Genomic DNA, 144,179 nt, shown 5'->3' with positions numbered 1-144,179 from the left:
AGGCGTTCAGGAGCACCCAGGCCAATTCTGACATGCCTCTCCTACATGTAAAAATCATCATTTATTTGCTAGAAAATTACATAGAACCCCAAAACATTATATATGTTTTTTTAGCAAAGACCCTAGAGAAAACAATGGTTGTCATTGCAACTTTTTTATCTCGCACGGTATTTGCGCAGCACTTTTTCGAACCAGGAAGTAAATGAAGAAATGTACAAAACAAAAGTAAATATGATATACTTAAATTGAGGCTGCCTTTTATTTTACTAGCACTGAATTGTGGCCTGCTAAGTGTTCCCATTTTCCTATGTTTCAAGAATTTTAACTAAGAGTCCTGCCAGCTGAAATATCCTTTCGCTTATATTAATCACTTCAATACCTGCCCATAGTCAAGTGACGTCCGCAGATGGGATCTCCCATCCTGGGGGGACGTCATATGACATCCCCAGCTTCTTGTTGGCAATAGGGGGCATGCCTGCCGCATCACCGAGGAGCCAATGCGCGTGCCCGGTGGCCGAGATTTTTGCCAGGCACCCGTGATCGCTTGTGACAGAGCGTGTGTTCCTAGTATATAGTCAGCCAGTCAGTCCCATCCCACCACAGTTAGCATCACTCCCTAGGTAACACATTTAACCCCTTGATCGACCCCTAGTGTTAACTCCTTCCCTGCCAGTGACATTTATACAGTAATCGATGGCTATTTATAGCACTGATCGCTGTATAAATGTCAGTGGACCCCAAATAATGTCTAAAGTGTCTGATCTGTCTGCCGCAATGTCGCAGTCCTGATAAAGATCACCGCCATTACTAGTAAAAAAAATAGAAATAATAAAAATGCCATAAATCAATAACCTATTTTGCAGGCGCTATAACTTTTACGCGAACCAATCAATATACGCTTATTGCGATTTTTTTTTACCAAAAATATGTAGAAGAATAAATGTCGACCTGAACTGAGGAAAAAATAGTTTTTTTTTTTTTTCAATTTGGGATATTTATTATAGCAAAAAGTAAAAAATATTGGGCCAGATTCAGAAAGGAGATACGGCAGCGTATCTCCAGATACGCCGCCGTAATTTCAAATGTGCGCCGTCGCATCTTTACGCCGATTCACAAAGCTAGATATACGCCTGAAAACATGGCTTCAGCCGTCCGACTTAACTTGCCTACGCCGGCGTATCGTGGGCGCATTCGGCGATCCCATTAAAAAATATGCAAATGAGTAAGATACGCCGATTCACGAACGTAGTTGCGCCCAGCGTATCAATATACGTCATTTACGTAAGGCATCTGATCAACGTAAATTTACTCCTGCTACTGTATATGAGGTGCAGCCAATGTTAAGTATGGACGTCTGAACAGCGTCGAATTTTACACGTTTTACGTCGTTTGCGTAAGTCGTCCGTGAATGGGGCTGGGAGTAGGTTACGTTCACGTCGACTAAGCATTGAGCGGGCGTAATTTACGTGATACTGAGCATGCGCGCGCATGCGCCGTTTGTTAAGCGCGTCATTTACGCGGGGTCACAAATCATTTACATACAACACGCCCACTACCAGCCTAGTTTGAATTAAGCAGGCTTACGCCGGCCCATTTACACTACACCGCCGTAACTTAGAGCGCAAGTTCTTTCTGAATACGGGACCTGCCGCTCTAAGTTACGGCGGCGTAGTGTATCTGAGATACGCTACGCCCGCCTAAAGATAGGCGATTCTTTCTGAAACTGGCCCCATGTGTTTATTTCCAAATTTACGCTCTTTTATAGCGCAAAAAATAAAACCGCAGAGGTGATCAAATACCACCAAAAGAAAGCTCTATTTGTGTGAATTGTTTTTAATCAAAATGTAATTTGGGTACAGTGTTGCATGACCGCGCAATTGCCATTCAAAATGTTACAGTGCTGAAAGCTTAAAATTTGCCTGGGCAGGAAGGGGGTGAAAGTGCCCAGTATTGAAGTTGTTAAGAAGATGTGCTGGTTAAAGAGATTTGGAACTCTGTGCAGTGGCATTAATAAAATCTGTGTGCCCAATGCAAATTTAATACATTGCTTACTCCTTTATTCCCCCCTACTATTTGTGTGTCATGGCTCTCCAGCCAGTGCCGTGGGTCTAGCGACATCTCACTGACAGAGACTATAGCCCTGACTGACAGGTTGATATGTTCTGTTGAATGCCAACAGTACCAGGTAGAGGGATATCTAGTCCAAAGCTATCTGAATAGTTCTAGCCTTATGTCACAGAGCAGAAGCAGCAGCTGAACCTTTGCAGCTTTTTTTCAGGTAAGTACCCAGTGAAGCTTCTGTTGACTTTCAAGCAGCGCATCCATCAGGGGGGTACAGCCGAAACAACTGTAAAGGGCCCGGGGCCCGAGGGGCCCACCCGGGCCAGAAGAAGGCAGGACGGGTGAAGGGGATCCTAGTTCTTTACTGCCACCTCTGGCTACTATGTGCATGTGCACCCCTTGTGTGAGTGGCCTGTACTTTTCTCCTCTGTGTCAGCAACATGTCAGCTTTGTGAAAACGAGCTTGGACTAGGTAGGAAGATTTCCTTTACAAGTAGGGGATGCAAAGGAAAGGGAGGGGGGCTGTTTGTGTACGGGAAGGGGCCAGAGGCTTGTGTGTTTACAGATTTGTTTGTATGGGGCTGACGTGTATGTATATATATATATATATATATATATATATATATATATATATATATGTGGGGGGGGCTGACATTAATACAAGTGTGAGGGGGGCTGACATATATACAGGTGTGAGGGGGTGGGGGTGCTGACATATATACAAGTGTTTGTGGGAGGGTGGGCTGAAATATATACAGGCATTAGGGGAGGCTGACTCATATACAGGTGGGTAGGGCTGACATATATACTGGTGGATAGGGCTGACATATTAACAGGTAAGTGGGGGGGGGGTGTGGCTGACATATATACAGGCGTGAGGGGGAGGCTGACATAAATACAGGTGTGTGCGGGGGGGTGGGGCTGACATATATACAGGCGTGAGGGGGAGGCTGACATATATACAGGTGGGTAGGGCTGACATATATACAGGTGTGTGCAGGCCCGGATTTACTCCCTTTGCCGCCCCAAGGCCAGGTCCTTCAATGCCGCCCCCGCCTGCGCAGTACAGGGGGGGACATTATCCACCGGGGGACTTTTTTGGCAGGACACTGGGAAGCAGGGGGGATGCTGCTTCCGAAAATGACATTGAGAACTGGGGGGGGGGGGGGGGGGGATGTTGCTGCCAAAAATGACATTGATCATTCTTTCCTCTCACCATCCGTGACATGACAGGGGGGAAATGAAAATGTCCTCTCCTGTCAGCTGCAGTGCCGCCCCTGCACCCACTGCCGCCCCGAGGCCTGGCCTTGTTTGGAATCCGGCCCTGGGTGTGTGTGGGGGTTGGGGCTGACATATATACAGGCGTGAGGGGGAGGCTGACATATATACAGGTGGGTAGGGCTGACATATATACAGGTGGGTAGGGCTGACATATATACAGGTGGGTAGGGCTGACATATATACAGCTGTGTGTGGGGGGGTGGGGCTGACATATATACAGGCGTGAGGGGGAGGCTGACATATATACAGGTGGGTAGGGCTGACATATATACAAGTGTGGGGGGTGGGGCTGGCATATATACAGGTGTGGGGCTGACATATACACAGGCATAAGGGGGAGTCTGGCATATATACAGGATTGAGGGGGGGGGGCTGAGTGCATACAGGTGAGATAGCCGGTGTGTGGATTTGGTGGGATGGCCTGTGGGCAAGCCCTGGGGAATGTAGGTGGTCAGGCTTGGAGGGAGGGTCCAGACATAAAGCTGTGTGAGCGGTCCAAAAATTTCTGATGGCTGCCCTGTCTTCAAGAAAGAAAGACAGAGATGAATAAACACCAGCGTGTAAAGGGACACATATAACTTAACACAAGGGGTCACACAACACTGAACACTAATGTGTAAGGGGGTACACACACCTGAACATCAATGTATAAAGGGGCACAAATCACTGAACACCACTGATAATTAGGCACACATCACTAAACACCAGTGTATAAAAGGACACCTGCTATCAATGAATTATAGGGCACACACACCACAGTGCTCACCGCCAACATAAGGGGTCACCTGCTTCCGACCTCTGCACTCAGCAAGTTGTGCTGTGCATTACATGATAGCCCTGGCCCCTAACCAATGCACTTTGACATCTACACTGGATACGCGTTTTGGCATGGTAAATTATGCTGACAGCCACACTTGAAATCTCTCAAATGTAACACCGACATTTCCAAATGTATAAAAAATTAATAGAAACAACTTTTGGCTTTGCATACAATTTAAAAAGTTAGGAAACAAATGACATCCATTCTGCTTAAACTTCTACTACTACAGCTTTGGTCCAGAGGTCCAACGGTTGCCAATTTTGACACACAGGAGGAAAACAAATTCCTTCCTGACCATCAACAGCAGCTAGCTCAATTCCCTGGATGAAAATAGTGTTTTGTTTGCCTTTAGTAATTATAACTTTGTATATTTTCAAGGTCAAGAAAGTCATTTACTTCTTTTTTAAATTCCATTACTTATGATCACAGTTACAACATAAACATGAATGTTTGGTTTGGATAAGAGTGTTTGTTTATGCAGACCCCCTTCCTGCACAGAGCTTATGGGCGTAGTAGTGAAAATCCAATTTGGATGATCAATTTTATCTCCATGATCAGCCAGAGGTGTCAGCAGAGACTGCATACTGCCTATAAGCATGAAACAGTTTCCTGATCTGAACAACATAAGCTGGGTCTGTTAATGATCATCTCATGCCTGTGGGCACCATTAGAGATTATATCTATTCATTACCAGGTACATTTACAAGTTACAGTAAATTTGTGTGCTCAGACTGGCACGGTTTTTATAATGCAATATAAAAGCAAACAATATCCTGAACTGAACTGCTATACAGTATTAATATTAGACATTAATGCTATACCCAATTAATTATTGTTTATCAGTTTATCTTTCTTTAACTTCTTGAGACCCGGGTCATTGTAAAAAGACGGCTCTACAGGTCCGGGAGGTCGTCTTTTTACGGCCTTGGCTCCTCCGGCCACTTTGGGGAATTTCCCTTCAATTCAGGTTGCAGAGATGCAACAGGAAGTAAGAGAAAGTCATTGAAAGTGTGGGGAATTTCTCCCTTAGAGTACAGGTGTCCCGAATGAATGATTTTCCCTTGATTCTTGTTTTGGGAACAACTCTAACATTGTTGATGTACCCTCTTTTTCTCTTTTTCTTTCCTGATAACAATGACCATCAGTAGGCCCGGACTGGGACAAAAAATAGGCCCAGGCCCAGACTGAGCAGCCAACTTTTCCATGGACCGGGGGGGGGAGGGGGGGGGGCTCGGTAGACATTCGCGGGTGGCTGGTGTGGGCCATCCACACTGTAATGTACCAGGGGACACTGTAATATAAGGGGGACTGCATTGTAAAGGGGCACTGCAATGATTACAGTGCAGTCCCCTTTATATTACAGTGTCCCAGCCCTATTGTGGCCATACAATGCTAGTACTGTCTGTCTCCTATTGTGCCCACACTGCCCAGTGACACTGACCTGCTCTCTTTTTGGTGGTGTGGTACAGCGTGCTTCTTTCTCTGGTGGTGCAGGAACAGTGTGGCTCTCTCTCTGGTGGTGTGGTACAGCGTGGTTCTCTCTGGTGGTGCGGTACAGCACAGCATGGTTCTCTGGTGGTGTGGGTACAGCGTGGTTCTCTCTGGTGGTGTGGGTACAGCGTGGCTCTCTCTGGTGGTGTGGGTACAGCGTGGCTCTCTCTGGTGGTGCGGTACAGCGTGGCTCTCTCTCTGGTTGTGTGGTACAGCACAGCATGGTTCTCTGGTGGTGTGGGTACAGCGTTGCTCTCTGGTGGTGTGGTTACAGCATAGCTCTCTCTGGTGGTGTGGTTCAGCGTGGCTCTCTCTGGTGGTGCGGTGCAGCGTCGCTCTCTCTAGTGGTGCGGTGCAGCGTTGCTCTCTCTAGTGGTGCAGTGCAGCGTCGCTCTCTATGGTGGTGCGGTGCAGCGTGGCTCTCTCTGGTGGTGCGGTACAGTGTGGTTCTCTCTGGTGGTGCGGTACAGCGTGGATCTCTCTGGTGGTGCGGTTCAGCGTGGCTCTCTCTGGTGGTATGGTACAGCGTGGTTCTCTCTGGTGGTGCGGAACAGTGTGGCTCTCTCTGGTGGTGCGGGAACAGTGTGGCTCTCTCTGGTGGTGTGGTACAGCGTGGTTCTCTCTGGTGGTGTGGTACAGCGTAGCTCTCTCTGGTGGTGCGGTGCAACGTCGCTCTCTCTGGTGGTGTGGTGCGGCATCGCTCTCTCTGTTGGTGCGGTGCAGCGTGGCTCTCTCTGGTGGTGCGATACAGCATGGTTCTCTCTGGTGGTCCGGTACAGCGTGGTTCTCTCTGGTGGTGCAGTACAGCGTGGTTCTCTCTGGTGGTGCGGTACAGCGTGGTTCTCTCTGGTGGTGCGGTACAGCGTGTCTCTCTCTCGTGGTGCGGTACAGCGAGGCTCTCTCTGGTGGTGCGGGAACAGTGTGGCTCTCTCTGGTGGTGCGGGAACAGTGTGGCTCTCTCTGGTGGGGCCGGGGCTATTAGTTCCCCCAGCACAGTCCTCTCTTTCATTTTTCATGTTTCCTATAATATCTGCTATAAGCACTCCTCAGCGTGTTTTTGGTCCCCCCCCCCAGCAGAGTGCATGCTGGGGAGTGTAATCAGCTCCCTGTTGAAAACAATTAGGCCACCTATCTCTGGGACTACATTTCCCACGATACCCCTCTACTTCTTCCGATTGGCCTGCTGTTGTGACCAATGGTGAGGGAAGAACAATAGCTTTCTCCTCACATGTGCTGCCGAGTCCGGACAAGAGAAGGGGAGGGGGGTGAGCGGGGGAAACGTCCTGCTAGCAGCCTGCAGCTCTTCCCCTTGCCCCACCGTGCAGACACCTTGGATGGAGGAGGAGGAGCAGAGAGCGGAACTGTTCGTATCGGCTCCGAGGCTGAGCTGTGTGTTAGAGAGACACACAGCTCAGCCTATGCAGCCGAAAGTTCCGCTGGAGACACAACACAGGCACAGCCACATAGTGGTAGCGGCGAGCGGCGGCCACGACCTGTGTTAGGACCACGGTCGGCGCTTACCTTCCGCTGGGCGGCCTGAACAGCAACAGGCTAGGGAGCGGACGGCACTGGCCGACCCATCGGGCATGTGCCTGGTCTGCCCTATGGCCAGTCCCGGCCTGACCATCAGTACAAATAGAGGAGTGAATCTCCCTAATGGGGACACAGACAGCATTAAAAACGAACCCTTCCCTACTTGATCAAAAATGTAATTAAAAAAAGGTTTGCTAGAGATATACTTTAACCACTAGCTGCCGCCCACCGTCATATAACTGCGAGATGATGCAGCTCTCGTTCTGGACGGACGTCATATGACGTCTTTGCCCTCCCGAGCCACTAGGGGGCGTGCGCCTGCCGCTTTACTGGGGACCCGATGTCCGCCGGGCACCCGAGATTACCCAGTAACTGAGCAGGACCGTGCACAGATCCACGTCCTATCAGGGAGAGGAGACCGATGGTGTGTACCTTGTACATATGGACACCCTCTTCTGCGGGTCCGCTGTCTTCTTCGGCGGGTCCGGTGTCTTCTTCGGCGGGTCCGGCGTCCTTCTGCGGCGTCCTCGCGTCCTCCCCGCTCATTTCCCGCGCCGAGTTTTGAATACTGCGCCAGCATATACTGAGCGCAGTACACTCGGGCAGGCTCGGCAACTGTCGCGCTCACGCCCTGTACGTCCAGGATGTGACCGCGGAAGAAGCCGAAACTGGCCGAATATACTCGAGTGTACTGCGCTCGGTATATGTCGGCGCAGTATTCAAAACTCGGCGCGGGAAAGCGGGTATCGGCGTATATCGCGCACCCACGATTTTGCCCTGATTTTCAGGGCAAAAAAGTGTGCGATATACGCCGATAAATACGGTAAGTATAAAATAGAAGAGAAGCAGTGTAGCCATATGGTTACAATTAATGAAGGTACAACATTTAGAAACTCACATGGTTGATGATTAACTACTTGCCGACCAGCCGCCGCAGTTATACAATGGCAGGTCGGCTCCCCTGCGCGAGGTCACGTAGGTATATGTCACCTCGCGAATCGGCCACTAGGGGCACGTGCGTGCCCCCCCGCTCGCCCCTGATCCCGACGTGTGTGCCCGGTGGGTACGATCACCGCCGGGCACCCGCGATCGCTCGTTACAGAGCAAGAACCGGGAGCTGTTCATACAATGTATAAATAGCGATTTGTCATTTCCCCATGTCAGTCCCACCCCCCCTTCAGTTGGAACACACCCAGGGAACATGATTAACCCCTTTTTTTTTACGAAAAATATGTAGAAGAATACATATCGGCCTAAACTGAGGATTATATATTATATATTTTTGGGGGATATTTATTATAGCAAAAAGTAAAAAATATAAATTTTTTTCAAAATTGTCGCTCTATTTTTGTTTATAGCGCAAAAACTAAAAACCGCAGAGGTGATCAAATACACCAAAAGAAAGCTCTATTTGTGGGAAAAAAAGGACGCCAATTTTGTTTGGGAGCCACGTCGCACGACCGTGCAATTGTCAGTTAAACCGACGCAGTGCCTAATCGCAAAAAGTGGCCCGGTCATTGACCAGCAATATGGTCCGGGGCTGAAGTGGTTAAAACAGGCACATCCAAGTATGCAGGTATCCGGGGGTAAAGCTGTCCACATAGACCGCCCTCCGTACCGCAATTGATGTCGTCTCTTCCACAAGCGGTTCAGGCCTCACTTCCAGATCGCTCTACTGCAGGATAGTCTTCCCGGTCACGATTTCAGACTGATAGTGGTGAGAGCCGGCAGTGAGGAGGACAGTCTATGTGCTTCTAATCCCCTTGTGGAGGCTGCCATTTGTGGATGGACATTTCATGGTTACATTTCATGGTTACACAACTTATCACATTGCTATAATCTTTTTATATGGACTATAAACTGAATGATTTATAAATAAATGGTTGTGGAACGAATCATTTTATTTTCCATTATTTCTTATGGTAAAATTTGCTTTGATATACAAGTGCTTTGGATTTGCAAGAATGCTTCCGGAACGAATTATGCTCACAATCCAAGGTTTTGCTGTTTATGAATGTCCCACATACAACCAAAGATTTGCCAATGGTGGGTGTCAGCTCCGATCGATATACAACATGATCCACAAGGGAAATTAGAAAAAGGTGAGGAGCACTGGGCTTTGTGACAACCAGAGAGTAAATAGTTGAGCATACACACAAAGTAAATGTAAAATCAAATATTTATTTATATAGTTCAGATTTTTACATGTATAACAGAAATGTCAGAATTGACCCAGATTGGAAGCAGTTAACCACTTCCATACCGCGCCTATTCTGGCACTCTTCTTAATTTTTTTGCTAGAAAATTACTCAGAACCCCCAAACATTATATATATATTTTTAGCAGACACCCTAGGGAATAAAGTGTCGGTTATTGCAACTTTTTATCTCGCACAGTATTTGTGCACTAATTTTGCAAACGCCCTTTTTGGGGATAAAAATGGTTTCATGAATTAAAAAATAACAAGACAGTAAAGTTAGCCATATTTTTTTGTATAATGTGAAAGATGAAGTTACGCCGAGTAAATAGATACCAAACTTGTCACGCTTTAAAATTGCGAACACTCATGGAATTGCACCAAACTACGGTACTTAAAAATCTTCATAGGCGATGCTTTAATTTTTTTTACAGGTTACCAGTTTAGTCTAGTACTATAATTAGGTCTAGTACTATAATTATTGCTCTCACTCCAACGCACACGGCGATACCTCACATGTGTGGTTTGCACAGCGTTTACATATATGGGCGGGACTTACGTGCACGCTCACTTCTGAGCGCAAGCAAGAGGCGTTTTAAAAAATATATATATATATATATAATTTTTTTATTTTACTTACATTTTTTATTTTGATCACTTTTATTCCTATTACAAGGAATGTAAATATCCCTTGTAATAGGAATAGTGTGTGACAGGTCCTCTTAATGGAGAGATGTGGGGTCAATAAGACCCTGCATCTCTCCTCCAATCTGGAAAGCATGAAATCGGGAAAAAAAATTCACAGATCTCATGCTTTCAGCCACAATTGCGGCTTTGTTATCTTCCGGGTATCCGGGCGAGACGTTTTGACTGTCATAGAGATGGTCACCGCAAATCTCCATCCGTCGGCGGCCGATTCGTTCTCCGGGCATCCGATGGCACGGGAGAGCCCGGAGAAGCACCGGATGACAGCGGGAGGACGTCCCCTCCCGCCGCCTATAAGAACGATCAATCAGCGGAAAACGGCGGTATGATTGTTTTTATGGTGCGCAGAATCGCCGCCTGAAGAAAAGGATATCTAAATGATACCTGTAGCTGCAGGCATCATTCAGATATCACCCACTAAAGTCCAGGATGTCATATGACGCCCTACGGTACGGAAGTGGTTAAATTGTGAAACTTTTTGACAGTTCTTCATAGCAAATATACAATTCATTGCTCATGGGAAAGTGTTTTTTTCAGTTCCTGGTGATGATAATCTTGCAGTTTTTTTAATGCTTGCCGTAAACTCTATGTCGTTCTATTTAGGACGGACATTGATGTGAAAAGGTCACATACAGTAATAACATAAAACCATAGTGCTATATTTCAGACAAATATTACGATGGAAGTTCTAGTTTTATCGAGTTATTTACCCTATAACTTCTATTTTTACTGAAGTTTATGTTTTAAACATTAGCATTATAAATAAAGATGTTATATCCTTATTTAAATTCTAAATATACTGTATCGCGTTTTTAGCGATGGAGCAGATATGATCTCTGTATCGCCTAATGAAGCAATATATAAACTCAGCAAGGTATTGAGCTATAAACTGTATTATAATACAGATACGCTAATTAGATGGTTGACTCACTTATTGAAAATAAACAGCTTCACTAATTAGCATACTTACTCTTGGGAAACAAGTCTGATTCATTAAAGGGGAATCATACCCCAAGAATAGATCAAGCTTAATTATCATTATAAAACTCAAATGCCTCCCGAAATCATCTTTTTGATGTATACATTTGCAATTTTCCAATATTTATGAGAAGAATTGCTGCAACAGAGTTGTGCAGGCTGTCATTTCATTTTATTAAAAAGGAAAGAAAGATAATACTGCTTTATGACAACTAAATGAGTATGCAGCATAAAATAATCTCAGAATTAAAAATAACAAATAAATATTCAGTTTAAATGATAGCTATGGTTTCAAGGCACTCTAAAGCCTGTAATATCATCCAACGAATAACATTTATAGGTATATATTTAAAGGGTTACTAAAGGAATTTTTTTTTTTTTTTAAATAACAAACATGTTATACTTAAGAACATAAAAATATAAAAAAGCCACGCCCAATGATTATAGTTTAAATTCTATAGTACTCCTGCAGGAGATAAGGATGATTAAATCCCATAGGACATTGTTCATATATTGCAGGTGGAGACCTCAAGGATGATTCGTGTATATAATGGCTGATCAAAAAACTCCAAACCACCAGGTGACATGCATGCAGTCAGTGCCAGCCCTCCACCGTATACAAAAGCAGCTTACCAGATGGCAAGCCTTTAACACAATTGGCTATAGCCCAGCCACGGCCTTTGAATCCCCAGGTCACTTAGTTGGGACACTCCGTCACTCCAACAGGATCCCAGGCACGGGTGTTAATGATACAGGGTTGCGGTTCAGCCACAAATAAGCCCCTCATCGAAACAACAGCAGTCAAGCGATCCCAAAAGCATGTATCAGAAAATAGAAAGGGACGCAATAGCGTAATATCGCAAGGTATAACAATTTATTAAAAGCGGTAATGTACTTACAGCAACAAGATTTAAAAACAGCATGTAGCGAGTAAATAGTAAAGCCGGCCGGCTTGAAGGAGCCCTCCTCCTTGGCGTGGTGACGTCACTGACGCAGCCTCCCAGACGATTATATGATTGATTTGTATCTCCAGCAACTTCCCTCGCGTCTCCACTCTATACTCTCCGAGAAAAGAGCGTGTTATACTTACCTCCACTGTGCAGTTCGTTTTGCACAGAGTGGCCCCGATCCACGTCTTCTGGGTCCCTCGGCGTCTGTCTCTGGTCCTCCCTGCAATTACTCACCACAGTCATGGTGGTCAGTAATTGCGGGCGCGCTCCAGTGATACCATAGCCGCTCGCTGTATCACTCGGCCCCGCCCCTCGGCGTGCCGCATCACTGGATGTGATTGACAGCAGCACCAGCCAATGGCTGCGCTGCTCTAAATCCCTCTGCTCTAGCCAATCAGCCACGGGACTTTTGAGGTGTCAGGTAAGTATAAGGGGGGGGGGGGGGTCGGCAGCATCAGATGTTTTTTCACCTTAATGCATAGATTGCGTTAACGTGAAAAAACATTTTCCTTTACAACTCCTTTAAATTGCATTCTGAACACTGATTACAAACCCCACAGACGTCTCATTCATTACACAGAGAATGAGGTCACATTTTAGGCATCCCCGCCACCATCCTTAGGTTTGTTCTGTAGTGTGCCTGTTATTTCGGTGATATACTGGTCAAGGTTCCTGAGTCCCGACCACACATCTATAGGGACGCTGAGGTGAATAGGCTGATTGAGTAAAGAAGCTGAGAATCTTCACAAAATAAATTGTGTGAATATCCAATTAGATTATCCAATCATGTTCCTATTAAATAAGTTAATAGCAAACATCTTTTCACATTTAGAAAATGACGGTAAATACTTACACAACTTATTGCGTGAAAATCCTCAAATCATTTAGTAAATATCAGTGTTTTCCTCTTTTCAACACTATGACTGTTCATTTGATTGACAGACGCTCCCACTTAGCAGTCTGTTTGATACTAAATCTAGTGTAAAGCTCTGTTTTCACTTGTGTGACTTGTCATGTGACTTGGGACTGCGACTTGAGACTGAAAAGTTGCATGACAAGTCGTACCCCATGATTTCCAATGAGTACTGTTCATATCTGTGCGACTTCAAGTCACAGCGACTTCAGAGTAGTCCCTGCACTACTTTGGTCCTACTTTGATGTGACTTCAAGAATACCCAGGCATTGCTTCAAGTCGCGGCAAAAATCGCTCTAAAATCACTTAAAAAAATTGCAGCGAAATCACGCGATTTGTAAGGGGAGGAGGGGTGGAGTGCTCTGAACATCTGCTTAACATTACTATGACAGTGATATAATCGTGTGGCAGTTGAAAAGGAGAGTCACACATTGCTGGTACCATCCACAAACTTTATTGGACACATAACAATTATGCCGCGTACACACGGTTGGACAAAACCGATGAGAATGGACCGAGGTTCAGTTTTATCGGTCCAAACCGACCGTGTGTATAGCCCATCGGTCTGTTTTCCTTCGGTCCAAAATTTTAAAACATGCTTCAAAACAGAACCGATGGACCGCTGCCCGATCGGTCCAAACCGATGGTTAGTACAGAAAAGCATCGGTTCAAAACCCGCGCATGCTCAGAATCAAGTCGACGCATGCTTGGAAGCATTGAACTTCGTTTTATTCAGCACGTCGTGTGTTTGACGTCACCACGTTCTGACCCGATCAGTTTTTGGAACAATGGTGTGTACGCACATCAGACCATCAGGCCACTTCAGCGGTGAACCGATGAAAACGGTCCGTCGGACCATTCTCATCGGTTTGGAACAACCGTGTGTACGGGGCCTTAGGGTGACCACATTTCCAAACTACCATTCAGGGACACCCTCCCTTCCCAAAAATCAGCTTGTGCTGTAACGAATCACAGCACAGTGATTGGACACAAGAGGAGGGATTTATGATTTCTCCCATAACAAGCAGGGGGTGGGGATTGTGCTCCTCCAGGCATTCCCGGCCAGGACAAATACTGTCAGTGAGTAAAGCGGTGATGTGGTCACCCTAATAACAATAGGGTATATCATGTTCTGTCTGAGCAGTCTCCAATAAAAAGTTTCTTGTGGATGATACCAGCGGGTGTGTGACCCTACTTTTAAGACTTGCATCATCTGTTACAGAAGTGAGAGTGGGCTCTGTGCATGTGTACACTTGCCCTCCACAGCTTAAAGGGGTTGTAAGGGTACAATTTGTTTTCCCTAAATAGCTTCCTTTGCCTTAGTGCAGTCCTCCTTTACTTACCTCATCCTTCGATTTTGCTTTTAAATGTCCTTATTTCTTCTGAGAAATCCTCACGTCCTGTTCTCCTGTCTGTAACTCCACACAGTAATGCAAGGCTTTTTCTTCCTGGTGTGGAGTGTCATGCTCGCCACCTCCCTTGGACTACAGGAGAGTCAGGACGCTCTCTATGTTGCAGATAGAGAAAGGAGCTGTGTGTTAGTGGGCGTGCTGACTCTTCCGAAGTCCAAGGGAGGAGACGAGCACGACACTCCACACCAGGGAGAAAGCCTTGCATTACTGTGTGGAGTTACAGACAGAAGAACAGGAAGTGAGGATTTCTCAGAAGAAATAAGGACATTTGAAAGCAAAATGGAAGGATGAGGTAAGTGAAGAAGGACTGCACTAAGGTAAAGGAAGCTACTTAGGAAAAATGTTTTACCTTTACAACCCCTTTAAGTTATTACTAAAACTAGTAATAATCGAATGCAGAGGCAATTATTTTTTATGATAAAGAGTAGATACATTTATATTGACTGACGGATACAACTGGCCCTTTGGGGGCAATCATAATGCTGATGTGGCCCACAATGATATTGAGTCTGACACCCCTGATATGCAGTCATGATCAAAAATATTGGCTCCCTGCAGTTCTGTTAGATAATGCACCATTTCACCCAGCCAATTGTAATTGCAATTTCAAATGTTTAAGCATTCACATGTTTATTTATTTTGTTTGTATTGGTATGACACAAAAAATGGAGAAACAAAAAGCCAAATTTGACACATTCAACACAAAACTCCGAAAATGGACTGGAAAAAATGATTGGCACCTTCTCAAAATTGTAAGAAACAAGATTGTGATGCTCCTGGATTTGTAATTAAAATCACCTTTATCAACTACAGTAGGTGAACTCGATATTGTGTCAATCTCACTCCCTTTCTCGGCGAGATTGACCACCTACGAGCCCCATCGCGGGAGCCACCGCCAAGCTGGCTTGCCGCGATGGAGACAGACCCGTCATAGAAGCGACGGGAGATCCGACTTGGATTCCCGCCAATTCTACACGTGTGCGGCGTTTGTTATGAATCCTGAGGGGGAAGTCCCCGCCGGATTTTAAATAAAAATCCGGCATGGGTTCCCCCCTCAGGAGCATACCGGGCTCTTAGGTCTGTTATGGGTTGTAAGGAGAGCCCCCCTACGCCGAAAAAAACGGCGTAGGGGGTCCCCCTACAATCCATACCAGACCCGTATCCAAAGCACGCTACCCGGCCAGCCAGGGAGTGGGGACGAGTGAGCGCCCCCCCCCTCCTGAGCCGTACCAGGCTGCATGCCCTCAACATGGGGGGGTTGGGTGCTCTGGGGCAGGGGGGCGCACTGCGGGGCCCCCCACCCCAGAGCACCCTGTCCCCATGTTGATGGTACAGGGCCCCTTCCCGACAACCCTGGCCGTTGGTTGTCGGGGTATGCGGGCGGGAGGCTTATCGGAATCTGGGAGCCCCCTTTAATAAGGGGGCCCCCAGATACCGGCCCCCCACCCTAAGTGAATGAGTATGGGGTACATCGTACCCCTACCCATTCACCTGCAAGAAAAGTGGTAAAAACACAAATAAAGCACACAGGGTATTAAAATATTTTATTAGTCTGCTCCGGAGGCCTCCCCTGTCTTCTTTAGCTCTTTTAGCCCTGTCTTCTCAGCTCTTCTGTGACGTCTTCTCCGCTCCGGGGGTCATCTCAGCTCTGGGGGGGTCTTCTTCTATATTCGCCGCTCTCCGCTCTTGACTCGGCGCACCCCGGTTCTTCCTCCCGCTGTCCGGTTCCTTCTCCTTCAGGGCTGGCCGCCGCTATACTGGCGGCGATCAGTCCGCTTCTTCTCTTCTCGTCTTCCGTCTTCTCCAGATGTTGACACGCCGGCCGGCTCTTCTCGCTGCAATGACGTGTGCCCGGCTTGCGTCGGATTTATATAGGCCTCACAGTCCCATCATGCTCTGTACCTACCCATGTGATACCTACCCACGTGGGTAGAAGGAACCGGACAGCGGGAGGAAGAACCGGGGTGCGCCGAGTCAAGAGCGGAGAGCGGCGAATATAGAAGAAGACCCCCCCAGAGCTGAGAAGACCCCCGGAGCGGAGAAGACGTCACAGAAGAGCGGTGAAGACCCCGGAGAGCAGGAGAAGACCCCCGGAAATCGGAAGAAGAAGCCTACCCTGGTAAAAGAGCTAAAGAAGACAGAGGAGGCCTCCGGAGCAGACTAATAAAATATTTTAATACCCTGTGTGCTTTATTTGTGTTTTTACCACTTTTCTTGCAGGTGAATGGGTAGGGGTACGATGTACCCCATACTCATTCACTTAGGGTGGGGGGCCGGTATCTGAGGGCCCCCTTATTAAAGGGGGCTCCCAGATTCCGATAAGCCTCCCGCCCGCATACCCCGACAACCAACGTCCAGGGTTGTCGGGAAGGGGCCCTGTCCTCATCAACATGGGGACAGGGTGCTCTGGGGTGGGGGGCCCCGCAGTGCGCCCCCCTGCCCCAGAGCACCCAACCCCCCCATGTTGAGGGCATGCAGCCTGGTACGGCTCAGGAGGGGGGGGCGCTCGCTCGTCCCCACTCCCTTCCTGGCTGCCCGGGTAGCGTGCTTTGGATACGGGTCTGGTATGGATTGTAGGGGGACCCCCTACGCCGTTTTTTTCGGCGTAGGGGGGCTCTCCTTACAACCCATAACAGACCTAAGGGCCCGGTATGCTCCTGAGGGGGGAACCCATGCCGGATTTTTATTTAAAATACGGCGGGGACTTCCCCCTCAGGATTCATAACAAACGCTGCACACGTGTAGAATTGGCGGGAATCCAAGTCGGATCTCCCGTCGCTTCTATGACGCGCTTGCTGGGATGTGCTGTCACTATTCCAGTGAGTGTGAGATGTCGGCGAGATCTCGGCACCATGTTGCCGAGAATCAGCGCGATACTGTCGTGCTAAAAACACAATATCACAAACACCTACTGTATCAGGAGCTGACAATATGGAAATTACACCGGCAACCAGTTAAAATGGTGAAAATGTTACTCAACCTTTCTGTTGTGTGTCTCCATGTACAAAGTAAATAAAATTCTTCAGCACTGGGAAAAATAAAAAACTAAAACTATGCAAGCCAGCACTGAAGGTAAATTAAAAAAAAAAAACCTCAATAGAACATAATACAGATGATAGTGCAGCGCAAAAAAATAATAATAAAATAAACTAAACAGTAAATCATAGAATAATAATAATGTCCAAAAAAGTGCTCATGTGCAAAAAATCCAGCAATGAAGAAATGTGCAAAATCCAAAGGGTGATGTCCAAAGGATAGACAGAACCTCCACCAGACAATAGGAATGGCCTCTCACCTCAATGCTTCGACCTACAATAGGTCACAAAGCATAGTAGATAGAGAACTTCCTGTTCTCAGACACACAGCAGCAGCCAGGCATAATGAGGCAACCAGAAGCAGCAAACACCGAGTAGCACCGCAGCACACTTAAGCAGATGTCAGGGCAATCCGGGCATGTAAAGAAGGAGAGAATATCTCGTGCTCTCTGAAGCCAATGGCGTATTTATTGCAACATATAAAAATGGTAAAAGACTCACATTTCAGCGCACTCTCCAGTGAGTGCAACGTACAAGCATTGGTATAAAACAGAATGTCTGACGGCTCAGAACATTCTACGGTCGACGATCGCGGGTGACGTCATGTAGGCCCTCCCCCTCGCAAGTCTTTACGTCCCTATGGGCGGGACTTCTTCAGCGCGGGGTAGAGAAAGGATAGCATAGACGTCCCGCTTGTGATGTATAAATAGAGAACCGCTGTCATGACAACAATGTCAACAGCTCAATGCCAATCAGGCACAATAACCCATCCCACAATGAATATTAAAGCAACGCTCAGTATGCAAAGAAAAGCCTGCAGCTCAAAGGAAGCAGGCACAATGAGGGGATATCATTACAATAACTGAGCAGCAGAAAAGCGAGGGTTAGATTAAAGGAAAAATACATCATTAAATGTCAAAAAACATCAAAGGCATAAAAATAATGCCAGTAATGGATAAAGTTATTATAATAATAATCATAAAGGACGTCAGCCGCAATCATTAACCCAATACAGGATGACATATTATACAAATCAATAATCAACACTAAGACACCTATACAGTAACCAATCCAGGATTACATATATATAGGAGTTTGATAGTCATACTAGACAATAAATATACATATAAAATTAAAATCAAAAAAGTTTAAAAATCATCGAAAATGACAAATAAAACTACCTATTGTAAATAAAACAATTTAAATCGAACTCTACATTCAGGCCAGCTGGTGCAGATACTTTGGTTTCGCATATCCAATAGGATTCGCGCCTACTTAGTTGTCGGATGTAATGACCACCCCGCCAATGTTTTGATACTTTTTCAATGCCCCAGAACTTGAGGCCAGAAGGGTCTCTTTGGTGACACTGTCTAAAGTGTTTAGAGACACTATGATTCCTGATCCCCCGCTTTATATTACTAATATGCTCCCCAACCCTTACATGCAATACGCGTGAGGTGCGACCAACATATTGTAAACCACACTCACATTCGAGCATGTACACTACTCCGATCGTGGTGCATGTAATCAGCTGTTTGATGGGGTATTCAGCATGAGTCACATTAGAACAGAAACTCTTCCGCTTCTTAATATTCTGTCTAGCATGCTTGCAGGTCGCACAGCGACCACAAGCGTAGAATCCTGATAAGTAGCCGAAGAGTTTAGATTGCGCCACCACTGGTGGGTCAATAGCACCTGGGGCCAAGTTGTCCCTCAAAGAGGGGGCTTTTCTGTAAACAAAATGAGGGCGGTCAGGGAGGACAGAGCCAAGAACAGCATCACCCTTAAGAATGGGCCAGTGTTTGGCCACAATTCTTTCGAATTTTTTATGCTGGATATTATAATCTAACAGCATTTTAAAGTTAGCATGTTCTTTATTCACATCCTTTGGCTTGTCAGCAACAATATTATTCCTCTCCAAGGCCCTAACTTTTTCAATCTCCTGCATTATAGATGGCTGGGAATAACCCTTGGATACAAACCTATTAGAAAGTTCTTGTGACTGAACAAGATAATCAGATTCGAGGGTACAGTTCCTCCGCAACCTCACAAATTGTCCTCGCGGAATGTTACAAAGCCATAAGCGATGATGACAACTGCTTAAGGGAATGTAACTATTCCGGTCTACAGTTTTGAAATAATTTCTAGTAAGCAGCATGTTACCTGACTTAACAATCTCCAGATCAAGAAAATTAATCTGTTCATGTGAGACTGTCCAGGTCAGAACAATGTTCTTATTGTTGTAATTTAATTTATCCATAAACTGCTGTAATGAAGGTAGATCACCCTCCCAGATCATAATGAGGTCATCAATATACCTACGATAACATAAAAGCTGAGGCGGTCTATCTTGGAATACCACATCGCGCTCCCAGTGGGCCATAAACAAATTGGCCACACTGGGAGCAAAACGGGCTCCCATAGCAACTCCACAGAGTTGAAGGAAAAATTTCCTATTGAACCAAAAATAGTTCCTACACAAACAAAATTTAAGACAATCCAAAAAAAAGCATACATGATTCTGGCTGAGTTTAGTAGATTCCAATGCCCAGCGCACGGATATCAAAGCTGCTTCATGTCCAATGATCGTGTAGAGTGACCCTACATCAGCAGTCACCAAGATGGTATTGGGAGTGACTGCTGATGTAGGGTCACTCTACACGATCATTGGACATGAAGCAGCTTTGATATCCGGATAGGGTTTTTGGGTCTTCCCTCGACCCAGTGGCGATGACCTGCCTACTAGGATGCATGGAGGACAATCAAGTTCCACCTGGCAAACTGGAAGCAATACTAAGATGCCTATTTCAGGCATGCAAGATAATAGCTCAAAAATGGCAAGCACATGCCCCCCCGTCCGTAGAAAATTGGGTAGCGATCATTAACCAAACCATTTCTAGCGAGAGAGTGAGCTTTACCAGACAAGGTAATTATGGGAAATTTGTGAGACTCTGGGGACCCTGGATGAGGGCTGTGGGTAGGCATGTGCAAAAGGGAAAATTTTGTTTCGTTTCGTTTCGTTTTAATTCGTTATTTAATTAATTTCGTTAAGTTAGGTTCGTTACATGTGTTAAATTCGTTTTCGGAACTCGTTCGTTTTCGACCGAATTTCGAAAAATCCGGTCGAATCCGAAAATATTTAGACCGTTTTCGGAATTCGTTCGTTTTCGACCGAATTTCTAAAAATTTGGTCGAATTCGAAAGTATTTCGACCGGATTCAACAACAAATAGTCTCTTTTCGAATATAATTTCGAAATTCGATCGGAATTCGAAAAAAAAAAAAAAAAAAATTTCGAATTCCAAATCGAAAACCCGTGGACGAAATTCGATCGGAATTCGAAAAAAAAAAATTGAATTCCGATCGAATTTCGTCCGCGGGTTTTCGATTCGGAATCGAATACGTTCGTTCGGATTCCGTAAATTCATTAATATTGCAATTCGGGAATTCGTATGCATCCGAATGTCCGAATAATGAAAAATTTGTCCGAATTTTGATTTGGAACGAAACGAAATGCACATGCCTAGCTGTGGGAGATCCTCCATAGGGGGACCTAGCGGCGGAGCTGCCCTGGCCCATTGGGAGTCCATCTCCTCTGCCAACAAGGGGTCACTGTAGTCCAACTGCCCAGCCGTTTCTAATGGGGAGACCCCTAGAGTGGGGCCTAGTTAGAATGCTCCTCAGCCAGACTTTCCACGTCAACGACTCATGGCGGTATTGAGGTTACCAGACTGACCCTCCCATTTCCTAGACCAGGAAACGACGAGGGTGGCACGCTCCTTATGACTGGGGGAGGGGGGGAGGGGGGTAGGGAGACATAAGGAAATAGACACATGGGGAAACATTAGGAAGAAGACAGTCTTTTTTGTATTAATGCAATAGCATATTCCTTCCTCACGATACAAGGTTGTGTTTTTTTATATTATCTCACTTTGTAACTATGTTAACTGTACCTGCCAATTACTGAATTAAGAAAAGCAAATAAAAACAAATGATTTAAAAAAATATATGTAAGTTTAAAAACTTGAAAACAAAAAAACAGCCAAATGCAGAGAAATCTGTCTACACAATAAGTCTTTCTCCAGTAGCTCTGGCTTCCAACCAAAATATGAAAAACCTTTAGGTTAATTAGCCTCTTCTCTAGGGTGTCACCGAGACATTAGGGGCTACTGTGAATTGGGTTATATACTTTGTAAAGCTCATGTGGCTGGGGGGGGGGGGGTTGATCTAGAAAATATGTCTCGTACATAACTCATGCATCCAGGCCTGTAGATTTTTGAAGGATCAGGCGTAGTGTATATATATATTCCTGTGAATTTCCATTAGATCTGGCAGGCAAGGTGAGATTTGGGTACCAGTAAATACGAGCTGAAATTTGTTTTGTCAGCATAATAAAGTGCCACCAAGTAAATTAAATTCTCCTCCAAACAATTTGCTATCTGTGTTTTATCTCTCTCTGCCTCTAACTCGGTCTGACATATATGCTGCTGTGTATTTAACCATCTCTGAAACACAAACAGCAAGCCATTTATTCAAGCTTTCACCATAAGCTTCTCATAGCGATAATAAATAATGTTATATTGTGCTGGGCCTTTCCTTAATATTAAAGTGGTGTTAAACTTTTTTTATTAAATGACAGGCAGGGTTTTTATCTGTTTCATCTGTCGTAAATGCTTTCCCCCTGTCTGTCAGCTGTCACGTACAGTGAGCCACGCATGCGCACATTTGCAGCACCCAATCTCTGCCATGACAATGTGATTCTCATCATAATGAAAGTCAGTCATAATGTGCTAATATGTGGTGCATACTAGCACATTATGGCATGAAATAATAATAAAAAAAATAAAGTATTTATACCAATTTAAAGGCCCACGTTACATGGGCGCAGGGCCGATTACATTGGAGTGGAGTATATTACATGACAGCGGGGGAAAATTACATGGGAGCAGGGCATATTACATGGGAGCAGGGTATATTACGTGAGAGCGGAGCACATGGAACACATTGCATGAAACCAGGGCACATTACATGAGTATATATTGTAGGATTGGAGTTATTAGACCTCATCGCTAGATGCGTTTTCCAGTGAGTACGCCAGTCCAGAACTGAGTTTTTAAGGGCCTGGTAGCCCACTTTTAAAAGCACAAAAGTTCACAAATACATTAGCAGCCCTCGCAGGGGGTTCCACCATTCCTGTATCTTGCCAACTCAATACTTTAGCCTCCTGGCTTTCATACTTGCCATCCGGCTGTTTCAGGCCTAATTTCTGTTCCTCAGAACAAACAGTTTCCTAGAGTTAAGCACACACCTAGCTTACTCAATCATCAAACGACATCTGCCTCCAGCAAATATGCATGCCATAGCTGCAACCCATGCAGCGCCTCTGACTCCTCTCAGAGGGATTGGGAATCCACCTGATTCCCAGGTAAAGACTTCCTGTCTGTTGGGTGGGTCCCTGAGCCATGTCAGAGTCAGACTTAAAAAGCCCAAGACACAGCTGTGCAATTAATGTGTCTTTCTCTCCAAAATATAGCACAGAGTCCCACCCTCACAATATATATATATATATATATATATATATATATATATATATATATATATATATATATATATATACAGTGGGAATCGAAAGTTTGGGCACCCCAGGTAATAATTTGTATTAATGTGCATAACGAAGCCAAGGAAAGATGGAAAAATCTCCAAAAGGCATCAAATTACAGATTAGACATTCTTATAATATGTCAAAAAAAGTTAGATTTTATTTCCATCATTTACACTTTCAAAATGACAGAAAACGAAAAAATGGCGTCTGCAAAAGTTTGGGTCCCCTGCAGAATTTATAGCATGCACTGCCCCCTTTGCAAAGCTGAGACCTGCCAGTGTCATGGATTGTTCACAATCATCGTATGGGAAAACCAGGTGATGTCAATCTCAAAGGTTTTAAATGCCCAGACTCGTCTGACCTTGCCCCAACAATCAGCACCATGGGTTCTTCTAAGAAGTTGTCTAGAAAACTGAAACTGAAAATAGTTGACGCTCACAAAGCTGGAGAAGGCTATAAGAAGATAGCAAAGCGTTTTCAGATGTCAATATCCTCTGTTCGGAATGTAATTAAGAAATGGCAGTCATCAGGAACAGTGGAAGTTAAAGCAAGATCTGGAAGACCAAGAAAAATATCAGACAGAACAGCTCGCAGGATTGTGAGAAAGGCAATTCAAAACCCACGCTTGACTGCACGATCCCTCCAGAAAGATCTGGCAGACACTGGAGTTGTGGTACACTATTCCACTATAAAGAGATACTTGTACAAATATGGTCTTCATGGAAGAGTCATCAGAAGAAAACCTCTTCTACGTCCTCACCACAAAAATCAGCGTTTGAACTTTGCAAATGAACATATAGACATGCCTGATGCATTTTGGAAACAAGTTCTGTGGACCAATGAGGTTAAAATAGAACTTTTTGCCCGGAATGAGCAAAGGTATGTTTGGAGAAGAAAGGGCACAGAATTTAATGAGAAGAACCTCTGTCCAACTGTTAAGCATGGGGGTGTATCAATCATGCTTTGGGGTTATATTGCAGCCAGTGGCACAGGGAACATTTCACGAGTAGAAGGAAAAATGGATTCAATAAAATTTTAGCAAATTTTGGATGGTAACTTGATGCCATCTGTGAAAAAGCTGAAGTTAAAGAGAGGATGGCTTCTACAAATGGATAATGATCCTAAACACACCTCAAAATCCACTGGAGATTACATCAAGAGGCGTAAACTGAAGGTTTTGCCATGATCTTCACAATCTCCTGACCTCAACATAATTGAAAATCTATGGTTAGACCTTAAAAGAGCAGTGTGTGACAGACAGCCCAGAAATCTCAAAGAACTGAAGACTTTTGTAAGGAAGAATGGGCAAAGATACCTCAAACAAGAATTGAAAGACTCTTGGCTGGCTACAAAAAGCGTTTACAAGCTGTGATACTTGCCAAAGGGGGCAGTACAAGATATTAACTCTGCAGGGTGCCCAAACTTTTGCAGACACCATTTTTTTGTTTTCTGCAATTTTGAAAGTGTAAATGATAGAAATAAAATCAATTTTTTTTTGACATATTATAAGAATGTCTAATCTGTAATTTGATGCCTTTTGGAGATTTTTCCATCTTTCCTTGGATTCGTTAGGCACATTAATACAAATTTTTACCTGGGGTGCCCAAACATTCGATCCCGATATATATTATATATATATTTATACAGACGCACGTGTGTTTGAGCTTTGGTTTGAGGTGCACACCCTAATGCAATAGGCTGCACACGCCTATGGATACAAGTGATTCAAACAGTTTGAAAGTTTTTATAACTGTTCCAACTAATTACATGTATGGATTAAAATGTTTAGAATAGCAGGTCACAGTAAAGGTAGAATTACTCTGTCATTTCCTTGATACCTTTTTGGGAGCCCCTGGTTCTCTCTGCATGGCTTATTACTTTGGTTAAAGAAAACACGACCATCTGTATAAAAGATAACTAAGCATCAGCAAAGCTTGGCCTTGGCTTTGGCCTGTTAATGCGTCATTATAGAAGTAAAAGTTTAACAAATAGCAATGCAGTTTACTTTTAAATAGGACTAAAGTCTCACAGTTATTCACAGCGTTCACACTACCAACAACCATCATAAAGCTTGTGGTAAATTGGCTATGATGCTGACAATCAACTTCCAATTTTCCTAGTAGTCAGTGTATGGACTATGAGCAGTCATGGCATTTCAAGAGATCCTGATGAGAATAGGGGGCATGGGACGTTTCCAGATCATACATGTCACTCTTCTATCCCTGCCTATGTTCATGCTAGCCAGCCACAATCTCTTGCAGAATTTCACTGCAGCTATTCCAAAACATCGCTGTAGACTCAATGATTCTTTGGAGGATGGCAATTTTACTGGGATTTGGGTGGAAGCCTTTATTCCAATTGAGGCTAATGGAAAACCCTCTAGTTGCTTCCGCTATTCCAGTCCCCAATTCCATATGTTCAATATCACCTCTTCAAGTAACACAAGTGATGCAGAAAAAGAGCCATGTATAGACGGATGGGTCTATGATGACAGTGAGTACTCCTTTACTATCATTACCAAGGTAAGACATTTTATATTTTTATCCATTTGTTCTCAGATTTTTCTTAGATGTTTATGTTAGTTATATTGAGAGCTAGTCCCAAATATAACGATAGCCAATAGTATGTAAATGTCTGTGAATTAGAGGACATGATTTACAGCATGCAGAGAACTATTATATTATTTACTAAAATTTACATAAATATTTTATTTAACAAGAAAATGTTGCTATATATCTTCAATTTGAAAATTATTTCGACTGATAGCTCATTTTATCTGTTTTCAGGAATAATTTTGTGCTTAGGGGATTTACACTTTCTTCTTCCCTAAGACAAATTTTGAAGCCCTCTCCTAATGCAGTCAAGTGGTTCAGCTTACAATCAGACTTGTAAAATCAGATGTCATAGCCAAATAAAACATGTCAAAGTTGGGAAAGAGAGGCTGAAGGAGACAGATTGTCAGTACCTCTTGTACCAGTTGCTGGAAGATTAAGCCGAGTCACCATACGCTGCTAGTTTTTTACTAGGTCTATGTGAGGAAAATAGCAACGAGGACCACAGATGAATTATATGGGCCAGGAGGGTGGCAGCCTTGAAACCCTTTACCTTACAAGGGAATGTGCCACTAAAATGAAAAACATGATAAAAGGGTTACTGCTGCGTGCTGTTCCTAGAAGCCCAGCTGTCCTAGGCTACAGCTTATGGTGCCTATGCAGAAATGAAAAAACCCAAGTCATAACATTCCGCAATGTAATTTGTGTTCATAGAACCATACTTAAATCAGCCTGTCTGCGGCTAGCCTTAGGCCTTGCATCAGATTTTCAAGTGTTTGAGCCATTACTGTGTCTAAAGCAGTATCACCCCATTAAGCATTAAGTCCATTCACATGCACTTACACTAACAAACTATGCATTCTACAACTACAACAGAATCTCTAATATTAAATGACAGAAAAAAAAACTACAACTGCTCTGAGCAAGCAGAAGCAGTTCAAAATAATACTTTAGTTAATGTGTGCATACTAAAACACAGATGTATGAGAACACACACACCATTTTCCCTACTTTCCAAAACCATAAGCATGTGAAATCCAAAAGACTCTTCACATGACATGATTAAAAATATTTTGATGTAACTAAACCAAACCGGGTCTAAATTGTTTTGTTTTTGAAATATAAGATTGTCTTAAGGCCCAACTCAAGGAATTAGAGAGAATATAGCAGTCAGGCACTCTGCACTGCAAGAATAAAATGCTCATTCTGTCTAGGTGTGCCAAAATAGGGAGAATTGCTTACCCTGTTCTTCACTCCAGCAGGGTCCCCCCAGTGGTGCAACTGGTCTACCCAAATACTCTTCTCTAAGCAGCAGTCTCATGCGTACCCCCATCACTTACAATGCAGGACAAATTGCCCTGCATTGTACAGAATATGATGATGATGAGGGATCACCCACAGACTTGGTTTTCAGAGAAAGAGGACAGTATCAAAGCTGGCTGGAGCAGGGGTTAGGGTACGTTATCGTTCAGTGAAGGTAGAGCACATAAAGGTGCTGGATAGAAGACAACGTTGGAGCAGGGAGCCGCATCGAGAGTGGATTACCACCGCTGGATTTATTTATTTATTTATTAATAAAGGAATTTTTTCTACTGTGTCTGTGTGTTTTTTTTAACTATTTACACTTCCTTCGTGAAATGGTAGAGGTACAGTGTACCCCATTACCAATTCACATAGGGGAGGGCAGGATCTGGGGGTCCCCTTTGTTAAAGGGGTCTTCCAGATTCTGATAAGCCCCCCGCCCGCAGACCCCCACAACCACCGGGCAAGGGTTGTGGGGATGAGGCCCTTGTCCCCATCAACATGGGGACATCCTCCCCATGTTGAGGGCATGTGGCCTGGTGCGGTTCAGGAGAGGGGGGGGCCGCACTCTGTCCCCCCCTCTTTTCTGCGGCCGGCCAGGTTAACGTGCTCGGATAAGGGTCTGGTGTGGATTTTTGGGGGAACTCCACGCCATTTTTTTTTAAATTTGGGGTGGAGTTCCCCTTAAAATCCACACCAGACCTGAAGGGTCTGGTATGGATATTTGGGGGAAACCCCACGTAATTTTTTTTTAATTGACGGCGGGGTTCCCCTTAATATCCATTTCAGACCTGAAGTGCCTGTTAATGGAATTTGGGGGGACCCCCACGCTTTTTTTTTTTTTAATGAATGATCATTTCTGAATTGCCAGAGCCGACAATTCATTATAGCCGCAAAGCCGGTTTTAAATGCCTTTTTAACTTTCAGAAATGACACTTTGTGCAGGGACAGTTCTATGTACGGGAAACATGCGATTTTTCACATGCTGACCTTACACCCCCCCTAGGTACGAAATTTAAAGTAATATTACACTTTTATTGTTTCACTTTTAGCATTATTAAATTCACTGCTCTCGAAAAAACGTCCCTTTTTAAAACTTTTTTTTTGCATTGATACATGTCCCCTGGGACAGGACCCAGGTCCCCTAAACACTTTTTAGGACAATAACTTGCATATTAGCCTTTACAATTAACACTTTAGATTTCAAATGTTCGAGTCCCATAGACTTTAACGGGGTTCTAAAGTTCACACGAACATTTGGTGTGTTCGCAAGTTCTGATGCGAACCGAACAGGGGGGTGTTCGGCTCATCCTTACTGGCTACTTTAGCAGCCGACACCCGATAGTAATTGGTGAATTTTCTAAACAAGGCAGAAATGTATCTCCCGTCTGTGACAACACCCCCAGATTTACCTGACTTCCTGTCACAATATATATATATATATATATATATATATATATATATATATATATATATATATATATATTATATACACTGCAGCTAACTGAATAACCTACCTGCCTGCTCAATCTAAGTCACACTATCTCTCCGTCCTCGTGGACTTGGTCCTCCTGAGCCATGATTGGCCAAAGGCACCCCTTAGCAGAGGGCACTGGGATTGGCCAAAGCATGCAGGTCATGGTGCATGCATTGGCCAATCATCATACAGCAATGCATGGTTATCTCGCCGTGTATTATGGGGCGTTCTGCCCTGATCGAATTTTCTAAAAACGCCCCATAAGGTTTGTTTTTTAGACGAACAGGCAAACACTCGATGTTCGAGTCTAACCTATGTTCGTCCCGAACATCAAGCTCATCCCTACTCATTAGTAGCAATATAAAGCTGGCTTTACAGTAGTAGATTTTCGTTTGAATATTCGTACCGACATTCGTACGCAAATTCTTTGTACATTTGATGACTGGACAAATGCCATTCAAAATTACTTTGGTTTTAACATTTGATTTTGGAATCAATGTAATTTCCTGAACGAAAACCACATATGTTGCTAGAAAAAAAAATGATATTCTGCTCCTTTCCTGTTTCTGTGTTGAAATTTTTGTTGTACAAAGTTTAGACGAGTTTAGGAGAGTTTCACAGTTTTTCTGCCTCCAAGCTCCAATCAGAAACGCGAACCAGAAGATTTTTCTGCCTCTAAACAATAAAAAAATGCCCACGAAGACTCCTGGGATGTGTGACATCGCTTTGGCCTAGGCTAAAAACCAAGAAGCAACTAAAGAAATTTAAAAAACAAGTAAATATATGTATATATATTCCTTTATATCTGTTTACTAATGCTAGCAGTATATGGATTAAAAATAGGTAACGGTGTCAAATTCATCTACCAGGATTTATTTGAACCCGCTTTTCTATTTTAGCACCCACCCCCTGTCCCCTTCTGGAAATCCCCCAGCCCCCCTCCCCCTTACCTGCCTGCTCCCTCACCTCCTGACCAAACTCCTACTAATAGCAGACTCCTGAACGCCTTTAACAGATTCCTCCAAAAATTACTCAAATTACTCATCAACAGCCCCAGATCTCTGGACTTCAAAATTGTATCACTCAATGCCTGTGGCCTTAATAAACCAGAGAAGCGTTCCCAATTTCTTCTCACAATGCGTAGGACAATAGCAGACATCATCTTCCTTCAGGAGACACATTTTCGTGAGAATTCAGTCCCAAAACTACCACTGCTTCACCAAGTATCCATAGACCCAATGTTCATTTTTCGTACCACCATTCGATTTCAATATCGCTAAAAATCTCTACTGCCCACACCAGTCCGCAAACATAGAAATTAAACCTCCCTTACTCACAGATGCCACTCTTGTTAGCGACATCACAAAATGCCTTGAACAATACTTTACAGGTAACAACTCCCCAGATACTTCTCCATTAACACTATGGGAAGCGCACAAATGTGTAATTAGGGGTGCACTAATCTCAGCCAAAGTCAGACGCAAATGAGAAAGACAAAAACCAATCATGAACCTGACCTCACGTATTTACTTACTAGAAAATGCTCACAAACTATTGCAAGCTGAAAAACACCCTGCAGGACCTCCTCCAAGCCAGAGCAGACCTCTTAGATGAGCTTGGCAAAAAGATGAAACGTAACTTTATTCTAGGTCAAAACGTTTTCTACAAATTTGGTAACAAATCAGGCAAACTCCTAGCTAGGGCTCTACAAACCAAGAAAGCAGCCACAACCATCCATTCCATAACAGATCCCTCTGGACGTGAACTCTCCACTAACCCAGACATCGGCAATCAATTTGTTAGCTACTACTCCCAACTTTACAACCTTGCTGAACCGGACCCTACCAGAGACAACACATCCAGACGTCACGTAATCAAAGACTTCTTTCTAAAATATTGCTCTAAACCGATCCCCATTTTTGAAGCACAAGACCTGGAATGACCTCTTTCGGAGGAGGAAGTCAAGGTTGCTCTTAAGCAAATGAAACCGGCAAAAAGCCCAAGCCCAGATGGACTAACGATGGGCCACTATAAAACTTTCACGAACCCCCTCATATCCCTTCGTTCAACTGCTCTTTTCTGCTCCCACAGCAAGGGTATGAGTAAACGGCCACTTATCAAAAGCCTTCTCTATATCACGTGGAACACGTCAGGGCTGTCCCTTATTCCCTCTGATTTTTGTCCTAACCCTCCAACCGCTACTACGCCGCATTAGACTGAACCCTGATATTAAAGGTATCACGATTAATACACAAACCCACAAACTAGCGGCATTTACGTCACAGTCCCAAACCTCTGCAAAGATTTTGCCACATTCAAATACATGACAAACCTACAAATAAAATTCTCAAGATCGCACGCTTTGAATATCTCACTGGCTCCAGACCTTTTTAAACAATGCCAATCTAACTTTCCATTTAAATGGGAACAAGATAAGTTACCTAGGTATCCAATTACCTGCTAAACTGTTGGAATTGTATGCTATGAACTATCTCCCAATCCTCCAGAAAATACAAGGTGATCTGAAAACATGGTCCACAGGGATTTTCTGATGGTTTGGGAGAGCCGCAATTTTAAAGATGAATATCCTCCCCAGAATTTTATACATCCTACAAACCATACCAATAAAAGTTTCGCCAGCTTTCTTCTCGTTCTACCAAAAATAATGTATATGTTTCCTCTGGGGGAAAGCGCTGCCCACGCTGAGCTACAATGCACTAACAGTCCCGAGGTATTGGCCTCCCGGATATAAAAAAATACTATCTAGCATGCCAATTAACCAGGGTAGTAGACTGGAACGTACACTCATGAATCAAGGCATGGATAAACCTAGAACAAGCCACGTCAACTATTCCCCTCCACCAAACCCCTTAGATAGCGGATTACCATATTCCCCTACCCTACAAAACACACCCTTTAATAGGCACCACCATACTAGATTTTTAGGAAGCCTGTCGTAGATACAAGATACCATCTTCCCCCGTTCCTCTAACCCCAATTCGTCAAAACCCAGAATTCTCTCCTGGAAAGACGAATTCCTTCCCTACGGAAAGCTGGCCTCACCCAACAGTCCCGCCAAGCACTTTTTTAAGCAAAGAACGTCTTCTGTCCTTGTAAAACTAAAACAGACAGCCCTTCCCAAATACTCAGTGCTAAAGATGACAGATATAGCTAGATTCAGGTACATTTTCGTAACTTTGCGGCGGCGTAGCTTAAGGCATTTAAGCTACGCCTCCGTAAGTTAGCTAGGCAAGTACATGATTCACAATGTACTTACCTGCCAAGTTACGACTGCGTAGCCTAAATCGGCGGGCGTAAGGGCGCCTAATTCAAATGTGTGTTAGGGGGGCGTGTTGTATGCTAATTGTGCTTGACCTTACATTTTTCACGTTTTTTTGTAACTGCGCATGCGCCGGGCGCCTACATTTCCCAGTGTGCATTGCGGGTAAGTACGCGGGACAGGCCTATTGATTTTGACGTGGACGTAAATGTCGTAAATCCCGATTCACGGACGACTTACGCAAACGATGTAAAAAATTTGAATTTCGACGCGGGAACGGCGGCCATACTTGACATTACTATTCCAATAGGGCCTAGCTCTAACTTTATGCGGCCTATCTCTTACGTGAAAACATCGTAAAAGTACTGCGTCGGCCGGGCGTACGTTCGTGAATCGGCGTATCTCCTCATTTACATATTCTACGCCGACTGCAATGGAAGCGCCACCTAGCGGCCATCCAAAATATTGCAATCTAAGATAGGACGGCGCAAGCCGTCGTATCTTAGATATGTTTAAGCGTATCTCTGTTTGAGCATACGCTTAAACATAAGTCGGCGTAGATTCTGAGTTAGGTCGGCTTATCTACTGATAAGTCTGCCTAACTCTTACTGAATCTACCTAATAGTGCTTATAATAATGAAACTATAAGATGAAATAATGATAATATAACCAAACAAAGCAAAAAACAATGTGCAGATCTACAATGCACCTCCCTCGCAAGCGAGCTAATAATAGCTGGAGCTGCTACTATCTCCTGTCAAAAGACAGATTTAAATAAATGATAAACAACATATAAACAATATATATATAAAGCAGAGCACCTAATGGAATTTATATACTATGATATGAAAGTCCAAAGTTCATTTGAAAAGTGATCCGTGAGAAGAGAATAGGAATGTCTCCTGCAGAGCAGATACAGTAATATCCTTATAACCAACACCACCACTCGTGCAATAGTCAGGTGAAACTCTTACCAGACAACGCTGGATAATAAGCGTTGTATAATGATACAAATCACAGCTTGGGGTAAGTCCAATCCAATCCTCTTTAGATATTAACTCCCATGTGAGGAAAAAGACAAATGGTGGCACATAGCATAATTCCGTTTGGTTTTAATTTTGAAAAGCATAAAAAGTAGGAATTGCACTTACAATTTAGTAGAAAAAGTCAGGCAATACATCATATAAAAAACGCTCATCACTAGATCAGGTCACAGGAACGAGCATCCAGGCCGGTATCCACCGCTTGGTTCTGGTTTGTTCCTCCCGCTATGCTGACACACGCCAGTGCCGATCAGCGTGATGACGTCACTTAGATTGACAGTTGTCCTAGCCAACCCAGACGCGTTACGTCATAGAGTTGACTTCATCTGTGGGTGGTCTTCTGTCCTTGCCCAATTTTTCCTTCATGACCACAAACCAGCATTCCTCGTTCTGGACGTACGAACAAATTTTGCCTTTTTATTATGTAGATCCCAACTCATTCACATATCAACACACACTATTTGAATCGATTTGCCTAAAATCAGAGTCTCAAAGGCACTTAATCTCTGACATTTATTCTTTATTGTTCATTGACCATGACCCAAAATCCAATAGTGTTAGCCACAAATGGGAACAAGAGTTGGCGTTAGACCTTTAAACCACGAATGAGAGAAAATACTTACATATATTCATAAGAGCTCAATCAATGTTTCGACACAAGAAAATGGTTACAAATCTTTTTCAGATGGTATAGGACCCCACTTAGAATACACACATTCTATCCCTCTCCCCCCCCCCCCAACTGCTGGCGATGTAACAAAGAATTGAGCTTGCTTCTTCATATATGGTGGGCATGTCCCTCAATTTAACCATTTTGAGAGGAAGTCCACAGACTCATCTGCAAAATCTCCACCCTCCCATTGGACTATTCCCCAGCACAACTATTACTACATCACTCATCCATCCCAAAATCGGATTACTTTCACTCACTGGCCATGCATATGATAAACGTGGCCAAACTATGCATACCATCCCACTGGCGCTCTCAGAACCCACCAAGCATTATGGAATGGTTCAAACGAATACAAAAAATTGCTGGCATGGAGGAACTCATACACCAAGCAAAAGACACTCCCTCTAAGTTCAGTAAAATTTGGTCATGCTGGCAACATTTTAAAACGACAGAAGACTATGCCAAACACCAAAATTTATCTTTCAAGCATATGCTACTGGCCGGAGGGCGAGTGAGCAGGTAGGTACCCCTCGCCCCCACACACCCCACACCCCTTACCCCCCTCCCTCCCTCTCATACAGAGTGACGCCGAAACCCTACTTCATCCCATAGCCTCCCTAACACCCCCTCCAGTCAAATCCCACCCTTTCCCCTTCCCAATCACCTACCCATTAAAGCCTCTCTCAGTCCTTATACCTCCACAATTACCTCATCCCAACATACTCTTCCCCATGTAACCAAATGCAAACATACTACTATGCTACTCACGCTCTCCTGTTAAAGTCACATTCACAAATATCTCTATCCTATAACCCCTTAAAGCAATTGCTGATATTTAAAATACAATTCCATACACTCCGAGACCGGATGAATACCAGGTGATTCCCCCACCTACCACTGAGTGGTATCCTGTTTAGCCAGCACAATCATATGGTATATTTCACTTAGAATGTTTAATGGGACAAAGTCCCACTTATCACAATTAGTTTCACCACACTATCCTTAGAGCCCATTCACACCTTGGCGTTTTGTCGCCTGTAGCGCGACGCGCACAAACGCCAGAGGGACCAAAATACATGTAAGGCTATGGGCATGGTTCACATCTGCACGCTGATGCGCCTGACGCCCGTCGCCTGTAGCCAAAAAAAGTTCCGGACCCTTTTTTGTCGCGCAAATCGCGCGATTTGGGCGTATTTGAGCGTTTTTTGTTTCCCATTGAAATCAATGTAAAACGCCCGATACGCGCGTATAGCGCGACAACAAGCGTTTGTACAAGCGTTTTGACGCCTCTGCTGCTCAAATTGAATACAGGAAATGTAAAAAAAAGTACATAATCTCAAACAGGAAGTCCAAAAATCACCATTTTCCATAGGAGTATATCACACTGCAGCATGGATTCAGACATGGATGAAACCCTCTCCCTCCTAGACCCTGAAAAATTTATCAGGATGGTCAAGGAGCACCCCTGCCTTCATGACATTAAGCATCCATCTTACAGTCTGCGAACCGTTCGGAGGAGGGCATGGGACCAAATTGGCTCTCAGATTTACCAGAACTGGACCCAAATAACAGATAAGGATAAAAAAGGTAAACTCCTGCAAACAGTAAAATGAACATAAGTAGATGATATATATTTTTTTTTTGGAAATGCTGGGCCAGATTCACGTAGCGCAGCGGATCTAATAGATCCGCTCGTTCTACGTGAATTAAGATCCGCTCCCGCAAGTTTAGGAGGCAAGTGGCTAATTCACAAACCACTTACCTCCAAACTTGCGACGGCGGATCCTAAATCCCCCAGCGGAATTCAAATTCCGCGGCTAGGGGAGTGTCATATTTAAATCAGGCGCGCTCCCGCGCCGATTTAAATACGCATGCGTCGTCCGGGGAATTTCCCGGCGTGCATTGCTCCCACTGACGTCAATAGGACGTCAGTGGTTGCGACGGGAGCTAGACTTGCGACGCGCGTGTTCGTGAATCGGCGTACGCAAACGACGTAGGAAATTTCAAACTCGACGCGGGAACGACGGCTATACTTAACAATACTTACCCCTGCTTTTAGCAGGGGTAAGTATACGACGGGTACCGCGCTACGGAAACGACGTAAGAACACTGCGTCGGGTCCGCGTACGGTCGTGAATTTCGCGTATCTCGCTGATTTACATATTATTCAGTGTAAATCAGCGGGAACGCCCCCGGCGCCATTTTTAATTCAAAAAAAAGATCCGACAGTGTAACACAGTGTAACACTGTCGGATCTCAGCCCTATCTATGCGTAACTGGTTCTATGAATCAGGCGCATAGATAGGACCTGAAAAAAGCTGAGATACGATGGTGTATCTGAGATACACCGTCGTATCTGCTTCGTGAATCTGGCCCGCAATGTTTGCAAACCCATGGTTTTTGACTTTTATCTACAGGTAAGACTATTTTGTAGGTATATTCTCAAGACTGTGACATTATGGCGGACACATCGTACACTTTTGACACAATTTTTAACGCCTTTCACATTATTTGCACTAATGTGACTGGGAGGGAATTGCTTAATACTAGGGGGGTGAGGAAGGGAATGTGTACTCAATATAGTGTTCTAACAGTGGGGGAAGGGGGTTGACTGGGGGAGGTGACAGACCTGTGTCACTATTTGCAAGAGACACAGATCGGTCTCCTCTCTCCCTCACATGACGTTGTCATTTTGTTAGCCGCCAATGAGAAATGATCTCATCTGTTTACATATGAGATCATCTCTAATTGGCCGCACAGATTTTCTATCAAACGGTCACTCAAATGTGTCTTTCACAGTGTTCTGTCATTTGATGTGTCCAAGGTACACGGCCAGCACAGAAGTTCCCCGCTGGGCGCTCAGGAGCGCGCGTGGTGAACGAGGGAAGGGTCAGCCGTACAAATACGGACCACCACAGAAGTAGAAACACCCTGTGGCCGTATATGTGCTGACGGCCGTCTTGAAGTGGTTAAATAAAATATCTTCCACCTTCCAATGTCATGACGCACTATCCCCCCCCATTGACAACAACAATGGGGCACTGTACTGTAGTATTCACTGATAACAATGATGGTATACTATTCCACCTAGGAGGATTAGTATACCATCATTGTTATCAGTGAATAATACAGTACAGTGCCCCATTGGGGAGATACTCCCCTTCCTAGTAACCACCAACCCTAATGTTCCCACTGAGGCAGGACCCGTGAGTTGTTCTTCCCATCCTGACACTCTGACCCCGAATTTGATATCATAGGGATAATGCACCAAAAGTTAAAAAAATATAAAAATAAAATAAACATGAGACTTCTTAATACATAAATCAAATATTTTTATTTTATCACAACAGCATATTCACAAAAAAATAATAATGTTAATAATTAAATAGAATCCAGCTGCCATGGTACCTGTCCTGCAGGAGACATGAAATATGCCGCATACTGATCGCGGACATATGAACCCTGCCTGTTCCCACGGACACCAGTCCACTGAGCTCTTTCCAGAGTCTCAGAAACCGGCTCTTCAAAATCAAAGCCATCGCGCTGCCTCACAAAGTTGTGCAAGGCACACGCAGCTTTGACAGCAGTGACGGCATTCTGCATGTTTAACACTATGGGAGTGTGCAGGAGCCGCCACTTATTGGCAAGTATACCAAAAGCGCATTCAACTACTCGCCGTGCTCTGGTTAGGCGGTAGTTGAATACGCTCCTCTCCTCTGTTAAACTATGACCCGAATAAGGCCGTAGGAGATTTGTCCCCAAAGAAAAGGCCTCATCACCCACAAATACACTGGGTAGGGGAGGGCCATTTGTGCCTGGGAGTGGACTGCATTCTGGTAGGTCAAGACCATCTGTTCGCAGCATTTGACCAAAGGAAGAGTTCCCAAAGATAGTTGAGTCCGCGCTGCTGCCATATGACCCAATGTCTATGTATGTAAAACAATAGTTTGCATCAGCCACAGCCATCAATACAAATGAGAAGTATTTCTTGTAGTTGAAGAATTCGCTTCCACTTGTCATGGGCTTCACAATCCTAATGTGCTTCCCATCTATTGCTCCGACACAATTGGGAAAGTTGCAGCGTTGCCAGAATACCTCCGCAATCTGTGCCCATTCCTGTGCAGTAGGTTTCTTGAACACTACTTCCTGGAGAACCTCCCATATAGCAGAGCAGGTGTCACGTATGATGTAACTCGCTGTGGACTTGCCTATACGGAAGGTATAATGTAGACTTCCTAGAGACTGTCCAGTCGATAAATACCTACAAAGACAATAATATATATTATTTTATTTTGTTTTTGACAGTTAAAATGATAAAAAATAAGTGGAAGAGTATTCGTGACGCCTATACACGCTATATGAGACTAATAAGGAATACCAGAAGTGGATCGTCGGCATGTGCCCCGAAGGAATATATCCATGCAAAGGAATTGGAATTCCTTAGACCTTCATTGACTTTGGCGAGGTAAACTATTATCTGTACTAAGGACAGTAAACGAAATTGGTATACGTAAGTTATAATAACTCATTTATATTTTCAGCACTGAAAACAGCTAGGAGGAAGCAGCTCCAACCGCCCCTGTCGGGATGGATAGCTGCAGCATAAATTCTGCCGATCAGGCACTGGCGGGTCTGGAGCTGGAAAGCCAGTTGGCCACTTCGTCACAATCCACGACGGCAACACCTGTGGGAGAGGAGGAGTCCACACCAAGGCCGTTACCGCGTGTAGCTGCGAGAGGGATCAGAAGGAAGGCTCCGGATCCAGACCCCAATGTGAAACTAATGTTAGAGATAATGGCAGACATGAAAGAGAGAATGGGTACTAACCGTTCATACGGACACATGTCTGCCAAATGTCTGGGGGAGCTGATGGACAGGGTTCCGAAAAGGCTACAAGCTGATATGTTGGCAGGTACCATACGGTACATTGCCACATTCATACCACCAGAGGAACCCTACCAATCCCCAGAACCACCACCACCCTATGGTCCCTATGCTACCCACCCCCCGCAACATATGTCAGCACCACCACTTCCTCACTTCACAGCACCACCTTTTCCCAGCCACCTACCTCAACCCACACCACCTTACCCGACTCAGACGACAACACTTTCTACCCACCCTCATCTACCAACACCACCTTCTGCATACACTACTCATACTTCCACAACAGTTCCTGATTTTACGCACCTGCAGACGCAAACTTCTACCTACCCTCCTCAGACTACCCAAACACTTTCACCTTACACACACCCACAGACGACACCTTCTGCCTACCATCCTCCGACTTCCCAAACACTTCATCTGCCGACACAACCTCCTATGTTTTACCCTTCTCGGACGACATCGACTTATTCTGATTACCCACACCTGCCTACACTCCCACCTTACAATACCCAACCTACACCAACACCACCACCACCACCAGCAACACCACCTTCCCGTTGGCCGCAGGCTAGTACGTCTACTTCCAAACGGTCACGTTTTGGCCAATCAATACATGCTGGCATGTCAGTGGATGACACAGGGGAATCCCCTAAAAGTTTCCAAAATCTTTAATTAATAAACTGTTCTATGAGCAACGTTTGCTTGATTTCTTTTTGTTGACAAAAATAAAAAAACACAAATTTGATGAATATAGTTTTTAATATTCTGTATAAAAAAATAAAAAAAATTGGACCTTCTAAAACGTGTGTTTTTTAATATTAGATGCATATACAAATATATTAGTATTGGGTAATGTATGCAATAGTGTTTGGTGCGTTTGGTGTCCGCCTATCATGGAGGCCCTCTCGTCCTCGGACGAGAGGGCCTCCGTGATGGACGAACACTGAACACAGTGCCTCATAGGACGCTGAATGTTCCGCCTATCACGGAACAGAAGATGTAGGAGGCACGGCTTTTGAAGAAACGTACGGCCACGATTCGCAAAGGTAAGGGCACGGTCTGATCATGTAAAGGGGCCGGTCTGGACATGCAATGGGGCACAGTCTGGCATGTAATGGGGCACAATCTGGCATGTAATGGGGCACAGTCTGTCATGTAATGGGGCTCAATCTGGCATGTAATGGGGCACAGTCTGGCATGTAATGGGGCACAGTCTGGCATGTAATGGGGCAGGTCTGGCATGTAATGGGGCACAATCTGGCATGTAATGGGGCACAGTCTGTCATGTAATGGGGCTCAATCTGGCATGTAATGGGGCACAGTCTGGCATGTAATGGGGCACAGTCTGGCATGTAATGGGGCACAGTCTGGAATGTAATGGGGCACAGTCTGGAATGTAATGGGGCACAGTCTGGAATGTAATGGGGCACAGTCTGGCATGTAATGGGGCACAGTCTGGAATGTAATGGTGGCACCGTGAGGCGAGTCATGAATAGTTGGAAGGGGGTAGTCTTATACGGTGAGTATATCACAAAACCAACATTTTGGATGTAAAATTAGGGGGTCGTCTTACACACAGTGGTCTTATACCCCGGCAAATACGGTAGCTTTCTTTTGGGTTTTCTACATTTTTTTTTTTTTTTTTTTTTATGGGCACTAGAGCATCATTTTGGAAAATTAAAAAAAAAAAACATATATCAGCACAATAAATTTGACAAAGATTTTTAACCTTACCTCAGTGTGATGATAAGTCGCTCCACAGGGGGTATGGAATTGCGGAAAAAGGTGTCCATCCTCTGTAATCTACCGCTGAGCAGTTCAAGCAACTCATCGAAGCTGTTAATAAAAATAAATGGGGTTTTTAGTGGACATGGAAAGGTACAATGTCAAAAAGAATGAATACAGATACTTTTTACTAACCTTTTAATTGACATCCTGGTGTAGTCCAGAAATTTCTCCTCGTGCTCTCGGAGATCATTATAAAGGACCCAAAATTGGCCTGTCTCTTCCCGACCGGCAATAACAGGGTGGATCCAGTATCTCCGTGCCCTCTTCCTTCTCCTCTGTCCCTGGTATAGCATATACGAGGTGGCGGTGGCTGCTGCCAGCATACATGCCATCTCATCGTCGCTCATTTTCTCAGTGTGGAGTCGGAAGCACAATGATGACCCGGAAGAGGTATATTCACACAGGAAGAGGAAAAAAAAAATCCTAGGATAGCAACAAGTGATGTCAGGGATGATAATTTTTCCTATTGGATTATATGAAAAACGACGAGGTACAAAAATGTCGGAAGACGCTGTATGCAAACGCGCGCAAACGCGCATATACGCGCGACAAAACGCCGAAAAAAACGCTGATAAAATACGCCGGAAAACGCCGCTATTGCCTACGCCTAGGTGTGAATGCAGCGACATGCTCTTTGTTTGCTTTCGCATGACTTTGTTATTGTTGGATCCCATAAATAAACTGTAACCAATGCATAAGGACCACCGCACGACTAAATACGTCCTCTTTTTGAAGAGGGATATCTCGGTAACAGCAGCAGCTGCTGCCACAACCAAGATATCCATCTCTTCAGGCGGCGGTCCTGTAAACGATAATGATGGTCTCCGTTAGGATCACCGTTATTGGTCGTGGGAGAGGGCCCTCCTCCCGCCGCTCTCCCGCGCCCTCCACCAATTACCGGAGCCGTCGGTATCGGCGGAGGCGATCGGGTACTTCTCCCTCTGTGGCATGGATATGAGTGAGGGCAAGATGGCCCCCACCAGTCTCCATACCATAGCAGGGCGGAAGCGACGTCAAAACATCACTTCCGCCCATACGTCTTACAGGCAAATTTTTTTGTTTTTTGTTGTCATTTTTTGAAATGACAATTTTTTTTTTTTTTTTTTTGCATTTTAGTCTAAATATGAGATCTAAGGGCCAGATTCACATACATTTCCGCTACGCAGCGGCGGCGTAACGTAATCCATTTACGTTACACCGCCGCAAGTTTGCAGCGTAAGTGCCTGATTCACAAAGCACTTACCTGTAAACTTGCGGCGGTGTAACGTAAATGTGCTCGGCGCAAGCCCGCCCAATTCAAATGGGGCGGGCACCATTTAAATTAGGTGCGTTCCCGCGCCGAACGTACTGCGCATGCTCCGTTGGGAAAATTACCCAACGTGCATTGCGCTAAATGACGTCGCACGGACGTCATTTGTTTAGACGTTAACGTAAATGGCGTCCACCGCCATTCACGGACAACTTACGCAAACGACGTGATTTTTTTAATTTCGACGCGGGAACGACGGCCATACTTAACATTGCTTAGGACACCTAGGAGGTAGTCCCAATTTTACGCGGCGTATCTCGACGGAAACAACGTAAAGTTAGATCGACGGGCATCGCGGACGTTTGGGAATCGCCGTAACTAGTCATTTGCATATTCTACGCCGACCGCAATGGCCTCGCCACCTAGCGGCCGGCATAGAATTGCATCCTAAGATCCGACAGTGTAAGTCAATTACACCTGTCGGATCTTAGGGCTATCTATGCGGAGCTGATTTTATGAATCAGCCGCATAGTTAGGACGGGCGGATCACAGAGATACGACGGCATATCAGGAGATACGCCGTCGTATCTCTTTTGTGAATCTGGCCCCAAGGTCTTTTTGACCCCAGATCTCATATTTAAGAGGACCTGTCATGCTTTTTTTTATTACAAGGGATGTTTACATTCCTTGTAATGGGAATAAAAGTGACCTTTTTTTTTTAAACAGTGTAAAAATAAATTAAATCAAGTAAAATAAATAAGAAAACTATTTTTTTTTAAAGTGCCCCTTCCCGACGAGCTTGCGTACAGAAGCGAACGCATATGTGAGTAGCGCCCGCATATGAAAACGTTGTTTAAACCACACAAGTGAGGTATCGCTGCAATCATTATAGCGAGAGCAATAATTCTAGCCCTAGATCTCCTCTCTAACTCAAAAGATTCAACCTACAGAATTTTTTAAACGTCGCCTTTGGAGATTTTTTAAGGGTAAAAGTTTGACGCCATTCCACAAGCGGGCGCAATTTTGAAGCATGACATGTTGGGTATCAATTTACTCAGCATAACATTATCTTTCACAATATAAAAACAATTTGGCTAACTTTAGTGTTGTCTTATTTTTTTAAATAAAAAGTAAATTTTTCCCAAAAAAAGTGCGCTTGTAAGACCGCTGCGCAAATACGGTGTGACAAAAAGTATTGCAATGACCTCCATTTCATTCTCTAGGGTGTTAGGAAATATATATATATATATATATATATATATATATATATATATATATATATATAATGTTTGGGGGTTCTAAGTAATTTTCTAGCAAAAAAAAACTGTTTTAAACTTGTAAACACCGAGTCTGAAAAACAGGTCCGGGGCTTAAGTGGTTAATCTGTAAACAGGACTTTGAAAACTTTTATGATTGTCACTTACTTAAACCGATGTACTTGCATTTGTCAAATAAAGTTGAAAAAAAAGAAAGAGTTTAGTTATGCTTTAACCACTTCAGCCCCAGTAGGATTTACCCACTTTCTGGCCAGGCCATTTATTGCGATACAGCACTTTGTCGCTTTAACTGACAATTGCGCGGTCGTGCGACACTGTACCCAAACAAAATTGATGTCCTTTTTTTATTTTATTAATACATTTATTTATTTTTTATTAACCGCTTGCTGACTGCCCACCGCAGTTTTACTGCGGCAGGTTGGCTCGGCTGCGCAAAATCACGTAATATAACGTGATATTGCTCTGCGGCCACTAGGGGCAGGCGCGCGTGCCCCCTGCTCGCCCCTGGTGCTGATGCGAGTGCACCCGTGATCGCTCGTGACAGAGCGAGAACCGGGAGCTGTGTTTGTAAACACACAGCTTCTGGTTCTTTCAGGGGGAGAAATGACTGATCGTATGTTCATACAATGTATGAACAGCGATCTGTCATTTCCCCTAGACAGTCCCACTCCTCCTTCAATTAGAACACACTTAAGGGAACATAATTAACCCCTTTATCGGCCCCTAGTGTTAACCCCTTCACTGCCAGTGACATTTTTACAGTAATCAATGCATTTTTATAGCACTGATCGCTATAAAAATGTCAATGGTCCCAAAAATGTGTCAAAAGTGTCCGATGTGTCTGCCATAAGATCCCAGTACTAATAAAAATTGCAGATCACCGCCATTACTAGTAAAAAAAAAAAAATATATATATATATACTCTTTGTGAAAAAAAATATATATATATTAATAAAAATGGCATAAAACGATCCCCTATTTTGTAGATGCTATAACTTTTGCGCAAACCAATCAATAAACGGTTATTGCGATTTTTTTACGAAAAATATGTAGAAGAATCCGTATCGGCCTAAACTGAGTAAATAAAATCGTTTTTTCTTTGGGAGCCACGTTGCATGACCGCACAAATGTCAGTTAAAGCGATGTAGTGCCGAATTGCAAAAAGTGGCCCGGTCATTGACCAGCAAAATGCTCCAGGCTGAAGTGGTTAATAAAATGTTTTGTTTTTCTTCTTCCCCTTTCTGTCTCCCTCTCGCCTGTCCGTGCCCCCTCTCTCTCGCTCTGCCCTCCCTTCACCTCCCCTACTGGATGGCCCCAATCAGGACGGAAATGACTAAAATAACTTTTACCTCATATAACGTTAAGGGACTTAATATCCCAGAGAAACAAGTTAGGCTGCTTTCGGAAATAGGTAGACTTAAATCACAGATTATTTTTTACAAGAGACACATTTTAAAGGTGACAAAACCCCAAACCTTAAAAACCACAGATTCCCGACAATATACCATAGTACATCACAGAGTTCAAAATCCTGTGTCTATTTTGATGTCCAAGCAGATAGCATGGAAGGAATTGGGGGTAGTGAGGGATGAGGCAGGACATCTTTTAATAGTGAAGGGAACTCAATAGTGAAGGGAGTCAACAAAAAGTCACACTAGTGAATATATACCCTGTAGACCAGATAAATTGTTTGGAAACATACCTACAATTGGTCCAGCAACATAAGGAAGGAATTCTGGTAATGGACCCTATAAAGGACACTTCGAAAGGTATCTCCCATCTGTCATATACTAAATTAAGAAAAGTGAAGAAACTCTTACAAGATTTACAATTGATAGATAGTTGGAGGACTGTCCACACATAGGATAGGGACTACACGTTTTTTGCGGCGAGATATAAAACATATACTAGAATCGATTATGTTTTAATCTCCCAGAGCCTGGCCGCATCTCTCGTAGATGCCTCTATTGCAGTGGTTCTCAACCTTTCTAGTTCCATGTAAAATAATTTTCGTAGCGTGGGTTGTCAGCAAGGCAAGACAAGTAATTTGCGCCCCTAACCCACGGACATTTAGCGCTCCCTGAATCCCCTCCACTTGTACAGTATTAAAACCCCTTATGGTAGATTTTGGGATGTACCACTCCTCTTTCTCTTTGTTCTTCTTTCTTTCTATTTTATCTCTCTCTATCTTAATTTCTTGTATTTTTCCCTCATCTCTCTAGCCTGGCGGTGCGGGCTTCAGGAAGTTTTTTTTGCATTGAACGACACAGGGTAAACAACTCCCTTTTGTTTGTGGGAAACACATAAGTGTGTAATGAGAGGTAATTTCATCTCGATGGGGGCATGTAGGAAACAAAAATTAAATGAACAGATAGACTCGATGTTTAAACATATTGGGGAGCTAGAAACGGTGAATAGAAAATCCCAGGCACAATTAATAGAACAAGAACTAGAAGACGCGGGAAAAGTTGAATCCATTACTAATCGATAAAGCGAAAAACAAATTAACCAGAGGGATGCAAACATTGTATGAGTTTGGGAAAAAAACAGGTAGAATGTTAGCAAATGTGCAAATTAGCAAATTAGCCCTGAGAGAAGCCAATACACTTAACCATATCGCACAAATGAAGACACAAAATGAAATTATTAATGCCCCACAGAAAATCGCACAATACTTTAAGGAGTACCACAAGAAATTATATCAGTTAGAAGAGAAACTCACGCCAGAAAATGCTCAAAAGAAACTGGAAGCAGCCAGGTCCGGATGGTTACACCCTATCATATTATAGAATGTTCGCTGAGAACTTGGCTCCCAGATTTATAGCAGCTTATAACTCACTGCAGGAGGGAAAGAAAATACGGAATGAGATGCTGTTGGCACATATAACAGTCATCCCAAAGGAAGGTAAAGATCCATCACAATGTGCTAGCTACCGTCCTATATCACTGTTGAATGTGGACCTGAAAGTGTTTACTAAGATCCTCGTCACAAAATTAATAGAGTATATCCCGGATTTAATACACCCAGATCAAGTGGGATTTACCCCTGGGCAAGAGGGAAGAGAAAACACACAACGAGTGGTGAGTGCGATTTATCTAGCACAAAAACATAGGATGCAAATGATATTAGTATCTGCTGATGCAAAAAAAGCTTTCGATAGAGTTACATAGTTAATCAGGTTGAAAAAAGACACAAGTTAATCCAGTTCAACCTAAAAAAAATAAACAAACAAAATAAAAAACATCGTACAATCCCATACACCCAACTTCCTACCCACAGTTGATCCAGAGGAAGGCAAAAAACCCCAGTAGAGCATGATCCAATTTGCTACAGCAGGGGAAAAAATTCCTGCCTGATCCCCCGAGAGGCAATCGGATTTACCCTGGATCAACTTTACCTACAAATCTTAGTACTCAGTTATATTATGTACATTTAGGAAAGTATCCAGGCCTTTCTTAAAGCAATCTACTGAGCTGGCCAGAACAACCTCTGGGGGGAGTCTGTTCCACATTTTCACAGCTCTTACTGTAAAGAAACCTTTTCGTATTTGAAGATGAAATCTCTTTTCCTCTAGACGTAATAAGGGTGCCCCCTTGTCCTCAGTGTTGACCGTAAAGTGAATAACTCAACACCAAGTTCACTATATGGACCCCTTAAATATTTGTACATGTGGATCATATCCCCCCTTATTCTCCTCTTCTCAAGAGTGAATACATTCAGTTCCTCTAATATTTCCTCATAGCTGAGCTCCTCCATGCCTCTTATCAATTTGGTTGCCCTTCTCTGCACTTTCTCCAGTTCCCCGATATCCTTTTTGAGAACCGGTGCCAAAAAACTGAACTGCATTTTCCAGAGTGGAATGGATTTTTCTAAAAGCAAGGCTACAGCATATAGGACTGAGAGAAGGGATAATGAGCTGGTTCGATAATCTATACTCAGAACCGAGCACAAGGGTTAAAATCTCGCAACCATTTATTATTCGAAATAGCGCAAGACAATAGAACCTTTTTTAAGGAAGATATGGGCAAATCCAAACATTAAGGGGATAATAACGAAGGTGAAAGAACAGAAACTGGTATCATATACCGATGATTTAATTTTGTTTATAACGTCCCAGGTTATAGCCATGCCTTCCCTGCTGGCAGAACTAAGAGAATATGGAAAATTGTCCAATTTTAAGGTTAACTATGGGAAATCAGAGGCAATGGGAATGGAAATAAAATCTTTACTACTACATCAGATAACTACTCAATTTGATTTTAGATGGACAGATTCCCATATAAGCTACTTAGGGACTAAGGTATTGAGAAACTTAAACAAATTATTCAAACTTAACTATGTAGCATTGGGTAGACTAATAAAACTAGACTTACTGAGATGGGATAAATAAATCTTTACTTGGTTTGGGCGGATAAACATAATAAAGATGAACGTGTTACCGAGACTTTTGTATTTAATACAGTTTTACCAATTAAGGTCCCCAAAAGTTTTTTGAAGGATCTTAGGTCAAGGTTCCTGAAATTCATTTGGGCGGGGAAACCTGCGATGATACGAAGAACTATCTTGTCATTACCCAAAGTAGAAGGAGGGATTGGGCTCCCAGACCCAGTAAAGTACCAGGAAGCATCTAATCTAGTTAGAGTAGTAGAGTGGTGTGGGCTTAATAAGAAACCCTGGATAAAAATGGAACAGGCGACAGTGAATACACCCCTGGAAGGCCTAGTGTGGATCCCAGAAGCTGAAATGCCAGCAGAAATAAAGAAACACCGGACGATAGGGGCCACTATACAAACAATTAAAAAGGTTTTTAAAAAAACAAATATGTCTAAATACCTGAGTCCAATGACATTTAAGCCAGGTTTGATAGATCAAAGATTCAACGCTCTACGACAAAGAGGTATTAGTAGGATTACTCACTTTTCAAAAGACAACCAACTAATGACAAAGAGAGAGATTAAAAGAGAGGTAGCACCAGAATTAGATTTTTTTCGGATGCTACAATTAGAAGCGTTCTTACGGACAAAGGCAAAGGTATATACAGAAGTCAGAACTCACTGTCTTATTTCTATGCAATACTAATCAATCAATTTTCTGGGAATGTGTGAAAATACAGGAGTGTCTTTAGAAGACAGACCAGCAGCCATTCTAATACTAGATATCCCTATATCAGTGGGAAAATACAAAAATACACTGCTATAACATCTTATTATAGCCGCAAGGGCGTGTGTCCCTGTCCTGTGGGAAAAGGAGAGTCCACCAACTGGAACACAATGGTTCGCTAGAATCGCAGAGATTCAACAATGAAAGATCAAGATCGGAGGAGCGGGGGGGGGGGGGGTAGATGAGGAGAGAGAGGAGGTGTGAGGGTGAGGGTGGGAGAGTGTAATCTCTCCCGCCCCCACCCTCTTTTTTCCTTTTTTTTTTTTGTGTTTGGTTGGGGGAGGGAGGGGGGTATCACGAAGAAGTAAGGCAGAGGTTAAAGAGGAAAAGAAAAGTCACATTGAATTAATGAAGCATAAAGAAGATGGGAAAATACAAGAGTGTAGTTTCTTTTTTTTTTTGATTGATATAAGCAGGTGGTATAAAATGTGAAAAATAAAGAATTTATAAAAAAAAAAGAGCCACACCACTGATCAAGGGTCCAGAAAATACTTTATTCCAATATAGGTCAGGGGTAAAGCTTTTATATTTACTGGCATAAAGCCTTTCTGGACCCTTTAGCAGTAGTGTTGTGCTTCAGATTTCATTTTTTTACATTAGTGTTAGCAGCAGGGAGGTGGATGAGGGAATCCTTGCTGCTAAGCTATTGTATTCTGATAGTGGGTAGACTTCCCTGCCATCAGAATACACTGATCAGCATTAAGACCAACTCTAATCTGGGGTGCAGAGGTATGCCAGTACTCAGAGCAGGCCGTGCCCGTGCTTAGAATCTCTGCCGGAAGCTGGCACTTCTGTGTCAGCTTCCGGCACAGAGCTGCCTCATTTAGCTGTCTGCAAGGAGATTCCCAGGCTAAAAGCTAAATATAAGCAAAGAGCAGGTGCTAAAGCTGATGTCATTACCCAAATATTATAAATGCCTGTATTTGGGAAATTACTTGCCTGATGACACTGGTGGTCAGTGTAAATCCCACTTAACATTGGTGGTCAGTGTAAATCCCCCTAACATTCGGGATCGGTGTAGAAATACCACCTTACATTGGTGGTCAGTACAAATCGCCTCGACAATGGTTGTCAGTGTAAAATCCCTCTTACGCTGGTGGTTGGTGTAAATGCTCTTATTACATTGGTGTCAGTGTAGAAATCCCTCTTTTCTATTGGTGGGTGGTGTAAAATCCCCCATTACATGGTGGTCAGTGCAAATCCCCCCTCACATTGGTGGTCATTATATATTCCCCATTACATTGGTAGAATTCCCCACTATATACTTGCCAACGATTTCCAGCTTTGCTCTACATGATTCAGAACTTGCCACAGTGTACTGCCTCCTAACTAATCCCATCCCCCCACCACTGCCACTGATCCCATCAACCCCCCAGCATTGCCACTGATCACCCCCCAGCATTGTCACTGATTCCTAGGAGTTGTCTGTCTATTGATGGGTCCCCTGACCTCCCCAGTCCATGGTGTGCAGGCAGTGAGTAAGGATGAGCTTTGTGTTCGAGTCGAACATGAGTCCGACTCGAACATTGGCCGTTCGCCCATTCGGCAAACAGCGAACAATTTGGGGTGTTCGCGGCAAATTGGAAAAGCCGCAGAACACACTGTAAAAGTCTATGGGATAATTCTAAAGTGGTAATTTTAAAGGTTAATATGCAAGTTATTGTCCTATATTGATGGGCAGCACTGATGAGCAGGCACTGATGGGCACTGAAAATCAGCAGTGACTGGCATCACTAATGGGCACTGATTGGTGTCACTGTTGTGCATTGATTGGTGTCTCTGGTGGGCACTGATTGGAGGCACTGGGGGGCTTTACTGTAATCAGGGCACTGATGGTCAGTGCCCTGATTACATGTCTGTGTGTTTTCTGCGAGGAGATGCCGCTGATTGGCTCTCCTCGCCACACACTCTGTCAGTGTAGGGCAATGAGAGAAGATCACCGGCACTTCTGCATTTACATATGACCGACTGTGACTGGACACAGGCGATCACATGGTTAAAGAGCCACATGTTCGGCTCTTTACAGAGATTGGGGCCACGCTGTATCATAGCAACACCGCGCACCCCTTGCTGGCACGCAAGAGTGGCCGTTCTGGGCAAAACCTTACAACCCCTTTAAATGTATGTTCAGCTGAAAACTTTTCATCTCCTCTTTTTTTTTTTTGGATAGCTTTAGGAAACATTAGTGCCCCTGTCAGATTTTGTTTAGGTAGATTTCCCACTTACAGTCATGACAATACTCAAACCATTTGATAATGATGAGAAATCTTCCACAGAGACACAGGGGTTGATTTGCTAAAGGCGCTTTGTAAGTGCAGTTGCACCAGCTTGGTAAATCACTTTGCAAAGAATACCCAAAGACAGAGTGCAATTGCACTTTGAAAGTGCACAGTTTATTTGCCTTTACTAAATCAACCTTACAGACAGCAATAGAAGTTGACTGGGGTCTTAAGCCCCATACACACTATCAGTTTTCCTGCAGGTTTTTCTCTTCAGGTTTACCAAAACCATGTAGTGCAAGGGCCTGCCTGATTGCATATGAATTGAAACTCTTATGCCACGTACACACGATCGGTTTGTCTGATGAAAACGGTCTGATGGACCGTTTTCATCAGACTACCCGATCGTGTGTGGGCCCCATCGGTTTTTTATCCATCGGTTAAAAAACTAGGAACTTGTTTTAAAACTATCTGATGGTTAACTAACCGATAGAAAAAAAATGATCGTCTGTAGGCACGTCCATCCGTTAAAAATCCATGCATTCTCATACTAAATTAGGGGATGGGAGCGCTCGTTCTGGTAAAACTAGCGTTCGTTAAAGGGGTATGTATATGGGTATTTGGGAAAATACAGGACTGCAGAGAGGGGCTGGGGGAGAGGAAAATTCTGATTCTTCTTATTATTTATTTAAAAAAAAAAAAATGTGTCTTTTTTTTTTTCCGTCTGTGTTCTGTTGTTGTCCTTGTTTTTCTTGGATGCCCTTCCCGGGATTCCGGGGGGGGAAGATACGAACGAAAGAGGAATATGCCTAATAGGGGATGTATAATAATAAGTAGGATTGTGATGGTTGGGTTGTATTATTGCTTTTGTATTATGTAATATGTATTGTATTATTTTGCTTTAAAATAAAAAAAGAGATTAATTTAAAAAAAAAAACTAGCGTTCGTTATGGAGCTAGCACATTCATCACGCTGTAACAGACAGAAAAGCGCGAATCGTCTTTTACTAACACGAAATCAGCTAAAGCAGCCCCAAGGGTGGCGCCATTCGATTTGAACTTCCCCTTTATAGTGCCGTCGTACGTGATTTACGTGACCGCGTTGTGACACGATAATTTTTTTAACCGATTGTGTGTAGGCGCGACTGATCATCGGATAACTGATGAAAAATCCATCAGTCCGTTTTCATCGTGTGTACAGGGCATTAAGGTTTGACCTCATATTAGATGGTTTTGGTAAACCTGAAGCGAAAAACCTGCAGGAAAACTGATAGTGTGTATGGGGCTTTAGAGTTTTCTTTCTGTCTGCTGTGGTTAGCAGTAAAACTTGAATGCGGTCCTAATCCTTCCTCACTTTTCAGATTCCACCTCTCACCTTATTTGCTTTTTGTTAACATAGTTTGCATAAAAATGTTCTGTGTTGTTTCTCATGATTCCTCCCCCCCGACCCTTCTTTTTTGTAGTGGGATCTGGTCTGTAGTCATCGTAGAATGAGACAACTGGCTCAGTCCATTTACATGGCAGGAGTTCTGTTTGGGTCCATTGTGTTTGGCGGTCTCTCAGACAAGTAAGAATTTGCCAGCTCATATGTTCCACTGTCTGTCCAGCAAGGGCATAACTACATATCATGGGGCCCCATAGTAAACATAAGATATGTGCAAATTAAGGCAGGTAGCAGGAGATATGTCATCATAGTCAGAACACTTCTAGAGATCAGAGATTTTGACACAAGTTACTTAGGCCTGGTACACACGATAGGATTGATCCGCGGATACGGTCCTCCAGACCGTATCCGCGGATAAATCCTCTGGCGGATTTGGATCCGTTGGCATGTACTCACCATCGGATCCAAATCTGCGCGGAATTCAACCGCGGTGACGTGTCGCGCCGTCGCCGCGCCATCATCGCGACGCTGTCATATAAGGAAATCCACGCATGCGTCGAATCATTATGACGCATGCGAGGGACGGGTTCAGACGGATCGATCCGGTGAGTCTGTACAGACCACCGGATCGATCCGCTGGAGCCGATTCCAGCGGATAGATTTGTTAGCATGCTAACAAATTTTTATCTGCTGGAAATCGGAAATATCCGCTGGAACGTACACACCAGGGGATCTATCCGCTGAAACCGATCCGCTGAGATTTTTCAGCGGATGGATCCTCTCGTGTGTACGGGGCCCAAGGGAGAGGGATGCAACAGTGCAGGGTATTAAAGTGGTATCAAAGCTAAAAAAAAATGTAATATATTACAGCTTGCCAATCATTATATGTGATGGCTGCATTAGTTTTCACTCTGCCATCACATCTCAGAATTGGTAAGCTGAAATAAAATAAATTTGGCTTCTTTAACTTTTAAAATTAACTTTACAGCTAAGCAATCTGTGCTCTGTAGCTACCCAGTATTTTTTATCATTTCAGATCTCAGGGCCTCAGTGTAAATTCTAAGCTCTCATACCTCTTCCATTTTTACCACAGCAAGTACTGGAATGGGTGGTGCAGTAGTTAGTAAAAAAGAGTTTTAGTAAAAATAACGTGTTACAGTATGGCATGAAATTATTATTGCACAATTACTCTATAACTCTAATGCAAGCATCTGTAGGTTTTTATTTTTTATTTTTTTTCAGAACTATAAACAGCCGTTAGAGATACTTTAAAAATTCAGGATGCACTTGGCTGAAAGCAAAGCCAAAAATTACAGTTTTAAAAAAAATATATATTTATATAAAAATATAAAAAAAATATGATTATTATATTATATTCGACTTTTTAATTAATATCATGAATTTAAATGAATATGAATTTATTGTCGACCATTATCACATCTATAGCACAAGAAAAGCTCAAGTAAAATGGATCCCTTTAAGTTCTATGTCTTCACACTGGTCCTTTGCACTTCCGTCGTGGTGTTAAAAGTCTTGCTTGCTGCATTGTAGGTCAGTTAAAAACCGGCACCAAAAACACGATCTCTTAGTTGAAAACGCAGCAAGAACGCATCAATAACAGACACATGTTTACATTTTTGATGTGGTTTCTGAGTCACACGACCTATGAAAAACACACTATAAGCAGGTAAATTTGTGGTGAAATTGCGGCACAATCGCTGTAAAATCACAGCAAAACCACATGCATTTTCAGCGCCTTTATCTGCACTTTTTCTCAATTGGCAAAATGCAGAAAACACAATTTTCAGCAGATATGTTATTTCACTGCATCTCCAGTTAAAAGCTGAACTTGAACATCTTTGAGCAGCACAAACTGCAGCCATCTTGTGTAGGGGCAGATGATTTATATAATTAGAATCCATTAATACTTAGCTCAGGCATGCAGGCAGTGGCACCTTCTGTCAAAGGGAAGTAAGCATGACGTTTCTTTCATTTGCTGCATTAAGTTAGCTTGGCTGACCACTGCGTCTACAGTCCTTTACATTGTCAAATCAATGGTGTCCTCAATGTTTATAAATACAGGGAGATACTTATCCATTATGATAAAATGGGGGATGTGGTGGCGCTTGCAACTAAAATCACCAAAATAATGTATATAATAAAATATATGAGAGATACAACAAAATAGACTCCGCCTCCTGGCAATGATTAAAAGTGTATCACTCTAAACCGGAATACCATCCAACAAAAATAACCATAAAGTGGAGGATATTGAGAGTGAAAAAATAATGAAATATGTGTGACCAATGTGCCACTGACAGCACAATAGTCTAAATAAAATAGCAAACTTCAATCTGTGCATACAACATTTCCTTCAAATAAAAATATGATAGTCCAAACAGTGCTTCATCCACAAATCGTGCAATGTGCAACTATGCAAATAAATAAATAAATATCCAATGACCAACTGTCCACAAAATATTGCAAATAAATAAATGTGAATAAATCCGATGATAAAAAACAATCCAAAAAGTGCTAAAAGTGAAAAAAATATATATATAGAGTCCACACAAGGATCCCTAGAAAAAGTGTAAAAAAAGCTCCCAATACAACTATAAAATAGGAATCAATGTCCAGTGCACAAAACGTGCAAAAGTGAAAAATAAAAATCCAGTGGCTAATGAATATAATGAGTTTCTAAAGTGCATCTGTGCTCAGGTTGCTGTGACATGCAGAGTAATGTGATTGCAGTCAGCCCGATTCTCCACGGTGACCAGGAATATAAGTGCTAGCCCCTTACCTCAAGGAGGCTAATAAATAGCCTATAGGAATATTTCCCAATGATATCTCCCACAATCAACCGATCGATCCACTCCAATGTATTCACAGGCTCAGCGCGATGATTCTCAAAATAAAGCACAGGAATGCCTCCATAGTGTATGATTACAAACAATATTTTAATGAAAAAAGTAGTAACTTACAAGCAGTGCTGTAAGAACAGCATGTACAACGGCGTGTGTGTAATCCTGTGTCTCCCGCTCTGCGGCCGCAAGCGGGTGACGTCACCAACAGCCCTCCAACATCCTCACGCGTATCGCGACAGCCGACGTCGCTTAATCATAGGATGGAGGGCGGCTGGTACGAGGGTGACATTTATAGTAGCTTGCTAATGAACACATGAGAGAAACCGGCCAGCGAAACATCACAATGAGATAACTGCAATGTCGCCTGGACGATCTCACTCGCAAAACAGCAATCCATTGTTAAAACTTAGAATGTAATAATAATTACAAAATAAACATAAATAGCCCCCTCTGGTGGTTGAGGGAGGATATGCATGATAACGAATAATGGGAGTAAAATAGCTAATAATGAGGGTACGCCACTACCCCCTGCTGGACATAAAGATATATGTCACAAATATCTAAATACATAGATTTGAGGAAACCAGACCCTGGGATAGGACAATAATTTATCCAGACTGATAGCAGACCATTCAAAGGGATAAAAACAGGAAATATTATAGCAAAGTGCCTAATAATAACAGATGATTTCAGAGGGAAGGATGATAATAAATAATCCATAAATAGTCAATAAAGGAGGATGAGTGAATAAATATAAATCACTATTAATAAAATATAAAAAAAACCGCAACAGGTATTAAAAATCACCAAAATGGCAAGTAATAAAATACTCACTAAAATCATATATTAAAATAGTAAAAACGTTAAAAAAGGAGAGTGATGGAATAAGAATCTTAAAAGTTAGAAATAAAACAATTAAGATCAAATTCCACATTATGCCCATGTGGCGTTAAGGTGCACAATTTGTGTATCCAGCGGGATTCTGCCTGGCTAATTTTCTGCACTTTATTATCTCCTCTCCAATGGGGTTTATACTTTTCTATACCCCACACCATTAGTGAGGATGGGTCTTTATTATGGTATTGCTCATAATGGCGAGACAGACTATGCTTAGGGAACCCATTTATTATATTCTGCGTGTGTTCACGTAGTCTTTTCCTCAATTTTCTCTTAGTTCTACCAACATATTGGATCTTGCATGGACATTCCAGAAGGTAGACTACCCCTTCAGACTCACATGAAATAAATTCTTTGATTTTATATTCCTTCCCTGTGAAGCACGACTTAAAATTTTCTTTTTTCTTCTTACTCTCCTTAGTACGTTTACAAGTAAAACATCTTTTACAGGGATAATAACCTTTCTCATTAAAAAATGAAAAACTTTTTTTCTCTGGAGGATCAAGAACATTTTTGGCAATCATGTCCCGTAGAGTAGGAGCCCTCCTATATGTAAATAATGGCCTCTCTGGAAGTATTGATGCCAGATGACGGTCGGCCCTCACAATGTGCCAATATTTCCTACAGATCGCCTCTATCTGCTTATGCTGCACGTTATAGTCCATTATTAGGGGTACTCCCCACATATAGGAGTTTTTTCTTGTAGAATCCTGGATCAGTGTATTTCTATCTAGGGTGACAACATCTTGTATCTTTTTCTCAATAAAATCGGATTTGTAGCCCTTTTCCACAAATCTCTTGCCAATAAAGTCCGCCTGTTTCAAAAATACTTCGGTTTTAGTGCAATTTCTCCTTAATCTCAACAGCTGACCCTTTGGTATATTGTCTAGCCAGGGCGTGTGGTGACAGCTATCCAAAGGCAGGTAGCTGTTTCTATCCACAGTTTTAAAGTGCGTTTGTGTTACCAATTTTGTTCCTTCTTTGGTAATCTCCAGATCAAGAAAGTGGATTTTTTCATCACTAATCTCCCAGGTCAATTTGATATTTTTTCATTTGTATTCAAATAAAAGCCAAAGTCAATAAGACTCTCCCTATCTCCTGCCCAAATAATTAAAATATCATCAATAAAACGCCTGTATAAAAGTAACTGTTGCGGTTTTCTGTTATATAAAACATCTGCTTCCCATTCAGCCATATACAGATTGGCAACACTTGGTGCATACTTCGCGCCCATCGCAATACCGCAAATTTGCTTGAAATAGTCATTTCCGTACCAGAAATAATTGTGATCTAGACTGTAGTCTAGACAATTGCAAATAAATTTCTTCTGTACGGTTTTAAGATCACTTAGACCATTCAATGCCCACTCAGTGGCTTGTATTGCTTCCTTATGGTTGATAATTGTATATAATGAAGATACATCAGCTGTTGCTAGATAGATAGAATTCTCATCAAGTGAAATCGTATCCAATAGCTGGATAAGGTGTTTTGTGTCTCTGAGGTACGATTCAGTCTTTTTCACTAGAGGTTGCAAAAACCAGTCAATGTATTCACCTATTCTGGCACCTACAGAGTTAATCCCATTCACAATAGGCCTTCCTGGGGGATCTTCTCTTGATTTGTGTATTTTAGGGAGCGTATATAGAACTGGAATTTTGCATCCCAGGGGTTGAAGATATTTAGCTTCTTTTTTGTTCAATAAGCCTTTCTTGGTTCCTCTTTTTATAAGGCTTGCTAAATCGTCTTTATACCGGACTATAGGGTTCCCTGGTAGCCTCAAATACGTTGTATTGTCACTCAGTTGACGTTCAATCTCTCTTTTATAGGCCTCTTTGGACTGAATGACAATAGCTCCCCCTTTATCCGCTTGCCTCACGACCACGTCATTTCTTTCTTCCAATTTTCTTATACCATTCTTGATGTCTCCTGGATCCGAGATTCTCTTAATTTTCAAATCCTGTAGATCTTTTAGTACCATCCGTCTGAATACTTCAATATGTCCATCATTACTAATTGGTGGGTTGAATACCGATTTGTTTCTCAGGTTACTAAACACCACATCCGTAGCTTCCGTGAGATTTCTTGTTATACCCTCTCCTGGTTTGTTCATCATGTACTTCTTGATGTGAAGGCTTCTCGCAAATTTGTTAATATCCACATAGGCATCGAATTTATTAAAGTTTTTCTTTGGGGCATATTTGAGGCCCTTATCCAATACTTTTATTTCCTCCTTGGTGAGTTCTACTCCACTAATATTGACAATCCCTTCTCCTATCAATCTCTTTTTCTTCTGCTTCTTTGCTCCCGCTCTGCATCCTCTCTTTGGTTTCCGTGTCCTCCAGACTGATTTTCTTGGGTCCTTCCTGGTGTTCTCCTCGTTTTCTCTTCCTTGTCCCGATTCCTCTGAACATTCTGATTCCTGTGATCTTCTTTCCTCATATCGCCTGGTCTGGTTTCTGGACTCCAATTCCGTGATCTCTGTACCCCATTCTCCTGGTGACGCCTGGGGGATTCTCGGCGTCTTTGCTCTAAAAAACGCCTTGGTGATGCGTTCCTATTCTCTCTTCCATACGAGTAATGGCGATTGGGTGTTCTATTTTCATAATGCCTTGGTGTTGTACCTCCTCCTCCATCATCTCTTCTCAGGTGATCATAATGGTTATACACTGGTACATTATATGAATTTTCATAGACCCTTCTCTCTTCCTGTTGGTAGTAGTTTCCGTCCCGTCTTGGATTTTCATAATGATAGGCATCCTGATAAGTCTGATTTCTCCAAGGGGGTGTCCGTGATCTCCCCCTATTAGGCATATGTTGGAAGGGGCATTATATGCATTCTGGTTTTGCCAGTTCTTTTTCCAAAAGGGTTTCCAGCCATTGTTATTCCCATTTTTTCTCGGTTTTTGATTTGGGGTATTGGCCCCTTGGTTTCTTTCCATTGTATTGGTATTCTGATTAGTTACTTTATCACTATTAGCATCAAGTCTTGTGTCCTGATCCGGAGAACTCCTATTTGAGGTCGTTCCTACTTCTTCTATTTTATTCTGCCACTTATATACCAGATCATCCTCATAGTCTTTCATGTCCCTCTGGTATTTTCTTTTTTTCCTAGCTGCTGTCTCCTTATCTTTTTGTTCCATGTCCCGTTGTAATTGTTTAGACAGAGCCAGAAATTCAGGAAGGTTTTTGCTACCTTCCAAGTTAGTTTTTATTTCTGTCATACTACGATCAATGACTCTGATTTTACGTTGTTTCCTTTTAATCAATAGTTGTAGCAGTTCTAGACCTTTATCATTGAAAAACTGGAACCACTCATCAGTGGATTCCTTATCAGTTAAGCCATCATTGATGGGTACATCCCATCTTAATCTCCTTGGGATTAGTCTATCCTTGATGTACTTTTCATGGGTAGCAATATCCCACCAAGCATTTATTTTCTTTTCCATCAGGTGGCCCATTTTCCTAAAACTATTTTCAATATTTCCACCTGGGTTCTCCTCAGGTTTTTCAAAGATATTTAAAAATAAAAAAACCAAAAGGTTGGCGCTGCGCTAAAAGATTGTTGATAAAAAAGTGATGTGTTTATGAACCAACAAAAGAAAGATGTGTAGCAGCTAGCACTAAAATGTGTACAACAAATTAAAAAGCATAAATATAAAAGGCAGTGCAGCGCTGTTAATAATGATAGAATATTTAAATACAATTAAGTAAAAACTGTGAAACAAAGAACTCTTTGATAAGAGAAAGAATCCAATTGGATATATTAAATTAGTGAGTGATAAAAATAAACAGCAAAGTCCATTTAAAAACCCAAAAATTAAAAAGTGTTTCAATCTGGTGTGAAAAAACAAATCCTTAATTAACAAGATGTGATGATATCTTGATTGCTGTGAGAAGGTGTTCACCCATGCAATTCGTGAAGTAAGGATTAACCGCTTACCGGAGGTAAAGACTGTTTTCCACCAGTCCTATAGAGCCTATGGGAAGTCTGGTCTCCCAATACCCTTTCAGCAATAATTACACCTCAGCAATCGATCCGGGTATCATAGATAGGAACAAAAGAAACTCTTCATAGTGCATACCATTTAAACCAAAATAAGATTTAATAAAAGTATTGCACTTACAGTTATGTTGCCAAAAAACCGCATATAAGTGGACAAAGAAAAGAGAGCGCTTCAGCTGTAGTGTTCCGATGCTCCTCGCTACTCAGTCTGCAACCACGGCCGGCGTTCAGAACGGAACGCAATGACGTCACGGCACCCAACACTACAGCTTTTTTCTAGTTTTTTAGTGCATTTTGCATTTTGTAGAAACACACTACAGTTCATTTAACATGATCCTAGAGATCTAGTTCTGTGCGTTTTTTTAAATACATTTTTATTTAAAGCTTTCACAGTACAGCAAAACTGAGTAAAGAAACATGACTTAATACAGCGAACATAGCTAAGTAGATAATTGCTGACCAATATAAAACGGTTGTATCCCATAAGTTCGGGAATGAGTACACATTTGTAGTAAGAACTAAAAAGTGTGGATGAAATGCAGTCGGGTCACCAGTGGGGTCACCCACACCCCCCTGGTGGTCTTATGGTTGGTCATCCAGCACATTCCCCATGTAGGTTCAGGGCGGGCAGTGCTCCTACGGGGGAACAGATGGGCATCTCCTCTTCCTCTGCATCACGGTGGCTTCCGCTGTGTGTCTCCTCCCGCCTCCTAAGCATCCAATAGGATCGCCTGTCCTTTCAGCCAATCGGGTGATGAGTCTCACAACCCGCTTCCTGATTGGACAGGAAGAGGATCAGTGAGAAAATAGCGAATATTCATTCGCTATTCTCACAAAACTGGGTGAACTCGGATCGCAGTTTTCTGCACCCTGAGCCCATGCTTTTTTGAATCCTCTGTGCTTTAAACCCCCCCCCCCATTGGAATTCATGCATCCAGCGCCCTGTATTTAGATTAGAGGGCCGGGTGCATGGATGAGGGGGCAGCTAATGGATGGGCCACCACTGATAAAACAGGTATCGTTTTCCGATAACATGCTCATAACGATAAGAAAAATAACATAACCTACATTCTAAGGTATAGGTTGCATACAAAGATTTAAAGGGCTTGTAAAGGTAAACATTTTTTTCCCTAAATAGCTTCCTTTACCTTAGTGCAGTCCTCCTTCACTTACCTCCTCCTTCGATTTTGCTTTTAAATGTCCTTATTTCTTCTGAGAAATCCTCACTTCCTGTTCTGTCTGTAACTACACACAGTAATGCAAGGCTTTCTCCCTGGTGCAGAGAAAGCCTCTTGAGGGGGGAGGGGGCGAGCAGGAGTGTCAGGATGCCCACTAACACACAGCTCCTTTCTCTATCTGCAAAGTAGAGAGTTTCCTGACTTGCCTGCTCGCCCCCTCCCCCATCAAGAGGCTTTCTCCACACCAGGGAGAAAGCCTTGCATTACAAAGGACATTTAAAAGCAAACCCCTTTCAACCCCTTTAAACATATACTAGACATGAACTTTTAGCCTACAGAGTCTTCACAAAGTCACATGTATAATGGATGCAGGTGATACAGGTGGTGCCCGTAGGGTGATGTCATGTCTGTTAGAGGATGGGTGTAGTTAACACCCCACTAGGGTAAGAGGGTTTATTACCAAGAATGGGTATAGAATATGGTGGTTAGAGTTTGCCCAAGGCTTTTGTGAGGTTCATCTTGGAATACCAGGCGGTGAACAAAAAGGTGGTCATGAGTTGATGAATTTCAGCTGAAGAGAAAGTGTGCTCAATGAAGGCTGTCCAGTGAGTAAAGAAACGTTTGGTGGGTCTGAAGTTTTGTAACATAGTGTCCAGTTTTTCCAGATACAAGAGCATTTTCAGCTCCTTCTTGACCGTGGAGAAAGATTAACTGTGTGGAGATGTCCAAGCATTAAGTAGGACCCTCCTGGTTATCCCTGTCCACCGAGTGGATAATGTATGGCAGGCCTTTGTGGAGGATGACTACTCCCGCTTTTTGCCCTACTGCTGAGGGACCAAAAACCTTCCCTACCCAGTTTCTTTAGGCAATGAATGTCATTTTCAGTCAAATGACTCTCCTGGAGAAGAACCAAATCTGCCCGTAGATGTTTGTGTAGGTTTTTCATCCACTTGGTCAGAGACCGGAACCCCTTGAAATGACCCGCATAATTCAAGCCCGGCTAGTAAGGGCTTGTCAAATGGAAATGCTCTCAATAAACAGGGTAAATAAGGGAGAGGACGTGGATCCACCCCCTACCCTAAGAACAGTAGCTCTCTTATACCTCGAAGGGAAAAATAATAGGTAAGATGGACAGGAAACAAAACATGATATTCAAGCGCACTCCCTGTAGATGTCTAAGGTTCACAACAAGCTAGTATTACTTGGAATAGGGATGGGGGCTAAGGATAGTGACGGAAAAAATGAACTGTAAAGTAAATAGGAATGAGAATAAAAATTAAAAATTAAAATAAATATTAAAATAAAAATAAAATAAAAAAAATAAATATGGGTATTGTCCAAAAAAGACAGTGCTATAAAATGGATATCATAGTCCATCAAGTGTCCATGGCACTGTGTTACTAAATCGCTATAGCCTTGCTTTGGATGGCTGCCAGCTGACAGATGAAGTGATCTGTATGAAAGCAAAAAAAGACAAATGCAGCGCCTTCTAAGCGTAGCAAGCTCGTTTAATAAGAGTGGAATGTTCAAAAGCTATAAAAAGCCTACTTACAAACATAAATGAATACAGGCAAAATGGTGTAGAGATCATCCGCATTGTTTAACCGGTGTCCGTACGATGTCCTGGTGCAGGCAGCGTGGAGATGTCGTTCTCTGTGTAGCAGCGGCGGCAGGAACCGAGACGCTCTCGGAACCTACAGGCTGGAATCAGGTATCCACTGCGGACTGCAAATGACGTCACTTCCGGATGCGGGAGGTGCACGCGTTCAAGACTTTCGAGTCTCTTCCTCAGGATGGACAGGAATCAGCCTAGTACCATGAGTGTGAGAGACCCTGAAGGAGTGATCTAGTCTGCTCCAAATAGAACAGAAGTTAAGTTAAGCTTAACCAAAATAAATAAGGATGATAAACAATAAAACCATATATATCTATTGACTCACTTTTTTCCGTATGAGAAATAAACATACTAAGGAAAGTCCAGCTAACAAACCCCCATTAGGTGGGTATGTTGCTGTCCCATACCAGTGATACACCAACACAGATGATATTTTGGGGACAAAAAAAAAAAAACACACCAGAAACCCCATCTGTATCTAAGCAAAGAAGGTAGCACTTCCTGACAAGAACAATAAAACAGAGCATACAATGTAGAACATGACTCTCGGCCTTGGAAGCCTATTAAAAGGGGAAAGCATCAGTTGGTTAAGTACAATACCACCAGGTCAATATTAGGTATGCCCCATGGGAGGCAGAAAGCAGTCATCCTGTAACAATCAGTGAATAACTCACTGGTTAAAGAAAGAGGTATAGTAGTGCTGCTTTGATGCCTAGATACACCCGTGGCTGGAGAGGATGAGATGCAGGGTGCATCATCTGTTATAGTAGCAGAAGCCAGATTTCCGGCTAGTAGAATCCACATATTGTTGAGCTTCCAGAGGAGATGTGAAGGAAAGCTGTTCACCTTGAGGAGACTGTAGACAAGGAATGGCAGGATACGCAAGGGAAATTTTCAGATTGTGTTGGTACAATAGTGAACCGATGGGAGTGAAAGATTTGCAATGTCTGGAGAAGGGCTAGGGTTAAATGTTAGGGTTAGGGTTAGATATAGAGTTATGCCGTGTTCACACGATCAGTCCATCCGATGAGAACGAACCGATGGACCGTTTTCATCAGTTACTGTAATCATGTCAGAATGCGGTGATGTAAAACACAACAACGTGCTGAAAAAAACGAAGTTCAATGCTTCCAAGCATGCGTCGACTTGATTCTGAGCATGCGTGGATTTTTAACCGATGGTTGTGCCTACTAACGATCGTTTTTTTCCCATCGGTTAGGAATCCATCGGTTAAATTTAAAGCAAGTTGGCTTTTTTTTAACCTATGGTTAAATAACCTATGGGGCCGACACACGATCGGTTTTGACCGATGAAAACGGTCCATCAGACCGTTGTCCTCTGTTTAACCTATCGTATGTACGAGGCCTTAGAGTTATGGTTGGGGTTAAAGGTTAGAGTTAAGGGTTAGGGTCAAGGGTTAGGGCTAGAGTTAGGCTTAAGGGTTAGAGTAAGGGTTAGGGTTAGATTTAGGGTTAGAGTTAGGGTTAGAGTAAGGGTTACAGTTATAGAAAGGGTTATTGTTAGTGGTAAATGTCAGGGTTAGCAGTAATTCTTAGAATTAGAATGCTAACCCTAACAATTACCACTAACCCTAATCCTAATCATTGCTGCTAACCCTAACTCTAAACCTAATTTTAATCCTAACCCTTAACATTAACCCAGCCCTTAACCCTAACATGCGACTTTGGACATATAAAGGTTCCTGCACTACTTTGATGCAACTTTGATGCTTCTAGAGTGCCAGAGTGTAAAGTCGCATCCAACTCACATCAAAGTTGTACTCCATGAACAGAACTGTCATACTTTCTTATTAGTCAAAAAAAAGCAAAATGCATCAAAAACACGTGCATAAATGGTAATCTAGCCAGAGTCTGTTTGGTATTACATAAAGAGGAAGGAGGCAGCCTGTATCTTGGGAAGATCTGTGGTTAGTTCTCCAAGATGTTTGGAACAACCTACCTGCCAAGTTCTCTCAAACTGTGTACAAGTGTACCTAGAAGAACTGATACTGAGGGTTAGGCCGCGTACACACGATCGGTCAAAACCGATGAAAACGGACTGAAGGACCTTTTCATCGGTCCAAACCGATCGTGTGTGGGCCCCATCGGTCCGTTATCCTTCGGTTGAAAAATGTAGAACTTGCTTTAAAATTCAACCGATGGACGCCTAACCGCTCAGTCAAAACCGATGGTTAGTATGCAAAAGCGTCGGTTCAAAACCTGTGCATGCTCAGAATCAAGTCGACACATGCTTGGAAGCATTGAACTTCGTTTTTTCTGCACGTCGTTGTGTTTTACGTCACCGCGTTCTGACACGATCGGTTTTTAACTGATGGTATGTAGGCACATCAGACCATCAGTCAGCTTCATCGGTTCACCATCGGATGGACTAATCGTGTGTATGCGGCCTAAGGGTAGTCAAACCAAATACTCATTTGATTTTGATTTTTCTTCTATTCGCTGCATTCTTACAAAACAGCATTTCTTCACGCACAAACTTTTGCACAGCATTATGATGTTATGATAATTGAGCAATGGCAGCCTACATAATTTCATGCCAGGTGTACTTTAAATGTATCATTATCTGCAATACAGGGCCAAAGATCTATCTAATCAGTTATAAATCGAAGAAATCCATGCATTTATGATCCAAAGATATCTGAAAATGTATTGCCAAATAATGTAATATGTGAATTTGCCCAAAACTGATTTTATTCATTTTGGCTGGATGCCAGTTAGCTGAATCACTCACTATTTTCTATACCTCAAGAGGATTTTTGCATAAATTTTATCAGGTCAGTCCACCTGCTGCGATCTTTAAGTGGGAAGTCAAAAGTCTCGTACACACGACCGAGTTTCTCGGCAAAAACCAGCAAGAAACTTGCTGGGAGATATTTTTTTGCCGAGGAAACCGGTCGTGTGTACATTTTCTTCGAGGAAACTGTCAAGAAACTCGACGAGCCAAAAAGAGAGCAAGTTCTCTATTTCCTTGATGGGAATGGAGAAACTTGGCTTGCCAAGTTTCTCGACGGCTTCACAAGGAACTCGACGAGGAACTCTATGTGTTTCACCCGTCGAGTTTCTCGGTCATGTGTACGAGGCCAAACAGGCAAACTGGTCCATTTGTGCAAATTAGAAATGCCCACAAAAAAATGAATACTATCTTCAACAACAAACTATACATTTTCAAACTGAAACTCTATCCATTGTTTTTCTTTTTTCTTTTGCTTTTGATGTAGTTCATGTTTGATATAGGTTAGACCCCCTAATTCCCGTGCATTCAACGAGACAGCAGATGAGCAGAAATCTTTACTCCTCACACACATAGCAATAAAAGTATATTTATCAGAGGGGGAAGGGTTAGAACTTCTGTCTGTTTTTTTATTCTTGTCGTGGTCCTCTTTAAGGAGATTCTGGTGCTGTTACTGGAAAAAAATAACAAAGTAACAGAAATCTCCAGGGGGACACAGAAAGCAATAAAAACTTGACAACCTAACCCTTTACCACCATATTCAAAACACGTTTTGTCGTGAGTTCCACTTTACCTGACAGTTGACTTTTTTTTAAAAGACTATGGCCTGGATTCAGGTAGATCGGCGCATCTTTCTGCCGGCGTAGCGCATCTCATATGCGCTACGCCGACGTAACAGAGAGGCAAGAACAGTATTCACAAAGCACTCGCTCCCTATGGCCAGCGTAAATATGCGCCCAGGATACGACGGCATAGGACACTTACGTCGGTCGGAGGAAGCCAAATTTCAGGCGTATCTTGCATTAAGAATCCGGCGCATAGATACGACGGCGCATCTGTGCACTTACGCGGCGTATCTAGAGATACGTCGGCGTAAGTGCTACGTGAATCCGGGCCTATCTTTTTAAAAAGCATGAACTATACACTGTGTAATTACTGGTTTACTGTAATACATTGACATGTTTACAGTAATACACTATAATACACTAAAATTGTATTATTAGTTTTGCACTGGAATTCAGAAAATATTTTCCTGTCATACCAGGTTTGGTCGCAGACCTTTGAACATATGGTCAAACCTTCAGATGTTTGTAAGTGGAATATGTGCAGCCTTTGCTCCCAATTACATCACATACTGTGTGTTCAGATTCCTGACTGGAGCATCTCTCTCTGGTATTGTTCTCAACTCATATTCTCTGAGTAAGTATTTTGTTTACGATAATACTACTGTATCAATATGGATGTCCAACAATCTTGGACACCTTTTTTATAAAGTGACCCATAGTTACGCAACTGGTGTCTGGTGCAATGTGGGGGGACAACTGCAGGGGCCAATGTGCTAAATGCAGCACATTGCGCTGTTCCTTTTTTTGTTTTAAATACATTTTATTGACCTGTCACACACAGTGATGTTTCATAAAATTCTACGGCCACCATGCAGAGTAAGGCAGTAGATTGCCTCCCCCTGTACTTTTGTTTCAGCTCATACGGCCCGCACACCACGCGGTGTGGTGGAGTGAACCGGCACATAGGAGGCAAAGCATTTTGCCTTGTCTTTTGGAGGGATTGTGCTGGAATAGCCACCCAACACAGTCCCACTGCACCTGATGTGAATGGGCCCTTAGCCTCACCCAATAGGGGAAGATCCTCTCATCCTCCTGCTCCTCAGTGGCGTATCATCCATGGGTGCAGGGATTTTTCACAGAACAAGGCCCACTGTGACCCACACTGCACTGATGGATAATCCCCTGGTTTAGAGTCGGTGGGTGATCATGTGGCTGGGGGAGTTACAAGCACCGATCTCCCTATAGCTTTCAATGAAGCAGCTGACATTTTTTTTATCACTGCGCCACCTCCTTTACATTTGCCACGTATGTGTTTGCCCCCCTCCTTCCCCTGCAGCCTTTAGGGACACACCACAGGTCCCAGAAAGCTACGGTAACAATCAGATGGCACAGTTTAGCTTGCACATCTGCAGTGAACAGCTGGTTGTGAAGCCGTTAGCAGCCACAGCTGGCTGCCCACAGTTAGTATGCCTGTGCCTGCAGCTGAAGCATGGTGAAGCAACAAGCCAGGCGAGGACAGCGATCCAGGGATAGGTAAGTGTCTGTTTATTAAAAGTCAGTAGCCACAGTTTTTGTAGCTGCTGACTTTTCATTCATATACAATATGACTAAAGAACCTCTTTAAGGGGAATGCTGCACTAGTGATCCTGTTTCTGGCAGGGGCAGCATTTCTGAAGAATGGGGTTGGGCAATAATGTTTATAATCTTATCAATGTAAGTCAAACTTTTCTGTGAATGCTTGGCAATTGCAAATGTACATGGGGCAGCCATAATTGCTCATTGCAAAAGGCTGGTCTTCTGCTTTCTGCTTTGCATTTCTGCAAGTGATCTTCCTGTTTATGGCTATAGGTTTACTACCACGCTAAATTGAATTCATTCCTTATGTGGATGATATTTTATTTCAACAATTGCTAATCAGAAAAGGGAGATTGCAATGAAATATGGAGCTCCCTCTATAGTAGCTGAACTATAATTAAATGAATTGATTATGTTTAAAATATATATCAACATATAACAGCAAGCGTGTGAAATAAAAGCCATTAAAGCCACAGCAAAATTTCTTTAAGATTAATACTGCAGAAATAACTCAAAATATATTCACTGAAAATACATTATACATTCTCTTTTAATTATGGATGCTCCGGAATTTGTCTTGCTTACCATATGACACTTCAATTTCTCTATAGTTGTGGAGTGGATCCCCACAGAAAAACGAGCTTTCACCAGCACAGCCACTGGATATTGTTACACCGTGGGCCAGCTAATCCTGGTGGGATTGGCTTATATAATTCGGGACTGGCGCATGTTACAGTTGGCTGCATCCGTTCCTTTCTTCATCTACTTTTTATATTCATGGTAATTTTTCTATTTTTTTTTCATAATTCTTTATTTTTAATTTTCTGTATATTTCCTTACATCACATGTATACAACACATCCACGGGGACAGAATACATAACATTTATAAATTCAAACAAGACAGATACAAAAACGAAGAGAAAAAACAAAATACTAAAATAAAAAAAATTGGTGGACAATGGGAAAGGGAGGGAGCAATGCTTCTCCCCTCCCCCTCCTCCTAGAGATATTTGCATTTAAATGATTACTTAATTCTAAGTAGAAGACTCACATATTAGAACAATGCAAGTGCAAACTCCAAGTGCAAAATGCACTTGAAATTGCACTGAAACACTTTTTTTTCCATTTGGCTCTCTATTGCCGCCGCAATGGTGATAACCACGCCCACTCATTTGTATGGCGCTTGCGTGTCAGTGGGTTCCTCTGGACCCATGGCGCTACCCTGCACACTATGCTCCTTTCTCACGGGCGGTGCGAGGCCACGCAGTGCACCCCGTTTCTGGGGGATCTACTATTTATGGCATGAGCTGACGCCCTGAATGTGGAGACTTTGATGGACAGACCCTCTCCTCCCCTCCCACAGGAGGTGGATTGATTCATTACACCGGTGACTTACAGTAGCTCACAAAAGTGAGTACACCCCTCATATTTTTGAAAATATTTTATTATATATTTTCATGTGACAACACTGAAGAAATTAGTAGTGAGTGTCCAAAAATTACAATATTAGTAATGAAGGACCCTAAATAGTCATTTATCAGGTGATTATGTGTCATTACTGCTAGATAAAATATAGAAAATGTTAATGTTTAAGTCAACTACATTCTGCACACTGTAAATCGCATTAGGTACAGTGTAAATAGCACATGTATGCATTCTGCAGACTGTAAATTGCACATGTCTGCATTCTGCACACTGTAAATCGCACATGTCTGCACACTGTAAATCGCACATGTCTGTACACTGTAAATAGCACATGTCTACATTCTGCACACTGTAAATCGCACATGTCTGTACACTGTAAGAGTGCTTTCACACTCGCGGCGCCGCCTTACTGTTTTTGCATCACTTTTAACTCTTAACTCCCGCTACTGACCGAAAAAGGGTTAAAAGGGTTCGGTGGCATTGACCATTGATTTCAATGAGCAGGGGCACTTTAGGAGCGGTGAGCAAAAATTATCTCTGTATATTTGCATGGATAAATAGAAGTGTCATTCAGACACGCCAGCGGTTAATATAGGTACAGACTTCGGTATCTGAAGAAATTCACAAGAAGGGTCACTTTGGATGACCTACCATACTTATAATCTTTGTCAGAAGACCTAACTGCACATGGAGCCTGCAACTTTTAAAGCAAGCATTTGATTAGACATTTTCACATCAATCTTCAACAACAGCCTTTGTTTTTGTTTTGTTTTTTGTTTTTTTTATTTGACGCCAGACACCTCTTTGAATATCTATTGTAATGTTTAGTAGCATACATAGTACACATGTCACTGTGTTACTAGTCGCACCTAATGCTTAGAAGCACAAAGAAGAGTTTTATTAAAAAGCTGAAATGAAATACCTTCTGTTGTCTGATCATGATAATGTCACTATCTGGCCCTCAGGTGGCTTCCAGAATCCTGTCGCTGGCTTGTTCTTGGTGGGAAATATGAACAGGCCATCAAAGACCTGAAGAAAGTAGCAAGAATTAATAGAAAAACAGAGGAGGGAGAAAAACTTACCATGCAGGTATGTATTGAGAATTGAAATTTAAATATGATAAGGCATTCTACCTCTAATGTCACTGAATCAACAAAATACAGTAACTTCACCTTTAATGAAGAAATAAACAATACATTAAGGGGGATAAACAACAACATGTTTAGTAGAGATGGATATCTATTTCTGCTTTTATTTGATGATAATCCACTGCCTACATGAACCTTTTCTGGGGATATATGTTACTAAAGATATAAATAGCCAACCAGTGCAGCGCTACATAAAAATATATAGTTAACAATAACAAGATACCCTTATCTCACTTATGGCTACTGTAGCGGCTGCCCCCGTACCTATGTTGCTCATGGTTCACACCTTCCATAACTTCAATTAAACTTTATAGAATAATCATCCTGATGGGACTGATGGCCCGAACCCTAGCACATTTGGGGTGCTGGGATTACTGTGACCATTACCTCTTATCTTACTATGGATTATGTTTTAATAATTATCTGTTGGAATTTATCCCCTTACCCTTTTCCCTTCTTACCTTTATCTTATTTTACTATCACTTAGTTTAGTAAAGTCTGACTGGACTATTGACGATGATATTGGATAATGTCAACCACTCTTACTTAATGTCCATCTTTTTCTCTTTGTATTTCTAAGATCTCAATCAAATATGTTTTAAAAAAATATATATATATGGCATTAGGGATGAGCTGAACACCCCCCCCCCCCCCGGTTCGGTTTGCACCAGAACCTGCGAACGGACCAAAAGTTTGTGCGAACTTTAGAACTTCATTCAAGTCTATGGGACTTGAACATTCAAAATCAAAAGTGCTAATTTTAAAGGCTAATATGCAAGTTATTGTCCTAAAAAGGGGTTGGGGACCCGGGTCCTGCCACAGAGGACATGTATCAATGCAAAAAAAAGTTTTAAAAACGTGAGATTTTTCGGGAGCAGTGATTTTAATGATGCTTAAACTGAAAAAGTGAAATATTCCTTTAAATTTCGTACCTGCTGGGTGTCTATAGTATGCATGTGAAGTGGCACGTATTTCCCGTGTTTAAAACTGTCCCTGCACAAAATGACATTTCTATAGGAAAAAAAGTAATTTAAAACTGCTTGTGGCCTTAATGTAATGTCTGGTCCTGTGCAAAGGACACTAAATACTGGAGGCCCCTGCCTGTATTTGTATGAAAACACCAGCAATTGTATTCAGGTAAGCTTTAGGTGCACACTGTGCAAAGAACAAAGTACACTAAGTGAAAATACTGCAGCTAGCACAATCACCTGCCTGCCTGTCAGTATATTATGAAGAGAATAAGAGGAACGGATCTAGCTAAACTGAATACAGTGTATAAATATATATACAACACCTCGGATGCATATATATCCTCTACACACTGTAACTGAAGCTATCTGACTCGCCTGCCTGCTCTATCTAACTCAAATTTAATAACACTGTCACTCTCTCTCTGTCTGTCTTTAACCACCGCCGCAACAAACTACGCAAAGCCGCCTTATATAGTGTGGGGTGTGTACTAAACCCCCTGAGACATAATTGGCCAAAGCCACCCTGGCTTTGGCCAATTATGGCTCTCCGTTTTTTCAGCGCTGTGATTGGCCAAAGCATGCGGGTCATAGTGCATGCTTGGTCAATCATCAGCCAGCAATGCACTGCGATGCCGCAGTGAATTATGGGCCGTGACGCGGCACTCAAATTTGGCGCAAACGGCCCATAATGTTCGAAATTCGGCGAACGGTCGAACAGCTGATGTTCGAGTCGAACACGAAGCTCTTCCCTATATGGCATTACTGAAATACACTATACAATGTACAGTATGTAAAACTCCCACCAATAGTAAAACATAAGTGCATGAATCCACATCACAAATCTATGTGAAATTCAGATGATTAAGTAAAATATAACAATGTGAATAAACATAAATACATAAAAAAAATCACATGCCAGTGTGGTATATAACTGAAAATGCAAAGTGCTACAATAGGAACAAGTGTAGGATGGTAAAGTTCATAAAGTGTCAATATACATGTGCAAAAAGGAAAAATAAATTTTGTTTAATTTCGGATAGATTCATTATGTTACTAATTTAGTTTCTTTGATTTGCTTTGGAATTCGTTTAGTTTAGTTTTGTTCTGTTAAATGTAGTTTTGTTTAGTAATTTTCTAACAAATTCCAAATTTTCTAGGGCTGTTACTGATCAAAATATTTCTGTTTGATTAATCGTTTTTTTTTTAATCGATTAATCGACTAATTTCGATTAATTATAGAGCACATACAGATCCAACCACTTTTAGCTGATCTCCTTGCAGGCTGATTCCCAGTACAGTTACCAACAACTGGAAAAATGGATAGCAGGATACAAAAACACACAAAGGCAGCGCTCGCTGGGAATAGCATTAAAACTTTTATAGTCTTCAAGTAGGTAACCAAATAAATATTGCACTGGAGATAAAATCGATGTAGCTACATAAACTGTAAAAATGGTGCGAGTAATACCAAACGGTACCAAAAGCAGTCATAAAAACATGTAGCGAAGTATGATACTGGTATAAAAATGTGTACAACGATACCATTGCTGAATCCAGATGAGGAGAGGTTAACATCAGTCCGTCGGCATGTAGATGTCCCATGAAGGGAACTATCACAACTGACCAGTGGATGGCTGTAGAATCCCAGGTTGATAGAGGGAAGTGATAGAGGAAAGTTTAACAGCCCTTGCGTGTGGCAGATAGTAAGGTCCTGCCAGCATGCAGATATGAAGGCACAGCAAAGGAGCACTTCAGATGGACATGGTAAACCCCGCCAGTGTCCGTGACGTTACTGGATCTCCGACGGAACTCCCTGAAGGCCCAGAAGCCGGCGGAGAGGTGAGTACCAATCAAAAGAATTTTAATCGATCAAAAAAATTAAAAATTAATCGATTAATTAAAAGTTAATTTGCACAGCCCTAAAATTTTCGGAATGATTCTAATTCGGATCGGTCGAAAAATGATCGAACTATTTGAATCATGTGTGAAGAATAACTGTTAAGGGCTGGCTGCCACGTCCTTAACATCTGATGACTCATTAACTGTCAGCAGGCTTCCCGCTTAGAGCTGAAATGTAAACAAAAGAATGCCGGCAATAGAAAAGTCAGAAAAATAAAACAGTGTGGGACCCCCCCAAATCCATATCAGGCCCTTCAGGTCTGGTATGGATTTTAAGGGGAACCCCATGGCAAAATAAATACTAATCAATAATAAAAAACAATGGGCCAGATCCTCAATAGAGATACGCAGGCGGATCTGCTGTTCCGCCTGCGTATCCCTGTTTCTATCTTTGGAACTGATCCACAGAATCAGTTTCCAAGAGATAGACAGAAGATCCGGCAGGTGTAATAGTTTTACACTGCCGGATCTTAAGATGCAGTACCACGACCGCCGCTGGGGGCATTCTTTGTCGAAATTACGCGTCGGGTATGCGTCGGGTATGCTAATGAGGAGTTACGTCGATCCTCAAAGCTTTTTCGTGTTCGCTACGTCGCCGCTACGTTAGTTTCCCGTCGCTTAGTTACACTTTTGTAAAGCAGCCCTACTTTTACACAGCAGGCGTACTGCTGTGTAAAGTATGGCTGTCCTTCCCGCGTCAAATTTTAAAATTTTACGTCGATTGCGTAAGCCGTACGGGAATACGGAAATACGCTACGCGCCGATCAAAAAATGATGTCACATCGCGCAAAGCACGCCGGGAAATTTGCGTCACAAGCATGCGCAGTATGTCCGGCGCGGGAGCGTGCCAAATTTAAATGGGACTCGCCCCATTAGATTAGGAACGCCTTGCGCCGGACGGATTTGAGTTACAACGCCGCAAATTTCCAGGTAAGTGTGTTGTGGATCGATACCTAACTTAGGAAATTTGCTGCAGTGTAACTTAAATCTGTTAAGTTACGTTGCGCTGCGGGGCTGTGGATCTGGCCCTATGTCCCCAGATGTAGATCAATCGTCAATCACGCCACCCACCGCACCGCCGAACCTGAAAAATCCTAAGTACCTGTCACAAGTACAGAGTTAGGGATGAGTTTCGAGTTCGAGTCAAACTCATGTTCGACTCGAACATTGCCTGTTCGCATGTTCGGCGAACAATTTGGGGTGTTCGCGGCAAATTCGAAAAAAGCCGCGGAACACCCTGTTAAAGTCTATAGGAGAAATCTAAAGTGCTAATTTTAAAGGCTAATATGCAAGTTATTGTCCTAAAAAGTGTTTGGGGACCTGGGTCCTGCCCCAGGGGATATGTATCAATGCAAAAAAAGTTTTAAAAACTGACGTTTTTCTGGAGCAGTGATTTTAATAATGCTTAAAGTGAAACAATAAAAGTGAAATATTCCTTTAATTTTGTACCGGGGGGGGGGGGTGTGTATAGTATGCCTGTGAAGCAGCGCATGTTTCCTGTGCTTAGAACTGTCTCTGCACAAAGTGTCATTTCTGAAGGAAAAAAAGTCATTTAAAATCACACTATAATGAATTGTCGGCTTCCGGCAATTCAGAGAAAAGTTATTCATAAAAAAAAAAAAAAAAAAGCATGGGGTCCCCCCAAATATCCATTCAGGTCTTTAGGTCTGGTGTAGATTTTAAGGGGAACTCCCCCCCAAATTAAAAAAAATAATGGCGTGGAGTTCCTCCCAAAAATCCACACCAGACCCCTTATCCGAGCACACAACCTGGCCGGCCGCAGGAAAAAAGGGGGGGCGAGAGAACTCGCCCCCCTCCTGAACCGTACCAGGCCACATGCCCTCAACATTGGGAGGATGCTTTGGGGTCTGTGACCCCTCAAAGCACCATGTCCCAATGTTGATGGGGACAAGGGCCTCATTCCCACAACCTCAGAACCCAGATCCCGGCCCCCCCCCCCCCCTATGTGAATTTGTAATGGGGGTACATTGTACCTCTACCATTTCACTAAGAATGTGTAAAGAATTGTAAAAATAAAACACACACACCGTGGATAAAGTTCTTGATTATATAAGAGCTGTCACTGGCTCAAGCCGCGTCATTTGCCGGGCTGTCTCCGGTGGTGACAAGCGGCCGGCGATGCGTGCGGTCTGGATCCCGGACCTGGAAGAAGAGATCTTCTCATCGCTGGATACCGGCAGAGAGGAAATCACCCGTCGCAGGATACCGACAACGTTGGAGCGGGGACCGAGAGTGGATTACCACCGCTGGATTTTTTATTTTATTTTTTAATAAAATACTTTTTCCACGGTGTGTGTGTTTTATTTTTACAATTCTTTACACGTTCTTAGTGAAATGGTAGAGGTACAATGTACCCCATGCCGGGATCCCCTTTGTTAAAGGGGTCTTCCATATTCCGATAAGCCCCCCGCCCGCAGACCCCCACAACCACCGGGCAAGGGTTGTGGGGATAAGGCCGTTAACCCCATCAACATGGGGACATGGTGCTTTGGGGGTTCACAGACCCCCAAAGCATCCTTCCAATGTTGAGGGCATGTGACCTGGTATGGTTCAGGAGGGGGGCCGCTCTCTCGTCCCCCCTCTTTTGCTGCGGCCGGCCAGGTTGCGTGCTCGGATAAGGGGTCTGGTGTGGATTTTTGGGGGAACTTCAAGCCATTTTTTTTTAAATTTGGGGTGGATGTAGGTAAAAACTTCTGCGCTACTGTGGGTAAATCAGTGTTAAATAAATTAATAATAATGTCAAAGCAGCAGTATCTAATAGTGTTCACAGTACACAAAATATAAATGCAATAAAAAAGTGATAAGCGCTCCAAACCGTAGTTGCAAAACTATTAGGGTGGTAATCCACAAAGAATAAATGGTGATGTCATATAAAACACAATGAGAAATGTAAAGTCACAAAAAATCTCAAGTGAATCCTGGGGGAAAAAATAAATAAAAGTAAAAACTGAAAGGAAAATAATGTCCTTAAAGAAAGGGAAATAATGTGAACTGTCCTCTTAAAAGGGTAAAATGTTCAAGTAATATCCCAATCTTTTCCTGGATTTCCTAGTTGGATGTGAATCTGTATAATGCAATAAAAATCCGTGCCCAGCCTCCCAAAACTCTCCCCTTAATGCTGCTGCATAGTGCATGTAGCATGAGTGTAAGCGTATCCAGGGATGTGTGGCTCAATCCTTTCCAGGTCCTCTCCTATATGCCAGCCTCTTGCACCTAGTGATGTCACTGATCCCAAAGGATAATGTACCTGGTCAGTGCTCAGCGCACCATGTATGCAGGGGAGGAAGAGAAGAGAAGGATGCCTCCAATAGTGAAATATTGTAAAATCAAGATGGTCTTTATTGCCTGGCTAAAGTGGTCTCTTACATAAATAATAAATGAATGTGCATAAAACTTAACAAGACACGGCGTCCGCAGCGCCGTCTTACGTCTCCTCCGATAGCCTCCGGCTTGCGACAGTCTCACGTGATCCCGATCCCTGTGTGGTTACATCACGTACCGTAGGGATCGGGATCACGTGAGACTGGAGGCTATCGGAGGAGTCGTAAGACGGCTCTGCGGACGCCGCGTCTTGTTAAGTTTTATGCACATTCATTTATTATCTATGTAAGAGACCACTTTACATTTCTCATTGTGTTTTATATGACATCACCATTTATTCTTTGTGGATTACCACCCTAGTACTTTTGCAACTACGGGTTGGTGCGCTTATCACTTTTTTGTTGTTATTAAATTTGGGGTGGAGTTCCCCTTAAAATCCACACCAGACCTGAAGGGTCTGGAATTGATATTTGGGGGGAACCCCACGTCATTTTTTTTTTAAATTGACGGCGGGGTTCCCCTTAATATCCATACCAGACCTGAAGGGCCTGGTAATTGAATTTGGGGGGACCCCCACGCTTTTTTTTTTTATGAATGACTTTTTTCTGAATTGCCGGGAGCCGACAATTCATTATAGCCACGAGTGATTTTAAATTACTTTTTTCCCTTCAGAAATGACACTTTGTGCAGAGACAGTTCTAAGCACGGGAAACATGCGCTGCTTCACAGGCATACTATACACCCCCCCTAGGTACAAAATTTAAAGGAATATTTCACTTTTATTGTTTCACTTTAAGCATTATTAAATTCACTGCTCCCGAAAAAACTGAAGTTTTTAAAACTTTTTTTGCATTGATACAGGTCCCCAAACACTTTTTAGGTCAATAACTTGCCTTTAAAATTAGCATTTTAGATTTCAAACGTTCGAGTCCCATAGACTTTAACAGGGTTCTAAAGTTCACACAAACTTTTGGTCTGTTCGCAGGTTCTCGTGCGAACCGAACAGGGGGGGGGGGGGTACACAAGCACCTGTCACCAGCCCATCAGAGTATTTGAGTATCTGTCTCCAGCCCATCAGAGTACCCAAATACCTGTCACCAGCTCATCAGAGTAACTGAGTACATGAGTACCTGTCACGAGCCCATCAGAGTACCCGAGTACCTGTCACCAGCTCATCAAAGTACCCGAGTACCTGTCACAAAAAAATGTCCGGTGTGCAGCAAAAGAGTTAGGAAACACACCATCATTCATTGTTCCCAATGTCCCTCCCAACCTAGCCTATACATCGGAGAATGCTTCAGACGCTATCACACTTCCGTCAACTATTAGCCCATATTTCTAACTGACTGGCATTTCCTGTTTTCAATTTCTGCGCTGATTTTTTTCCCTGCTGCCTCAACCAATCATATCACTGCCTTTCATGTGAACTGACCCTGGAGAAATATTGGCTGCTCTGGAAAAAGATGGTGTGGGTGTTTTTAAAGCGGATTCCAACCACAATTAGCATTTTTTAAATGTATGTCCTTTCATCATGCATTTTTATAATATAAATCCGGTCACTTACTATTTTACAATCCGCCTCCGCTCCGTATAGTTATTAAAAAAAGATAGTTTATAAAACTATGTCCACACCGTTGTCATTTTGCTTGTGGGCATTGTAAATCCCACAAGCGCTTACTTCCAGAAAGTCTTGGATGGGGAGTGATAATTGGGTAGCGCACTGCATCCTGGGAAATGATGACACACATTTCCCAGGAGCATGATGTCAGAATCCTAGGTGATTCCAAAGGCAGATTTTTTGGGACCGCATAGCAACAGGCATTTCCAGATGAGTACAATTTTTTTTTTCTTTTTTTCTTTTTTAGGTCTAATGAGCACAATAATGAAAAAACAATTGGGGGATGGAAACTCCACTTTAACCACTTGCCGCCCGCCAATGACATATTGACGGCGGCAAAGTGGTTGTCTGATCCTGACCGGACGTCATATGACGTCCTCAGGATTCTGAGCCGCTGCGCGCCCCCGGGGGCGCATCGCGGCGATCGTTGTTGCGGGGTGTCAGTCTGACACCCCGCAACACCGATCTCGGTAAAGAGTCTCTCACGGAGACTCTTTACCACGTGATCAGCCGTGTCGAATCACGGCTGTTCACGATGTAAACAGGAAAAGCCGTTGTCGGCTCTTCCTCACTCGCGTCTGACAGACGCGAGTAGAGGAGAGCCGATCTGCGGCTCTCCTGACAGGGGGGGGTTCGCGCTGATTGTTTATCAGCGCAGCCCCCCCTCGGATCGCCACATGGACCACCAGGGAAGCCCACCCTGGACCACCAGGGTGGGCAAAAAAAAAAAAAAAAGTCTGTAAAAAAAATAAAAAAAAGTCTGTAAAAAAAATAAAAAATAAAGCATTAAAAAAAAAAAGATGCCAATCAGTGCCCACAAATGGGCACTGACTGGCAACATAGCTAAATCAGTGCCGCCCCAGTGTCCATCAGTGCCACCCCACATTGTCCATCAGTGCCACCCTACAGTGTCCATCAGTGCCACCCCACAGTGCCCATCCATGCCCAGTGCCCACCTATCAGTGCCCATCTGTGCCACCCATAAGTAGCCATCAGTGCCACCCATAAGTGCCGCCCATGAGTGCCCATCTGTGCCGCCTATGAGTGCCCAGTGCCGCCCATCAGTGCCGCCCATCAGTGCCGCCCATGAGTGCCCATCAGTGCCGCCTATGTGTGCCCATCAGTGCCGCCTATGTGTGCCCATCAGTGCCGCCTATGTGTGCCCATCAGTGCCGCATACAAGCGCCGCCAATCAGTGCCACCTCATCTGTGCCCGTCAGTACTACCTCATCGATGCCCATCAGTGCCATCTTATCGGTGCCCATCAGTGCCGCCATATCAGTGCCCGTAATTGAAAGAAAACGTACTTATTTACAAAAAAATTAACAGAAAAAAATTAAAACATATTTTTTTTCAAAATTTTCAGTCTTTTTTTAGTTGTTGCGCACAAAAAAAAAATCGCAGAGGTGATCAAATACCACCAAAAGAAAGCTCTATTTGTGGGGAAAAAAGGACGCCAGTTTTGTTTGGGTACAGTGTAGCATGACCGCGCAATTGCCATTCAAAGTGCGACAGTGCTGAAAGCTGAAAATTGGCTTGGGCGGGAAGGTGTATACGTGCCCTGTATGGAAGTGGTTAAGGAGCACAATACGATGATATTTGAACAAAAAAGAGCTGCATGGTTAAGTTGCAAGAAAGGAGCCTTTACTGTACAAGTTCCACAAAAAAGCCTGGTTACAATATGCCCAACAACACCTTCATATGCCTCGTTTTGGGCTTTGTGACATTGGTGCAGTAGGGTTTTCTTCTGGCAGCTCAACCATGCAGCTCTTTTTTGTTAAAGTATTGTTGAATTGTGCTACTTAAAAACAACCACACCGTTTTTTCGAAGATTAGCCTGTATTTCTCCTGAGGATACCTGTGAGTTTTTCTTTATATCCTGGGCAATTCTTCCACCAGTTGTGGCTGCAATATTTCTTGGTCTACCTGACCTTGGCTTGGTATTAAAAGAGCCCTGAATTTTCCACTTCTTAACCACTTAAGACCCAGACCAATATGCAGGTTAAGGACCTGGCCAGTTTTTGCAAAACGGCACTGCGTCGCTTTAACTGACAATTGCGCGATGTGGCTCCCAAAAAAAATTGGCGTCATTTTTTTCCCACAAATAGAGCTTTCTTTTGGTGATTGTTTGCACTATAAACAAAAATAGAGCGACAATTTTGGAAAAAAAATCTATATTTTTTACTTTTTGCTATAATAAATATCCCCAAAAAAGATATAAAAAAACATATTTTTTTCTCAGTTTAGGCCGATACGTATTCTTCTACCTATTTTTGGTTAAAAAAATCGCAATAAGCGTTTATCGATTGGTTTGCGCAAAATTTATAGCGTTTACAAAATAGGGGATAGTTTTATGGCATTTTTATTAATAATTTTTTTTTAATACTAATTACGGTGATCAGCATTTTTTTTTCGTGACTGCAACATTATGGCGGACACATCGTACAATTTTGACACATTTTTGGGACCATTGTCATTTTCACAGCAAAAAGTGCTATAAAAATGCATTGATTATTGTGAAAATGACAATTGCAGTTTAGGAGTTAACCACTAGGGGGCGCTGTAGGGGCTAAGTGTGACCTCATATGTGTTTCTAACTGTAGGGGGGCGGGGCTGGACGTGTGACGCCATTGATCGTCTTTCCCTATATCAGGGAACAGACGATCAATGACAATGCCACTGTGAAGAACACACACCTCTCCCCGTTCTTCAGCTCCTGTGACCGATCACGGGACACCGGCGGCGATCGGGTCAGCGGATCCCGCGGCCGCGGTCACAAAGATTCACGGCTGGGCTCTTACATGTACGTGCCTGTGCCCTTCTGTCAGTGTATATCGGCGTTAGGCGGTCCTTAAGTGGTTAATAAGGGATTAAACAGTACTGAATGGCATATTCAAGGCTTTTGGGTATCTTTTTATATAATTTTCCATCGTATAAAGTTCCATTGCTTTGTTACACAGGTTTTTTGACTGTTCTTTTCTACCTCCTCATGGCTCAGTGTCTAGTCTGCTTAGGGCATCCAAATGAGAGCTTACAAACTCATTGGCCCAGATTCAAGAAGCACTTGCGCCCGCGCAACCATAGGTTATGCAGCGCAAGTGCTTACTTGCTCCGGTGTAACGAGTGCTCCTGATTCAGGAACCTCGTTACACCGACTGCAGGCTAAAATCTGCGCGGCATAAGGCTCTTATGCCTCGCAGATTTTAGGCTGCATTCTTGCGGGGGCCGCTAGGGGGCGCTCCCATTGTGTATCAGCGTGTAGTATGCAAATTGCATACTACCACTGATTCACAAGCTTGCGCGGGCCCCGCGCAAGCCAGGTACGGAGTTTCCGTACGGCTACTTTTAGCGCAAGGCTGCCCCTTCTAATAGTAGGGGCAGCCAATGCTTAAGTATAGCCGGCCTTCCCGCGCCGTGAAATTTGAATTTCACGGCGTTTGCGTAAGTGAAACATGAATGGCGCTGGACGCCATTCACGTTCACTTAGAAGCAAATGACGTCCTTGCGACGTCATTTGCCGCAATGCACGTCGGGAAAGTTTCCAGACGGAGCATGCGCTGTACTCTCGGCGTGGGAGCGCGCCTAATTTAAATGATTCTCGCCCCCGGCGGGATCATTTAACTTGCGCGCGCTTACGCCGGGCAAATTTGCCGGCGCGCCCTCGCAATTCACGGAGCTACTGCTCCGTGAATCGAGGGCAGCGCAAAATATTTGCGGGGGCTCAGGGCAAAATCGTTGCCCTGCTCCCCCGCAAATATCGCGCAATTCTACTTGAATCTGGGCCATTGACTATTTATACACAGACACTGGGGTAGATTCAGATAGAATGGTCTATCTGTCCGCCCGGCATAACGTATCTCAGATACGTTACGCCGCCGTAATTTAGGGCGAAAGTTCAGTATTCAGAAACAACTTGCTCCCTTAGTTACGGCGGCGTAACGTATCTGTGTCGGCGTAAGCCTGCCTAATTCAAATGTGGATGATGTGGGCGTGTTTTATGTATATTAACTGTGACCCCGCGTATTTGATGGTATTTACGAACGGCGCGTGCCAGTGCGCATGCTCGAAATTCCGCCGCAAATCGTCATTGCTTTCAACGTGAATGTAAATTACGTCCAGCCCTATTCGCGAACGACTTACGCAAACGACGTAAAATTTTCAAAACTCGACGCGGGAACGACAATCATACTAAAAAAAAAGGATACGCCTCATATAGCAGGGGTAACTATACGCCGAAAAAAGCCTAACGTAAACGACTTAAAAAATGCGCCGGCCGGACGTACGTTTCTGAATCGGCGTATCTAGCTCATTTGCATATTCCTTGCGTAAATCTATGGAAGCGCCACCTAGCGGCCAGTGTAAATATTCAGCCTAAGATACGACGGTGTAAAACACTTACGCCGGTCGGATCCTAGGGAAATTTATGCGTAACTGATTCTACGATTTGTGTCTAAAGGTTACTCTCGCCCCTTGATTATGCAAGAAATGGAAAAAGTTAGGCTGTTAGAGAGGAGTGTTATTGTAGCTGACAAACCACCCATTACTGATAAGGAGCCATCTAACTTCAAAATGGTGCTTGACTATAACATTCAGTATAAGAAATTTGAAAAAATAGTGGCCAAACACTGGCCCATCTTGAAGGGCGATGTTGTTTTGGGTCCGGCCCTTCCGGATCGGCCACAATTCATCTATAGAAAAGCCCCCTCTCTGAGGGATAGTCTAGCCCCTGGTGTAATTGACCCGCCAGTTGTTGCACAGCCAAAACTTTTTGACTTCCTATCTGGATTTTATGCTTGCGGTCGCTGTGCGACCTGCAAGCATGTCAAACAGCATATTAAGAAACGGAAGTCTTTCTGTTCCAATGTGACCCAGTTAGAGTATCCCATCAAGCAATTAATTACGTGCGATACTATCGGCGTAGTTTATATGCTTGAGTGTGAGTGCGGCTTGCAGTATGTGGGTCGCACGTCACGGGCATTGCATGTGAGAGTGGGGGAACATATCAGCAATATCAAAAGGGGTATTAGGAGTCACAGTGTATCTAAACACTTTAGGCAGTGTCACCAGAGGAATCCCAAAGGGTTAAAATTCTGGGGCATTGAAAAAGTTACAAAACATTGGCGAGGGGGACATTACATCCGCCAATTGAGTCGGCGTGAGTCTTATTGGATATATGAGACTAAAGTATCCTCGCCAGCTGGTTTAAATGTAGAGTTTGACCTTAATTGTTTCATTTCCAATAGATAATCCCCCCTTTCATATGTATCTGTATATTTTTAAATATTTTTAAATATTTTTAATTATATTTTGTATATATTATATTTTATATATATATATATATATATATATATATATATATATATATATATATATATATATATATTTTAATATTATTAATATTTTTATTTTTAATATTCTTAACATTTATGTCCAGTATCTATCTGTTACACGTAGTGTTCCTTTTCGAGACCTTAAGGCCCCGTACACACGACAGAGGAACTCGACGTGCTTGGCACGTCGAGTTCCTCGTCGAGTTTTGGGATGAAGCCGCCGAGGAGCTCGGCGGGCCGCCTTCTCCCATAGAACAACGAGAAAATAGAGAACATGTTCTCTATTTTCTCGTCGAGCTCCTCGGCGGCTCCATCGATCCAAAACTGTACAGACGACAGAGTTTCTCGGCAGAATCCGGGTTTTGACCGAGTTTCTCTGTGAATTCTGCCGAGAAACTCAGTCGTGTGTACGGGGCCAATGGGTTAATATATAAGGATTTACATATGTGTTTTTGATGTATTTTATGTAATTTGGGTGTGCGATCGTGGCTGACGTCATTTATATTTTTTATGTAAGATTTATTTTTAAAGGGGTCTTTTTTGCCTTTGAGGATTTCTATCCTTATTGCATATATATAACTTTTGGTATTTAGGAGTCTGCCCTTTGATAGTATTCCGATCGAATGTGTTTCCTTTTTCCCATTATGATCGAATCTGTCACTTTTTTCCATCATGGTGCAGTTTGTGCCTTCCTTTGCTGACAGTCTTTGTTGTCTAATTAGGATCGATGGGAGGGCTTGATTACTAGTGGGTGTGTCATGGCAGCCACAGGCTTCTTATACCTAGACAGCGGGACGTTTGCATGCTGCCTTTTTTCACCCCACGCTGATGAAGTCCCGCTCATAGGGACGTAACGTCGTACGAGGGGAAGGGGCCACATGTGACGTCACCCGCGATCGCCGACCTAGACTGAAACCCATGCTCTTATGGATGTTTTATGCTGTTTCGCTGCACTCGTTTGAGAGTGCTTATACAGTGAGTGTATTCGTTTTTTATTCTTAAATAAATGTATTTTGGCTTCAGATAGCACTAGATTTCCTCTCCTTTGTTTTTTATGCCCTGATTGCCATGTCCTGATCCTGAGTCTGACTGATATCGTGGTTCTACTGCTGCATTGCTTGCTGTCCTCTGAGAACAGGTGGTTCTCTGATTATGCTTTGTGACCTATTGCAGGTCGAAGTTGTAAGGTGAGAGGCCATTCCTGCTATTTGGTGGAGGTTCCTTCTGGATATCACCCTTTGGATTTTTGCACTATTATATTCCGATTTGGATCATCTTTTTGCACTTGAGCACTTTATATGGACTCTATTATATCATTTTTAATTATATATCATATATCATATGTTTTAACTTTCTGTATGTATAGTTTAAATTTGTTTGTTTTGCGCTGCACTATTATTATTTTATGTCAATGTGAGGTGTTTTATTTGAATTTACCTTAGTGCTGGCTCGCATTTTTTAGTTTATATTTACATTCCAGCGCTGAATAATTTTTCCTTTATTAGCATAGATACGACCGGCCGGATTCAGAGATACGACGGCGTATCTGGAGATACGCTGTCGTATCTTGAGATACGCCGTCGTATCTTCTCTCTGAATCTACCCCATAAACTGTGATTTAAAAAGCCACAAATGTGAGAAATTAACCTTCAATTGCCATTTTAACCTGTGTGTGCCACCTTCTGTGTCTGTCATGCCATTTGCGTGATTTCAGTTATCATTATGATAAGGATCCAAAAAACTATGGGCCAGATTCACGTAGGAGCTTTCACGTAACTTTCTGTGGGCGTAGCGTATCCTATTCACGCTACGCCTCCGCAACTTGGACGGGCAAGTGCAGTATTCACAAAGCACTTGCTCCGTAAGTTGCGGCAGCGTAGCGTAAATGGGCCGGCGTAAGCCCGCGTAATTCAAATGTGGAAGAGGTGGGCGTGTTGTATGAAAAATCAATCGTGTCCCCACGTAAATGATGCGCCGATCGTACGGCACATGCGCGCACATGCTCAGTATCACGTCTAATTTAAGATACAACAGGCCCAATGCCTGTGACGTGAACGTAACCTACGCACAGCCCCATTCACGTACGACTTACGTAAACGACGTAAAAAGATAAGCTTGCCGACGTCCATACTTTGCATTACCTACGCCTCATATAGCAGGGGTAACTTTATGCCGGACGTAAGCCTTACGTAAACGGCGTAGCGGCCGCAAGTACGTTCGTGAATCGGCCTACCTACCTAATTTACATATTAGACGCGTAAATCTACGGAAGCGCCCCTTGCGGCCAGCGTAAATATTGCACCCAAGATACGACGGCGTAGGAGACTTACGCTGCTCGTATCTTGGCCAAATCTCTGCGTAACTGATTCTAAGAATCAGGCGCATAGATACGACGGCTCGGATTCAGACTTACGACGGCGTACGTGGAGATACGCCGTCGTAAGTCCATCGTGAATATGGCCCTATGTGGTAATAAATGGCTTCATGTGATCACTATCCTAAAATAAATAATTTTTTGGCAATATTAATGTAAAAATTTCACAATTTCCGCCAGGGTATGCAAACTTTTGAGCACAACTGTAGTTTTTGATTTTAGATTTTAGATTTTTTCATAAAGGAATGGTCAAAAACTCGTATACTGTCTTTATTCACTTTTTACACTTTTTTGGTGAATGGGTAGGAGTACTATCATACACTCATTCCTATAGGGGGCAGGATCTGGGGGCCCCCATGTTATGGTTCAGGAGGGGGGGCTGCTCGCTCGTCAGGCTGCATGCTCGTATAAGGCCCTGGTATGGATTTACATTTTGCAGTTTGGTTTCCTTTAGGGCTTGGTATGGGTTGATGGGGACCCCATGCTGTTCTTTTTCAGAATGTTCTATTGCCGCCATCCTTTTGTTTACATCTCAGCTGTCAGTGGGGAAGCCTGCTGACAGCTGATGTTTCATCAGTTGTTAAGAACGCGGCGGCCGGCTTCCTTGGCCTGCACCTTAACAACTAGCTATTCTTTACTTTTTGACCACTCTCACACTTTGAGCTTTCAGCGTTCCCATATTTTGAATGACAATTGTTCAGTTATGCAACACTGTACCCAAGCAAAAACATTTTTATCATTTTTTTCTCACAAATAGAGCTTTCGTTTGGTGGTATTTGCTCACCACTGTTTTTTGGTGATATAAGCAAAAAAGAGCGAATTTTTTTTTTAAAAAAAAACACTTTTTATTTAGTTTCTGTTATAAAGGTTTGCAAATAAGCAATTTTTCTTCATACATTTGCACCAAAATGTATACTGCTACACATCTTTAGTAAAAAATAACTCCAAATAGTGTATATTATTTAGTCTGTGTGAAACTTATATAGTCTACAACTATGGGGCCAAATCCTCAAAGCAGATGCGCCGACTTAACTAGAGTTTTCTAAATTTACACGGCGCGTATCTTTGCGCCCGATCCTCATAACGAGTTACGCCTTAAATTCCTGGTTTTCCGTCCTACCTAAAATAATTACACCTGCGCATCCCTGGACGCAAATTACGCTAGTCACGCCGCTGTTTATGAAAGGCAAAGATGCAAATGAGGGAGATAGGGCGATCCACAAAATTAAGTGTGTGTGCGCCGTAGATTACGCCCTGTGCGCACCTGTTAGTTTCCCTGGGCAAATTTACACTTTATAAAAGCAGACCTAATTTTACACATGCCGTGTAAGGGTCTGCTCAAGCAACTGAATAGAGGTAGAGCTGACAACACATCTCTGCAGGACAACAATCTGACTGCCAAAATGCCCGGGCCATCAATGATTGTAACGGCACTCGCCACTTTACAGGCACAAAGAAGGAGGAGGGCACAGAGGAGGAGGAGGAGGGCACAGGAGAGGGTTTACCGCCCACGGCAAGATCTGTTTGGCATGCCTGCTTCAGAGGTCTATGGCAACTACCGATTTAACTGGGAAGCCATCCTGGAGCTCACAGAAATCCTGAAGGATGATCTCACCACCCCAACCCAACGATCCCATGCCCTGCCACCTCTCCAAAAAGTAATGGCAACATTACATTTTCTGGCCACTGGGTCTTTCCAGCGCGCATCTGGAGGTCTGTCTGGGATGGTCCAGTCCTCTATGAGCAGGTGTGTCCATCAAGTGGTCCCTGCAATACTGCGGCGCATGGCCAATCAGTTCCAAAAGCCCACCCAGGAGGACCAGCGTCTGCAAACCATGACTGACTTTTATAATATTGATGGGTTCCCACGGACCATCGGAGCGATAGACTGTACACATGTGGCACTACAGCCCCCCATGACACTGAGCACCTGTTCCGGAATCGAAAAGGCTGGCATTCTATAAATGTGCAGGTGATTGTAGATGCCCATGGCCTCATCTGGCACGTTTGTGCTAAATTCCCTGGATCCTGCCATGACAGTTTTATTTTCCGGCAGACCAACATCTGCCGAGATTTGGAGATGAACGTGTATGGAGACAGCTGGCTGATTGGTGAGTGACATTGGTGTCAGGTATGTCCCCCCCATGATGCAGACATCACAAGGGGCACATGCATGACTAACATCCTCCTGTCTTTTCCCTTACAGGTGACTCTGGATATGCCCTGGGACCCCACCTGATGACCCCCTTCAGGAACCCCCAAACCCCAGGAGAGCAACGCTACAACCAGGCGCACATTCGCACCCGGGCAGTTGTTGAACGGACATTTGGGCTTCTGAAGTCCCACTTCAGATGCCTGGACAAGACTGGGGGTACATTGTTGTATTCCCCAGACTTTGTGTGCCAAATAATTGGGGCATGTTGTATACTCCACAACTTTGCCATGAGAAGGGGACTGCATATTGACTTATGTGCTGACCTGACCCCCCACCCAGGCAATCCCCCCCCTAACCCACTCTACCCGGTCTGCTGAGGGCACAGCAGCCAGGAGACGCCTTGCAGAAGGCATCTTTGCACAGTAAATGCACATAAATCATGTCACAATTAAATTTTTTGGATTCACCAAAAACGCACAGAAATCATGTCACAATGAAAATGTATGTTTGCACAGTAAATGCACATGAATAATGTCACAAAGAGAATGTATCTTTGATCAGTAAATGCACATTAATTATATCACAATGAGAATGTCTTTTTTTCACAGAAAACGCACATTAATTATCTCACAATGAGAATGCATGAATGCACACCACTGTGGTCCCTAGCACAGACACATCACATGCACATCGAACTGGATTAGATCCAAGTACCCCCCCCCCCTTTGATACTTGGGAGCAGTAACGCCACGCCACGGCTCCAATTATGTCACTGTGCATTCATACACCATTCAGGAACCTGGGATGACTTCTCCCTGGTCCTGGGGATCCCTACTCCACCAAAACTGAGGGTGACACCCTTATTTCATCAGGAATGCCACCCCCCACATTCACACATCATTCACACACATAAACCAAATCATAAGTACAGTATAATAAACAAAATCATAAAAAAAAAAAAAAAAAGTACCCCTGCAACTTACTGACGTTGCCGAGTGCTCCTTCTGGGCTGCCCACGGGCACGGCCACGGCCAACTGGAGGATCTTCACGGGGGGGGGGGTGTGAGCAGGGGAGGGAGGATCTTCATGGGGGGAGGTGGGAGCAGGGGAAGGAGGATCTTCATGGGGGGGTGGGTGAGCAGGGGAAGAAGGAGCCTCCCTGGTGTCTGTCCTCCTGCTGGCCTGCCCTCCAAGGCCACGGCTATTCTTGTCAGACAGCCAGTGATGGCAGCCGTATTAGCCTGGCCAGCCTGGGTATTGTCCTCCACAGCCCGGGTATTGTCCTTCACAGCCTGGGTGAGGGCAGTCACCTCCTGGCCCACGCCTGTTGTGGCGTTCTTCAGGTCCCACAAACATGTGATGACCCCCACTGAGTTGGTGGCCACATCACCCAGTGACTCCCTCATTACATCCAGGCTGTGCTCCATCTTGTTCAAAGTTTTTTTGATCTCACCCAGACTGCGGGTCTGCCGGGCATTGTCCCTCAGCAGACTGACCGGCAGACGCTCAAACCCCCCCCTGGTCTCCTGGGTCGGCCTCCTGCTTGCCCCTGAGGCTTGTGGCCTGGGAGGAGGGGAGAGAGTGACCCATGGGGTTTGCTGCATGTTGGGGGAGGAGTGGGAGGGGCCACCCCTGATGGTGGCCTGACTGGTGCCAGTTTCTGGGGTAGGCTCCGGGGAAGACTCAAAGGTCCTATCTTGGCCCAACATTATTTCCCGGCCAATCATAAAATGGTCATCCTCCTCCCCCTCATCCTCCTCCCACTGAACCTCCTCATGAGGGGAGGTGTGGACACTCCCCTCCCATGGGGAATCCTGCCCTTCTTGGGAGTCAACATCAGCCTGTCTTGGGGGTGGTGCAGCAGCCTGCCCTGATGGGCCAGCAACCTCCTGCCCTGATGGGGCTGCCACCTCCTGCCCTGATGGGGCTGCCACCTCCTGCCCTGATGACCCAGCAACCTCCTGGGCTGATGGGGCTGCAATCTCCTGGCCATCTGTGACACAAAACAATCACAGGTTGGTGGATCCACACACTTGGCACATCTTCCCTTCCCCCACCCACACATGCTAATCAACAGATAGAAAAACCAAAAACTTACCTGTCCTCACAGGAGCATCAGAGTCAAAGCCTGGCAGGCCCACCACCTGCTGTGGGTGGAAACACTGGGCCACTGCCCATTCCTCCTCAGTCAGCCTGACTGGGCAGGGTCCCCCTCCTCCAGTGCCCCTCCTATGAGCATGCAGCGTTGCTAGCTTGTTCCGGGCCACGCTCTTCAAATCATTTATTTTCTTTTGTATGCCAGCGATGGTCCTGGTCTCCCCCCCCCCCCGCCGCATTGATCCGAACGGTGATCTTTTTAAGGATCTCCTTCCTCCTGGCCGGGGTGGTGTTCTGGCTCTCAGGGCCATGGAGAAAATGGCCCTGAGATGATGATGCCCTGAGCAAGAATTCGCTTCTCTCCCAGGGTAAAATTGAGCTTCCTGCGCTTGGTGGCCATCACAGACACCACCTAGCAACAAGAAACTCACCCCCAAAAATAAACAACAATACACACAAACAAACAAACAAACTCACTGCAAAAAAAATATAAACACAAGCAGACAGCTACTATAAATTAAAAAACAAACAGGCAAAAAAGGGAAACAAAAAATAAACAAAGACAAAAAACAAAAACACTTATCAAAAACAAACACCAAATATACTCTACAACTCCGCAACAACTTTTCTCATAAACACAACTCACCAACAAACACTGACAAACGTTCTGAACAGAAGCAACTTGCTTAAGGAAGGGAACACAGGGAAATACTTTTGCAAGGGAAGTGTTTGACTGGGGCAATTTACACACAGGGCGATCCTCAAACTAAGTACGCTTGGCCTTTTACCTATCTCACTGATTGCGATGAGCTCAGTTCTGCACATGCCCAGTGAGAAGCAGATTTGTGCGCGCATGCGCAGTACAGCCGGCCCTTCATTTGCATGGGGTCACGGCTCATTACAATGAAGCACGCCCACTTCCTTCCCACTTGCAAAAACCCTGCCTTACGCCTCGGAATTTAAGTTAGGAAAGCGAAATTTTGTGCGCAAATGCGCTGTGGATACGGCACTTACGACACCAACTTAGGGCGCCGTAACTTAAATGACATAAGTTAGCTAAAACTAAATTTGCACAGCTTTTTGAGGATTTGGCCCATGGTACCAATCATTGAAAATTAATCACACCTGATGTACCGACTGTCTATATCATTTCTTGAGGCCCCAAAATGTCAGGACAGTACAAATATCCCCCAAATGATCAATTTTTGGAAAGTAGACAGTCCAGTGTATTTAAGAGGCATGGTGTGTTTTTTGAAGTTTTATTTTTTTCCCACAATGCTTGAGAATTTGAAAAACGATTTTTTTTCTTTACATAAAATTGTCATATTAACAATTTATTTCTTATACACAGCATAGGCATACTTGCAATTACACCTCAAAACACATTTTGCTACTTGTTCTAAGTATGGCGTTACCACATGTGTGAGACTTTTTCACAGCCTGGCCATATACAGAGGTTAAACATCCAAGTAGCACCTCCAGGTGTTCTAAGGACATAAATTAGACATCTAAATTTCTGACTACCTATCCCGTTTTTGAAGGAACTGGAGTACCAGGACAATGGAAATGCAAACAAAATGACCCCCATTTTGTAAAGCAAACACCCCAAAGTATATTCTATGAGGCATTATGAGTTTTTTGAACATATCATTTTTTTCCACACATAAAAACATATTTTTTTTACACAATGTTGTAAATTCATAAGCTATTTCTAAAACCTAGCATGTACATAGCAAACATGACACCCCAACATACATTCTGCTCCTCTTCCTTAGTATGGCCATACCACATGTGTGAGACTTTTACACAGCCTGGCCACATAGAAAGGCTCAACATCCTAGTAGCACCTTCAGGCGTTCTAGGAGCATAACTTACACATATAGGCCTGGATTCTCAAAAGAGATACGACGTCGTATCTCCAGATACGCCGTCATATCTCTGCGTTGTGCCGTCGTATCTATGCGCCTGATTCTTAGAATCAGTTACGCATAGATATCTATTAGATCTGACAGGCGTAAGTCTCTTACACCGTCGGAACGTAAGTGCATATTTACGCTGGCCGCTAGGGGCGTGTAAGCTGATTTACGCATTAAAATATGTAAATCAGCTAGATACGCAAATTCACGAACGTACGCCCGGCCGACGCAGTAAAGTTACGCCATTTACGTTAGGCCTTTCCCGGCGTAAAGTTACCCCTGCTATATGGTGGTGTAAGTGCGGCGCACCAATGTTAAGTATGGCCGTCATTCCCGCGTCGAAATTTGAATTTTTTACGTCGTTTGCGTAAGTCGTCTGTGAATGGGGCTGGACGTCATTTACGTACACGTCGAAACCAATACGTCCTTGCGGCGTACTTTGACGTAAAGCACACTGGGATATTCCACGGACGGCGCATGCGCAGTAAGTGAAAAACGTCAATCACATCGGGTCATGGATAATTTACATACCACACGCCAACCTCTTCACAATTTGAATTAGGCGGGCTTGCGCCGGCCGATTTATGCTACGCCGCCGCAACTTACGAAGCAAGTGCTTTGAGAATACTGCACTTGTCCGTCTAAGTTGTGGAGGAGTAATGTAAATCAGATACGTTACGCCCGCACAAAGTTATGCGCTCCTACGAGAATCTGGCCCATCATTTTCTGACTACCTATCAGACTTTTGTAGACCCTAGAGCACCAGGACAATGGAAACGTCCACAAATTGACCCCATTTTAGAAAACAAACACCCCAACATATATTCTATTAGGCATTATAAATCTTTTGAACATGTAATTTTTTCCATAAGTTTTTGGTAAGTGTGGAAAGAAAATTTAAATGTATTTATTTTGCATAAAGTTGTCAATTTATAAGATATTTCTAACACATAGCGTGTACATAGCAAAAATGGCACCCCAAAATACATTCTGCTATTTCTCCTGGGTATGGTGATACCACAAGTGTGATACTTTTTCACAGCTTAGCTACATAGAGAGGCTAAACATCCAAGGAGCACCATCAGGTGTTCTAGAGACATAAATTACACACATACATTTCTGACAACCTATCAACCTATCATTTTTAATATTTCGAACACAGCATGTACATACCAATTACACACCATACCTTCTGCTGAGTAAAGGGTAAACAAAATATTACCTGTGGTTTTAGTAGTGCAGTAGTCCACAATGCTCCAGGCAGCAGACAGGAATGTGGGCAGCGACAGCGAAATAATTTTTCAGGCAGCTGGCAGGAATACTGTCCATAGTCAGTACAGGCAGAGCTATTGTCAGCACAGCCAAAGCATTGGCCCATGTAGCAGGCAGAGATACAGTATGGTCAGTACAGCCAAAGTATTGGTCCAGGCAACAGGCACATGGTTCATAAAAAGTCCTTGGTCAGTGCTGGTAGAGATATTGTCAGCACAGCCAAAGTAATGGTCCAGGCATTAGGGCCTCAGTCAGGAAAGAATGGGGACAGGGGTAGAGGTTTCTCCCACCCAAATCACTTTGAAGCCTCTGTTCTGTTCTGGGAATTACAAAACCCAGAGAAAACCAAAAACAGTTTTTCTCAACTCAGAACACTATTCTAAAGCCCCTCACATATGTAAGACCCCTGTGTTATTTTGAATCCCACAACTACAGTAGCAGGGCGACAGATCAGTCCAAGTGGCAGACAAAAAACATGGTCAATTAACAGGCTGGGGTCAGTGCAGGTAAAAGACAGAAATACTGTAGACGGTAGGCAGAGGCATAGTTGATACAGTCCAGGGTCTGTTCATGTGAAAGGCAGTGATATGATCGGTTGAGGCAGCAGGGAAATAATCAGCGCAGAAACCGAAAACGGGAAATGGCAGTCAGTTAGAAATATGGGGTAATAGTTTACAGAAGCGTTATAGCGTCTGAAGCATTCTCCGATACATAGACTTGGTTGGGAGGGACATTAGTGACAATGAATAATGGTGTCTTTCCTAACTCTTTTGCTACACACCTGACTTTTTTTGTGACAGGTACTCAGGTACTCGGGCTGGTGACAGGTACTCGGGTACTTTGATGAGCTGGTGGTAGGTACTCGGGTACTCTGATGGGCTGGAGACTGGTATTTGGGTACTCTGATGGGCTGGTAACAGGTACTCATCTACTCGGTTACTCTGATGAGCTGGTGACAGGTACTCAGGTACTTTGATGTGCTAGTGATAAGGATGAGCCGAACACCCCCCTGTTCAGTTCGCATCAGAACTTGCGAACACACCAAATGTTCGTGTGAACATTAGAACCCCGTTAAAGTCTATGGGACTCGAACATTTGAAATCTAAAGTGTTAATTTTAAAGGCTAATATGCAAGTTATTGTCCTAAAAAGTGTTTGGGGACCTGGGTCCTGTCCCAGGAAACATGTATCAATGCAAAAAAAGTTTTAAAAACGGCTGTTTTTTCAGGAGCAGTGAATTTAATAATGCTAAAAGTGAAACAATAAAAGTGTAATATTACTTTAAATTTCATACCTAGGGGGTAGTGTAAAGTCAGCATGTGAAAAAGCGCATGTTTCCCGTACATAGAACTGTCCCTGCACAAAGTGTCATTTCTGAAAGAAAAAAAGGCATTTAAAACCGGCTTTGCGGCTCTAATGAATTGTCGGCTCTGGCAATTGCAGAGATGATTCATTCATAAAAAATAAAAATAAAAAAGATGGGGGTCCCCCCAAATTCCATTAACAGGCCCTTCAGGTCTGATATGGATATTAAGGGGAACCCCGCCGTCAATTTAAAAAAAAAATGACGTGGGGTTCCCCGCAAATATCCATACCAGACCCTTCAGGTCTGGTGTGGATTTTAAGGGGAACTCGACCCCAAATTTAAAAAAAAAATGGCGTGGAGTTCCCCCAAAAATCCACACCAGACCCTTATCCGAGTACGTTAACCTGGCCGGCTGCAGAAAAGAGGGGGGGACAGAGTGCGCCCCCCCTCTCCTGAACCGCACCAGGCCACATGGTCACTTTTTGCGATTCGGCACTGCGCCACTTTAACTGACAATTGCGCAGACGTGCGACATGGCTCCCAAACAAAATTGATGTCTTTTTTTCCCCACAAATAGAGCTTTCTTTTGGTGGTATTTTATCACCTCTGCGGTTTTTTATTTTTTGCGCTATAAACAAATATAGAGTGACAATTTTGAAAAAAAAAGTAATATTTTGTACTTTTTGCTATAATAAATATCCCCAATTTTTTTTAAAAAATATAATTTTTTTCTCAGTTTAGGCTGATATGTATTCTTCTACATATTTTTTTGTAAAACAAATTGAAATAAGTGTATATTGATTGATTTGCACAAAAGTTGTAGCGTCTACAAAATAGGGGACCATTTTATGGCATTATTATTATTATTACTTTTTTTTTACTAGTTATGGCAGCGATCTGATTTTTATCGTGACTGGGACTTTATGGCGGACACATCGGACACTTATGACACATTTTTGGGCTATAAAAATGCACTGATTACTGTGAAAATGACACTAGCAGTGAAGGGGTTAACCACTGGGTGGCGCTGAAGGGGTTGTGTGTCCTAGGGAGTGATTCTAACTGTTAGGGGGAGAAGTTACCAATGACTTGTTCCTGATCACGGGGAACAGTAGATTAGTGGCATGTCACTAGGCAGAACAGGGGCATGCCTTGTTTACAAAGGCATGCCCCTGTTCTGCCTTTGCCGACCGCAATCGTAGGCCATCCGGGAACATCGAGTTTCCAGGACCCGCGCACTCACGAGGCACACGGGCGTGCGTGCGCGCCATTGGGCGGCAAATTTAAAGGGACGTACAGGTACGCCCATTTGCCTGCCTGTGTCAACGTAAAGTGCGTGCGGCAGTCGCTATGTGGATAAAGAGAGGCGCAGGGTAGGTTCACTTTGTCCATCCATAGTCCTACCCGTTTTTGTGTTGGCAAGTCTTCATATACTCTCTTGTTTATATTTTACGTTAAAATATAAATCTGTATCAAGATTAGATATTAATACAATTCTAACTCTTTATTTCAGACAATCAAATATGACATGCAAAGAGAAATTAATGCTGCTCGTAAGACGAATTATTCTGTGATAGACCTAATAAGGACTCCTGTGGTTCGTCGCATATCCATTTGTATATCTTGCACTTGGTAGGTACTAACCTTCTTGTCATTGTATCTATGTGAAGATAAAGGTGTTGCTTTCACTGTTTTTTTTCGTCAGTCACAGTTTTATAAATATTATAATTGTGCTCCATCACAGGGATGACTATAAATATTAAAACTGTGCTCCACTTACCCTAGACTTACTTGTGGCTTCCACTTTACGCCCCTTACTCTGAATGCACTATAGCCTAGCATGAATGCAAACCAGCCATTAGCTGATATAATAGTTAAATTTTTTTGGAATAGGAGGGTTATGTTTTAAATTTAAACAGTTGACACTGTTACCTGATTTCCCCACTATTCACATGAAGGGGCATATCTTCCCTGTTACATAGTAGTCAGGCTGGCAAATCTCTGAGCTATTGCAAGTTTGTAATGCATCAAAAAATTCAAATTCAATTACCGGTAGGTCTGGTAGATGGTCATACGTGGTCACTTCTTAGACCATTATTAGATTGCATCAGATAAGCTGGTTATTTTTTACACTATTGTTATTTTCACAGTCTGGCTATATAACACAGACCCAATAATTATATAAAGATGCAGAAGTGTTGTGTAAAATGTGATCGTTTTAGGGGTACAATCTCACAAGTGATTTAAAATGTGATTTATAGAGTAAAAACTGCAACCTGAACAGTAATAGCAACCCGTCTTTGTGTGAGTAAAAACACAGATGGACTCGCTGCTTATTTTTGAACATATTTCACTGGTCATTTATGTAAACTATTTTGAAAGCCCTCATAACCAACAGAGCACAAGTAGCCATTGCCAAACCAAATTGTTTGCCACGGTGTATTGTTAGGAAATACCACACATATTATTATCCAACACAATAAAGAATGCAGCAAGTCCCTTATATTCTTTAAGGAACAACACTGCATTCACACAGAGAATAGGGGACCAAGTGTTTGTTGATCGGTACTCTCATGTGGACTTTCTATGCAGTTTAATGTTTAACACAAAATGTATCCAACCCCTCCAAATCATTATACTATCAGCAAGCAGAGCTTATAAACATCCAACTGCTTAATGAGAGTGTTTTTTTTCCCCTATTTTACAGACCTGCTGTTTCTGTGGAGGCCACTTATGAGTCATCTATATTTATTTTAAATTGTTATTAGTAATATCACTAGCATCTGATGGAAACTTCAGACTTCTAATGTCCATTTCTTTCCTTAACCAGGTTCTCTACCAGTTTTGCCTACTATGGTCTTGCCATGGACCTTCAAAAATTTGGGCTTAGCATTTATATCATTCAAGTAATTTTTGGCACTGTTGACATACCAGCCAAGTTTTTCTCTTATTTTGTGATTAATTATGTTGGGCGCCGTGTTCTGCAGGCCTCTGCTTTAATTTTGTCTGGTGCTGCAATTTTAGTGAATATCTTTCTACCTGAAGGTAAACAGTTTTTGATGCATTTAATTGTGTTGATGATTTTTTTGTAAATTCTTGTTCAGTATATCTGCCTACATATTGTGAAATATCTTAAGAGATACTGGGCCAAATCTTCAAAGGAGATACGCAGGCGGAACTGCTGTTCAGCCTGCGTATCCCTGTGCCTAACTTTGGAAACGATCCTCAAAAGGATTTTTCCAAAGTTAGGCAGAAGATCTGACATCTGTAAGACACTTACACTGTCAGATCTTAGGATGCAGTACCGCCACCGCCGCTGGGGGCATTTCTCATTGAAATGCCGCTTTGCGTATGCAAATGAGGACTTAAGCAGATCCACAAAGCTTTTAAGCATTGTGGTTTCTGCGTAAGTTCCGATTTGCTTGCGCAAAATTAGGGCTGGTTTTACAATGTGTAAAATTAGTACACCATGTAAAACCAGACCTTTTTTTCGATCGCCGCGATTTTTTTTTAAATTTGATTTTTTTTTCCCGGCGCGTATTTTTTTTTCACCCGTCGCAACTTTATTGTCCCGTCGCAATCCACAAAGCCCGGCGTAAATTACGTTTGCGCGCTGCACGTCGGGAAAATTACGTCACATGCATGCGCAGTACGGCCGGTGCGGGAGCGCGCCTCATTTAAATTTTAATTGCCCCCCGGAGAGGAGGACCGCCTTGCGACGGAGGCACTTAAGTTACACGGCGTGTAATTTCTAGGTAAGTGCTTTGAAGATCGGGCACTTAGGTAGAAATTTAACGCCTGTGTAACTTAACTGCTGAAAGTTAAGTTAGGCTACGTTTTTGGGAATTTGGCCCACTATTTTTTATTTGAGAATCTAACCCATATTGCCTATATCCTGCTCAGTTTTCAAAAGAAGTGTCTCTTCTTCAAGGATCTCTAGCAATCATAAAATGGCAAATTGTCACTAGCACACCAGGATTATGCAAAAGAAAGGAACACGTAATGTCACAGACTCAAAGTGTGACATTTCAGATGCAATGGACCCATTCATCAAGGCAGGACATAACTATTGCTTTGATGAAGGGGTCCGTTGTGGGGTCACTCCTGCATTAATGAAGGGGTACATTTGCAGTCTTCAAACATTGCACTATGAGTCTGCAATAGGGATGAGCCGAACACCCCCTGTTCGGTTTGCACCAGAACCTTCGAACGGACCGAACGTTCACGTGAACATTTAAAACCCCATTGACATCAATGGGACTCGAACGTTTGAATTCAAAAGTGCTCATTTTAAAGCCTAATATGCAAGTTATTGTCGGAAAATGGGTTTGAGAACCCGGGTCTTGCCCCAGGGAACATGTATCGATGGGAAAAAAAAGTTTTAAAAACGGTAGTTTTTTCTGGAGCAGTTATTTTAATGATGCTTAAAGTGAAAAAAAAAAGAAAAGTTCCTTTAAATATCGTACCTGCTGGGTGTCTATAGTATGCCTGTAAAGTGGCACATGTTTAGAACTGTCCCTGCACAAAATGAGATTACTATAAGAAAACATAAATTTAAAACTGCTTGCGGCTTTAATGTAATGTCTGGTCCCTGCAATATGGATGAAAATCATTGAGAAAAATATCATGGTTCCCCCCCCCCCCCCAGTTTGAACAGCAGTATACAGGCGGTGCAAACAAGACAGGGACTGTAGGTTTGTTGTTAAGTAGAATCTGTTTGTAATTGTGAACTGGTACTTTTTTTAAAGTGTAGCTCCAGCCATAACATCTATTTTTAAGCTTTTCTGAAAACATAGAGAAGTGTTATCACCCCTGTAACATTTGTTTTGCTGTCTGTGTGCATCTGTTCAGAAGATTGCAATTCACTTTCTGTCCCAATGACAAATAATTTTTTTTAAATTCGTTTTTTTTTTTTTTACTGAAACAAGGATTGGTGATAAAGCATCAGTGGACAGGAGACGCCTCTTACAGAAGAGAATTTCCCTTCCTAGGGGTAGATTTCCTCTCACTTCCTGTTGTCTCCTTCCGTTTGCAAGTAGGAGTAGTGTGTAAGTTGGATGTTTGAAAGTAGGGGCCTGCCGTATATACACTGCAGAAATTTGGGCCCTAGGTGTTGGTGTTGCCACAACACTGTAAGCCCTCACAGTTAGTCTTGGTGGGCGCTGGAACGCCCTGCTGTGTGAACTATTATATCAAGAACTCTAATTACATGCCATTGTTGAACAGTGGTAGAAAAATTGGGCTTTTGGTGCTGGCGCTGGTGCCACAACACTGTAAGTCCTCACAGTTACTCTTGGTGGGTGCAGGAATGGGCCCTGCTGTGAAATATTAGATCAAGAATTGTAATTACATGCCCCTGTTGAAAAGGGGCAGAAAAATTGGGCCTTTGTTGGTGATGGTGGTGCTGGTGCCACAACTCTGTAAGCCCTCACAGTTACCCTTGGTGGGCACAGGAATGGGCACTGCTGTAAAATATTAGATCAAGAATTGTAATTACATGCCCCTGTTGAACAGAGGCAGAACAATTGGGCATTTGGTGGTGGTGCTGGTGCTGGTGCCACAACACTGCAACCCCTCACAGATACTCTAGTTAGAGCACAGAAATGAGCCCGCTGCAAAGTATTGCATCAAAAATTGTAATTACACGACCCTGTTAAACAGGGGCAGAAAAATTGGGCCTTAGGCACTGGTGCTGGTGCCACAACACTGCAACCCCTCACAGATACTCTAGTTGGAGCGCAGGAATGAGCCCACTGCAAAGTACTGCATCAACAATTGTAATTACACGCCCCTGTTAAACAGGGGCAGAAACATTGGGTCTTAGCCACTGGTGCCACAACACTGCAACCCCTCACAGATACTCTAGTTGGAGTGCAGGAATAAGCCCGCTGCAATGTATTGCATCAAAAATTGTAATTACACGCCCCTGTTAAACAGGGGCAGAACAATTGGGCCTTAGCCACTGGTGGCGGTGCCCAGAACCAAAAATGTTCTTACAAGCTAACAGCATGATCATTGAGGAGGAAAAGGATAGTCACTCAGCATCAGCATAGGCAGTCTTGAAGGGATCTGACATTTCAAAAAAAATTATTCAGTCACATCAGCCTCAGGTGCTTGGTAGCTGGTGGTGATCCAAGCCTGATTCATTTTTATGAAGGTCAGTCGATCGACGGAGTCGGTGGAGAGGCGCACCCTGTGATCGGTTACAAAGCCTCCAGCAGCACTGAATGTGCGTTCTGAAAGAACGCTGGATGCAGGACAAGCCAGCAGCTCGGTGGGAAAGGTGTCCAAGTCTGATCTTGCCTCTAGGTATTCCCGCACCATGTAAAACAGACGCTGGTGATGGTTGCTGGAACCGGTCATACCTTGGGGCTGCAGACTAAAATATTGTCTAAACGCATCGGTCAGACGGCCACCTTCTCCACCGCTCCTTCTGTGACTGACTGAAGCCTCAGCAACACGTAGTCCAGGACCAGGATTTTGTAACCTCCCAGTCTCTGGGAATGCGTTGCACAGACCTTTCTGCAAGGCCTCCCAAAGATGTTTCATCTTCTGCTCCTTCTGCGCCGGCAAGATAAGGTCCGCAACCTTATTCTTGTAACGTGGATCAAGGAGAGCTGCCAGCCAGTAATGATCCCTCTCCTTGATAGCCCGAATACGAGGATCCTTCTGCAGGCTTTGCAGGATCAGGGAGGCCATACAACGTAGGTTTGCTGAGGCATTCGGTGCGGAGTCCTCTGGGTCACTGAGGAAGACATGATCCACAGCTACCTCGTCCCAGCCACGTATAAGTCCATGGGTTTCTTGGTACTGTAATTGATCCCTTGAAGACTGCTGCTGATGCTGAGTGCTAGGCTCCACTTCCATACTGACACAATCCTCCTCCTACTCCTCCTCCTCGTCCTCTTCCTGTGTGATAGGTGGGCAAGCAGGAACACTGTCTGGATAAAGGGGGCCTTGAGAGGTAAGGAAGTCCTCCTCTTCCTCCCTCTGTTCTGCCTCAAGGGCCCTGTCCATTATTCCACTCAGCGTGTACTCCAACATGTGAATAAGAGGCACAGTCTCACTGATGCATGCACTGTCACTGCTCACCATCCTCGTGGCGTCCTCAAATGGAGACAGGACAGTGAATGCATCCCTGATCATGGCCCACTGGCGTGGGGAAAAAAAACAAGCTCCCCTGACTCAGTTCTGCTGCCATATTGGCACAGATACTCATTGATGGCCCTCTGCTGCGTGTGCAGCCGCTGATGGGCATGTCACAGATTAGGCGGTTCTTGGGCAGGTTGTATTCCCTTTGGAGGTCTGCCAGCCGGGCACTGGCATTATATGATCATCAGAAATGCACACAGACTTTCCTGGCCTGCTTCAGGACATCCTGTAAGCCCGGGTACCTGCCCAAGAACCGCTGCACCACCAAGTTAAGAACATGAGAAAAACAGGGCACATGGGTCAGTTGTCCCTGTCGCAGGGCAGAGAGGAGGTTGGTGCCACCATTCCTGGCTTAAGCTGGCGTGACGTCAACCACCTCTGAGCCCGCCCCTGCAGAGCTGACAGAACCTCTGCCCCAGTGTGGCTCCTGTCCCCCAAGCACACCAGCTCAAGCACCGCATGGCATCTGTTATGTACCACGTACCTGGTAGCCAGAGCCCGGTTGTAGGAGTAGGCCTCTCTTACAGCTCCGGCTGGTGAGCTGCTGGATTGGGAACAGCAGACTCAGGAGCCTGGCGGGGTAGGAGTACCGGCCAGCTGGGTAGATTAGTAGATGTAGATCACTGTTGGAAGTGTAGGCTGGAACTGAAGTAACCGGAAGCAGAGGTCCGTGACACCGACAGAAGATTCACAGCAACAACTGAGAAGGTAAGCTGGTAAATAGACAGCAGACGGAAGCAGGGTCAGACAAGCCGGATCACATTAGATAGTTCAGATAGTCAGATGGGATAAGCAGGAGAGTGGTCGTGGTACAGGCAGGTAGGTCGGGCAACGGTGGATCAATCAGAGGTAAGTCGATAGAAGCCGAGGTCAGAATCGGAGAGGTGCGGAAAGTCAAACAAGCCGGGTCAAAAGGTAACAGCAGGTAATCAGATTTCTTCAGGTAAATAACGTTCAGAGACTGTAGATCAGACAGCAATGTGCTGGAGCTGTCAGTGTCCATTTAAAGCCGTTTTTGGCGCCAAGGAATCGGCGTGCACTCGCGCGCTCCCGCCGCGCGCGATCCCGTTGTGCAGCGCACCATAGGTGCGCGATGCTGCGCAATTGCGCGCCGTTGTTTTAACCCTCTGGAAGGGTTCCGAGACTGAGAGGTAAGTCCCTGACATTGCCCCCCCCAAGGGGCAGCCTCCGGATGCCTAGTCAGGCCATCTTGTCAGGATGATCAAGAAAAAATGAACGTACCAATCTTCTGGCATGGATGTTGCCTTCAGGTTCCCAGGAATTCTCTTCTGGTCCGTAGCCTTTCCATTTAATCAGAAATTGGTTCTGTCCTTGTCGCCTTCTACAATCTAGGATGGCTTCTACCACAAATTCCTCGCAGCCGTCAACATGAACTGGTTCGGGAGGCCTTGTTCCCCTATTAGGGAAAGGATCAGGAGCTGCAGGTTTCAATAAAGAGACATGGAATACAGGGTGCACTTTAAGAGAATCAGGTAAGGATAGTTCATATGAAACCGTATTGATTTTCCTCTTGACCGGAAAAGGTCCCATAAATTTGGGTCCCAATTTCTTAGAAGGACAAGCTAACCTGAGGTTGCTGGTAGAAAGCCATACCTGGTCCCCTGTTTTCAGATCCAGCTCTCCTTTCCTTTTCCTGTCGAAGAACCTCTTACTGTCAGCCTGGGCCTTGGTCACAGCTTCCTGTAGTAATTTGGTGTTTTGTTTGAGGAATTCCACGGTATTCTGTACTGCCGGTACTGAAGATTCTGAAAGAAAATCTGGTAAAAAAGTTAGGTTGAAACCATAATTGGCAAAAAAGGGAGATTGCCCCGTGGCAGAATGACTGGCGTTGTTGTAAGCAAATTCTGCTAGGGGTAGCAGAGAGACCCAATCATTCTGAGAAAACGTTGTGAAGCACCTGATGTATTGTTCCAAAGTCTGATTGGTTCGTTCAGTTTGCCCATTGGTCTGGGGGTGATATGCTGAAGATAGAGCGAGTTCAATTTGTAACATTTCACAGAGGGCCTTCCAAAACCGAGAGGTGAATTGAACTACCCATCTGATACTATGTTGGAGGGTACCCCATGCAACCTAACAACTTCTTTAATAAAGACACGAGCAGTCTCAACGGCAGAAGGCGTGTTCTTTAGAGGGAGAAAATGGGCCATTTTGGTCAAACGGTCCACGATCACGAAAATTGCAGTACAGTCTTCAGAACAGGGAAGCTCTACAATGAAGTCCATGGCCACCATTTTCCACGGTCTGTCGGGTACGGGTAATGGTTTCAGTAAACCCCAGGCTTGGTTTCGAGGTGTCTTGTTCCGATTACAAATAGGGCATGTGCTGATATAAGACTTACAGAAATTCTCTAACCCAGGCCACCAGAAGGTGCGACGCACCAGCTCTAGTGTCTTACGAACCCCAAAATGTCCGGCCATTGGATGGTCGTGGAGGTGTTTCAGAACCTCTACTCGGATGTCTTCAGGGACAAAAATCTGGCTTCCTCTCCAGAACAGTCCATCTCGGGATTCTAAAGAAATGTTGGAGGGTTTGGAAGAATCTGAAGACGCTCCCCGGAGCAGGGAAAGCAGGTCAGTGTGCAGTAGCAGAAAACTGTTTTCTGGTAGAATGGTGTCAGGAGTGGAGGTATCTTTTGGGTTGTCATGCATTCTGGACAGAGCATCCGGCTTGACATTCTTAGAGCCCGGGCGGTAGGTGATGTGGAAGCCGAAACGGGAAAAGAAGAGTGCCCACCGAGCCTGTCGGGGCTTCAATCGCTTGGCAGATCTTAAATATTCCAAGTTCTTATGGTCCGTATAAATTAGCACGGGATGTGCAGCACCTTCCAATAAATATCTCCACTCTTCCAAAGCGGCCTTGATGGCCAATAACTCACGATCACCTACGTCATAGTTTCTCTCCGCAGGGGAGAGTTTTCGGGAGAAGAATCCTACGGGGTGTATTAGGTCTTTGTCTCCCATGCGTTGGGAGAGAACGGCCCCCACTGCGACTTCAGAGGCGTCTACCTCAAGGAGGAAAGGTAGAGCCGGATTTGGGTGGCTGAGAATTGGGGCAGTCGTGAAGAATTTCTTTAGCGTGTCGAAGGCTTTTTGTGCCTCAGGATTCCAACGGAAACGGAAGTTTTGTTTCGTAAGCTGTGTAATGGGGGCAACAATGGTAGAGAATCCTTTAATAAAACGTCTATAGAAATTCGCAAAGCCTATAAAACGTTGGACCCCCCCGGGGCGTGGCCTGGACATGGCCGAGTGAGGTTGTGGTTTTGCAGAGCTCCCGGGCCCGAACCCCGCTCATCGGCTAAAGCAGAAAATAATTCGGCATAAACTCAAGTAAGAAGTATAAGACGAGAGCAGTTACGAAGAGGACACCCGCAGGCAAAACAACGGGAGAAATCCAACGTTATTTCCACCCGCTACAGGAGACCCCCTCCGGAGCCGGGGCTACAGCGCAGGGAAGCCCACCACGTGGAGCCGCAATTCAACACCAGCCCCAACTGCCTGAGCTGGACCCCTCTCGGACCGGAGGTCCCGCTCCACCCTCGGATCCTTCCTCTCCCTCCCGGGGGCATCCGGGTGAAATTATGGCCCTACAGCTGCCACAGGAGGAGAACATACCTGAACAGGACATCAGGGTACTGCTGAGGGCCTTACCCACTCGATCGGACATTGAAGCCCTTATCCTCCGCCTGGAGGAGACCCACCGCCGCGACATCCAGGAGGTGAGGGGAGAGTTGTCCTCCATCAGTGACCGGGTGACGTCGGGAGAAACAGCGGTGACATCGCTGGAGAATCGAGTCCTCGCCTTGGAACGCTCCCGGGACCAGCACCGTGAGGCGGCGGTGTCGCTCCAGCTCCACCTCGAGGATATGGAGGACAGAAGCCGCCGCTCTAACTTACGGATCCGCGGCATCCCGGAGGATACAGACCTCGACGCGCTGGTGAGAGATCTCTTCCGCACGATCTTGGAGGACCCAGAGGCAGACATCATACTCGACAGGGCGCACAGGGCCCTGGGCCCTAGATCTCCGGACCCGGCCAGGCCACGTGACGTTGTGTGCCGCCTACACAGGTATGCACAAAAAGAAGACATCCTGCGCCGGGCCTGGGATTTTGGTGACTTAGAAGTGTCGGGCTCCCGGGTAAAGATACTCCCGGATCTCTCCGGGTCAACTCTGAAACGGAGAGCCCTCCTGAGGCCCCTGCTGGAACTTGCCTGGCAGAAGGATTGTACCTACAGATGGGGATACCCTTTGGCGGTGACATTCCGAAGAGAGGCAAGAGCATTCACCCTGCGATCGTCAGCAGAGCTCCCAGCGCTCTTCCAATTCCTGGAGGCGGATCCGATACCAATCCCGGACTGGCTGCAGCTGCTCCCGCGGATGACAGGCTGATCGGGGATCTCCAACATCCGCGGTCCGATGCCCCCCTGTCGACAGAGATGCAGACGCCGTCAGAGAGAGGCTTCGGGAGGCGCACGTGAGTAGGCCCTGGGCCGTCTTTTTCCCGGTACGGCTCCCCCCCCGGAGCGCCTCGCCCCCCCCCAGAACATGGAGCCTGCACCGCAGTCCTCTCCCCCGCTACCTCCCCCCCCTGGGAACTCATTCAGAAGAGCCCGCTGAGCCGATGCCCACCCCCTGACGGTCTAGATACTGCTCCGCGGCTCTTGGGTGGAGCCGCGCTTCAGGGTGGAGCGAGATGCTCTGGTACTGGGCAGGCTACCTCCCTGCCGCTGAGATGTGACATGCCGGGAGGATGTCCCTGGAAGAGGGAGCCCCCTTTACGGTGCACGGCTTTGCCCTGGGTGGGGGATACGGATCTGGTTTATATCTGGCCTCATGAGACCAGGGAGACAAGAGGTTGACATTTGGAGTCCCGCATGGGTAGCCGCCCCTGCAGCCGGAGGAGGCGATATTTGAGCATTCCAGAAGGCAACTCAGGAGCTTAGGATCACTACCGCAACACTGGCTGGATGTTTTTACCCCCCGGCCGAAGAAGGCCCTTACAGCAGCTGGAACACTCCCCCTATCTGATTTCTCAGACCCCATTTTATTTTTTGTCTCTGTTCTTCATCCCAACGGGACAAACGGACGTTAAGCGGATTGCGCTGGTGGGATCTGTGTTAGAGGGAAGTGCTAATGTTAATACTGCTGGGCTGGGGGAGGGCTGTGACCTAGCTGGGTTCCCACCACATTTATTGGGTGGGAGGATATGACATGACCTCCCAAATGGGGGGTGGTGGTTGGTGCCGAGGGGGGGGATGGGCGGGGATGATGCCGGGCTGGGCTAATACCTAGTTCCGTTAAGATTTGCACTCTATATAGAATTTACCTTATGTGCTATATGCTACTGCTCCTTTACAAGTGATTTCTACCTGATAGATATCGTTACTGTTCTTATTTTGTTTTTGTTTTGCCGTTACAGTTTAAGTTTGCAGGAACAGCCGGGGATGGGGCAAGGGATTCGGGAGCTTGCTTCCCGACTCTGTTCGCCCGACACCCCACTTAGGACTTCGCTCAATTTCCGGGTCCTTCCTGGAGAGCGTATTAGCCGCTTAGGCTCATTAAGAAACTCTTACAGCTGCCTACACTCAGGACAGCTTCCTAACTTCCTGCCTGTCTTTACAGCGGGCCACTCTCTCCCCCTCTTTCTAAATCTCTCTGCTCTTCCACCCCCCCAACCCCCCTCGACCCCCCCCCCTCACCTCTTCCCCCGCCTTATCTCCCTATCTCTTGTGAGACCCCCCACCCCTCTCACCCTCCCTTACCCGCGGACATGGACGAAATACACGTGATCTCTCTTAATGCTAAGGGCCTAAACACCCCGGAGAAGCGTCGGATGCTTCTCCATGATATGCGTCAGGCGAGAGCGGACATCGTATTCCTGCAGGAGACACACTTCAGGGACGGGTCCCTCCCTGTGCTCAAGAACCGCTACTACCCACATGTATACCACTCCGCGTTTGCCGAGGCTAAGTCAAGGGGAGTGTCGATCCTTATATCGGCTAAGGTGCCATGGACCTGCACAGACACAGAGACCGACACACAGGGTCGCTTTCTGTTCCTGAAGGGTCGAGTGGGTGAGACAAAGATTACCTTTGGAAACCTCTATGCGCCAAATGTCCACCAAGACACGTTTATTAAACGCCATATAGAGAGACTTGCGAGATTCAGGGAGGGACAGTTGATAGTGGGCGGAGACCTTAACGTGCCCCTGACGTGCTCCACTCCGCCCAACTGATAGACGCATGGCGCCTCCTCCACCCTGGGGAAAAAGACTACACCTTCCACTCACGACCCCACCAGTCATACTCCCGCATTGACTATTTTTTAATCCCCCATGAACACCTACAGGCGATTAGTGAAGCCACCATAGGCTCCATAACATGGTCGGACCATGCGCCGATAAGCCTCCGCTACACCATCTCAGACATCTACGCGGCTCAGAGGCCGCCATGGAGGTTGAATGAGGGCCTGCTCCAGGATCCGGAGATCCTAGCAGATGTGGTAAAGGAAATCGGCTTCTATTTTGAGTCCAACGTCACACCTGACAGCGATGCGGGAGTGGTCTGGGAGGCGCACAAGGCAGTAATCAGGGGTGTTCTAATTAAACATGGAGCACGCCTGAAACGACAACGCACGGCTCAACTAAACTCACTAATGTTGGAATTGCAGGACCTAGAGTCTAAACATAAACAGACACCTACCAGGCAACTGGGCGCAGAGCTGGATAGCGTCCGCGCGAAAATCATGGACCTCCTGTGCTTTAAAGCTAAAGCGGCCCTGCAGATTTGTAGGAAAAAGATCTACGAGTCTGGGAATAAGTGCGGAAGGCTCTTGGCCCAGACACTGAGATCACAAAAGCAACTGTCTTACATTCCACACATTACGTCATCGAGGGGACAGAAGGTCACACTCCCCCTCCACATTACAGGCGAATTCAAAACCTTTTACGAATCCCTTTATAACTTACCCAGGTTGCCCCACACCCAATCCACGACAGCTAAGTACATTTCCGACTCCGCCATGCCGTCCCTACCGACCGAAGACAGAGACTTACTAGAAGAACCCTTCACCGTGCTGGAGTTACAGGCAGCCCTTAAAACCACCAAGTCGGGTAAGGCCCCTGGGCCGGACGGCCTCACGACATCATACTATAAAACCCTTTTGCCAGCCCTGGGCCAGCACATGGTGAAACTTTACAATGACCTTGGTTCGGGGAAGATGCTCCACAGAGACACGCTGAAAGCGCAGATCTCAGTTATACATAAAGAGGGTAAAGACCCGACGCAATGCGGTAGCTACCGTCCAATTTCCCTCCTGAACACGGACCTCAAACTTTTCACTAAGCTTATTGCCAACAGACTACAACGACACCTCCCACGACTTATCCACTTGGACCAGGTAGGCTTTGTGCCAACTAGAGAAGCCAGGGATAACACGACTAAGGTCTTGAATCTCCTACACATTGCGAACGCCACCAGATCACCGTGCCTGTTCTTAGGAACTGACGCGGAAAAAGCTTTCGACAGGGTTAACTGGGATTTCATGTTTGCTACGCTTGACCATATTGGACTGGGAGTCAAGATGAGAAATTGGATATCGGCAGTGTATGCGGAACCGACAGCCAGGGTCAGGGCGAACGGGGTCCTTTCTGAGCCCCTCCCAATAACTAATGGCACAAGACAGGGATTCCCATTGTCGCCCCTGCTGTTCGCCCTGTCCCTGGAACCCTTTCTCTGCCACGTCAGGATGAACTCCGGCATTTCCGGGATAGAGGTCGGCGGTATACACTGCAAGGTATCGGCTTACGCAGACGACCTGATGTTTTCCCTGTCGAAACCAGCTGACTCCCTCCCTGCCCTGATGCGTGAGTTCGATACATACGGACAGATGTCTAATCTGAAGATCAATTTCTCCAAATCAGAGGCGATGGGACTGGGAATGCCCCAGCCCATGTTGACACGCCTCAAGACACTCTTCCACTTTAAGTGGACGGACTTGGCTCTAAAATACCTGGGCACCCTTATACCATCTAACATATCAAGCCTATTCAAACTTAACTCCCCCCCCTCCTGAAGGCAGTGAAGGCACTTCTGGAGCAGTGGATGGGTGGCCTGCACTCATGGTTTGGACGCTGCAGTATCCTAAAAATGTCGATCCTTCCCAAATTCCTTTACCTCCTGCAGGCCATACCGATCCGCGTCCCAGTGAGTTTCTTTAAACAAGTGCAGGCCGTCTTTACAAAATTCCTGTGGGCGGGGAAGAGGCCTCGCATACATAGGAGGATACTTACTCTCCCGAAGACGGCAGGGGGCCTGGCACTGCCTGACATCCAGACTTACTACCACGCAGCACACCTTGGCAGGCTTCTAGATTGGTGCCGTCATTTCAACACCAAGCTGTGGGCTCGACTTGAGCAGGCACAGAGTACTGTTCCCCTGACTGGGACCCCCTGGTGTTCGGCATTCCTTCCGCCCAGCCTCAGGAACCACCCATTGATCGGTAACACGATCAAGATCTGCGCGCGTCTGCTGGAGCGCTCTTCCCTCTCGTCTCGGGGCTCACTGCTGAGACCCATATTGGGTGATCCTCGCTTTAGCCCGGGCTTAACTGATAGGCCCTTCCGAGGCCTGAGGGAGGCGGGTCTCCACCGGGCCTCGCATTTCAGCATTGGCGGTAGATGGCGTACACAGACGGAGCTCACGGACCCGGGAGGCGCATACCGCCTGGATTTCATGAGAGCACTACAACTGAGCCACTGAGACCCTGTCGGAGTTTGAGGAGCTCTGCGAGGGGAGGGGAACGTTACCACATACGTTATCCCTGGCCTATGGCATGCTTATCGCCCCACCGGAGGGCTTCCAGCTTCCGCCCCTTCTTAAGTGGGAGAGAGATCTGGCCCGCCAATTCCCCAACACCCAGAGACAGAAAATACTTAGATTCACACAAGTCCTCCCTCTGTACCAAAACCCAGGAGACGAATTACAAGCTCCTTACACGGTGGTATAGAACGCCGGACCTTTTACATAAATTCTTCCCGGAGACAACGGAGCTTTGCTGGCGTTGCCACGAGGAAAGGGGAACTTTCCTGCACATCTTCTGGTCCTGCCCTAGACTCCAGAGCTTCTGGAGAGAGGTTCACAGGATAACACAGCAATTAACGGACCGTCCTATCCCGTTTGACCCGGCTTGCTTCCTCCTGCACGCTAATAACACACCAGCCCGTATATACGGGGCTTCAGTTGTGCGCCACTTGCTGGACGCAGCGAAGTCCTGTATTCCAATTTTGTGGAAGACCGCGACCCAGCCAACCATAGCTGAATGGATTAGACGGGTAGACGAGGTGAGCAGACTGGAGGACTTGATCCTAACCAGCCAAAACAGGCAAGAACAGTATAAAACGACCTGGCAACACTGGAATCTCTTTAAGTACTCCAACGAAGGGCAACTACTACGGGGTGTACCGGATTTAAACCCGCCTGCCCCACACCCTACCGCAACCGCTCCAAACTAATCCTCAGCCGCACTCTTTCAGAGTCAGTGACCCCCTGTAATCGCTACGTGTTAACCCATGTCCGTGGGTTGTCCTCTCCGCCCCCCTCCCCTCTCTGCCTCCCCCTCTCCCCGTGCTGACTCCCCCCCCCCCCCACACCCCCCGCTAAAACCAGGATATCTATCCACTGGTCCCTTACTCTCTCACTTATTGCTAACATCTTTGGTTGTAAACGGAAAAAGGGGAGGATAGGTCCCGTGGGTTCGCGGTCCACCTGTAGGGCGTGCGGGGGGCTTAACCATCCCCTCACGCTCTCAGGAGCCTTCTTAAGTGATTGTTTCAGTTACGAGATGTGATTTTCTTTGATATGTGTGTACCGTGGTCCATGTGGGCCGTTTCCTCTGTCATAAATAAAAAAATTTGAAAAAAAAAACGTTGGACCCCCTTCTTGTCCAGGGGCACTGGCCAGTCCAAAATAGCAGACACTTTCTTGGGGTCCATCTCAATTCCCGTCGGGGAGATCACTAGGCCCAGGAATTGGATGGTTTGCAACTTGAATTCACATTTCTCTGCTTTCGCGTATAGACCATGTAAGCGAAGGCGATTCAAAACTTTCCGGACATGCTCTCGATGTTTATCTAATGAGCCAGAAAAGACCAGGATATCATCCAGGTAGACGATGACAAAAATATCTAAAAAGTCTTTGAACACGTCATTGACAAAATGCTGAAAGGTGGCAGGAGCATTGCATAACCCGAATGGCATGACTAGGTACTCGTAGTGACCATACCGAGTACGGAAAGCAGTTTTCCACTCGTCGCCGTCCCTGATGCGAATTAGGTTATAAGCCCCCCTCAGGTCCAGCTTGGTGAAGATAGTAGCGAACCTTAATTTTTGGAACAGTTCGGGTATCAATGGCAACGGATAACGGTTTTTAACCGTGATGTTATTGAGCTCTCGATAATCAATGCATGGGCGAAGGGTCTGATCCTTTTTGGCGACAAAAAATATTCCAGCACCTGCTGGTGAGGTGGATGGACGAATGAACCCCTTATTTAGGTTCTCGTCGATGTAGATTTTCAGAGCATCTTGTTCCTTCTCGGATAGTGGAAAAATTCGCCCAAAAGGGATCTCGGCCCCAAGAAGCAGTTCTATCGGGCAATCATAGGGGCGATGAGGTGGAAGAGAGTCGGCCCCCTTTTTACTGAACACATCGAGAAACTCATGATAGGGTTCCGGGACAGACTGAAATAAACTGGGGTCGGTGTTCAGACATAACAGAGTAGGAGAGAAACTGGAAGATTCAGGTAGGCAGTGTTCCAGGCAGTAATGGGAAGGAAATCGTAAAGTTCCAGAGGCCCAATCAATCTGGGGGTTGTGGACCCGGAGCCAGGGGATGCCATGGATCACTGGAAACAAGGGTGAGGAAATTACATCCAGAATTAACAATTCTCTATGATTAGCGGAAGTAGAAGCAGGTAGAGGAAGGGTTTCTTGGGTTACTTGGCCCGATTTAATGTGGGATCCGTCGGCCAGGAAAACGGAAAGTCTGAAGTCTTTCTTTCGAAGAGGAATGTGGTGCAGACTGGCGAAGGTGGCATTAATAAAACAACTGCAGGCGCCGGAGTCAATAATTGCATTGACCGGAATCGTTCCTTCTGGGAGCTGCAAAGACATAGAAAGAGCAAGGTGTGTTGTATTGGTTGAGAGAGCGGAAACGTTGACAGGAACAGAAAAACGGCACTTACGCATCTTGATGGGGCAGTTGGCGACATAATGACCAGGCTCACCGCAGTAGAGGCACAGATTTAGCTGCCGACGACGTGTTCGTTCTTCAGGAGGCAGAGTGGGTCGCATGACCCCGAGTTGCATAGGCTCAGAAGTATCAGGAGGAGAGCTGACCATACTAGAATGGACAGGTGGTTGGTAGCGAGAAGCAGGCATGGGCGCTTTAGTAGTGACCCATACAGGGCGACTTAGATGAGAAGATCGCTCTGCTCGTCGCTCCCGTAGGCGTCAGTCAATCTGTATAGACTTATCAATTAAGTCCTCCAAGGTATCAGGAACCCCAATACGGGCCAACTCATCCTTTAGGGTTTCTGAAAGTCCCAAGCGGAATTGGTGCCTCAGAGCTGCGCTGTTCCACTGGGTGTCCGCACTCCAGCGGCGAAAGTCCGTAACATACTCCTCAACGGCTCGGCGGCCTTGTTGAAGCGCAAGCAGGGCGGCCTCAGCAGTGGCAGTCCGCTGAGGATCATCATAGAGTTGTGCCATGGCCAAGGTTCAGGAGCTGCGTCTCCGGACAGATTCTGTATTTGGCCTTCCAGTCGCATGTAGCCATCCTGTAGATTCTTAACAGCTTGGGTGAGAGATGCGAGGTGTTTTGAAATCTCCTCCATGGCTGGGGCCACTCCTGAGGGCTCTGTCATGGCTGTCTGATACTGTTATGTACCACGTACCTGGTAGCCAGAGCCCGGTTGTAGGAGTAGGCCTCTCTTACAGCTCCGGCTGGTGAGCTGCTGGATTGGGAACAGCAGACTCAGGAGCCTGGCGGGGTAGGAGTGCCGGCCAGCTGGGTAGATTAGTAGATGTAGATCACTGTTGGAAGTGTAGGCTGGAACTGAAGTAACCGGAAGCAGAGGTCCGTGACACCGACAGAAGATTCACAGCAACAACTGAGAAGGTAAGCTGGTAAATAGACAGCAGACGGAAGCAGGGTCAGACAAGCCGGATCACATTAGATAGTTCAGATAGTCAGATGGGATAAGCAGGAGAGTGGTCGTGGTACAGGCAGGTAGGTCGGGCAACGGTGGATCAATCAGAGGTATGTCGAGGTCAGGATCGGAGAGGTGCGGAAGGTCAAACAAGCCGGGTCAAAAGGTAACAGCAGGTAATCAGATTTCTTCAGGTAAATAACGTTCAGAGACAGTAGATCAGACAGCAATGTGCTGGAGCTGTCAGTGTCCATTTAAAGCCATTTTTGGCGCCAAGGAATCAGCGTGCACGCGCACGCTCCTGCCGCGCACGCGTACCGTTAACGCACGTGCGCGCACCACAGGTGCGCGATGCTGCGCAATTGCGCGCCGTTGATTTAACACTCTGGAAGGGTTCCGAGACTGAGTGGTGAGTCCCTGACAGCATCTCATTGCCTGCGTACCTGCGTAGCCCCTTGAACGCCTACGGAGCACCGCTGGTTCTGAGGACACATCAGCACAGGAAGAGGCCACAGAGGAAGAAGAGGAGGGGGTGGAGGAGAGAGGTGTGTCACAACCAGTAGTAGCATTTTGGTGGCGGAACAACCTCCAACACTACTGTACCTTGTCCTGCGTCCTTCCCAGCTGCCAGCAGAGTCAGAGAGTGGGACGTGGAAGATAGGTAATGTCCCTGTCCATGCCTGCTGGTCCATGAGTCAGCGGTAATATGCACCTTACCACTGACTGCCCTGTCCAGCGAGGCAATGGACATTGCCTTCCACATGCCGGTAGAGAGCTGGAAGGGGGCAGAATCTACCAACTGAAAAGGCAGCAGTTGAAGTGCTAGCAATTTAGCTAAGCTAGCATTCAACCGCTGGGCATGTGGATGACTGGGAGAGAACTTCTTTTGGCGCTGTAGCAGCTGGGGCAGGTAAATTTGCCTGGTACAATCTGCCATCGGTGTACTGATAGTAGATTGCTAGGCTGTACTAGGCTGTACTAGGCTGTGACACACCTAATTCTACACCTTCAGTCCTATCAGTGCAGGCTTCAGAGAGGACTGAGGGTATAGTGGGGTTGAAGATCCCAGCCGATGAGGGGCAAGGGGAGGTCCGCTTTGTTCTTTAGTGTGGGTCTTTGAGGTACGCTTGCCAACGAACTGCATGGCAGGTCAACATATGTCTGGTCAAGCATGTGGTGCCCAAGCGGGTGATGTTTTGGCCACGCGAGATACGCTTGAGACATATGTTGCAAATAGCAATGGTGCAATCTGAGGAACTCGTCTCAAAAAAGGCCCACACTAAAGAACTTTTGGAATAACGCTGAGACACAGCAGCGCCCTGCACATGCGTAGCTCTGCGTTGTGATGCAGTCGGTGTGCTGCCCTTAAGCTGGCCCCTGGAGGGCATCCTGCCTCGTTGGAGATGTGCCTGTGCCTCCTCCTCCTCCTCTCTCCTATCAGGCACCCACGTAGAGTCAGTGACCTCATCATCCCCTCCCTCCTCATCAGTGTAGAAAACCTGGCAGAATGCTGCAGCTGGGGGAACATGACTGCCAGATTTCTGTCCTTCTTGGGCACCCCCTCTCTCTGGGCTCACATTACTGCCTTCCTCTAGCTGTGTACCATCATCGGAGCTTTCAAGACGCTGCGCATCCTCATTCAGCATGTACCCAACACGGTGTTCAAACAGTTCGGGGGACTTCTCAGGTGGACATGGTGAGGCTAGGGAAGGAGTGAGTGATGCCATTGAGCAGAGGGAAGAGGACGCCTTGGCAGCTGCTTTGCCAGACAAAGTACCCTGAGCCTGGGTGAGAGAGGATTAGGAGGATCAGGGCGGCTTGGTCATCCACTCTACCAAGTCTTTGTCATGTTGCGGCTCAACACGGCCAGCTGCCGAAAAAAAGGACGAGCGTGTCCCACGGCCACGTGCTGATGAGGATGCACCGTGCCCATGACCAGCACTGTTGCCTCTAGACGCAGAGCCTGCTTGCCCTCTTTTATCGGCTCATGACTCTCTGCCTCTCCTTGTTGTCCTTCCAGACATACTAATGGCCTGCAGAGGACAAAGGCAGTACACACCACGTAGCTTTAGGTGCACACTGCAGAGGACACAGGCAGTACACACTACGTAGCTTTAGGTGCAAACTGCAGAGGACACGGGCAGTACACACCATGTAGCTTTAGGTGCAAACTGCAGAGGACACGGGCAGTACACACCACGTAGCTTTAGGTACAAACTGCAGAGGACACGGGCAGTACACACCAAGTAGCTTTAGGTTCAAACTGCAGAAGATACAGGCAGTACACACCAAGTAGCTTTAGGTGCAAACTGTAGAAGACACGGGCAGTACACACCACGTAGCTTTAGGTGCACACTACAGAGCACACAGGCAGTACACACTACGTAGCTTTAGATGCACACTGCAGAGGACACAGGCAGTACACACTACGTAGCTTTAGGTGCAATCTGTAGATGACACATGCAGTATAAACCAAGTAGCTTTAGGTGCAAACTGCAGAGGACATGGGCAGCACACACCAAGTAGCTTTAGGTGCACACTGCAGAGGACACGGGCAGTACACACCAAGTAGCTTTAGGTGCAAACTGCAGAGGACACGGGCAGCACACACCACGTAGCTTTAGGTGCACACTGCAGAGGACACAGGCAGTACACACTACGTAGCTTTAGGTGCACACTGCAGAGGATACAGGCAGTACACACAACATATCTTTAGGTGCAAACTGCAGAGGACACGGGTAGTACACACCAAGTAGCTTTAGGTGCAATCTGCAGAGGACAAAGGCAGTACACACACCATGTAGCTTTAGGTGCACACTGCAGAGGACACATGCAGTACACCACGTGAGAATACTGCAGCTAGCACAATCACATGCCTGCCAGTAAATTAGGAAGAGCTGATCTAGCTAAATTATACAGTGTATAAATATATATACACAACACCTGGGATGCATATATATCCTCTACACACTGTAACTTTAACTGACTAGCCTGCCTGCTCTATCTACCTAGAAAAAATGACTCTCTCTCTCTCTCTCTCTCTCTCTCTCTGTCTCTAACCACCACCGCAACACACTACACAAGGCCGACCTGCAGGCGGCCTTTTATAGTGTGGGGCGTGTACTAAACCCCCTGAGCCATAATTGGCTTTGGCCAATTATGGCTCTCCATTTTTTGCAAGCTGTGATTGGCCAAGCATGCAGGTCATAGTGCATGCTTGGCCAATCATCAGCCAGCAATGCACTGCGATGACGCAGTGAATTATGGGCCGTGACACGCCACTCGAATTTTGCGCGAACGGCCCGTAACGTTCGTAATTCGACATACGATGTTCGAGTCGAACATGGGTTTGACTCGAACACGAAGCTCATCCCTAGTCTGCCATAATAAATAGTAATAAAGGAAGAGATTGTGCGAGAACCAACTAGGTAACGTCTGTATTAATATTTAAAAAGTCCCAAAAGTGCATAAAATCTGTGAGTATAGGGGGGAAGGAGTGTGTGGGGTAAAATAAGTTCAGGTATAGTCAGTTCCAGCATACACTGGCGGCAGCAGCCTTGGGAGTGGAAGCACAAAATAAAACAAGAACAAGGTTCGCCAGACTGAGTGTAGTATTTGGGGATTCATTTAATAAGACAAACAAGCCAAATGGCTACTCACAAAGGGATGATGATATCAGGCACATAAGTAGTAAAGTGTCTGGAGTCACTATGCGGTCCGTAATGCAGTCCATGATGTGAGGAACTGTAAGGGACTGTGTCCCAGCAGTAATGGTGGTAGGCCGCTAGAGGATGGAACAGCGGTGAAGCCTCTAGCGGCCTACCACCATTACTGCTGGGACACAGCCCCTTACAGTTCCTCACATCACAGACTGCATTACGGACCGCATAGTGACTCCGGACCCTTTACTACTTATGTGCAATGCTGTATCCTGGCCTAGGCCAAAAAAGGCCCAGGAATAGGCCAGCACTTTGCAGGAGGGCAGCACAGAGTCCCCGCCAGCTTGCGACTGATCTGAGAGGCACATTAGTCTAGCCCCCTCATGAAGCAGCTGCACTGCTTTCGGTATGCAGGAGGTTGGCATTCCGCAACTGTGGGGGGGGGCTGCTTCTAATTCTGACTGCCCTATCATTATGGACCACAAACCTTCCTCACTGTGCTATATGTTTTCTGCTGCACCATTGGCATTGTTATATCTTCTTAGTCCTCTCCATAAAATTATCAGAAATTTGTGCTTTAAGTAGAACTATAGACAACACTTTTTTTTTTTCATTTTGGATAGAGTAAGGGAGGGTTATAGCCCCTGTCAGTTTATTTTTTAAACCATCCCTGTGCCATTGCAGAGATTTCCCTTCATTTCCTGCCCCATAGCCAAACAGGAAGTGAGAGGAAATCTAAGAAAATTAAGGGAATCCATTGCCCCCCCTCCAGGCTCTCAGAACTAGTGTCCCCACTCAAAAATTGTAGGGCGGGTGTTAAACAGTAAGGGGTGTGACATTAACAGGAAGGGGTGGGTCATATTTAAAATAGGGGGTGCACAAGTTTAGTCAGGCCTAGGACAGCACAAAATCTAAATACACTACTGCTTATGTGCCTGATATCATCCCTCTGCGAGTATCCATTTGGCTTGTTTGACTTGTTAAATGAATCCCTAAATACTACACTCAGTCTGGCGCACCTTGTTCTTGTTTTATTCTGCAATAATGAATGTTCTTATCTTTTGCATTATCCCACTGTGCTGGTGACACTTTGCCGCCATGCGGAACCATCTATATAGCAATCATGGGGCAGCAGAGTGGTTTAAAAATAAAAGAGCAACTTCAACAACTGCAACTTACCATCGTCAACTTTCTTGACAAAAGGGGCCTCAAGTTTGGCCTCTCACATCACTAAGGAGCTGCACAGTGAATGTATCGCCCTTTCACAAATCAATGCTTTCATATTTGTGCTTCCACAATCCCGTTTGAAAAGGAATTGTGCCATGACTGACATTTCTCTTAACAAGATCCATTATGAAAGACCAGAGAAAATACATATAAAGAATAAAGGGATGGACAGCACTAAAACGTTATGATAATGTGAAAGAACTAAAACAAACCATGTATGTACTACAAAACAGTCTCCGGAATGCAAGTTCAATGCAATACAATTATTATTAATGCAGTGCACCACAATTCATGGTAATTTGTTATCATGTCTTGTGGTGTGCTAAAAGGTAGGTGTGTTGCTTTAATGTATTGAGATGTCTTTGAAAATGAATGGTAAACTCCTAACACACATTTAGCTTTTAGTTTTTCTCTATTTTGAGGATGGTTTCCAGTAACTCATAAGGTGGTTTTGGTAGAGAGAATACATAAACTACCTGGGCTTTAGGCTCCCCTCTCCCTTCTATAAACAGAGAGGTGTCATTGTCCTGTCGGCTCTGTTTCTCTTTTGTGGTTGTTGAGTGTTGTGGACTCTATTGCGCCTATGTACACCTGGGAGACTTTTGTGCAATTAATGCACTGACTTGTGATTAAACTATAATACAATTGCACCGTCCTGAGGAAGCAGCATTGGCCAGGAAACTCGTTGACAGTGAACATATGAAGTGCACCCCGCTATACATCTCAACTTTGATCTATGAAAGCTTGTAAACTACTATTTTACTCGAAAAGAACAAGGTAATGGGGATTATCACGGTGCCAAAGTGTCTCAATACAAAATATTATAAAAGTAGCAACTTTTATTACATAGTGTAAGGGGTTAGCTCGGTAGCGGGGTGTGTGACCCCTTGTATGGGTTCACCACACACTGAATGTATACAGACAGGCAGTCGAAGACGGTTGAAAACAAAGATTTTAGTTTATTCATCCATCTTGCTGGAAACAAGTGCAAGCATCCAAACAGCATAAACAAAATCAAACATAAAATAAACCCTGGCCACTTGGTGCGTCTATCTTCACCACACAGGAACCTATCTAGGGAGTCTAGCACAGCCTACTGCTGGGTAGACAGTGCTGGTCATACAGCAGAAAAACAATAGTCTTTTGATTTTTATCACACAGAAAAATCAATCCTCTCCTTACCTCCTCAGAAGACCTTCAGCTACTGCTCTCTTTCACTCAGAAAGCCTCAGCATGCAGCAAATTAGTGGTAATCCTCTGGACTACTTATAGAGGCTTTAATTGCCTCATTCTGAACAGCTGAAGTCTTCCAACGTCCTTAGACCTTCTCTGGCTACGTTTGCAGCCGACGCCTAATAACAATTGGTGTATTGTCTAAACAAGGCAGAAATGTATGTCCCGTCTGTGACAACACCCACAGATTTACCTGACTTCCTGTCACAATAGGAATAGAACAATTTTACAGTTATTAGGTCTCATAAAAATTAAAAATTGAGCATGTTACAATGTCAGCAGGTCAAGTCTTCCCTACTAGTTTCGCCAAGACTTTGGCTTCATCAGGAGAGTGGAACGTGACCGATATATATATATATATATATATATATATATATATATATCTCTACAATAGAAAAAGAACATTAATTTAGAAATCACAATGGGCCATATTCTGATACATTTCAGGCGGCGGAACGTATGTACTTTACGTTACGCCGCCGCAAGTTTAAGTGGCAAGTGCCGGATTCCCAAACCACTTACCTGTGAACTTGCGGCGGCATCGCGTAAAGTCCACCCGTGTAAGCCATCCTAATTCAAATGATCCAGGCAGGGGGCGTGGATCATTTAAATTAGGCGCGCTCCCGCGCCGATCGTAATGCGCATGCTCCGTCGGGTAAATTACCCGACTTGCATCGCGCTAAATGACGTCTCACGGACGTCATTTGTTTTGACTGTAACGTAAATGGCGTCCAGCGCCATTCACGGACGACTTACGTAAACGACGTTCAATTTTGAAATTTCGACGCGGGATCGACGGCCATACTTAACATTGAGTACGCCACCTAGGGGGCATCTTTATCTTTACGCCGCGTATCGCTTACGGAAACGACGTTAAAACACTACGGCGGGCAAGCGTACGTTCGAGAATCGGCGTGAGTAGTCATTTGCATATTCTACGCTGACTGCCACCTAGCGGTCAGCGTAAATATTGCAGCCTAAGATACAACGGCGCAGGCTGGTGTATCTTAGGCATGTTTAAGTGTATCTCATTTTGAGAATACACTTAAACATAGGAAAGGGACTTACGTAGGCGTATCTGTTGATACGCCTACGTAACTTGTTTAAGAATATGGCCCAATATCAGTATACAGTATCCAACATAGAGTGCATTGTAAGATGGTTGGGCGACATGGCACCATAGTCCGATTAGCAGACCCCCCAAACCTCTCCCCCATCACATCATGTGATGGAAATTAACCACCACCCGCTGATGGCAAACACCAAACCTACCCTATAACTTCCACAATGCGGAGTCAAGGTAATGCAGCCTCCAGAGACAACCAAGCTAACACTGCCGAAGTGTGGCTGCAGAGGGCAGTAGGGGAGACCAATAAAAACTATAAAAAAAGGGATGAGTCAAGACAGGTGACTCAATAAAAAAGCCGACTAGCGACGACGTAAGAGAATGCGACGACCGCGCGTACCTTCGTGGATCGCCGTAAACAGCTAATTAGCATACCCGACGTGGAAAACGAAGCGAACTCCACCCAGCGGGCGCCGAAGTATTACACCTACGATCCGAAGTCGGATCGAAGCCAGAAGCCGTCGTATCTTGGTTTGAGAATTCAAACTAAAGATACGACGCGGCAAATTTGAAAGTACGCCGGAGTATCAGCAGATACTCCGGCGTACTTTTTCTGTGAATCTGGCCCAATATGTTCGGGTCATTGATTCTGTTTAACATTGCATTTGTCCAATTTTTATGTATATATATTTAATGTTCTGTATTTTGCGTAGAGAATAAGGATTTTTCATTGTATATGTGTATATGTTTATGTGTATATGTTTTCATTGTGATGTTCTTTCTATCCGGTTTGTTTTCCTTGGCTCCCCATCCACTATTCTCATTTCCCCTCCTTTTCCACCCGCTCTGTGCCCCATTAAGTGCATGGCTCGGTTTTGTTTCTCCTAGGGGCGGCGATCCGAGCACAGCCCGTGGCTGTATGGACACCCAAGGGCCTACAGTCTTTGACACTAGGCTCGCCCATCGGCCGCCTTTTATCCACCAACTTTTCCCTGTCCATCAGCCACTTTGGTCATTCTCCCACTCAGTGAATGTGGCAGGGATTATCTTCTCCCTGATTTCATTGGAGGGCCCTCCACATGCCTTGCCTACCTCATGACGCGCCGCATGGCTATTGCTGCGATGATGCGATTGTTGCTGCGCTGGGCATTTTGGGCAATGTAGGCATTAGGAACTGTTTGTGCACAGGCGCAGCGACCACACAATTCGTCCACTCCTGGCTGGTGACGTCACACGCCAGCTGGGTGGGGGGCTATAAAGGGAGACCTCGCCAGCCACATTGTGCTGGCTTTCTGGGGCGCTGCTATTTCAGATCTTTGTGCTTAAAGGTACGGTATCCTTGAATGGGGGATTGCTTTAATCACTGATTCCCATTGTTCACTTCTGAACTTGGCTTTTTCTCTGTATCTTCTTACTTAAGCTTCTCATGTATTAATACTCAGTGAGTCTTGGCTACTTTGCTATCTAGAACTGTCCACTGACCAGTACTCTGAAACTCATTTGCTCAGCACACCGTTTTTCAAGTATAAGTTAATAACCATTAAATTGATTGAATCTACATTACTTTATATTAATTTCTGTCACTATATACTGGTTATTTTATTCCAGTCCAAAGTTTAATTTATCATTCCAATTATCCCATTATAGATTGATTTCAACTTCTCTGATCATTACAGTGCCCCTTCTTTGTATAGAAGTCTATGTGTTTTCTTTTTGTTACGTATTGAGGCTATGTAGCCCATTGAGCTCTAATAAATATGAGCTTTTATTGAGTGGAGTGTGGCTCGGCGTCTCTGGAGGCTGCATTACCTCGACTCCGCCTTGTGGAAGTTATAGGGTAGGTTTGGTGTTTGCCATCAGGGGGTGGCGGTTGATTTCCATCACATGATGTGATGGAGGGGTGTGGGGGGTCTGCTGATCGGACTATGGTGCCATGTCACCCAACCATCTTATAATGCACTCTATGTTGGATACTGTATACTGATATTGTGATTTCTAAATTAATGTTCTTTTTCTATTGTAGAGCTATATATATCGGTCACATCCCACTCCCCTGAAGCCAAAGTCTTGGAGAAACTAGTAGGGAAGACTTGACCTGCTGTCAATTGTAACATGCTCCATTTTTAATCTTTATGAGACCTAATAACTGTAAAAGTGTTCTATTCCTATGTAATAAAAGTTTCTACTTTTATAATATTTTGTATTGAGTCACTTTGGCACCGTGATAATCCCCATTCCCTTGTTCTTTTCAATATCTATTCTTGGGATGAGGTGCCTTATCTCATAAGGACATAACAGCCTCTTTTTCCATTTTTTTTACTATTTTACTTGTTGTTGAGGTGTCCTGGTCCTGTCCCTGTCCTTGAATGTTGTTATGTACTGACAATATTATAATTTTAAGCAAGTTTTGTATGTTTCGGATCCATGAGGATCCATTGATATTGTTTTAACATTTTTACGAATGAACCGTGTGTTTTTTTGACAGTTTGGCTGCCTCATGACATACCTTAAAAATTCAATATTGTAGAGTAAAGCCTGGTACACACTGGCCAAATATCGACCAGTTCAACAGATGCAGGCCATCATTCGAGCACTGTGTACGGCAGCCTGTCTGATAGAAGCCAGATGAACGTCTGGCTTCTGTCAAAGGGACATGCCAAAAAAACATCTGCCGATAGACATCTGATTAGAGCTTGCAGCCAATTGCTGCGAGGGCTGACTGGTGTGTTCTGGCGAGGGGGGGCAGTCCCCCTTTCGAAACACAAAAGCTCAGCGGGGAGATCGCTGTGCTAACATCAGATAGATAGTACAGCAAGGTCCTCCTGAGCCCTTTTAATTACTGATTTGCATTTGTAGGTGGGATATGATCATTTTCAGTCCCCCCCATAACCCCAAAAATATGAGGTTTTATTAGAACAGACACCCATATGTACTTTTCATTGTGTTAAGGATGGTTGCAGTAAAACTTTCATGTTCATTTGTGTCTTCCAGACTATCACGTTGCAAGAATGGTAATGGTTGTGTTTGGGAAAGGATGTTTGGCAGCTTCATTTAACTGCGTGTACTTATTCACAGGTGAATTATACCCAACCGTCATCAGGTAAGATACTGAGTGGGAGGAAAGACCTAGTTTAGTGATTTTGCCCAACTGATGGTTTATGATTTCTGTTTCAGGCAGACTGGCATGGGCTTAGGAACTATGATGGCACGCTTGGGAGGAATTGTTGCTCCACTTGTTCAGATGACTGCAGATTATTATTACCATCTCCCCCTCATTATATTTAGCCTGTGTCCTATTCTCTCTGGAGTTATAGCTGCTTTTCTTCCAGAGACACTTGGTGTGCCTCTCCCTGAGACCATTCAGGAGGTGGAAAGGTTGGTATCCCAGTACTGTTATTCTTTTAGTTTAGGCCATTCTATTTCTGTCCATCACAGTCTGAAGATGTCTAAATGAAAAGGGAATGTAACAGATACTGTAAGGCCCCGTACACACGACCAAACATGTATGCTGAAACTGGTCCGCGGGCCAGTTTCAGCATACATGTTCGGTCGTGTGTAGGCGCGAGCGGGCCGAATTCCAGCAAACATTTGCCCGCCGGGCCTTTTCCCAGCGGGCAAATATTCCTGGACGTGTTTTAAAACCGTCCGCTGGAATCCTGCCCGCTCGGACATGTACGGTCGTCAGTACAGACCTACCGTACATGTCCGAGCGCCCGCCGTCCCTCGCATGCGTCGAATGACTTCGACGCATGCATGGAAGCCTTTAAATGGCAGGCCCGCCCACGTCTCCACGTCATCGTCGCGGCGACGACGCGGACACGCCCCGCGTATTGTTTACGCGCGGACTTCTGTACGATGGTTAGTACAACCATCGTACAGAAGCTCTCTGGCAGGCATGTACGGTGAAAACGGTCCGACGGACCGGTTTCATCGTACATGTTTGCTCGTGTGTACCGGTCCTAAGATGCAAGTTATCAGAAATACAGGAAATACAGCCTTTAAAGTTGACAACATACAGTAAACCATATCCATTGAGGCTGATTTACTAAAGGGGTATAGACGAGTATGACATCAGCCAATCTGTTATCTCAGTCCTCAATTTTGTCATCTTTTCATGCTAATATGAGTTCTTACTGCGACCTTCACTGAAAGTTGTAATTGTTAACCATCCGGTTGGAAGCCTCATATTACTCTCCTAAACCTTGTCAGGTTTTCAGTTGTAATTTCATTCATCCATTTTGCTGGAGCTTAAATTACATTTATTCATAGCCTGGCTAAAGGAAATGCAAACTTTCCTAGTTGATAACAATTATCACAATATAGAGCAATCTTTTGGACGTGAGCGCTGACCCTTTTGGCAGAGTAGATTACTCTCATTGCTTTTGCCTCCTTATTAAAGAAGTAGCAGGGTCAGGGTGGCCCACTGGAGGATTATGCTGTAATACTGGAGTGTCAGAATGGAGGATTTATACGTGAGACAGCTTAATGTTGGACTGCCCAGGTTGGATCAGTATATATCTTACATTGTGGCTCGGTGTTACCTTTATTTCTGTTCAGGCCCTTGCACTGCCATATGTGGATGGAGGAGGTTCTTTACACCGTTTTAGCGTCAGCATAGACAGACAAGGCTTTTTACCTAGTGAGGGAGCACTGAGAAGGTATGCATTGATAGCAGAGTAGGGGGGTTATAAAGAGAATGTGTTACTTTGTCTTGAATAGTTAAAGTGAAAGGATTAGGAGTGTTTCCCATAACGGGATGTGGTATGGGATTTTTGATGATGCATGATGGATAACTGTAGTGATTTATATGAGATTTTTGATCAAACCCAAAGCATCTGAGTCACAAAAATAGATATTTTAATAGAAAAATAGGAAACATTTATTGTTACAATTTAAAGGAATAAATATATTTAACAAATACTAAAAACAGTCAGAAATGAGTAGAAAAAGTACTGTATATGCAATAAGCTGCAAATAGTCTTCTTCATGCCACTCGTGTTGGTGGTTTAACTAGTTTCGCCCTATAAGGGCTTCTTCAGGAACCCACGATGGGTGGTAGTCTATATAGATGAAAAGTTCACAATAAAGTATCACGTTGACAAAGTTTCATAGAACATGTAACACATATACATATACATAAAGCTTTAACATCATATTGAGCTTTTTTTTTTAAATAAATAGAACATAATAAATTAATGAGAAAATGACAATTTAGCCATCAATCACTATATTGTTAATGCGTTGTATATAGATGGATAGAGTTTATGCGGCTAGTGTGGACTAGGAATTAACCCATACCTCAAATGAACAGTGCGGGGGACCAGATGGAAGCGACCATGGAAGCACAATTCCCTGGATGGAAAAAATCCCAACAGGCGGGATATACTGCGCTACACCAATGATATACCAGTAAGGAGATAGGCTCCCATATGCAGACCTAATAAGAGAGAGAGAAGATCAACTGAAGTTGAAAAATAAATAGATGAAAAATTGAGGGGTAAACAATAGCAAGCGAATCGCAAATGGCGGCGGTTTGATAGGGCGGCGTATTGAAACTCACTTGCTGGTACTGATTGAAGTTAAACCATTGGTAAGTACTGGGAATGGGATATAGGCATATCAGTTGTCCATGCGCAAAAGGGGCATTACCACTGAATGGTTGTGCTTGAGCAATATGCTGATCTAACAACACTGCAGGGCAAAAGTGGAGACAAAAAGAATAAAAAGAAAGAAAAAGGGGTAAATAGATAAGAAATATTTAAAAAAATTATATAATGATATATACAACGCATTAACAATATAGTGATTGATGGCTAAATTGTCATTTTCTCATTAATTTATTATTTTCTATTTATTTAAAAAAAAAAGCTCAATATGATGTTAAAGCTTTATCACTATGTATATGTGTTACATGTTCTATGAAACTTTGTCAACGTGATACTTTATTGTGAAAATAATATATAATAATATATAATAATATATAATATAATTTATTGCTCAGGCTGCTTCAGGCTTGTGTCTGAACAGGGGAAAGCTTTTCATCTATATAGACTACCACCCATCGTGGGTTCCTGAAGAAGCCCTTATAGGGTGAAACTAGTTGAACCACCAACACGAGTGGCATGAAGAAGACTATTTGCAGCTTATTGCATGTACAGTACTTTTTCTACTCATTTATGACTGTTTTTAGTATTTGTTAAATATATTTATTCTATAAATTGTAACAATAAATGTTTCCAATTTTTCTATTAAAATATCTATTTTTGTGACTCAGATGCTTTGGGTTTGATCAAAAATCTCATATAAATCACTACAGTTATCCATCATGCATCATCAAAAATCCCATACCACATCCCGTTATGGGAAACACTCCTAATCCTTATATTCTGAGGGATTTAGGTGCAGATGGTCTGTTGATTTTTTTTAAAGTGTTTGCTCTATACTATCTCTATAGTTAAAGTGAAAGGTTTACATAATTCTGTATCAATTGGGATGTCCTGCACTGTGCAGAAATGTTAATGGAACCGCAGGGGTCCTCACAGTTGGGTTTTTTGCCTCTCCCTAGCAACACGGTGTGGCTGCGATCGCCGCACTGCGTGCCCCCCATGGACACACAAGTGTGGGATGTTGTCCCAGAACGAGAGCCGCACTGCCCCTCCGTCATTTGACAGCGGGCAGGAAGTGGTTAAACATTATTAAAATTACAACTCCACAGTCCCCACCACACTGAATTTTTTCAAATATTTATCTTTAGCCTAGAAAATGGCCATTGCTACTTTTTACCATTCAGCTTCTATTGACTTCAATGGGGTTAGGATTGGGCACCCAAATTTCAGTAGCTTGCCTACCCAACCCATAACTGTACCCAGTTATGTACAGCTCATCCCTAATAAAAACTAATGCATTTTCTGTCATTTTTACATGTCACATATGGAAAGGCAGTTGTTGAAAAAGCAACTGGACTGAAAAGAGAACAGACAGAGTGTGGGGCAGGCAGCACTGTCACAAGTATTTTTTGTTTGTTAGTGGTACCATTCAAATTGCCTTTAAGCGAAGGTTCACCCTAAAAACAAGTATATACCATTCCATCCAGCATACTGCCGACATGTACATGTATGCAGGTTTTTTTTTCCGCTATACCCACTGCTGTATAGCTATTTTCCCCCCTGGCTTCCGGGTAGTGGATCCCGCGGGAGTGGGCGTTCCTATTCAGACTAAGTGATTGACGTGATGACAAAAGCTTCCCACCGGCGCATAAGCGCGTCACCAGTTTCCGAAAGAAGCCGAACTGCGAATCGGCTCTATACGGCGCCTGCGCACCGACGTTCGGCTTCTTTCGGAAACTGGTGACGTGCATTATGCGCCGGAGGGAAGCTTTTGTCATTACGTCAATCACTTAGTCTCTGAATAGGAACGCCCACTCCCGCAGGATCCACTACCCGGAAGCCGGGGGGGAAATAGTTATACGGCGGTATGTATAGTGAAAAAAAAATTAAAAACAGCATACTGTACATGTCGGCAGTATGCTGGATGGAATGGTATATACTTGTTTTTAGGGTGAACCTCCGCTTTAAGCTGGCAATATTTTTTTAGAGAAGTTAGTCCAAACATTCTCAGCTGAACAGTGCTTGCATTCAATGAGATACAAACACTGTTCAGGTATTTAGCAGGGATTAGAGCAGTGGCTACTGAATATAATAGCCGGCGCCTTACATTTCTCTATCCATGCTGCTTATCATGGATTGGGGATCGATGGGTTTCTTTCCTTAAGCCTACAGGGTGGCATTCTCTGATTAGGCAAAGTGCAAAGGTGGGGCTATAGCGTCATAATCTCCACCACCCAGTCAGAGAATGCATTGCATATTCTGAGAGAAGTGCAACACAGTCTGTAAATGGTGGCAACCCCTTGTGTTCACTATGTAGCCAGGGAGCTGCTTGGCATGGCACCCAGTGACTACTACAGTGATTATCCACTTCCACATGGATCCCAAAGGTATGGCGTATGCATATTAGCATTGGTCCAAGGTAGACCACTGTAACTATGCAAAAAAAAGCCACACGTTAAAATTTGCAGTTTTGAGGGTCTCTGCAATGTACTCCAGTTGTCCTTTATCACTGTGATGATGTTTTTAGGAATACATTTTTAATTTAATATTTTTTCTTCATCAGAACTGATCATGAAGATGAGGTGACCAAATATGCTGAGGAGATGGCTCTGAAGAACACTGAATATGAAACAGTAAATGGGAAATCCTAAGACTGCTAATTTTTCCATCCATGGCAATACCAAACAAATTGGGGAAAAAACATACGCACAATATTTTGGGAATTAAGTTATCACCGCTGTTTAATTTCAGATTAATAAACTTTTGCCAATATTAATCTTCTCTGCTTTTTTTATTGTTAACATCTAATGCCTTATGACACATTTTTAAACTGGACAGAGAAGGCTTGATTTTTCAAGTGAAGTTGGGTTACATAGTTAGATAGTTACTAGATACTAGTATCGATATCGGGACCGATACTGAGCATTTGCACGAGTACTTGAACTCTCGCAAATGCTCAAGATGCTACACCCGATACTTTTTTTCAGAGCGAGAGGGGGTGGCGAGGGGGCAGAGCAGTGCAGTCCTCAAAAAGAAAGCCAAGACCTCCCCCCCCTGCCGCCGCCTAGTTAAACCGCGCGGGGAACAATACAGCTTTCATTTGAATAGCTGTATGTTCCCCTGCCGCGCCTCGTCATGTATAGCCCCTCCCCCTTGTCCGGGCACTTTGATAGACAGAGCACCCATCCCTGGATTGGACAGGTGCTCTGTCTATAAAAGTGCCCGGACAAGGGGGAGGGGCTATATATGACGAGGCGCGGCGGGGGACACACAGCTATTCAAATGAAAGCTGTAATGTTCCCCGGGCTGATCAACTAGGCGGTGGCGACGACGGGGGGGGCTTGGCAACACTGTGCAGGAACCCCTGTTAATGAACATTTTGCTGCCGAAGTATGATGTACATTGGGGGCTGTGAAAGTGTTAAAGATTTAAGAAATCTGCTTGAAGCTTGCCGAAAACTTTGCAAACGCTTGCTGATGTCTTTATGAAGCTTGTAGTTTACGCTGCTCTTATACAAGCTGAAGCCCAAGGGAGTATCTCATACAAAATGAAACTCCTATTGCAGGGAGAGTCTAACAATTTTAATGCAGACTTATAAGAAAACCAAGGAGCTAAATCGCACAAATGGGAAATTTGATTTCTGGGGGCATCAATGACACAAAGAATGCCTAGGTCCATATTTGAAGAAGAAAGCAACACTTGTCAGTTTCAGAAAAGCAACAGTGCTCAGATTAAATGGAAAGGTAATAATTATAATTTTTTCTGTTAAATGTTTTTATTAAGGGGTACAAACAGTTTATAAGCAGTTCCATGGGATACAGTTTCTTCGAGCATTAGCATACAGAAGCTTAGGCATGGCTGCATTTGTGGGGGGGCATGGCTGCATTTGGGGACACATTTAAAAAAAAGTATCAGTATTCGGTATCGGCGAGTACATAAAAAAAAGTATCGGTACTTGTACTCGGTCCTAAAAAAGTGGTGTCGGTACAACCCTAATTTTATGTACACTTAGGAAAGTATCCAGGCCTTTCTTAAAACAATCTACTGAGCTGGCCAGAACCATCTCTGGAGGGAGTCTGTTCCACATTTCCACAGCTCTTACTGTGAAGAAACCTTTCCGTATTTGGAGATGAAGTCTCTTTTCCTCTAGATGTAAAGAGTGCCCCCTTGTCCTCAGTGTTGACCGTAAAGTGTATAACTCAACACCAGTGTTGCTCATCTTCCTTTAAAAAAGTAATTAGTTACAGTTACAAATTACTTGTCTGAAAAAGTAATTGAGTTAGTGACTCAGTTACTTCATTGGCAAAGTAATTAGTTACTCAGCAAAGTAACTGACTTTTTTTTTTCCGGCGTATAAGACGACACTGTGCCATCTGTAACATGCCTCACTGTGTAAACGGCGGATGCCTTCTCATCCTCAGCCTCGGACGAGAGGACATCCGTGATAGGCTGAACACTAAACAGAGGCTCTGCTGGGAAAATTAGTGTTCCGCCAATCACGGAACACTCAGGAGGCACGCTCTTTTTAATAATGGATGGGCGACGGCTGCAGTGCTGACACGGGTAGGAGTAATTGCGGTAATGCCGCCCAGTAATGGGAACGGCGTTGCCACTCTGTTGCAACCTTAGTGATAGCAAGGTTCCATTTTGAAGCTGATACCCATTAGTTTGAAGATTCAGTGTGGTTTACTGGTACAATCATGCAAGCCAAAAGAATTAGGGTTGGAGTACAATCTCTGGGCTGATTGGCTAATAAGATTTGAAATAAAAGACCCATTATACTGGGTTCCGTTAAGTGACCAGGCAGCTGAACTAAAATGTGGTGGTTGGTTGAAGACAGTGCCTGTCACCAGGAGTTAAGACTGTAGAGTGGCCTGACTATCTACTAAAATGCTACGTGTACTAAGTTTCATCTTGCTTAAATACAAAAGATGTACGGATAATAAAAATGACTACTCTGTTGTCATACAGAACTTGCAAAACAATTATCAGAGAACTACTATTAAAACAAACCTGGGGAAAAATTCAGAAGAACCACATTTTTACTGCTTCTACAATAGATTTACAGAATCAGTGGGGGGATTGATGATGCAGACCTGAAGGTTTGTAAGGTTTTTGATTATTTGAAGAATGTTCAAACAATAAAACTTTTTCTGGATTACTAGTATTTCTACAGTATCTCTGCACTCTTGTCTTGCAGCTCTAGCTTAGAATCTGTCTGAGAAACAGTGTGCATGTGTGACGGGCTGGGGTATCACATGAAAGACAAAACAGGCACCCCATAGCCTACATTCATTTATTTTTATTGTTATTTTTTGATATCCTGCTATTCTATAAAACAACCAGTAGATGGCAGAGAGGGTACCCGAACAGAGTCTATATAAGACCACATGCATCATGTGACTAAGTGAAACTCATTTTAGTCATAAAGAAGCATGGTCATATATTCTCTTGTTCGTGTATTTTTGTAGGTATGTACTTTAAACCATTCTCATTCTTACTAAACTGTACTAGAAAGATTCCTAAACATCTAGAGCAGATGCAGGAGAAAGTTTAAGTAGATTTTGTGCAATAGTTTGGCTGTAATTAGACTTTCAAAGCAGCATGTGTTGAGAGCAGTGAAAATAGCGAAAAACCCTAGGACTATTGTACTGTTCGGAGCAACTGTTTATTGCAAGCACTAGACTGTTATATATGGGTATATTTCAACCCGATTTATGCAAAGTTATATATATTAGAAGCACATGGTAAAATGATATAGGATTAATAGCCACATGGACAGGTTATACACTGCTTGTACATTTATGCAAGATGCGCCATCTAGTGGTCAAAAGAGAGAATTGCTTCAGGATTTATATTTATAAGCAATGCAGTGTAATTCTCATTGTGACACAGCTAAAGTGTGCCATAGAGATAAAGATAAGTGTCTATAACACGAAATAAAAGGGAAATGTATGTTTATTAAAATATAATGGTATTCATTGTTGCAGCTATGTTTTAAAAGTATTTCAGTCCAATCTGTACTGTTGTTATGTTAGCGATTATAAACATGTAACTATAAAAAAACTGTATGTATTGTTATGTAAAAGTGAAACTCATTTTAGTCATAAAGAAGCATGGTCATATATTCTCTTGTTCGTGTATTTTTGTAGTACCCGCCGAGATGATCACATCACATCAGTATGTCTACAATCATCGGTTCCCTTAATCTATATTTTGGGGCCGGTAACACATGCAGTACATATGTTCTTTTTGCGTATGGGTTTTGTGCAGCTGTTTCAGTTTTATTCCACTATACAAAAAAATACTGGCAGGTGTAGCGCTACCCCCGCAAGAGTCACTCAGTGTAACAGGTTAAGTCACTCAGTGTAACAGGTTATTTTCCAAATAGTGCAGAGGTAGCCAGGTACACAACACTACAAATAAATACAGGTGATACTCGAAAAATTTGAATACCATGCAAAAGTTAATTTATTTCACTAATGCAACCTAAAAGGTAAACTAATATATGAGATAGACTCATTACATGCAAAGCAAGATAGTTCAAGCCGTGATTTGTCATCATTGTGATTATTATGGCTTACAGCTTATGAAAACCCCAAATCCACAATCTCAGAAAATTCTAATATTGTGAAAAGGTGCAATATTCTAGGCTCAGTGTCCCACTCTAATCAGCTAATTAAGCCATAACAACTGCAAAGGGTTACTGAGCCTTTAAATGGTCTCTCAGTCTGGTTCAGTAGGAATCACTTTAATGGGAAAGACGGCTGACCTGACAGTTGTGCAGAAAACTATCATTGACACCCTCCATAAGGAGGGAAAGCCTCAAAAGGTAATAGGAAAATTAAAATGGCAAAGGTTGTCAGGAAAAGGCCATTTAAAAGTGTTGGGGACTTTCACAAGGAGTGGACTGAGGCTGGAGTCAGTGCATTAAGAGCCACCACACACAGATGGATCCTGGACATGGGCTTCAAATGTTGTATTCCTCTTGTCAAGCCACTCCTGAAAAACAAACAACATCAGAAGTAGGGATGAACTTCGAGTTCGAGTCGAACTCATGTTCGACTCGAACATTGCCTGTTCTCCGAACAACGAACAATTAGGGGTGTTCGCGGCAAATTCGAAAAGCCGCGAAACACCCTGTTAAAGTCTATGGGAGAAATCTAAAGTGCTAATTTTAAAGGCTAATATGCAATTTATTGTCCTAAAAAGTGTTTGGGGACCTGGGTCCTGCCCCAGGTGACATGTATCAATGCAAAAAAAAGTTTTAAAAATGGCAGTTTTTTCGGGAGCAGTGAATTTAATAATGCTAAAAGTGAAACAATAAAAGTAAAATATTACTTTAAATTTAGTACCTAGGGGGGTGTAAAGTTAGCATGTGAAATATCGCATGTTTCCTGTACATTGTCTCTGCACAAAGTGCCATTTCTGAAAGGAAAAAAAGTCTTTTAAAATCCGGACTTGCGGCTATAATGAATTGTCGGCTCTGGCAATTCAGAGAGAATTTGTTCATAAAAAAAAAATATATAGCGTGGGGGTCCCCCCCAAATTCCATTACCAGGCCCTTCAGGTCTGGAATGAATATTAAGGGGAACCCCACCATCAATTTAAAAAAAAAATGACGTGGGGTTCCCCCCAAATATCCATGTCAGACCCTTCAGATCTGGTGTGGATTTTAAGGGGAACTCCACCCCAAATTTTAAAAAAAATGGCGTGGAGTTCCCCCAAAAATTCACACCAGACCCCTTATCCGAGCACGTTAACCTGGCTGGCCGCAGAAAAGAGGGGGGGACAGAGTGCACCCCCCCTCTCCTGAACCGTACCAGGCCACATGCTCTCATCATGGGGAGGATGTTCCCATGTTGATGGGGACAAGGGCCTCCTCCCCACAACCCTTGCCCGGTGGTTGTGGGGGTCTGCGGGCAGGGGGCTTATCAGAATCTGGAAGACCCCTTTAACAAAGGGGACCCCCAGATCCTGCCCCCCCTATGTGAATTGGTAATGGGGCACATTGTACCCCTACCATTTCACGAAGGAAGTGTAAATAGTTGGAAAAAACACACACACACACCGTAAAAAAAAATCCTTTATTAATAAAAAAAAATGAAAAAAAAATCCAGCGGTGGTAATCTACTCGGTCCCAGCTCCCTGCTCTAACGTTGTCTGTATCCAGCGACGGGTGATCTCCGGTCCAGCGATGAGAAGATCCATCCATCCAGAGCGCAGCCACGCCGACCTCCTCTCTCTGCTGGACACAGCCCAGCAAATGACGCGCTGTAGCTTTGACATTTCTTATATAGGGGAGGTGGGGCCACCTGTCACGTGGTCCCACCCCCTCTGACGCACCCTCTGCTACGTCACTGGGGAAGCCCCCTCTGATGCAAGGGGGAAGACTGGACTTAGTGATCTCTGTCTATATGACTTTATTCAAAAAGCAACATTTACCAATTTTCACAATATTATTTTTTAGAGAAGAAAACACATACTGTAACGGTCACCACCGTCTACGACCTTCCATCAACCCACCACAGCTCATCTGACACACAGACAAACCAACAGGACCCGATCCATATCAATTCCCCAGAAAATGAGACTGACCGCTCTATTCTCTGCTTCAAAATGTATGAACACATTTAATGGTATATTTCAGTCTTATATACAGTACAACAGGTTACAGTAATCACATGAACAAAACCACACCCCACCCATACATCACATGATGAGCTTCAATCACATTATTTTAGATAATTACATAGAGGAGTTAATTATCCCCCAGACGTTACGTCTCCGACAATAAGTCATTCATCTGCACCTGAGAAGTCACATTCCTTCATTAACAGAATTCAAACAAAACACCATCACCCAATGATTTCTTCTCAATCCACATCTTGAGACAGACGGTCCGTCTCCGACAGAAAGGTATTCACACCTAATCATCAATAGGCTTTAAACAGTGTTATCACACAATGAAAGGCCTTCCAAGAGCCAGCCTCATTTAACATGTCAACAGTCTACACAGAGAGATGAGTCATAGAATAAACCAACACTTTGCAATCTCCTGCAATATCAGCTATCAGTAATGTCCCCTGTCCTGTAATTTAGGATATCATTTCTCAGTCACCCTATGGCCCTATCGGACATAAGGTGACCCTAGACATAAGAGTTATTAATGACGCTGGCACAGGAGTACCCCTCATCCTTACAAAAGTCTCTGTTTGTCCCGGGTCATTCCGTTACATCTCTCCCCTTTCGGTGGGAGACTGACACAGGAGGGAACCCCGAACGGGTTGACTCCGAAGTTAGTCAGTAGTACCAGTCCTTCAATGCTGGTATCCAAACAGTACCCCAAATAAATTGCTCCAAACAGAGCATTACTCACCCCACCAACCTCTGTCTCTCTCAGAGAACCTGCCTGCCGCTGGGGAGAGGCCTGGACTGGCCCTTCTCCCTGGAGTACTTTCAGCCGCTGGAGAGAAGGCAGGGTGACTGGGCTCAGTCCATCATGTTGTTGGGGATCTGGGCCAACTGGCCCCCATCCCTGGGGTATACCAGTGGAGACTGAAGTCCCATCCACTGGTGGTAGAAAATCCCCTGATGCTTGCAAAGCAAAGCCGACATCCTACTGTCTCTGTGACGCACCATTTTCTGGGGTTGTGTCAGTGAAGACTGAAGTCCCATCCACTGCCCTAGGAACTCCCTCTTCCGTTAAGTGAGAGCAGAGGATTGTGGCACTCTGCTCTGTTGCCAGCTCTTTCGCTGGGTCGCTTTGAGTGGGGACCACAGTCCCATCCACTGCCCCAGGAACTCCCTCTTCGGTTAGTTGAGAGCAGAGGCTTGTGGCACTCTGCTCCGTTGCCAGCTCTTCCGCTGTGTTGCTGTGAGGGGAGACCACAGTCCCATCCCCCGATGTCAGCTCAAGCTGCAGTTGTGTGCAGCAGCCAGTAGCATCCTGCCCTGCCGCCAGTGATTCAGCTGGGAGTAAACACTTTATCACCACAGCTTGTTGCTGGGGAGAGGGGCCACCTGCCCCGGCTCCCTGGAACTCCACTTCCATGGTGACTGGCATCTGTACCCAGGGCCATCTTTTCCATTGGGCACGCTGGGCAGTTGCCCGGGGGCCCCGCTTGCCTGGGGGGCCCCACCGGCTGCCCAGCAACCCCAGTAAAAAATTATGGAGAGTGACGGGTTAGAACTGCCCATGCCCAGTTCGCGGAAATCACAGAGAAGATCCGGTCCTCCACGAGTGCGGGGGGTTGCTGATGTAAGGGGGGAGTGAATGCAAAAATGTAAGGGGGCACTGATATAAAGGTTCCCCCTCCTATATTAGTGACCCCCCTTACCTTAGTGTATTTAATCTAAGGAAGGTGGTCTCTGGTCACCAGAGTGCCCCCCACATCAGAGTCTGCAGGATTCCCCCTTACAATGCAAGGGGGAACTCAGTCTGCTGACCCTGATGTAAGTGGGAAAGAGAAAGCAGTGGACTCTAATATAAGGTGGTCTCTGGTCACCATAGCCCCCCTCCACATCAGAGTTCCCCCCTTAGATCATGATCTGCAGCGTTCCCCTTTACATAAGAGTTCCCTTTCACTGTAAGGGGGAATCCTGCAGACTCTGATGTAAGAGGAAACTCTGTGCTGGCTGGGTTATAGTAACCTGACCTTCATGTCAATGAAGACATTTTTTTTTTTTTTACTTTTGTTTAACTTAAACACATTTCTAATAGCACTAGCTATATGTCTATAGTTTAAATACTGACATTTGCATTGTTGGGCACTGAGAACTGTAATTTTAGGTACTTTTTTTGCAGTGGCAGTAAAAAATGTGGTTCTGCCAGTAAATGTTATGATTTTTGTCAGTAAATTCTAGTGTGTGATTGTGTAGACAGTGCCCCAGTGCACTGTATTGCCCGGGGGCCTATAATGCTCTTAAGATGACACTGTCTGTACCTCTCCCCTCTCTTCAGTTGGTGCTGATGTGACTTCTGCTGCTGCAGCATCTCTTTGCTGTAGCCAAGTGGCATCCACAGTCGCTATAACCCGGTCTATGATCTCCGGTGGAGGATTAGGTCCATACTGTGCCAGTCCACAGCCCGGTCAAAAAACTCTTCCTTGGGTGTCCTGTCTGTTATGCTGGTCCTTTCTGTTACGCTGGGCCTTTCAGCTCTATCCATTTGGACAAGCTCTGTAATAATGTCCCTTCTCTTATGATTGCAAGCCGATCTCCCCCAGCTTTACACCCCACCCATACATCACATGATGAGCTTCAATCACATTCTTTTAGATAATTGCATAGAGGAGTTAATTATCCCCCAGACGTTACGTCTCCGACAATAAGTCATTCATCTGCACCTGAGAAGTCACATTCCTTCATTAACAGAATTCAAACAAAACACCATCACACAATGATTTCTTCTCAATCCACATCTTGAGACGGACGGTCCGTCTCCGACAGAAAGGTATTCACACCTAATCATCAATAGGCTTTAAACAGTGTTATCACATAATGCAAGGCCTTCCAAGAGCCAGCCTCATTTAACATGTCAACAGTCTACACAGAGAGATGAGTCATAGAATAAACCAACACTTTTCAATCTCCTGCAATATCAGCTATCAGTAATGTCCCCTGTCCTGTAATTTAGGATATCATTTCTCAGTCACCCTATGGCCCTATCGGACATAAGGTGACCCTAGACATAAGAGTTATTAATGACGCTGGCACAGCAGTACCCCTCATCCTTACAAAGTCTCTGTTTGTCCCGGGTCATTCCGTTACACATATCTATAGCATTTAAATAAAATATTAAAACTAAATCTCATAGTAAGTAAGAAATAGAGTCTGCACTTTTGACAGATGGAGATTCAATGATGAGTCATACATATCTATTTTATATAGAACCTTAAAAGGACAAAAAATATATATATATGTATGTAGGTAATAAGTATTCCCAGAACAATTTAACCTTTACTGAATCACAGATGTGCAAATACATATTTTCACATGTATAAAACAAATGTGCAACAACATTATAACATCACACCAGAGTAAAAATAATAATTTTTAACAGAAAAGTTTTATTAGTGGACAATCGGTCCACAGAACTTGTTTCCAAAATGCATCAGCCTTGTCTATATGTTCATTTGCAAAGTTCAAATGCTGATTTTTGTGGTGAGGACGTAGAAGAGGTTTTCTTCTGATGACTCTACCATGAAGACCATATTTGTACAAGTATCTCTTTATAGTGGAATAGTGTACCACAACTCCAGTGTCTGCAAGATCTTTCTGGAGGGATCGTGCAGTCAAACGTGGGGTTTGAATTGCTTTTCTCACAATCCTGGGAGCTGTTCTGTCTGATATTGTTCTTGGTCTTCCAGATCTTGCTTTAACTTCCACTGTTCCTGATGACTGCTATTTCTTAATTACATTCCGAACAGAGGATATTGACATCTGAAAACGCTTTGCTATCTTCTTATAGCCTTTTCCAGCTTTTAGAGCGCCAACTATTATCAGTTTCAGTTTTCTAGACAACTGCTTAGAAGAACCCATGGTGCTGATTGTTGGGGTAAGGTCAGATGAGTCTGGGCATTTAAAACCTTTGAGATTGACATCACCTGGTCTTCCCAGACGATGATTGAGAACAATCCATGACACTGGCAGGTCTCAGTTTTGCAAAGGGGGCAGTGCATGCTATAAATTCTGCAGGGTGCCCAAACTTTTGCAGACGCTATTTGTTTGTTTTCTTTAATTTTGAAAGTGTAAATGATGGAATTAAAATTGAACTTTTTTTGACATATTATAAGAAAGTCTAATCTGTAATTTGATGCCTTTCGGAGATTTTTCCATCTTTCCTTGGCTTCGTTATGCACATTAATACAAATTTTCACCTGGGGTGCCCAAACTTTCGATCCCCACTGTATATTAGCACAGGGAATATATTATATATATTACCTTTTAAAATCCTAATGGGAAAGCCGCACAATATACATTAATATACAAAGTATACAAATACATCCTCAAAAAATAGTTTTCAGATACATGTTAACACAAAAAATAATAGTTTGTTTTCTTTTTGAATATATAAACTTGAGTGAGAGCCGGTTCACATTGCGGCGGCATGACTTTGGGGGCGACTCTGCAAGTCGTCCTGAAGACGACTTCAGAGGCGATTAGCAAAATGACTTCTGTGTAGAAGTCAATGCAAATCGCCCCGAGCCGCCCCCAAAGTCGTACAAGAACCTTTTTCTAAGTCGGAGCGACTTGCGTTGCTCCTAAGGCAAATATTTAAAGAATAACTGAATGCTGTGAATAAATGTCTAATCAGCTTCAACCTTTCCTCTGCAGAGCCCAGTGTTACATAATTCTCAAATTACCCCAATAGCCAACAAACCAAAAGCCCTATTTTGCTAATATAAATAAAACATTCATATAAATACATGTTTACTAAAAGTAAAGTTGATGAAAAGAGAATTGAATGTTCTATTAACATATCAGAATGTTTTATTTCTAGAAACAGTATATTCTAGATAATAGACTAACCCCATGCCTGTGTATATAAAACACTTTAAAGTGGAGTTCCACCCATAAATATAACATTACATCAGTAGTTTTAAAAAAAAAATCATTAGTCCTTTAAGAAAAAAAATTGTTTTTTAGATGCCTTCAAAGTGTTGTTGCTAGGCAGAATAGTTAATCTTCCCACTTCCTGCACCTAGGTGCTTAAGCTTCCTAACCTACACCGCACAGACTCCTGGGAATGTAGTGGGTGTAACTTTCCAGGAGTCTGTGCACTCCCCAGTCTCGAAGAATCATGTGACTTGGACAGTACAGGTGCTGAAACCTGATCTGAAACCTATTACACTGCTTGTGCAGCACTGAGCATGTGCGAGATCTGCAAGACTGAAATCCAGGAAGTCATACAGTCTGGCTTCATGATGCCCACACTTAAGATGGCCCCAGTCAATTTCTATTTTATAAAGTGTCTAAATGCTGTAACAACCTAACAAAACGGACCTTAGTTTACAGACTAACTTTACTAGAATACATTAAGCTTGTGTATTACAGGGGTATTTATATTTAAAAAGTGAAACTGTGGCCGGAACTCCGCTTTAACATTTGTAAAACCTAATTTGTGTGATAAATGTAAGCCCAGGTTAATTTTTCTGTCAAATGTTGTAGGGAAGGGTACCACACAGTCACACTGCCATCCCAGGTATGTTTTTCATTGCCTGGAAGTATATACTGATCACTTTCCAGTCTCTTGGACTTGGTTTTCTACACACCAATGTACACAGGTCCTCATATTTGTTCTGGTTCTGGAAAATATCCACTGTGGGCACTTATAAATATAAAAATATTGTTAACTTTCACAGGGGAACTCCAGACAGGTCCAGTGCTGTGAGCAGATGTCCGAAATTACACTTTGTGCAGGCACAGTTCTAAGCATGGGAAACAATCGCTACTTTACAGGCATACTATACATCCCCCCCCCCCCAGGTACGAAATTTAAAGGAATATTTCACTTTTATTGTTTCACTTAAAGGAATTATTAAAAATCACTGCTGCCCAAAAAAATGCAGTTTTTAAAACTTTTTTTGCATTGATACATGTCCCCTGGGGCAGGATCCAGGTCCCCAAACACTTTTTAGGACAATAACTTGCATATTAGCCTTTAAAATTAGCACTTTAGATTTCAAACGTTTGAGTCCCATAGACTTTAACAGGCTTCTAAAGTTCACACGAACTTGCCGCGAACACCCCAAATAGTTCGCTGTTCGGCGAACAGGCAATGTTCGAGTCGAGCATGAGTTCTACTCGAACTCGAAGCTCATCCCTAGTAGGCAACTGTTAATAATTTATGGGAATATGGAGCACTGGATTTTATCTCAGACGACCCCATTAAAGCATACCCATTGATGTATAAAGATGTTATCAGGCTTTGCAAAAAAATGCCCAAGTACTTATTTTGCCATGCTTATTTGGGTATTAGTTTGTAGTAGGCACAATTAACATTACAACAAAATAAAGCACCTATTTAATAACATATTTTACTTTAGTTTGGTACTCTTTAGATTATCTTGATTGCAGTATTTGGTTATTAAAAAAATCACATACAGTGCCTTGAAAAAGTATTCATACCCTTTGAAATTTTCCATATTTTGTCATATTACAACCAAAAACGTAAATGTATTTTATAGGGATTTTATGTGATAGACCAACACAAAGTGGCACATAATTGGAAGTGGAAGGAAAATAAAAAGGTTTTCATTTTTTTTTTACAAATAAATACATAAAAACATGTGGTGTGCATTTGTATTCAGCCCCCCTGAGTCAATACTTTGTAGAACCACCTTTTTCTGCAATTACAGCTGAAAGTCTTTTTGGGGATGTATATCTACCAGCTTTTCACATCCAGAGAGCAACATTTTTGCCCATTCTTCTTTGCAAAATAGCTCAAGCTCTGTCAGATTGGATGGAGAGCATCTGTTGACAGCAATGTTCAAGTCTTGCCACAGATTCTCAATTGAATTTAGGTCTGGACCTTGACTGGGCCCCTCTAACAAATTAATATGATTTGATCTAAACCATTCCATTGTAGCTCTGGCTGTATGTTTAGGGTTGTTGTCCTGCTGGAAGGAGAACCTCTGCCCTAGTCTCAAGTCTTTTGCAGATTTTCTTCTAAGATTGTCCTATATTTGGCTCTCACCAGCTTCCCTGTTCCTGCTGAAGAAAAGCATCCCCACAACATGATGGTTTGTTCAGGGTGATGTGCAGTGTTAGTTTTCCGCCACACATAACATTTTGCTTTTAGGCCAAAAAGTAAAATTTTGGTCTCATCTGACCAGAGCACCTTCTTCCACATATTTTCTGTGTCCCCCACATGGCTTCTCACAAACTGCAAATGGGACTTCTTATGGCTTTCTTTCAACAATGGCTTTCTACTTGGCACTCTTCCAAATTTAAAGGCCAAATTTGTGGAGTGCACAACTAATAGTTGTCCTGTGAACAGATTATCCCACCTAAGCTATGGATCTCTGCAGCTCTTCAGCTCTTCATGGGCCTCTTGGATGCTTCTCTTATTAATGCTCTCCTTGCCTGGTCTGTCAGTTTAGGTGGTCGGCCATGTCTTGGTAGGTTTGCAGTTGTGCCATACTCTTTCCATTTTCAGATGATGGATTGAACAGTGCTCTGTGAGATGTTCAAAGCTTGGGATATTTTTTTTATAACCCAAAACTGCTTTAAACTTCCCTACAACTTTATCCCTGTCTGGTGTGTTCCTTGGCCTTCATGATGCTGTTTGTTCACTAAAAATCTCTAACAAACCTCCGAGGGCCTCACAGAACAGCTGTATTTATACTGAGATAAAATTATACACAGATGGACTCTGTTTACTAATTAGGTCACTTCTGAAGGCAATTGGTTCCACTAGATTTTAGTCAGGGGTATCAGCGTAAAGAAGGCTGAATACAGGCCCCAAAGGGACTGGTATGGACTGGGGAGGGAGCCCATGATGATTTTTTCCTTGATTTTTCATCTAAATTGCCGGTAGCCGACAATACATTACTGCCGCCAGCAAGTTTAAATTACATTTTTTCCTTTGCTGTGGCACTGTTCTGCACTTTATAGGTAGACTTATGCCTCTCACACACGATTAGTTTTCCTGACAGGAAAAGTGCAATATGAGGTTTTGTCAGGAAAACCGACCGTGTGTATGCTCCATCACACTTTTTCTGTCAGTTTTCCTGCCAAGAAAAGAGTGAGAGCAGGATCTCAATTTTAGTCACAGGAAAAATTCCTATTGCAAATTGCGGTCGTCTGTATGCAATTACGACGTGCAAAAAACGCGCATGCTCAGAATCAAGCAGAAGAGCCGAACTGCCTATTAAACTTAATTGATCTCGGCTCGTTGTACGTGTTGTAAATCACTGCGTTCTTGACGTTCAGAATTTCAGGCAAGATTTGAGTAACCGTGTATATGCAAGACAAGTTTCAGCTGTTTTCCTGCTGAAAAAAAAAACGCGATTTTCCTGTTGGAAAAACTGATCGTGTGAACGAGGCATAAGGGGACCCTTCAGGCACGTTATTTAAAGGAATCTTTCATTTTTATTGATTCACTTTAAGCATTACAGAAAATAGAGGGTATAATACTGCGCTGCCATGCAAACGTAAATAAAATAAAATAAAAAAGCTGCCAGCACCAACAAATAGATGAATTTGTGAAAAAGGTACACAAAGGAAAAAGTGCAGCACTATTATTGGATGAATATATCACGAAAGTGTCAATGATGTGACAAATGACAAAAATTATTTTTTTTATAACATAAGTAGTGAATACAGATATGCAAAAAAAAGCATAAGTAATAGGACACTATCACAGGTCCAACCGTGTGCAAGTGAAAAAATCCAAATGATGACTGTAAATAATCCAAATATAAATATCAATTCAAATATAAAGTAACATAGTGAGAATCAAACTCATGAGAAAAAGGTTAAACAACCTAAAAAAAGTGCCAAAAAGAGTTCCTATATGTGCTGAGACAATTTAACCTCCTGAGACCCGCGCTATAGTCAAATGACGGCTACAGCGCGGATCTCAAAATCCAACTAGACGTCAATTGACGTCCGCCCCTTTGGGCGTTCCCCGCGCACGCTCCAGAGCGCGCAGCGGGGAACTTCTGTGTTGGCCGTGTCCCTTGGACACAGCCAATTACAGATCGCCGCGAACGGCCAATCAGAGTGGCCGTTTGCGATGCGATCTGTGCGGCCAATGAGAGATGATCTCATATGTAAACATATGAGATAATCTGTCATTGCCGGCTCACACAGAGACAGCGGTGCTGTCTCTGGAGAGGAGACCGATCTGTGTCTCTTGTACATAGAGACACAGATCGGTCACCCCCCCCCTGTCACCCCCCCACCTACAGTTAGAACACTATATAGGGAACATATTTAACCCCTTCCTCACCCCCTAGTGTTAACCCCTTCCCTGCCAATCACATTTATACAGTAATTAGTGAATATTTATAGCACTGATCGCAGTATAAATGTGAATGGCGCCAAAAATGTGTCAAAAGTGTCCGATGTGTCCGCCATAACGTCCCAATAAAAATCGCAGATCGCCGCCATTTCTAGTAAAAAAAAAATAATAAAAAATAATAATTCTGTCCCTTATTTTGTAGGCGCTATAACATTTGCGCTTATTGCGATTTTTTTTTTTTTACCAAAAATAA

At 44.1% G+C, this 144,179-nt stretch overlaps 1 protein-coding gene across 1 annotated transcript; it reads left to right on the top strand.

Moving 5' to 3' along the window:
- The first annotated feature begins 24,998 nt into the window (after positions 1–24,998).
- LOC120917387 (solute carrier family 22 member 6-B-like) lies at positions 24,999–128,731 on the top strand. Its single transcript, XM_040328651.1, has 10 exons — positions 24,999–25,499; positions 51,348–51,451; positions 65,841–65,995; positions 67,548–67,716; positions 69,328–69,451; positions 95,303–95,421; positions 96,620–96,834; positions 123,341–123,449; positions 123,524–123,724; positions 128,519–128,731. The coding sequence occupies exons 1-10, from the start codon at positions 25,125–25,127 to the stop codon at positions 128,604–128,606; spliced, it is 1,659 nt and encodes a 552-aa protein (XP_040184585.1). The 5' UTR covers positions 24,999–25,124; the 3' UTR covers positions 128,607–128,731.
- Positions 128,732–144,179: the final 15,448 nt, after the last annotated feature.

Source organism: Rana temporaria, chromosome 11 (genome assembly GCF_905171775.1).
Source record: "Rana temporaria chromosome 11, aRanTem1.1, whole genome shotgun sequence".
Taxonomy (NCBI): Eukaryota; Metazoa; Chordata; class Amphibia; order Anura; family Ranidae; genus Rana; species Rana temporaria.
This window is presented reverse-complemented; position numbering and strand designations above follow the sequence as displayed.

Bases quoted from the DNA above. Each gene is read 5' to 3' on its own strand.
- LOC120917387 (XM_040328651.1), top strand. From the start codon at position 25,125: ATGGCATTTCAAGAGATCCTGATGAGAATAGGGGGCATGGGACGTTTC. The intron at 51,452-65,840 runs GTAAGAATTTGC...CTGTCATACCAG, and splicing joins TTTGGCGGTCTCTCAGACAA to GTTTGGTCGCAGACCTTTGA. The intron at 65,996-67,547 runs GTAAGTATTTTG...ATTTCTCTATAG, and splicing joins TCTCAACTCATATTCTCTGA to TTGTGGAGTGGATCCCCACA.